The sequence below is a fragment of the Oncorhynchus nerka genome, linkage group LG8 (genome assembly GCF_034236695.1).
Source record: "Oncorhynchus nerka isolate Pitt River linkage group LG8, Oner_Uvic_2.0, whole genome shotgun sequence".
Taxonomy (NCBI): domain Eukaryota; kingdom Metazoa; phylum Chordata; class Actinopteri; order Salmoniformes; family Salmonidae; genus Oncorhynchus; species Oncorhynchus nerka.
In genome coordinates, this window is record NC_088403.1 from 60170620 (window position 1) to 60314798 (window position 144179).

A 144179-nucleotide genomic window follows, 5' to 3' on the forward strand; every position below is an offset into this window, starting at 1 on the left:
TGACCTAATGCTAAGATGCTGTCCCAGAGTATTTCCTTGCTCGTTTACCACCTGATCCACTGGAGAAGGTATCATAACATGCTTTCTTATTTTTAGAGTCAGAGCCGAGGGCCTGAAATATTAGACCCTTTCTGTAAATCCCAAACGGCCTGGGCGAGGGAACAGCATATTCCCTGCATGAAGCATGCGAAAAGGCAATCTGCAGCACAATAGTGTTTTTAAAAATGTGCCCCTAAAAATAGTTTCTGGAGAGACTTTATTACATGGAGCTTGTTCACTGGTTGGTTTGAGTCTGCTGTTGGTCAGAGAGTGTGTGTCTGTGTTTTGACAAAATGGCCGTTGACTGACGTGTGTTCTCTTTGACGACCACCCTCACCACAGGCTGTCCTCGCCGACCTTTCAACTATGAAGGTCATGCCCCTCATCCAGATCTTTCTGTTCGCCACTGTCATCTGAAGACCTGTGTGTATGTATGTGTGTATGTGTGGTGGTGTGGGGGGGGCATGTTTCCATGCCAACGCCAGCGATCATCCATCAGTCAGAGATGCCAACCACACCTTGTATGAAAGGCAAAAAAAAAGACCTCTGAAACAGTGTATATTGATCCTGCCATATTCCTTTGACTGGGTCAAAGTTGCATGTCCTTGCATTTCTGCATGCTACAGAAATAGTTATTGACATGTATCATATTATTAGATATATTATACAGTATGTAAGTCTAGCACTCAGATAAGCTAAGCTAACCTAACCTCCTTAAGCTATGCCCTCTGAGTAAGATGATACATACAGTATGCCAAATTCTTGGAACCAGCTTGAGGAGTCCAATGAAAGCTGGATGGCATGGACCAGTATTGTATTGGGTTGTAATTGGCATTGTGAGAGAGGATAGTGGTAGCTCTCTACAGTGGAACCATTGATACGTGTTGATGAAACACTGACAAGTGTTTAAATGGGGTCTTAAAGGTCCTATTTTAGTGAACCCTACAATAATAACCCTGTGTTAGGAGCAGATCGGAAGCTGCCGTGCGCCGGTTAACTCAAACCAATTATATCAGTTCATTATCTAGGTCTTAATTAATCATCTTAATAATGAATAGGTCTTAATTAATCATTATTAAACATAAAACAATTATGTTGCAAAAAATGTTTTATGGATTTCTTGAATTATTGCATTCACATTATATATTTAAGCAATAAGGCACGAGGGGGTGTGGTATATTGCCAATTTACCACAGCTAAGGGCTGTTCTTAACCACAACGCATCGTGGAGTGCCTGGACACATCCCTTAGCTGTGGTATATTGGCTAGCCCTTGGGGCGGCAGGGTAGCCTAGTGGTCAGAGCGTTGGACTCGTAACCCCCGAGCTGACAAGGTACAAATCTGTCGTTCTGCCTCTGAACAAGCAGTTAACCCACTGTTCCTAGGCCGTCATTGAAAATAAGAATTTGTTCTTAACTGACTGCCTAGTTAAATAAAGGTAAAATTTAAATTAAATATACCAAACCCCCCCGAGGTGCCTTATTGCTATTATAAACTGGTTACCAATGTAATTAGAGCAGTAAAAATAATGTGTTTTGTCATACCCATGGTATACGGTCTGATATACCATGGCTTTTAGCCAATCAGCATTAAGGGCTCGACCCACCCAGTTTATAATTGTATTTGTCTCATACTATTTGATCCCATAACCTATTTGATTCAGTTTTGTACCCATCATCAAATGTATCTGCCCAGGTTACCTACGTTTCTTTCTATGTCAATGATATCAATGTTGCTGAGTTAAGGGGATATGAATCAATCATAGCATGTTTTATTTTTGTTTTTCAATGAAAATACAATGAAAATAACTGTATATCTACTAGTTTGTATATTCAATTTGACTTATCCTCTGTAGAATAGCTTAAAACCTTGACAAACTCATTATTCCATCGCCCCCCACGACGTAACATATGGCTCCAGGATCTCTGTTTGGCAGCCTCCTTCCATTCTGCCACAGCAGTAGCATATTCCATCGTCCAACATAATGAAATGTCAGTCTTCTTATTGGATAGGGTAAATATTTGGACGTGGCATACTGTACTTTGGCCACTCACCAGAGCATTGAGCCTGAGGAGTCAGTAGGCAGAAGCAGTAATTGACAGGTAGCAGCACTGAGCGACTACACATGGTCCACCCCCAGTACCTCAGAGCATCTGCTCTGCCTTCCCTCCATTCTGTACGCTCCTATCCAATTATGCTGCTCTTCTTTTTACTGGCCTTCTTCCTTCTTCCTCTCTCTCATGCTGGTCGCTGCGGTCTGGTCATGCCTGCTACATCTTGCTACCAGTCTAACCCAGACTCCCACGGCCATTCTGCTTATCGCCGCTCGCCACGGGGGCCGCTGGCTTCCCCTTTGGTTTCCCTTCGTCCCCCCCACTGGACAAGACACCACCTTTGGCTCCTTGCAACAGCGCCCCCTTTGGATGAAATAATGCACTGCAGGAAGGATGTGCCATGATGACTGTCATTCCATCCGTCATCACTCTGGCTCTTCCCGTTGTTGAAAGATTACATGTAGATGGCTCTATCAGGTTGCCTGTCTCACTTACTTGTGACACTCTCAATGTAGAATGTGCAAGTACGGTCCAGTTGATAGTAATGATACAGATATGGGAATAGTGGGACAAATATATTCGTTTCAATGTCAAACAAGCAGAGGGGTCGGACTGGGGACTAGAAATCGGCCCTGGAATTTCTATCAAGCAGGTCCATTTTTTCCCTTGAGGCCACCATAATTAGCTAGATTATTTTGCCTGCCTAAACAAAACAAGTTAGACTGGCCCACTGGGCTAACGATGAATCTGTCCATCTGGCATTTGTTTTAGGCTATAACATGAAAATGTAGCCTATAATTTGCCACTGTACAGATTGTACAGAAGCCTATATGCATATGAGTCATTACTATTAGTCTAATGAAATGTATAGCCTAAATGGGGATATATTAGCCTACTGTAGCCTGGCTAACAATTTTCTTCAGACCATGAATGCAGACTTCCCACTGGGCACACACTGCTTTAATCAACGTTGTGTCCATGTCATTTCAACGTGGAATAGACATTGAATTGACGTCTGTGCCCAATGGGTTTATGGGCTACTGCATTAAAATCGGTCTCCTAATATCATTTTTTAAATGTTTTAATTAAACCCGCTGTCATCTGACAGCTAATACTATGATTTTATTTTGTTGCCAATAGGCTACATGACCTTTTGTGGGTTTTTGCTCCCAACCCAGGTGTTGCTGACCTGATTGTTTATCAACCGACTATCTATTATCATCGTGTGTGCTAAATTTTGGTTGGAGTGAAAATGTACAGGATGACTCGCCGAAAACAGGGTTAGAGAGCTCGGGGCTACATAAATGCTGGCCAATGCATGTTCGATCGATACAGGCTGATCTATACATGTATGAGACGCGTGTTAAAAAGTGTCAAAGGATGTCTCGATTAACCAATCACACTCTGCCATGTTGGACAGTCTGACCAATGACAGAGCTCAGCAAGGAGGAAACCGTGGATGATTCGATAGGTGTCCCACAATGGGAAGCAAAACAAATAGGGAAGTGGCAGATGAACCTCGTCAAGGTGTCGAGAAAACACCCACGAAGTTGCTGAGAATTCCTCTGCTTTGAAGGCAGTTGAACATAGGGACAAGCCCCTGGGGGAAAGTGAGTCTTTGGCGTGGGCTTCCGCAGTGTTCAGAACACGACACTATGTAGCCGCCAAACCCCCACGGCAAATTGTTACTATGTAGCCTAGCATATCATCCCCGCGTAAAAAACTCATCCACACATCAGGGAAAGAATAGGCGAGTTGGTTTTGAATCGGCCGGTGCCCCGGGCGAACCGAGTTTACGCATTTTAGACGATTCCGTTCGTCCTAAAGAGAGATAAACCATCCGGGGCAGCGGGCAATGCAAAACGAACTCGCTCAATACATTTGCTGTGTCTGATGTCTAGTGACCGACTTCCGCCCCATGTCTTCAGTTATGCATCAACCGGCAAAGGCAAGCAGTTGAGCTACGACGCCAGGGGAGGTAGACGAACAGATGTTGTCAAACGAAGGAATGGAAACCTGACATTAACTTTGAATAGGAAAAGAGAGTAAACGTCGTCGTGGGCAGCTGTCGTATGTGGACGCGGTGGTGAAACTGGAGGGGATAGGGCGACAGGGAGAAGCTGATGAATACGTTTCATTTGAGGAGGCGGACCCCTCACTGCGTCTTCGATATGCTGAAAGCAGGCCCGGTGTGTTCATACTGTATGTGGAAGTACAGATAGGTTACTATTCTGTCTTTATTCAATCATGAGGATCGGATACATTGTCCTTTAAACCGCGTTGGACACGCCGCGTATTATTTCCTGGCGAGCTAGAGCCAATTCATTTGGTCGTGTGTTTTTTCAGACAGAAGATACCATACCTCTACCCATTTGCACTTTTTTCTTTGGAAGTTGACTTCAAAGTAGAGTGTGCTACCGGTTTGTCTCATAGAGCTAGCTTGAAATCGTTCTATAAGATCTGAGTAACGCATGAGGGGAGTCGCTTGAGGTCTAGCTTACTTCATGCCACGCACTGGAGCAGGCCTATCATTTTTGGATGGACTTTTGAAGTATTATGGCCTCATTTTTGACGTTGCGAACACTTGAATTAGATATTTTTTTGTAGATAGGCCTAGCCTATTAATTGTCATTATCTATAGCCTATAGATGCAAATAGTGGAGCATTTCTAAACACCAACAGCTCCTAGTCTATTTCGCTGTTATCTATTCATATGTGGTATTTATCTAAACACAGCGTTTTTTTTAAAGGTGATGCATTTTATCTAACTGTCGTCTGACGTTTCATTCTTGTGGCTCGACATATTCGAATACTTTTATCCCAAACGCAATTCTCCAGGTAGTCTTTACACCCGGCGGAATCCTTGGAGAAAGCGTTCTATTTCGGAATAGACATTATTTTTGTATTTATTCTCTCTTCACGCGGAAAATAATTAGTGGCCTCCCCCACGATGAGTTACTTCTACCAAGCAGTGCTTCTATTGCTACGTGGACTCGTCATCTCTGCGGTACTGGGATTGGAAAGCAGTTACTCAACCGATCTGTCGACCCGTGCTTCTAATGCCGCAATTGTAGCCACTACAGGTAAGTGTGCCAATCCAAGAGACACTGTTACCGATTATTCACGCCTGTTTATCGCTTCGCATCCTCGCATAATGCCACGCACAGTCATTCTGAGAGACTGATGGTAAACTGGAGTTGTCTACGTAGGCAGTCACCTTTCCCGTTTAGGTTCTAGATCGCACCTTATTTCTAAGAGTGCAACCCAAGCTGTACTGTATAGGCTAATAGTATAGGCCTACTATTGAAATAGATAAATGAGGCTGTCTGCTCATTCACAGGATTTCCCATTGTTTTCAGGTTTTCGCTCTGTCACCCTGTTTTAATAGAAAGAACGTCCCACTTTGTTGTTTTAAGTCCACAACAATGCTTAAACCACCTCAGACATCTCTAAAGGCATTTTCACACTGCATTGTTCTTAGTCCCAGGCTGTCTTGGGCTCCTGAATGGCGCAGCGGTCTAAGGCAATGCATCTCAGTGCTTGAGGCGTCACTACAGACACCCTGGTTCGAATCCAGGCTGTTTCACAACCGGCCGTGATTGGGAGTCCCATAGGGCGGCGCACAATTGGCCCAGCTTCGTCTGGGTTTGGCCGATGTAGGCCGTCATTGTAAATAAGAATTTGTTCTTAACTGACATGAAGGTTACATTTTTTTCTTGCCCCAGGTTAGACTGGCCCTGGGCCAGCTTGTGTTCACACAAACATTTATTTACCCTGGACTAAGCTTTAGTCCTGGGCTAAGGATTCACACGTATATTCCCAAGCCCTGAGCTAACTGACAAGCACAACATGCACCCAACATTCTATCTCTGTCACGCACCAATGTTATAAGACCGTTATTAACACATTTTTCCCCCTCTTGCTTCTGGATTAGCATTTGATTTCCAACAGTGATGGTTTGTATAAATGTTACTGTCTAACCTCGGAAACAATGTTTCACTTTTGAAATCCGATCTCGCCCCTGTACAGAGAACGCTGTGCAGTGCACAAACGAGACATCGACTTTTCGGATTCAGGCGAAATCGTGCAATAAGTATTATCTTGGATATATCTAATTACATGTCAATATAAAAGCTATGGAAACAGAGGAAAATGTAGCCTTTTCTGTCCTTCGAACTACAGAGTTTGGGGGAGGTTCTACTGATGTTCAGTTTGAGAGGGAGAGTGCGAAGATGAGGAGGACCAGAGGTTAGCTTGCTACTGCTTGAATTGATTTTAATAAAAACAATATGTTTCGTTGCCCATAATTAAGCTATTTATGAGAGTTATTAACCTCACAAGTCATTTTCAAGTAATTGACATATCTTCCATCACTATGATGCGGCAGCCGGAGAGAGAGATGGACAGTTCATGGGTGCTGAAAGTTGGCTAATTTGAGAAGATATATTAATTTAAACATTTTAATTTGAACTTAGGCTACTAACAACGAGGGCTTTGTGTTGGAGCCCATTTCTTCCTATTCAAGAAATAAGAGGTAGGCCTACCTGTTTGATATACAACATTATAATCAACTATCCATAGACTTTGTCAGCCAATTCATTCAATCACCGTGCACCTCTTCAATAGCTGTGTCACTGAAGAGCTTAGTGTGTTAAGTTAAAAACCAGGGCTTGAATTGAGGGGTGTATCTGAGACTATTGTGGGTTTTGTTCAAGAAAATGTCGTCTAAAAGCAAAGGCCTACCCTTTGTTGGCTTAAGATAAAACAAAAAATATTGGACCTGTTTATATAAAACGATCTATAACGACGCTTTAGTTCACAATGAACAAGAAATAAGCTGTAAAAATGTCGGAGCGGCAGGTAGCCTAGTGGTTAGAGTGGAGGGCCGGCAGGTAGCCTAGTGGTTAGAGTGGAGGGCCGGCAGGGTAGCCTAGTGGTTAGAGCGGTGGGCCAGTAACCTAAATGTCTGAGCTGAACAAGGCAGTTAACCCACTGTTCCCCGGTAGGCCATCATTGTAAATAAGAATTTGTTCTTAACTGACGTCCCTAGTTAAATAAAAGTTAAATGTAAAATAAAAAAATAAAAGTGTGACTCCAGTCCAGTTTGTCTCTGACATTCGGACCTTCAATAGCCCAGGAGACATTTAACTTGTATTTATTTTTTTGCTTGGTGTGTGATTCTGTCACTATCAATTGACTTTCGACATTTCAATAGGCTATTAAACAACATACTAACTCTAAATGTGACCTGTTTTAAAGAAGCTAGGTGTATGTCGCAAGTCACTACTTTACAGGAGAGGCATTATACTGTATATAATGTCAAAATCCATTTTTGGGGCTGAAATGCCTTCTGGAACATGTGAATTGTTTTATTTGATATAGTGTGTGTTTACCAGAGATGGTAATGTGAAGAATAGAGGTCGACCGATTAATTGGAATGGCCGATTAATTAGGGTAATTTTGGATGCCGATATTGCCAAATAAAAAATAAAAAATAATATTTCATCTTTATTTAACTAGGCAAGTCAGTTAAGAACACATTCTTATTTTCAATGACGGCCTAGGAACGGTGGGTTAACTGCCTTGTTCAGGGGCAGAACGACAGATTTTGACCTTGTCAGCTCTGGGATTCAATCTTGCAACCTTACAGTTAACTAGTCCAATGCTCTAACCACCTGCCTCACGAGGAGCCCGCCTGTTACGCGAATGCAGTAAGAAGCCAAGGTAAGTTGCTAGCTAGCATTAAACTTAATCATAATCACTAGTTATAACTACACATGGTTGATGATATATATATATATATTTTTTTTTTCACCTTTATTTAACCAGGTAGGCAAGTTGAAAACAAGTTCTCATTTACAATTGCGACCTGGCCAAGATAAAGCAAAGCAGTTTGACAGATACAACGACACAGAGTTACACATGTAAAACAAACATACAGTCAATAATACAGTATAAACAAGTCTATATACAATGTGAGCAAATGAGGTGAGAAGGGAGGTAAAGGCAAAAAAGGCCATGGTGGCAAAGTTAATACAATATAGCAAGTAAAACACTGGAATGGTAGTTTTGCAATGGAAGAATGTGCAAAGTAGAAATAAAAATATTGGGGTGCAAAGGAGCAAAATATTACTCGTTTATCTAGCGTGTCCTGCATTGCATATAATCGATGCAGTGCGCATTCGCGAAAAAGTACTGTCGTTGCCCCAACGTGTACCTAACCATAAACATCAATGCCTTTCTTAAAATCAATACACAGAAGTATATATTTTTAAACCTGCATATTTAGCTAAAAGAAATCCAGGTTAGCAGGCAATATTAACCAGGTGAAATTGTGTCACTTCTCTTGCGTTCATTGCTCTGAGACTTGGAGTAGTTGTTCCCTTTGCTCTGCATGGGTAACGCTGCTTCGAGGGTGGCTCTTGTCGATGTGTACCTGGTTTCGAGCCCAGGTAGGAGCGAGGAGAGGGACGGAAGCTATACTGTTACACTGGCAATACTAAAGTGCCTATAAGAACATCCAATAGTCAAAGGTATATGAAATACAAATGGTATAGAGAGAAATAGTCCTATAATTCCTATAATAACTACAACCTAAAACTTCTTACCTGGGAATATTGAAGACTCATGTTAAAAGGAACCACCAGCTTTCATATGTTCTCATGTTCTGAGCAAGGAACTGAAACGTTAGCTTTCTTACATGGCACATATTGCACTTTTACTTTCTTCTCCAACACTTTGTTGTTGCATTATTTAAACCAAATTGAACATGTTTCATTATTTACTTGAGGCTAAATTGATTTTATTGATGTATTATATTAAGTTAAAATAAGTGTTCATTCAGTATTGTTGTAATTGTCATTATTACTAATCCATAAAAAATAAAGATGAAAAAAAAATTGTCCGATTTAACCAGTATCGTCTTTTTTGGTCCTCCAATAATCATTATCGGCATTGAAAAATCATAATCAAAATAACAACATGACCTGCACCAAGTCAGATTAGGATAAAGGCCAAGGACGAGATAACAGGTATATTTACCTGGAGTTTTTCTTATTGTAGTCTACTACTTTCAACACTTTTAGTCTTCAAATCTTTGGTTGTTTACTACACTACCTTACTCACTCTGTTTAGCACATGGCCTCAGGGGGATTCTTCAAGAGATGGGTGGGGCTAAGGCTTAAGAGGGTGTGAACGATGCCGAATAGGTGTCAACAAAGAAAGGCTCTCCAGTAGGTGTAACAATATTTAAGGCCCATTTTCTCAAAGTGGTGTTACAAGTTTATCTACTTTCAAAGCAGAATTACTTTCCCATTGTTCCTCATTTGCAGTGTATGATATACTATTTTGTAGCTCTGAGTCTCTACTCTTATCCAATGTAAAAAAACAAACAAACACCCCAAAAACTTTTTCAGACCGAATCGAGGCGGTTGGTCCCAAATCAGTCAGGATCAAGCCAGGTAGCCTGAAAAGGAACAAAAATAAATTGTTGGATCTGTTTTGTAACAACAATATCATGGACTAAAATAGAATAATTTTAGAAAATGATAGTTTCCCAAATTAAAAAAGGTTACTGCATATAGACCTACTTGATGATATGCGGCTGCTGTGTTAAACAACTGATGGCTTTTTATCGAATTCATTGTTGCCCACATACTTCAGTTGTAACTGGTTCTGTTGAGCTCCATTTTTACAGTTGATAGACAACTTCATCACAGTTCCAAACTTAGACAATCATTATTATAAAAAAACAACAACAACAGCCTGTATAGAAATCAAAAGGTCTCTGGTGCTGCAGCATGCGGCAGGGTAGCTTAGTGGTTAGAGCGTTTGACTAGTAACCGGAAGGTTGCAAGTTCAAATCCCCGAGCTGACAAGGTACAAATCTGTCGTTCTGCCCCTGAACAGGCAGTTAACCCACTAGGCCGTCATTGAAAATAAGAATTTGTTCTTAACTGACTTGCCTGGTTAAATAAAGGTTCAATAAAAATGCGCTCAATATTCTGCTTGTCTCCAGTCATGTAAAACGACGTAGAATGAAATGCTTCTTTAAAAGGCTTTTCCACCCTTGTTTTTCTCAGACCGCAAATAAGATGATGGGTTCATACAGTCCTTTTATTATAATTCTATAGTCTTTTCATCCACAGCCTCGTGGCTACTTTTCCATATAATGCTTACAAAAGAAATAACCGTTTCTAAAACTGCATCTCCAAGGCTCTGGTCTGTCCTAGGAGTGACTGCAAACCGTAGGCATGTTCTTCTGCTATCAACTCATAATGTGTTCTTTCTAGTGTTCAGGTAGAGTCGTGTAAAATATACATTTTACTGAAGGCAAAAGGCCATCCATTTTTTATTTCAGAGATGTCTTGATTTTTCTCCAGGTATCCCACATTTATAAATAACATTTATAACACTTGGCTAAGTGAGAAGATTTTAGACAGCTTGCATAGTCACCATTTTTGTTAGGCATAGCGACCAATGTTTCTGCATGGATGAAAGTATGTCGTTTTTTTATCCTCAGATGGAAGGAGAAATGGTATGTCACGGTACTTATCAAAATAAGGTGCAGAACGTCTTGCAGCATATGGAAATTAGGTGACAGGGCAGCTTTTGTGATTGGACAGCGAGCATTCTAGGTGTTGTTCTTGACCCTGTTTCACACTGGCAATGTGTTTCTGGGGCTAACCCTGAAAATTCGGTGCTAACCATGGTCCTGGGCTAAGGTTGGTGCTAGCCCACTTTAGAATGTGCAAGTGTGTGCAACACTCGCTTAGCCCCGGGCTAAAATCTCCCATATCCTAGTGCTAAGGCGACTCTTAGCCCTGGGCGAAGGTGCAGTGTGAACGCATTAAGACATTTAGCTTTTTGAGTGTAGTTACCTTTTAATTCAAGTGTTCAGGCACCTAGCACTGTTGTTAGGTTCGCAGTGTTTCTGTAGCACACATGGAAATGGAGTTTGTAACAACAACAAAAAAAGGCCACCGGATAGAAGCAAATTATCCTGATGTCATTCTGCCAGGTAGGTATAGGCTACTTTGTAGCTCGTTAACATTTCATTGAGAAGTTTTCTGGGAAAGGCTTTCCGTCTACCAGAAGACAGTTAGGTCTGTCATTACCATCTCTATATTTTTCCTGTTCCTAATTTGTTTGAAACCTGGACTTTTTTTTACTTCATATTGAGGCATGTCTTACCTTGCTTCAAAGTAGCTGAGCCAAAATCACACCATTCTAAATGTTGAGGGAAATGTTTCCTGAAGACTTCGTCATAAATCTCCGGTATTGGATTTCTGATCAGCTTTCTTTCATTGTCTAGCAGCCAAAGGCATTATCCTAGTCATATTAGCTCTCCATGATAGTTGTTGGAACTTTAGATCTGTCAACATTTCTAATGGATATTGCCATATCTGTCCATCAAATCGCTGCATGTGTGTTTTTAGAACGGTGTTTTTTTTTTTTTCTCTCCCGCAAATTGCATTGTGGAACATTAGCGCATCGGTAAACCGCCGTGTGCACATTGCTGCGCTTAAAATGGGAAGAAATAATGATTTATCAACATTTTTTTAAAGCTAAATATTCTGATCTCTTCCATCAGCCTTATTAATTTATATGGTGTATACCTCCACTACACTATTTTGATACGCATCAGCGGGGATTAAGATGTGAATATACACACTGTCTACTGGGAAAAGGGTTGGGTTGGGTATAGTGCAGAGACTTTTCATCCACTGTTAAAGTGGCACTCGGGTCTCCTTTCTTTTATCACCTCATATAACACCTGATTTACTTAACTTTGTTTACTTTCTTCTCTATTGGTCGATGACATCACAACTTCCCATCAGGCCAAATCCTTGCCCATGTCGCGCAGGACTTTGGAGTCATGAGTAATTGCATACGTGGAGTGTGTCTGAAAGTGGGCGTGGTGAAATAAGTGGGAGGAACCCTGTCACTTTCACACACGTCTTTATGTAAGTGGGAAGGCAGAATAGGTAGTAACTACTTATAGATGAATCGTGCTCACTGGGTTTCTCTTTTAGATGAAACGGGCTCACTGGGTTTCTCTTGTAGATGACAGGGGCTCACTGGGTTTCTCTTGTAGATGAAACGTGCTCACTGGGTTTCTCTTATAGATGAAACGTGCTCACTAGGTTTCTCTTTTGGCACATGATTTTGAATCGTGATAGAAGTGGTCTGTGGACGTCTCCGACGTTCATTAAGTATACCCTGAACAACATCATAAGTGAAATGCAGCCATGTTTGGAGCCATGTAAAAATAAAGACAAGTCCTACAAGCATAAAGTGCTCTTCTCCACTGAATGGTATGAAGGTTGTCAGGTCCTATTGAAAGTGCACTGGCTTGCCACACAGCTTTCAAAAAATCTAAGTAAATATTTGGTTGAAAGTGTTCAGTCCCCTGTGAAATATTGTGGATTGTTATAAGCAGAATGGTTGTAGGACTACGACACAGACATAGACCCAGATTGGTTGAATATGGGTTCGACAGTTGGCATTCGAAGCCTGCTTCTCCTGTCATCCTTATCCAGAGCAAATAGATAAGGCCTCCATAACCAACTTTAGGTGACTTGCATAACTCATATTTACATATAGTGACTTGTGTACTCAGCTGGGTATTAGCTGAAGTATAGAAAGTTACCTGCCCAGATATAAAGGCTCTTCTAGATTTTTCCCTATTGGCTGTTAGTTGACAATGATCTGTGATGGAATAAGAGATTAAAGACACTAATTTCCGCAGAACTTCCACTTCCCACAGTCCATGAAATTTGTATGAAAAAATAAAATCATGTTTAGCTCACACTTGAAAGATAAGCCTATAAACCTAGTCTCAAAGTTTTCAAAACATCTCTCTGTAATATCTGTTAAAGCTATTTGTGAAAAAACAACAATTTACATCCGCTTTAAAACGACAAAAAACATTTCCTTAAAATAAAGTCATATCTTTAATTAAGGTGAAATCATACTTGCCTTTTCCACATCTACTGTGGAAAGGGATTTCTGACAGCATGGGAGTCAGGGGGACTGTCCGCTTTTCAGGGGGACTGTCCACTTTTCGGGGGGACTGTCCGCTTTTCGGGAGGGCCGTCCGCTTTTCGGGAGGACTGTCCACTTTTCCTCCCAGTGGGCCTTGTACTGACCAAAGGAGGTTGGTGACACTTTGATTTAGGGAGGACAGACTCATGGTAATGGCTGAAGTGGAATGCTATCAAATACATGAAACTCATGGTTTCCAGGTGTTTGATACTATTCCATTTGCTCTGTTCCAGCCATGATTATGAGCTGTCCTCCCCTCAGAAGCCTCATGTGATGCTGATGGTGGCCTACTGTGTGTGTGTGTGTGTCAAGTTAAATGTATTAGTCGCGTACACAATTAGCAGATGTTATCGCTCGTGTTGCGAAATTCTAGTGTTCCTTCCTGTCTCCAACAATACAAAACAATACATGCAAATCCCAACAATAAAGGAATTAAGAAATATGTAATAGTCCGGAATATAAATATACGTACAGTATATGTATATAGACGTTATGGAGAGTGTACAGTATGAATAGAAATGATGTGTATAGACAGTAGTTATATAGTATGGTGTGTATAGACAGTAGTTATATAGGATGGTGTGTATAGACAGTAGTTATATAGGATGGTGTGTATAGACAGTAGTTATATAGGATGGTGTGTATAGACAGTAGTTATATAGGATGGTGTGTATAGACAGTAGTTATATAGGATGGTGTGTATAGACTAGTTATATAGGATGGTGTGTATAGACAGTAGTTATATAGTATGGTGTGTATAGACAGTATGGACAGTAGTTATATAGGATGGTGTGTATAGACAGTAGTTATTATAGGATGGTGTGTATAGACAGTAGTTATATAGGATGGTGTGTATAGACAGTAGTTATATAGGATGGTGTGTATAGACAGTATGGACAGTAGTTATATAGGATGGTGTGTATAGACAGTAGTTATTATAGGATGGTGTGTCTAGACAGTAGTTATATAGGATGGTGTGTATGGACAGTAGTTATATAGGATGGTGTGTATAGACAGTAGTTATTATAGGATGGTGTGTATAGACAGTAGTTATATAGGATGGTGTGTATAGACAGTCGTTATCCTAGGATGGTGTGTATAGACAGTAGTTAAATAGGATAGTGTGTATAGACAGTAGTTATACAGGATGGTGTGTATAGACAGTAGTTATATAGGATAGTGTGTATAGACAGTAGTTATATAGGATGGTGTGTATAGACAGTAGTTATATAGGATGGTGTATATTAGAGGTTGATCGATTATGATTTTTCAACGCCGATACCGATTATTGGAGGACCAAAAAAGACGATACCGATTAATCGACCTTTTTTTTTTTTTGTGTGATTTAAAAAAATATATATTTTTAATTTAAATGTTATTTTATTTGTAATAATGACAATTACAACAATACTGAATGAACACTTATTTTAACTTAATATAATACATCAATAAAATCAATTTAGCCTCAAGTAAATAATGAAACATGTTCAATTTGGTTTAAATAATGCAAAAACAAAGTGTTGGAGAAGAAAGTAAAAGTGCAATATGTGCCATGTAAGAAAGCTAACGTTTCAGTTCCTTGCTCAGAACATGAGAACATATGAAAGCTGGTGGTTCCTTTTAACATGAGTCTTCAATATTCCCAGGTAAGAAGTTTTAGGTTGTAGTTATTATAGGAATTATAGGACTATTTCCCTCTATACCATTTGTATTTCATTAACCTTTGACTATTGGATGTTCTTATAGGCACTTTAGTATTGCCAGTGTAACAGTATAGCTTCCGTCCCTCTCCTCGCTCTTCCATGGGCTCGAACCAGCAACACAACGATAATTAGCGCACACTAACTAGCTAGCCATTTCACTTCGGTTACACGAGCCTCATCTCGTGAGTTGATAGGCTTGAAGTCATAAACAGCGCAATGCTTGACGCACAACGAAGAGGTGCTGGCAAAACGCACGAAAGTGCTGTTTGAATGAAAGTTTACGCACCTGCTTCTGCCTACCACCGCTCAGTCAGATACTTAGATACTTGTATGCTCAGTCAGATTATATGCAACGCAGGACACGCTAGATAATATCTAGTAATATCATCAACCATGTGTATGTAACTAGTGATTATGATTGATTGTGTTTTCTAAGATAAGTTTAATGCTAGCTAGCAACTTACCTCGGCTTACGACCTGAGAGGCAGGTCGTTATTGTGTTGGACGAGTTAACTGTAAAGTTGCAAGATTGGATCCCCCGAGCTGACAAGGTGAAAATCTGTCGTTTTGCCCCTGAACAAGGCAGTTAACCCACTGTTCCTAGGCCGTCATTGAAAATAAGAATGTGTTCTTAACTGACTTGCCTAGTTAAATAAAGGTATAAAAATAAATACATCTGCAAATCGGCGCTCAAAAATACCGGTTTCCGATTGTTATGAAAACTTTAAATCGGCCCAAATTAATCGGCCATTCCGATTAATCGGCCAACCTCTAGTGTATATAGACAGTTATGCAGGATGGTGTGTATGGACAGTATATGAATAGAAAAGGTCCTCCCCTTCACCTTGGATGATGTATTAATACACCCAGTCATTACAAGGTACAGGCTTCCTTCCTAACTCAGTTGACGGAGAGGAAGGAAACCGCTCAGGGATTTCACCATGAGGCCAATGGTGACTTTAAAACAGTTACAGAGTTTAATGGCTGTGGTAGGAGAGAACTGAATATGGATCAACAACATTTAGTTACTCCACAATGCTAAACTAGTTGACAGAGTGAAAAGAAGGAAGCCAGTACAGAATAGAACAATATTCCAAAACATGCATCCTGTTTACAACAAGGCACTAAAGTAATACTGCATGAAAATGTGGCAAAGCAATTAACTTTTTGTCTGTAATACAAAGTGTTATGTTTTGGATTTTCACATTACTGAGTACCATATTTCAAGCATAATGGCAGCTGCATCATGTTGTGGGTATGCTTGTAATCGTCAAGGACTGGGAGTTTTCAGGATAAAAAAGAAACTGAATGGAGCTAATCACAGGCAAAATCTTAGAGGGGAAAACCTGGTTGTCTGCTTTCCACCAGACACTGGGAGAATAATTCACCATTTCAGCAGGACAATAACATAGAACACAAGGCCAAATCTAAACTGGGGTTGCTTAACAAGAAGAATGTTCCTGAGTGGCCAAGTTACAGTTTGTCTTAAATCTGCATGAAAATCAATGACAAGACTTGAAAATGGCTGGCTAGCAATGATCGACAACCAACTTAACAAAGCTTGAAGAATTTTTGAAAGAATCGCATGCAAATATTGTTCAATCCAGGTGTGCAAAGCTCTTAGACTTTCCCAGAAAGACTCACAGCTGTCGTCTCTGATTCTAACATGTATTGCCTTAGGGGTGTGAATACTTATGTAAGTGCGATATTTCCGTATGTCATTTTTAATACATTTGCACGATGGGGTATTGTGTTTAGATGAGTGAGGTAAAACGTCAATGTAATCCATTTTGAATTCAGGCTGTAACACAACAAGATGTGGAATAAGTCAAGGGGTATGAACACTTTCTGAAGGCAATTTAGGAGGATCATTGACTAGAATACCCCCCCAAATAAAAATAGACATGAATAAATATCAGAACGAGTAAGGAGTCCGTAATATATGTAAGGGTGCCAGTATATGAATAGAAAAGGTGTGTACAGCAGTAGTTTTTAGGATGAGCCTGGACTAGAATACCCACGGACCCCTCGCACCCCTTGCCAATCCCACCCCAGCCACCAGAATACAGTATCCGTTATCTATGTTTGACCAGTAGTATGAAGCTGCGGATTGGATTATTCCTCCTTCAACCTTTTTTTGTAACGTATTCCCTGTGAATCTGGTGATGTTTTTCCCCCTGTGATGTTTCGCAGTTCAAGGAAACTAAGATGGTTGAGATTTGATGCCTGATGTGGTTATTATTATTATTAGGGTTGCTAGTGTGCTAGAACTAATGATCACATGGACCGTCAGACCAAGCGAGGTTAGAGGATATGTCACGGAGCTCATGTGCTTTTATACATGCTGGGCCTACTGACGTCTTACCTCTTGGTCGTTTTTATGGCTGACCAGAGTGGTTTTCTGTGGTTAGTCTGGGATGTTCATATAGGACAGTGGTGGGTAGCTCATGCTGCACCTGCTGAATGAATGTGGTTGTTATATCGAAGTTCCACAACTGTCTAACTCTCTAACAACTTCTTATATGAGAGAACCATCGCAACTCAGCAAATGTTTGAAGTTTATGGTGAAACTGGTGGACTAATGAGCATATACTGTACAGTACCTTCAGATAAGAGGAGAGAGGGTGAATCTCTAAGGGTGGTTGGAGGCTGGGGCTTGTTTGAGTGACAATGGGTGTTTCTCAAGTGTTCAACCGCGTGTGTGGAGAATGCATAAAACAATACATTTGAGAAGCACTCACACTTCCCCTACTGTATTCGCTCACTCTTGACACATTTACTGAACCGTCTTCCTGCCAGGACAGCAATGGCAATAGAATCGAAACAAGATGTACACAAAGCAACTATTTTACTTCTTAACTATCAGTTAGCTATATGTGAATCGTTATGTAGCTAACCAGCTAGTTAAACAGGCAAAAATGACCTAAAACGAATATTATGCAAGATAGATGTCAATTATTCGTAGGTAGCTAGCTATAAATTCTTTGTGGCTAACGAAAAGTGCTTGTAGCTAGCCAGTTATCCCTATTGACTTATTATGGACTTGCTATCTACGGTACGTAGGCAGGTAAACATGCCAAAATTAACACGGAATGTATTTATTAACGTATCAAGATAAAATATTGTCGTCAGGCAACATATGAGATGTGAATAAGCAACATTTTCATTTCGAGGTCAGAGGGTATTTTCTCTCGCTTTAGCTCAAATAATAACTGCCATTGATTTTTAGAAATTGTGAGTACTTTTTTTTTACGTGGTTGAGTCATATTTCTTTGCATACTTCATGTTGAAGCTTGCATCGACGCGTGATTCCAAACGTGTACAAACGGAGTACACCTTCGACAAGTGCCCCCTCCGTGCTCCGTTTCACATACCCGACGCTCGGATGCTGCAGTTTGCGTGCTCACTGCACGGTAGTAGGCAGTTTGAGAAACACCCAAGGTCTGTGTGGACTTCCTCACATTTTAATGAAATGCCCCTGTTTATTTAACTTGTTTTAGTGTTTCAACAAAGCCCTTGCCTCTTTCTCCCAGAGCGGAACACAGTGTTCTGAAATTATGTCCGGAAGATGACAGTCCTTAAGAGAAAAGTCACTTTTACATAAGCTTTCATTGGACTCCTGAGAAACTCCTGTCTTTACTGTTCCAGGTTTTATGAGTGGGTTACTCAAAGATGGATGTTTATAACATTTTGAAGAGGCTGAAATATTTTTTAGGCTATTTTTACAGTGTTCGTCCCTCAACGTTGTTAGTAAGAGCCCACTAAAAGCCTGGTGAGTTTGGAGAAAACCCACTCTCTCTATTGCTGTTATGAAGCTAAGTGCACAGCGTCCATCTCATCATTGATATGGTTATCTCTCTGAACAGAGCGGGAATTAATGAGGTGATTTGTTTGAAAGGAAGGTGAACATTTGCCTCTCCCCTAGGGCTTGTTGACTCGGACTCTGAATTTTGGTGGAAGGAATTGGAATCAGGAATTGCATTTTAGGGACTCATTTTCTTCTTCGTTTCTTTAACTGCTGTAAGGTCAGGGGTCAGGGGTGAATTTCAGGGTTCCACGTGACAGCGTGGCTGTCGAAAGTGGACCGCCTCACAATTCTATGTCTCTATGTATTTAGCTCCTTTAGTGTTTCAACAAACAAACCCATTCTGTCTCTACAGAGAGGAACACACAGTGATGGGACCATCCTGAGGAAACTGACACTTCAAACAGAATGAACATTCAGCTCAACCGTACAATCATATCAAATCCATAAAAAAACGGACCTCGCCAAAGAACTCCGCAGTCAAGCCACCAACCCAATAACTTTGAAACATTAAACAGGGATTCCTTCTCCAAACTAATCTCTTGAACAACCCCTTGTTTCAATTTCAACACTGAATGCACTTATTGTTAGTCACTCTGGATAAGGGTATCTGCTAAATGACAAGATTGCATACTGTAACCCTGCCCTGACCACAGAGTCCATCCATTGAGAGTTTCTTCTCTTAGGTCTTAGGTAAGGTTGGTGGGACTGTGACATAGGCCCAGAGTTTCACATCACTCTGTCAGACTGTGTTCTGCTGACTCTAGGCAGCTGATTGTGATCTCCATCAGGGGCTTCGGGGGTAGAGAGCCGTCCTATTAGGGACAGACTCCAGGCCCAATGAAACCAGGGTGTATTTATAACCAATGTTCCCTCTCCCCAGGACTGCTGTGCAGAAGCAATATCAACGCGTGCAGAGAACCACGAGATTGGACTCCTCAACGTTCTATAGCTTTCACTGTTAACACTATCAACGTTTCCCTTCACTGTGGAAATTGCGATCGAATCAATGCAATATTAGCCACTTTCAATGCAACGTACCGAAACTAAACAAACTATGTAAGACTTAGAATGCAAAAACTAACTATGCAAAGAGATTTTTGTTGTAGGCAGAACGCATCGAGTAGGATTGCATTGACTGGCACCACTCAGGCATGTGCTGTACACAGACCGAGAAAGCGAGAGCTACATGAAGTGTCATGTGCACTTGTGTTCATATCCTTTGAGACTGAGTCAATTATTAGCCCAGTTATAGGTCATTTGTAGTCAGCAATGGGGGAGTGATTTTGCTTCCTGCAAGAGCACAAAACATGTGCAGTTCTTATGGAGCCAGATAGCTGCCAAAAGGTTGAACGTACGTATCGTTAGGATCGTAAGAAAATCCATATGTAAATTGTTAGGATCGTAAGGAAAACCATTCCTGAAACATGAAACGTTTACATTACATCTGTAAACGTACAAACCCTATGAATGAACACTTTCAATTCTTACTGCAGGCCTCCAGAAGGGCATCTTTTGAGACGGAGGGGGGCTTTTCTGAAAGGCGCCCGGCACTGCATGGATCCAAAGCTATCTAACTGGGCAGCAGCCTCGCTGTGAGAGGGAATAGCCGAAACGGAGACTACATGAGACCACTGCAGCAGAGTTATTGTCGATTTAGCCTACGTTTTAACCTCTCCCTTGTTCATTTCAATGTCCTATATATGTGTTCATGACTGGATTCATATGAAACAAATCAAAAATATTCTTTACAAATATATTTTGAGTGGCAAAGACTCCAGTGGGATCATACATAGTTCATAGATTTACCAAACATCTATTATTATGCTGTTTCATTATTCCTGGTGGATACTACTGGTTATGAGTCATTATTCCTGGTGGATACTACTGGTTATGATTCATTATTCCTGGTGGATACTACTGGTTATGAGTCATTATTCCTGGTGGATACTACTGGTTATGATTCATTATTCCTGGTGGATACTACTGGTTATGATTCATTATTCCTGGTGGATACTACTGGTTATGATTCATTATTCCTGGTAGATACTACTGGTTATGAGTCATTATTCCTGGTGGATACTACTGGTTATGATTCATTATTCCTGGTGGATACTACTGGTTATGATTCATTATTCCTGGTGGATACTACTGGTTATGAGTCATTATTCCTGGTGGATACTACTGGTTATGATTCATTATTCCTGGTATATACTACTGGTTACGAGTCATTATTCCTGGTGGATACTACTGGTTATGAGTCATTATTCCTGGTAGATACTACTGGTTATGATTCATTATTCCTGGTGGATACTACTGGTTATGATTCATTATTCCTGGTGGATACTACTGGTTATGAGTCATTATTCCTGGTGGATACTACTGGTTATGATTCATTATTCCTGGTGGATACTACTGGTTATGCGTCATTATTCCTGGTGGATACTACTGGTTATGAGTCATTATTCCTGGTGGATACTACTGGTTATGATTCATTATTCCCGGTGGATACTACTGGTTATGAGTCATTATTCCCGGTAGATACTACTGGTTATGAGTCATTATTCCTGGTAGATACTACTGGTTATGAGTCATTATTCCTGGTATATACTACTGGTTATGAGTCATTATTCCTGGTGGATACTACTGGTTATGAGTCATTATTCCTGGTAGATACTACTGGTTATGAGTCATTATTCCTGGTATATACTACTGGTTATGAGTCATTATTCCTGGTGGATACTACTGGTTATGAGTCATTATTCCTGGTAGATACTACTGGTTATGAGTCATTATTCCCGGTGGATACTACTGGGTATGATTGCAGAAAGAGCCCAGAGAATGGGATGGTGCAATATTGAATGAGTCATATGTTGATAAGGTGCATGCATGCATGGGGATGTCTACGTCACCCAGAGATATGTCCACGTCACCCAGAGATATGTCCACGTCACCCAGAGATATGTCCACGTCACCCAGAGATATGTCCACGTCACCCAGAGATATGTCCACGTTGTAGAGATAGACCTAGCGGACAAACTTCACTGTTGTAGACGTAACACAGCCAGGGCCATCTAGACTCACGCTGGAGAAACACATCCATTACATTATCTACCTAAATGTGAAGTAAACTCAACTGACGAGTAATAGAGAGAACATGCAGGATACCTTTTTCTGGTTTCCCTGTTGTTTTTATACGGTGTTATATTTGTTTGCGTATTTACTCCTCACAGGCTGTTTGGTGTATGTTTTTTGTTGTTGTTGGTGAGATGAAACTGGGCAGAAAGCGTTCAGCCTTGCGTTTTCCTTTCCGCGCGCGGTCTGTCATTCAGTATGCTGGCAGTATCCGGGTCGGGATGCATGGCTGACCCGACATGATACGGACGCAGGCTCCGAGTGTTCCTCATAGCTGGGCTCTGGTATCACTACCACAGGGCCGACTCGGCTTTCAACCTCGCTCGCCGGCCGGAGAACTAATTGGACATTAATGGCTTACTTTGGGCCACTCTGTTTCTAATCACTCAACACCCTGCCATCAGGACAGCTTTAAATGAGACAGGACTATGTGCTTAAACATGTCATTAACATGTACTTTAATGTGTAACTAACATGCACTTTAATGTGTAACTAACATGCACTTTAATGTATAACTAACATGTATTTGTTAACCATTGATCACATTTGTATGGCCTGAAGGGATATTGGCTATCTGAAATAGAATGTACTTGCTCTACAATATAATTGATATATAATGCATTTGATAAAAATGGAATTGATAATGGCATTGGCCATCCTCTCATCATAGAGGTCACATGTAAATACACGGAGTATCTCTCAGTCCCCACCTGTCGCCCAGTGTCTGGGTCAGACTGTCCTTTCCCCTGGTGTCTCCATCAGACCAGGAGGAATGGCATCCTCCCTATGGTGCAACACTGCCCCGTTGAGACACCAGGCGATTTTCAGTCGTTAACCACAATGTGGTCGTCGAACTGCCACCTGTTTCTTTGACGGTTGTATTCTGACTGTCGTGTTGTGGACTACACACGTCACACGTTCAGTGTTTAGTTTACTAAACAACAGTCAAAATATGGATGCTAGATATGTAAAACTGTAATAATGTTTTGAACTCTTATTTTTACAGTATTTACACATAAACCAATGCACCATTATTATCTTCTAATAACTTTCTGGTACTCCTTCTTCCTGACAGTAAAGTAGAATCCACGACCAACCTCCCACTGGTTGCTTAATAAGTGACCCCTGGATTTAGGTCACCAGCTGTACTGTACTCTACTTCCTGTAGTGTTCGCAACAGTCAAGAGCAGAGGAAACTGGCCTCTCAGCCGGGCCACAGGGCTTTTGTTGTTCCGCGTCGCAAGGCGTTGATCCCTGAGCTGTCTGCTCGGCTCCTGTCTGTCGGTCTGTCTCTCTGTCTTCCGTTGTGATGCAGATCTGTTCCCTGAAGGACACACTCATTGACTGGCATGTAAACACACACGTGTACAAGCTGTCAGTATTTGTTTTGATGGTGTGGGACACATGTTATGTAAATACTGAGACATACACATGAATGTATTTCACATGGTGTGGCATGACGCTGTACGCACACTCTCTCTCACACACACATAGGGATGACACAATTATTGTATAACTGCGTTAAAAAAAAAACCCGACCTCATGAAGTTGGCTGAGAGAATGCCAAAAGTGAGCAAAGCTGTCATCATTCAAAGGGTGGCTACTGTGAAGAATCTCAAATATCAAATATATTTTGATTTGTTTAACACTTCTTTGGTTACTACATTATTCCATATGTGTTATTTCATAGTTTTGATGTCTTCACTATTATTCTACAATGTAGAAAATAGTAAAAAATAATGTGTGTGTATTTTGGAACGAACAGCTGACTGTAGACTGTACGGCCTGACATTTGTGCGGTTGAGTCTGTTTCCGCGATAATATAGACTCTTAACAACGTGATGAAACTTTGCTGCCCCTTGCTGAAACAAGAAAGCTGTTGTAGTAAACAGTATATAGAATGGGCTTGGAACCTTGACCACTGGCAATATGACTGGTAAACTCATGGCTGCAATGACATGCCTGGTATTGTGACGCAGTCATTTCCATGGTAATGTAGAATGTTCATTCAAATGACGTTAACTGATGTGGCTCATGCAATGGAATGTCTTTTTTTTTTTTTGTATTGTCAGTTGAATCAACAAATCACAGCACATATTGATGGGTTAAACTTCCTGATTTGACTTCCTGCTTTGCTATCATTGACCTGAATATGGACGCCGGTCTATTCATTCTATTTATATGGCAGCACATGCAGTCAGGAGGAAAGGAGAAAATGTGCGACACAAATAAACACAATTCTATTTCGATTTTTTTTTTGTCATTCGGACGGTTGTTATGGAGACCGCAGTCATTTTGGCTGGCCAATTACCGTCATCCAAAATTCCATCACATCCCATCAGACACATGCGCTCGACACACACGTGTCTGATAGATAGGGGTCATAGTGGTAGCTGAAGTTAAATAAGGAGGGGACTGTGGCATGTTAACACCGAGTATTAGGAACAAACCACTGTGAGGGGGGTCGCGTGTTGGACGATGGCTTCATGATGACATGTCCTTCACGGTGACATGTTACTATTGGCAGCCAGTCTTCTCATTGTGACATTACAGGCATATCTATCAATCCTTGACGACTGACCAGGCCTCTCTTGCGGAAGAGATGTCTATCTCAATGAGACTAACCCGGATAAACACGGCAGCTGTAGAGACCTATTGTAGTCTCCGTTCTTCTTTCTGAACGTGTGAAGAAGAACGAAGAGGAAGCCGCTGCTACATATAGAAGAGTGGGTGTGAAAAGAAACACAACACCCTACACTAACTTCACTGCTGTCTGCTGTCAACAATATAATAAAACTCTCTTTTTGGCTTCCACCAGCTCCCCGTGCAAATCCAGTCACATGACAACGGCTGTGAACATCTGGATGGAGTATTGTTTCTGAGGAGAGGAGGAGAGGTTTTGGTATGCAGGTTAGGCCATGGATGTTAATGGAATTGGGGGGGGGGGGGGGGTTAAGAGTGGTGTGATGAATCACACTTGGTCCTCCAATACCAACAAGACCAAAGAGATCTGCATAGACTTCAGGAAGCACCCACCTCTGCAGGTCAGAACATAGAGATCGTAAAGGAATCTACAAATGTACAGACCTGATCTACAGAGATCTTTAATGTTGACTGTACTACATTGACTTTGTTTTTACAAATCTTTCATTTGAGAATATTTAAACTTTTTGTGTTTGTTTGTTGGTTTGGCAATCCTACCGTCAGCCAGAGAAATATGCTGAGAAGGATTGTCACCACAGCAAGCAAGGTAGTAGGAGTCAAACAGACAGGCTTGGATGAGCTCTTTAAGGTCAGGGCCTTCAGCAAGGCTGGGCGGCAGGGTAGCCTAGTGGTTAGAGTGTTGTAACCGGAAGGTTGCAAGTTCAAATCCCTGAGCTGACAAGGTACAAATCTGTCGTTCTGCCCCTGAACAGGCAGTTAACCCACTCTTCCTAGTCTGTCATTGAAAATATGAATTTGTTCTTAACTGACTTGCCTAGTAAAATAAAAAAGGCTCACAAAATCATTTTTGACCAAAGACACCCCCTGTACCCGGTCTTTGAACTCCTCCCCTCTGTTTGCAGGTACTGTATAGCCCCTACCCCTCCCCTGGCAGGAAAACACAACTAGATAATCATTTGTGCCAGGTGTGATATCCCTCATAAACAGCCCGGGTTCATGTTCCTATTGACTCAGTGAGGCCAGCAGGCTAGTCTCTTTAAAAAAAACATGTTTTTATTGCTATGTAACTGTTAGGAATGTTGTATTGTCAATCTGTTTTTCTACTGTATTTAAACAGCACTTTAATGTGTACATGATACTGCAACAAAATGTCCACATGGGGACACAGTCAGTTAGGTAGAATTTTGGATGGAGATAGCAGTGCCCTCTGATTTCAGGGGCTTTCCCTTGGCAGGAGGATGTGGTGGGGTCGGCGGGTAGGGAAACGAGGGGACCGGGTGCAGATTTCTTAGGCATGCTCTCTGCCCTGACTCCTCTGTAGCTCATATAACTCAGCTATGCATACCAACTCACAATCCAAGACTAAGCATAAACTCTCACTACCACACGCGGGGAGAAAGAGAGGTGGAGGGATGTTTTGTTATGTGTCTCTGGCATACGGTTAGTTGCATGTGGAACGCGTTAGGGATTCTATATACGTTTTCTAAGGGCTGCTCTCTCATTCAATGATCAGAGGTGTGTGAAAGAGATGTTCCCTCAAGTCAAGGCCCACAACTACATCCAGACTCTATAGTAGTGTAGGTGGCTCCCTTTAGAACTGCTGTGGACTAGGATTCCTGTGTCACCACATAACCAATCCACTTTACCATTCAACAATGCCATTGTCTGACTGTGGGAAGTGCTAGCTGTCTATCGAGGACATCAAATACATGTGTCATGCTGACTAACTGTAGAAGATACTTTTGGTAATGTTGTGTACGTGGACACCTGCTCGTCGAACATCTCATTCCAAAATCACGGGCATTAATATGGAGTTGGTCCCCCCTTTGCTGCTATAACATCCTCCACTATTCTGGGAAGGCTTTCCACTAGATGCTGGAACATTGCTGCGGGGACTTGCTTCCATTCAGCCACGAGCATTAGTGAGGTCGAGCACTGATGTTGGGCGATTAGGCCTGGCTATCAGCATTCCAATTCATCCCAAAGGTGTTTTGATGGGGTTGTGGTCAGGGCTCTGTGCAGGCCAGTCAAGTTCTTACACACTGATCTTGACAAGCCATTTTTGTACAGTCCTCGCTTTGTTTATGATGCTAAAACAGGAAAGGGCCTTCCCCAAACTGTTGCCACAAAGTTGGAAGCACAGAATCGTCTAGAATGTCATTGTATGCTGTAGCGTTAATATTTCCCTTCACTGGAACTAAGGGACCTAGCCCGAACCATGAAAAACAGGCCCAGACCATTATTCCTCCTCCACCAAACTTTACAGTTGGCACTATGCATTGGGGTAGGTAGCGTTCTCCTGGCATCCGCCAAGTCCAGATTTGTCTGTCGGACTGCCAGATCTCAAAGTGTGATTCATCACTCCACAGAATGCATTTCCACTGCTCCAGAGTCCATTGGCAGGGAGCTTTACACCACTCCAGCCGACACTTGGCATTGCACATGGTGATCTTAGGCTTGTGTGCGGCTGCTCGGCCACGGAAACCCATTTCATGAAGCTCCCGACAAACAGTTTTTGTGCTGATGTTGCTTCCAGAGGCAGTTTGGAACTCGGTAGTGAGTGTTGCAGACTATTTTTGCACGCGATTTCAGCACTTCGTGGGACCGTCCTGTGAGCTTTTGTTGCCTACCACTTCGTGGCTGAGCCGTTGTTGCTCATAGACATTTCCATTTCACAATAACAGCACTTACAGTTGACCGGGGCAGAAATTTGACGCATCCTATGACGGTGCCACGTTGAAAGTCACTGAGCTCTCCAGTAAGGCCATTCTACTGCCAAAGTTTGTCTATGGACATTGCATGGTTGTGTGCTCAATTTCATACACTTGTCAGCAGTGAGTGTGGCTGAAATGGAAGAATCCACTATTTGAAGGGGTATCCACATACCTTTTGTCTGCCTGTCTGTTTAATGTCCTTTGACCACTTCCTCCTAGCTACATTTTGTATTGTCTTCTAGAAAGGGGGAGGAGGAAGTAGACTGGTTTCCAAGGCGAGTGAAAGGTCACTCAAACCCATTTAGAAACGTGGCGTTGTGGATTTAGTTGGCGGCCGGGTGGTAATCCATTTCGGCGCTAGAAAGCAGTGGTGTGTGTCCGGGCGAAACAGGTGCGTTCTCAGGAGCTGCTTAGCCACCCCCTTGATCACTGTCCAAAACTGACCGTGGCTATTATTACACATCGCAGGAGACCCAGTAGCACTGAAAATAATGACCTTTTTTACTTAGCTTTTTCTGCCTCTCTCTTGACTCTTTTCAAAAGGCAATGGGGTCATGCAGGCCTATGAGGGTTATGGGTTCAGTTTCTCCATCAGCACCTAATTTGTAAGGGCTACGGTTCACTTACAGTACGGTAGCTGCTGCTCTCCTCTCTGTGCCCTCACTGCTGTCTGTCCCAGTTATTGAGCGATCGGTCTGGTAACCTTCACACGTGTGGCGATGCTAATAGCCTGTTTCATGTCACTTGACGGCTCGACATTTTGTCTCTCAGATTCCGCCTGTGGAGTTGGGAGGCGTCTTTCATGTTTGTCCTTGGCATCAAATGGATGAGAGAGATGTAGGTCTTTACACATCACATGTGTATAGAGTCATCACATTTTGCCCATGAAGCTTTGCAAATGGTACAGATGCAATTCTGAGGTAAAGTACAGTAGAAAATGAATAAAGAAGTTTGTAATTGTAGTGTACCGTGGAATGCTTGCACCAGTTGCAGTGTTGAAGAAGCATCAGATTGACAGGAAGAGTCAGTTCTTTATCAAACAGGAAGTTCATCCAAGGTGACAGAAGTGAGACAAACCAGTAGTCGTCTTCTTATTGGCTGTCGATATGGCCGGGTGCTCTGCTGTTTCTCAGGACATCTCAGTCTGGAGGTTCCCATTAAAGTCCAGGGAAGAGGAGAGTATATGCTGAAATAACATTGAAAGTAGTGCTGGGTACAAAGATGAACAACTTAACTCTCTTCACCCTGCTGCTGCTTACAGGAAACCAATATGTCATTTTGTAAATTGTAAGACTTAACCTCACAAAGCCATGGAACATTTTAAAGTTGCATACAATTAAAAAATATATATATATTAATTCAGGTATCACAGTTATCTTATTATAAATTGGTGTGTTTTGAGCACTGAATGCTGATTGGCTGACAGCCGTGGTATGACAAAACATTTATTTTTACTGCTCTAATTACGTTGGTAACCAGTTTATAACAGCAATAAGGCACTTTGGAGGTTTGTGGTACATGGCCAATATACCAAGGCTAAGGGCTGTATCTAGGCACTGCGTTGTCATGACTAAGAACAGCCCTCAGCCGTGGTATATTGGCCATATACCACACACCATGAGTCCAATGTGGAGGGACTGTTTGAGCTGGCTGTTGTCTCTCTCTCTCGGCTTCTTAACACAGACGTGCGTCACAGTTATAGTCTTCCCCACATTAAACATAGACCTGTGTCACAGTTATAGTCTTCCCCACATTAAACATAGACCTGTGTCACAGTTATAGTCTTCCCCACATTAAACATAGACCTGTGTCATAGTCTTCCCCACATTAAACATAGACCTGTGTCATAGTTATAGTCTTCCCCACATTAAACATAGACCTGTGTCACAGTTATAGTCTTCCCCACATTAAACATAGACCTGTGTCACAGTTATAGTCTTCCCCACATTAAACATAGACCTGTGTCATAGTCATAGGGTGCGTTCGAGCAGATCACTTTTGTCAAGTCTGTGACCATCGTCTTTCACCGCCTTTCAAAGTGTGTTGCATTATGGGGATGAAAATTGTCCGACTTGCACCCACATGTCGACTGCATGAACTTTTTAAAAATCTGATGATCAATGGTCGTGAAGTTTTGAGTTCAGTCGACTGCAACTTTCTGCAGTTGGTCTTTACCAGCTTCATCCTGCAGCCAAAACCTGCATAGTGGTAGGCTCTATTGTCAACCAATCATCATTAGGCTGTTTTTGTTTGACCCACACAAACGTGACCAAAGACGTGACTGAAAAAGGAACCAACTTTGCCGAAATTGCTATATTTCTACAGTGGATATGTACAAATGTTGATATTTTGATTGTACAATGTGTACACACACTTCCAGTTTGCGAGTGTGTGATATGGGGGTTGGAGACATGTTTGTGTTTTTTTATCAATCCCCATTAGTTGTTGCCAAGGCAGCAGCTACTCTTTCTGGGGTTTATTGTGGATCCCTATTAGTTTGGGTGACAGGGTAGCCTAGTGGTTACAGCATTGGACTAGTAACCGCAAGGTTGCAAGTTCAAATCCCAGAGCTGACAAGGTACACATCTGTTGTTCTGCCAATGAACAGGCCAGTATTAAAATGTATCCACTCACTACTGGGTAAGAGCGTCTGCTAAATGACGTAAATGCAATCGACTGGTTGGTGACCTCTGGTCTAAGGGGTCACTGAAGAGGAGTAGAATAGTAGCCTGGTTACAGATGAGTTTGTGCCAACTCCTATATGAGAATGGTGTGACAATGATTGTAGGAATTAGCAAGGTAACACAAACGCATCTGGAACCAGGCATGCATTATCACCTGCTGCATTAGCATTCAATGCTAGCATTATCACCTGCTGCATTAGCATTCAATGCTAGCATTATCACTCTCTGCATTGGCATTCATTTTCATTCATGGTTAGCATTATCACCCTCTGCATTAGCATTCAATGCTAGCATTATCACTCTCTGCATTAGCATTCATTTTCATTCATGGTTAGCATTATCACCCTCTGCATTAGCATTCAATGCTAGCATTATCACCCTCTGCATTAGCATTCAAGGCTGGCATTATCACCCTCTGCATTAGTATTCGATGTTGTTTCTCATGAGTTCATAGGGAGAGGAGTCTGGCTCTTTGCTGCTTCACAAGGCTCTTCCTCCCCTAGGCCATGAGACACATGAGGAAACCGTTAGAAACCGCTCAGACCAGTGCTTAGTGTGTATACTCTGTTTGTTCTCTACTCTCTCTATCTCTGTGTGTACTCTCTCTCTCTCTGTGTACTCTCTCTCTGTTTGTACTCTCTCTCTCTCTGTGTACTCTCTATCTCTGTGTGTACTCTCTCTCTGTGTGTACTCTGTGTAGTCTCTCTTTCTCTCTCTCTCTCTCTGCCTCTCTCTCTTTCTCTCTCTTTCTCTCTCTTTCTCTCTCTTTTTGTTTCTGGCTGCACACATCACATCCCCTGTTCCGTCGTTGATCCAAGCATTCCAGGGACGCCAGGCCATGAGGAGTGTCTCCTTTTCTGGAAGTTTTTGGATCGGGTCTCGTGTGCTGCCTGGTTGCATTTAGCTTAATTTTCCTCCTCTCTCCTTTGTTTTTGCCCATCTAGGCAGATGTTGATGAGATTGATACGGATCCCCATTAGAGACAGCTTGTCTTACTGCGGTCCGACAGAAAACAAAAAATACATTTTTACATTTGATTAATTTAGCTGACACAGCGAGTGCATACGTTCTCATACTATTCTGTTGAACATTACAGACAAAATACACCACTCTGTGGTGGACTGGGGTTGTGTTGGCTGATAGGCAGTGGGACTTGGGTTGTGTTGGCTGATAGGCAGTGGGACTGGGGTTTTGTTGGCTGGTGGTTGGAGGTTGATAGGTGTTGGGACTGGGGTTGTGTTGGCTGGTGGTGGGAGGTTGATAGGTGGTGGGACTGGGGTTGTGTTGGCTGGTGGTGGGAGGTTGATAGGCAGTGGGACTGGGGTTGTATTGGCTGGTGGTGGGAGGTTGATAGTCAGTGGGACTGGGGTTGTGTTGGCTGGTGGTGGGAGGTTGATAGGTGGTGGGACTGGGGTTGTGTTGGGAGGTTGATAGGTGGTGGGACTGGGGTTGTGTTGGCTGGTGGTGGGAGGTTGATAGGTGGTGGACTGGGGTTGTGTTGGCTGGTGGTGGGAGGTTGATAGGTGGTGGACTGGGGTTGTGTTGGCTGGTGGTGGGAGGTTGATAGGTGGTGGACTGGGGTTGTATTGGCTGGTGGTGGGAGGTTGATAGGTGGTGGACTGGGGTTGTGTTGGCTGGTGGTGGGAGGTTGATAGGTGGTGGACTGGGGTTGTGTTGGCTGGTGGTGGGAGGTTGATAGGTGGTGGACTGGGGTTGTGTTGGCTGGTGGTGGGAGGTTGATTGGTGGTGGGACTGGGGTTGTGGTGGGAGGTTGATAGGCAGTGGGACTGGGGTTGTATTGGCTGGTGGTGGGAGGTTGATAGGCAGTGGGACTGGGGTTGTGTTGGCTGGTGGTGGGAGGTTGATAGGTGGTGGGACTGGGGTTGTGTTGGGGTGGTGGGAGGTTGATAGGTGGTGGGACTGGGGTTGTGTTGGCTGGTGGTGGGAGGTTGATAGGTGGTGGACTGGGGTTGTGTTGGCTGGTGGTGGGAGGTTGATAGGTGGTGGACTGGGGTTGTGTTGGCTGGTGGTGGGAGGTTGATAGGTGGTGGACTGGGGTTGTGTTGGCTGGTGGTGGGAGGTTGATAGGTGGTGGACTGGGGTTGTGTTGGGAGGTTGATAGGTGGTGGACTGGGGTTGTGTTGGCTGGTGGTGGGAGGTTGATAGGTGGTGGGACTGGGGTTGTGTTGGGAGGTTGATAGGTGGTGGACTGGGGTTGTGTTGGCTGGTGGTGGGAGGTTGATAGGTGGTGGACTGGGGTTGTGTTGGCTGGTGGTGGGAGGTTGATAGGTGGTGGACTGGGGTTGTGTTGGCTGGTGGTGGGAGGTTGATAGGTGGTGGACTGGGGTTGTGTTGGCTGGTGGTGGGAGGTTGATAGGTGGTGGAACTGGGGTTGTATTGGTTGGTGGTGGGAGGTTGATAGGTGGTGGACTGGGGTTGTGTTGGGAGGTTGATAGGTGGTGGACTGGGGTTGTATTGGCTGGTGGTGGACTGGGGTTGTGTTGGCTGGTGGTGGGAAGTTGATAGGTGGTGGGACTGGGGTTGTATTGATTGGTGGTGGGAGGTTGATAGGTGGTGGACTGGGGTTGTGTTGGCTGGTGGTGGGAGGTTGATAGGTGGTGGACTGGGGTTGTATTGGCTGGTGGTGGGAGGTTGATAGGTGGTGGACTGGAGTTGTATTGGCTGGTGGTGGGAAGTTGATAGGTGGTGGACTGGGGTTGTGTTGGCTGGTGGTGGGAAGTTGATAGGTGGTGGGACTGGGGTTGTATTGATTGGTGTTGGGAGGTTGATAGGTGGTGGACTGGGGTTGTATTGGCTGGTGGTGGGAGGTTGATAGGTGGTGGACTGGGGTTGTATTGGCTGGTGGTGGGAGGTTGATAGGTGGTGGACTGGGGTTGTGTTGGCTGGTGGTGGGAGGTTGATAGGTGGTGGACTGGGGTTGTATTGGCTGGTGGTGGGAGGTTGATAGGTGGTGGACTGGGGTTGTATTGGCTGGTGGTGGGAGGTTGATAGGTGGTGGACTGGGGTTGTGTTGGCTGGTGGTGGGAGGTTGATAGGTGGTAGACTGGGGTTGTATTGGCTGGTGGTGGGAGGTTGATAGGTGGTGGACTGGGGTTGTGTTGGCTGGTGGTTGACTCACGTGTAGCTTGTAGGTTAACTTCAGTACAGGATATTCCAGTGTGTTTCAACAGAGCACATTCAGACCCAAACTTATGTAACAGCCTGTGTCAGCCTCAACCAAGAGCAGAGCTGCTTTGCCATTTCAGCCCCTCAATCCCCTTACTATGTGTGTGTGTGTGTGTGTGTGTGTGTGTGTGTGAGAGCCTGTGATCGGCAGGGCTTGTGTTTTACAGGAGAAACTTGATCCTTTTGACTCTGTATGGGCGGCACTTGAGAAATGTGGCTTGTGTTTGCACCCGTGTGAATTTCTAAGTGTTGACCCCTGTCTGGGAAAGCAATGCGCCCCAGCACTGTGCACAATTACCGTATAACAGACCACCATGAAAATAAAATATCCTCCATAATCATTAAATAAATACAGATTCCAGACGTCATGCTTGGCATTCAGGCCAAAGAGTTCAATATTGGTTTCATCAGACCAGAGAATCTTTTTTCTCATGGTCTGAGAGTATTTAGGTGCCTTTTGGCAAAGGACACGAGGGCTGTCATCTGCCTTTTACTGAGGAGTGGCTTCCGTCTGGGCACTCTACCACAAAGGTCGGATTGGTGGAGTGCTGCAGAGATGGTTGTCCTTCTTGAAGTTTCTCCCTTCTCCACAGAGGAACTCTGTCAGAGTGACCATTGGATTTTTGGTCACCTCCCTGACCGAGGCCCTTCTCCCTGATTGCTCAGTTTGGCCGGCGGCCAGCTCTTGGAAGAGTCTTGGTGGTTCCAAACTTCTTCCATTTAAGAATGATGGAGGCCACTGTGATCTTGGGGACCTTCAATTCTGCAGAAATGTTTTGGTACCCTTCCCTAGATCTGTGCCTCGACACAATCCTGTCTCTGAGCTCTAGCTCTTCGACCTCATGGACATGCACTTCAACTGCACTGTCAACTGACCAACTCACTGGCTTTGGTTTTCAACTGCACTCTGACAACTGCACTGTCAACTGCACTGTCAACTGCACTGTCAACTGCACTGATCTTATATAGACAGGTGTGTGCCTTTCCAAATCATGTCCAATCAATTGAATTTACCACAGGTGGACTCCAATCAAATTGTAGAAACATCTCAAGGATGATCAATGGAAACAGGATGCAACTGAGCTCAATCTCATAGCAAATTGTCTGAATACTTATGTAAATGTATTTTTATTTTATTTATAATAAATTAGCAAAAATGTCAAACTGTTTTCGCTTCGTCATTATGGGGTATTGTGATGTCATTATGGGGTATTGTGATGTCATTATGGGGTATTGTGTGTAGATTGCTGACGATTTTAGAATAAAGCTGTACCGTAACAAAATGTGGAAAAAGTCAAGTGTTCTTTGTTACTTTCCGAATGGTGTGTGTGTGTGTGTGTGTGTGTGTGTGTGTGTGTGTGTGTAAATGAATGGAATGGAATCTCTAACCCTGGCAATTTGACTGGTAAACTCATACATACGCAATGGCTTACAATGGCTGCCTGGTATTGTGATGCAATAATTTCCATGGTAATGTAGAATGTTCATTCAAATGATAACTGATGCAGTGGAATGTGTTTTCAGTTGAGTTGAATCAACAAATCACAGCACATATTGATGGGTTCACTTCCTGATTTTACTTCCTGCTTTGCTCCTATGGGTACAGTGCACCCATTATACTATCATTGACTTGTTCTATTCATTCTATTTCTATGGCAGCACATGCAGTCAGGAGCGGATGAGAAGAGAAAATGTGGGTCTTTAAAAAAAAAAAATCTATTTGAATGGTTATTACGGTGACCGCGGTCATTTGGCTGGCCAATAAGCGTCATCCAATGTTCCATAACCGTCACAGCCATTACCCACAATCCCAGCTGCTTTTCTATCAGTTCAGTGAAGATTCTGCTGTACTACCACACAGATAATGACTTTTGCCATGCCTCAAGGCACCATGGGTAGGAGAGTGTCCAGTTGTCACCGTTGCCACGCCGCCTCACAAACTCAAATTTGGACTCCCGTCAAACAGAAACCAAAATGTTGGCGGCAGGTCAATCATAACAAAAACTGACAGCCGGGCGAATAAACATTAGCTTTATATTTAAACTGGGAATCAAGATGCATCTCCTCACTGTCGTTTCATTAAGGAAGTTAACACTCAGGGACATTCATCTTTAACACGTTTAACAATGTGCTTTTTTTGTTCCACTTATCAAGTAACGTCCAACTTCAGTTTTATGGCCTCTGGATTTGGATGAATTTCTTTGGAAAATATTTCAGTTTGAAGTAATTGGAACGAAGAGAAACTGTAAGTCTGTTTGTTCCTATACTAAGTGGAAGACCAGTGTCAGGTGTGTGTTCCTGTACTAAGTGGAAGACCAGTGTCAGGTGTGTGTTCCTGTACTAAGTGGAAGACCCGTGTCAGGTGTGTGTTCCTGTACTAAGTGGAAGACCCGTGTCAGGTGTGTGTTCCTGTGGAAGGCCCGTGTCAGGTGTGTGTTCCTGTGGAAGGCCCGTGTCAGGTGTGTGTTCCTGTGGAAGGCCCGTGTCAGGTGTGTGTTCCTGTGGAAGACCCGTGTCAGGTGTGTGTTCCTGTGGAAGACCCGTGTCAGGTGTGTGTTCCTGTGGAAGACCTGTGTCAGGTGTGTGTTCCTGTGGAAGACCCGTGTCAGGTGTGTGTTCCTGTGGAAGACCAGTGTCAGGTGTGTGTTCCTGTGGAAGACCCGTGTCAGGTGTGTGTTCCTGTGGAAGACCCGTGTCAGGTGTGTGTTCCTGTGGAAGACCTGTGTCAGGTGTGTGTTCCTGTGGAAGACCAGTGTCAGGTGTGTGTTCCTGTGGAAGACCCGTGTCAGGTGTGTGTTCCTGTGGAAGACCTGTGTCAGGTGTGTGTTCCTGTGGAAGACCCGTGTCAGGTGTGTGTTCCTGTGGAAGAACCGTGTCAGGTGTGTGTTCCTGTGGAAGACCCGTGTCAGGTGTGTGTTCCTGTGGAAGACCCGTGTCAGGTGTGTGTTTCTGTGGAAGACCCGTGTCAGGTGTGTGTTCCTGTGGAAGACCCGTGTCAGGTGTGTGTTCCTGTGGAAGACCCGTGTCAGGTGTGTGTTCCTGTGGAAGACCCGTGTCAGGTGTGTGTTCCTGTACTAAGAAGTGTTAAGTGGAAGACCAGTGTTTAATTTGACACATGCCCCTCTGGATTTTAAGTGCTTTTGCAAGGCTCTCTCGCTCCCCTCTCTCTCTCTCTCTCTCTCACTCACCTCTCTCTCTCTCGCCCCTCTTTCTCTCTCTCTCTCGCTCCCCTCTCTCTTTCTCTCGCTCTGCGCTCTCCGCTCTCTCTCTCTCCCGATCTCTTCTCTTCTCTCTCTCCCTCTCGCACCCCGCTCTCAATCTCCTCTCTTGGTCCCAGCTATCCTCCAGTTAACGACTAGCTGGCTAATGAAATGTGTCCTAATAGTTGTGCTGAGGACCTGAAATAGTAGACCGTTGAGAATCGTTATTTACTGTTCTTTGAAAGTGGCTGGCCTGTCCAGTTGAGTTATGACACTGCCATATGGTTACAGTTGACAAGGAGCTAGTTTGTTCCAAGTTGACGTCACGCCCCTTGTATACATGTGCTCACATGCTATTGTTGCCTTGATACTGTTGGGGGCGTTGATACTGTCGGGAGCGTAGTTACTGTCTGGGGGCCTTGATACGGTCGGGGGGCCTTGATACGGTCGGGGAGCCTTGGTACGGTCGGGGGGCCTTGGTACGGTCGGGGGGCCTTGGTGCTGTCGGGGGCCTTGGTGCTGGGGGCCGTTGGTGCTGTAGGGGGCGTTGGTGCTGTAGGGTGCGTTGATGATACTGTAGGGTGCGTTGATACTGTAGGGTGTGTTGATGATACTGTAGGGTGCGTTGATACTGTAGGGTGCGTTGATGATACTGTAGGGTGCGTTGATGATACTGTAGGGTGCGTTGATGATACTGTAGGGTGCTTTGATGATACTGTAGGGTGCGTTGATGATACTGTAGGGTGCGTTGATACTGTAGGGTGTTTTGATACAGTAGGGTGTGTTGTTGATACAGTAGGGTGTGTTGATGATACTGTAGGGTGTGTTGTTGATACTGTAGGGTGTGTTGTTGATACTGTAGGGTGTGTTGATACAGTAGGGTGTGTTGATGATACTGTAGGGTGTGATGATACTGTAGGGTGTGTTGATAAAGTAGGGTGTGTTGTTGATACTGTAGGGTGTGTTGATGATACTGTAGGGTGCGTTGATACTGTAGGGTGCGTTGATGATACTGTAGGGTGCGTTGATGATACTGTAGGGTGTGTTGTTGATACTGTAGGGTGTGTTGATGATACTGTAGGGTGTGTTGTTGATACTGTAGGGTGTGTTGATGATACTGTAGGGTGTGTTGTTGATACTGTAGGGTGTGTTGATACAGTAGGGTGTGTTGATGATACTGTAGGGTGTGATGGTACTGTAGGGTGTGTTGATACAGTAGGGTGTGTTGTTGATACAGTAGGGTGTGTTGATGATACTGTAGGGTGTGTTGATGATACTGTAGGGTGTGTTGTTGATACTGTAGGGTGTGTTGTTGATACAGTAGTATGTGTTGTTGATACAGTAGGGTGTGTTGTTGATACAGTAGGGTGTGTTGATGATACTGTAGGGTGTGTTGTTGATACAGTAGGGTGTGTTGTTGATACTGTAGGGTGTGTTGATACAGTAGGGTGTGTTGATGATACTGTAGGGTGTGTTGTTGATACAGTAGGGTGTGTTGTTGATACAGTAGGATGTGTTGTTGATACTGTAGGGTGTGTTGATGATACTGTAGGGTGTGTTGTTGATACAGTAGGGTGTGTTGTTGATACAGTAGGGTGTGTTGATGATACTGTAGGGTGTGATGATACTGTAGGGTGTGTTGATGATACAGTAGGGTGTGTTGATGATACTGTAGGGTGTGATGATACTGTAGGGTGTGTTGATGATACTGTAGGGTGCGTTGATACAGTAGGGTGTGTTGATGATACTGTAGGGTGCGTTGATGATACTGTAGGGTGTGTTGATGATACAGTAGGGTGGGTTGATGATACAGTAGGGTGTGTTGATGATACTGTAGGGTGTGTTGATACAGTAGGGTGGGTTGATGATACTGTAGGGTGTGTTGATGATACTGTAGGGTGTGTTGATGATACTGTAGGGTGGGTTAATGATACTCTAGGGTGGGTTGATGATACAGTAGGGTGTGTTGATGATACTGTAGGGTGGGTTGATGATACAGTAGGGTGTGATGATACAGTAGGGTGTGTTGATGATACTGTAGGGTGTGATGATACTGTAGGGTGTGTTGATGATACTGTAGGGTGGGTTGATGATACAGTAGGGTGTGATGATACAGTAGGGTGTGTTGATGATACTGTAGGGTGTGATGATACTGTAGGGTGTGTTGATGATACTGTAGGGTGTGTTGTTGATACAGTAGGGTGTGTTGATGATACTGTAGGGTGTGATGATACTGTAGGGTGTGTTGATGATACTGTAGGGTGTGTTGATGATACAGTAGGGTGTGATGATACAGTAGGGTGTGATGATACAGTAGGGTGTGTTGATACAGTAGGGTGTGATGATACAGTAGGGTGTGATGATGATACAGTAGGGTGTGTTGATGATACTGTAGGGTGTGATGATGATACAGTAGGGTGTGATGATGATACAGTAGGGTGTGATGATGATACAGTAGGGTGCGATGATGATACAGTAGGGTGCGATGTTGATACAGTAGGGTGCGATGATGATACAGTAGGGTGTGATGATGATACAGTAGGGTGTGATGATGATACAGTAGGGTGTGTTGATGATACTGTAGGGTGTGATGATGATACAGTAGGGTGTGATGTTGATACAGTAGGGTGTGATGATGATACAGTAGGGTGTGATGATGATACAGTAGGGTGTGTTGATGATACTGTAGGGTGTGATGATGATACAGTAGGGTGTGATGTTGATACAGTAGGGTGTGATGATGATACAGTAGGGTGTGTTGATGATACTGTAGGGTGTGATGATGATACAGTAGGGTGTGATGTTGATACAGTAGGGTGTGATGATGATACAGTAGGGTGTGATGATGATACAGTAGGGTGTGTTGATGATACAGTAGGGTGTGATGATACAGTAGGGTGTGATGATACAGTAGGGTGTGTTGATACAGTAGGGTGTGTTGATACAGTAGGGTGTGATGATACTGTAGGGTGTGTTGATGATACAGTAGGGTGTGATGATACAGTAGGGTGTGTTGATACAGTAGGGTGTGTTGATACAGTAGGGTGTGATGATACTGTAGGGTGTGTTGATGATACTGTAGGGTGTGATGATACTGTAGGGTGTGTTGATGATACTGTAGGGTGTGATGATACAGTAGGGTGTGTTGATACAGTAGGGTGTGTTGATACAGTAGGGTGTGTTGATACAGTAGGGTGTGTTGATGATACAGTAGGGTGTGATGATACAGTAGGGTGTGATGATACAGTAGGGTGTGATGATACTGTAGGGTGTGATGATACAGTAGGGTGTGTTGATACAGTAGGGTGTGTTGATGATACTGTAGGGTGTGATGATACTGTAGGGTGTGTTGATGATACTGTAGGGTGTGATGATACAGTAGGGTGTGATGATACAGTAGGGTGTGATGATACAGTAGGGTGTGTTGATACAGTAGGGTGTGATGATACAGTAGGGTGTGATGATACAGTAGGGTGTGTTGATACAGTAGGGTGTGTTGATGATACTGTAGGGTGTGATGATACTGTAGGGTGTGTTGATGATACTGTAGGGTGTGATGATACAGTAGGGTGTGATGATACAGTAGGGTGTGATGATACAGTAGGGTGTGTTGATACAGTAGGGTGTGATGATACTGTAGGGTGTGATGATACAGTAGGGTGTGTTGATACAGTAGGGTGTGTTGATACAGTAGGGTGTGATGATACAGTAGGGTGTGTTGATACAGTAGGGTGTGTTGATACAGTAGGGTGTGATGATACAGTAGGGTGTGTTGATACAGTAGGGTGTGTTCATACAGTAGGGTGTGATGATACTGTAGGGTGTGTTGATACAGTAGGGTGTGTTGATACTGTAGGGTGTGTTGATGATACTGTAGGGTGTGATGATACAGTAGGGTGTGATGATACAGTAGGGTGTGTTGATACTGTAGGGTGTGTTGATACAGTAGGGTGTGTTGATACTGTAGGGTGTGTTGATGATACTGTAGGGTGTGATGATACAGTAGGGTGTGATGATACAGTAGGGTGTGATGATACAGTAGGGTGTGTTGATACTGTAGGGTGTGATGATACAGTAGGGTGTGATGATACAGTAGGGTGTGATGATACTGTAGGGTGTGATGATACTGTAGGGTGTGTTGATGATACTGTAGGGTGTGTTGATGATACAGTAGGGTGTGATGATACAGTAGGGTGTGATGATACAGTAGGGTGTGTTGATACAGTAGGGTGTGATGATACAGTAGGGTGTGATGATGATACAGTAGGGTGCGATGATGATACTGTAGGGTGTGATGATGATACAGTAGGGTGTGATGATGATACAGTAGGGTGTGATGATGATACAGTAGGGTGTGATGATGATACAGTAGGGTGTGTTGATGATACTGTAGGGTGTGATGATGATACAGTAGGGTGTGATGTTGATACAGTAGGGTGTGATGATGATACAGTAGGGTGTGATGTTGATACAGTAGGGTGTGATGATGATACAGTAGAGTGTGATGATGATACAGTAGGGTGTGTTGATGATACTGTAGGGTGTGATGATGATACAGTAGGGTGTGATGTTGATACAGTAGGGTGTGATAATGATACAGTAGGGTGTGTTGATGATACAGTAGGGTGTGATGTTGATACAGTAGGGTGTGATGATGATACAGTAGGGTGTGATGATGATACAGTAGGGTGTGTTGATGATACAGTAGGGTGTGATGATACAGTAGGGTGTGATGATACAGTAGGGTGTGTTGATACAGTAGGGTGTGTTGATACAGTAGGGTGTGATGATACTGTAGGGTGTGTTGATGATACTGTAGGGTGTGATGATACAGTAGGGTGTGATGATACAGTAGGGTGTGTTGATACAGTAGGGTGTGTTGATACAGTAGGGTGTGATGATACTGTAGGGTGTGTTGATGATACTGTAGGGTGTGATGATACAGTAGGGTGTGATGATACAGTAGGGTGTGTTGATACAGTAGGGTGTGTTGATACAGTAGGGTGTGTTGATGATACTGTAGGGTGTGATGATGATACAGTAGGGTGTGATGTTGATACAGTAGGGTGTGATGATGATACAGTAGGGTGTGATGATGATACAGTAGGGTGTGTTGATGATACAGTAGGGTGTGATGATACAGTAGGGTGTGATGATACAGTAGGTTGTGTTGATACAGTAGGGTGTGTTGATACAGTAGGGTGTGATGATACTGTAGGGTGTGTTGATGATACTGTAGGGTGTGATGATACTGTAGGGTGTGATGATACAGTAGGGTGTGATGATACAGTAGGGTGTGATGATACAGTAGGGTGTGTTGATACAGTAGGGTGTGTTGATGATACTGTAGGGTGTGATGATACAGTAGGGTGTGATGATACAGTAGGGTGTGATGATACTGTAGGATGTGATGATACAGTAGGGTGTGTTGATACAGTAGGGTGTGTTGATGATACTGTAGGGTGTGATGATACTGTAGGGTGTGTTGATACAGTAGGGTGTGATGATACAGTAGGGTGTGTTGATACAGTAGGGTGTGTTGATACAGTAGGGTGTGATGATACAGTAGGGTGTGTTGATACAGTAGGGTGTGATGATACAGTAGGGTGTGTTGATACTGTAGGGTGTGTTGATACAGTAGGGTGTGTTGATACTGTAGGGTGTGTTGATGATACTGTAGGGTGTGATGATACAGTAGGGTGTGATGATACAGTAGGGTGTGTTGATACAGTAGGGTGTGTTGATACTGTAGGGTGTGATGATACAGTAGGGTGTGATGATACAGTAGGGTGTGATGATACAGTAGGGTGTGATGATACTGTAGGGTGTGTTGATGATACTGTAGGGTGTGATGATACAGTAGGGTGTGTTGATACAGTAGGGTGTGATGATACAGTAGGGTGTGATGATACAGTAGGGTGTGTTTTCCCAGTCCTCTGTTTGGTTTAGACCCCCTGCTCCATCTCTCCAGAAACTCCCGATCCTTAGATTACAGTAGATCCAATATTGAGTTAAGGGATCAGAATGTGTTAACATAATGCAGTGACGTGTATGAAAGTGTCCACGTACAGGTGAGAGTAAAGTACACATGGTGTGTTGTCATTGGATAATGCTAGCTAGCCAATGAATGAAGCCACGGGAATTTCTGGTGAATAGTGCAATCTTTGGCCAGGGTACGTTGGAGGAAGAGCTGGTGGGAAACCCAGACCCATGTGTCTGCCGTAGCTCTCCTCTGACTACCACGTAATCTACACCAACCACCGGAACCAGCAGGCACCCACAACCACACGCAGATCCAGCGTTACCCAGCGTCCCCGGTGTCTGTATGCATGCTTGTGTTGTTAGTGTGAGTGTGTGTGTGTGTTAGCGAGGGATCTGTGCCTAAGGACAACTACAGAATGAGAAATGACAATGCTTTTTTCTTTTAGCTCGCCAGTTAATTGCTAGGTCCCAGTCAGTAACTGTGGTATTAGCTGTCTGAGTAGATGTCATGGTTACTTACTACTGCTACTCTCTGCTTCAGTTCTTTGACGTTGGTGTTCTTTTACCTTGTAATAAAGAGGTGTATTTTGATGCACTGACTATAGCTGTTCTCTCTGTTCTGGTGGTTTATTTATGGACATGGAGAAGGGAATTAGTGTCGTGTTGATGATAACGTCAATAATTGATATTGTCGTTAAGGTTAAGGAGAACCGGTACACTGTATCAGTTAGAAGGCAACAAGATAACACCAGGGACAACCAATAGCGCAAGCAACCAACACACATTTCACATGAATGGAAAACATCTCTTGTTTATGTCACCTCGAAATAGACTTCCTCCTTTTATTTCCATTCATCTTGCCGCCCACTCAACCAGGATGCTTTGTGATCCTGCGAGCGCTGAGATTTTTTCCTGCGAAGCCAGAGACGGCATACCACCAGACGACCGCCACACACAGGAAGTTGCCTTCATAAACAACGTGTCCTCATAAACCCACAAGCAGATGTCGTCGTGAAACCCACATACACTTTCAAATCACTCCTTTTACAAACAGCACCAGAACCAGTTGTACCTGCTCTGTCAGCAATACTTAATGGATTCAGATGTTTCCATATGCATCCAGGACATCTTTCTTCAGAAGTGCAGATGGGACATTTTACTGCAGATGTGACATTTTACTGCAGATGTTTAGCATAGTTTCATATTGGCAGTAAATTTGCTGTAGTTGTAACAGTGACAGGACTACAGTACACATTTGCTCTGAAACAAGATGTTTCCTTCATGTTGTGAGTTTGTTCGCATGTGTGTGAAAGAGCGAGCGAGAGGAAGACGTTCCATTTTTGAGGTTTTCCAAGATAAGCCAACTGGTTTCCAGGGACTATTTTTAGCTCACAGTTCTCAAATTTGACCCCTTTTGGGTCGTATTCTGACGGGTGTTTTTATTTATCATGAGTCCCCCGGAACACTGTGTCACCACGGATCACTTCACTTCCTGTCACATGGGTCATTGTAGGGTCAGCACGTCACACACATACACTTGCGCACTGAGAATGATGTGACACACACACACACACACACACACACACACTGAAAATGACATCTGAGAGGAAGGGAATGGGAAGGTGAGTTTTGTGTTCCTGAATTGCAGCAGGTGGCCTACCCAAGTTCCATTTGTTATTTTCCAAGACTTTTGATAATAACTCAACACATTTCTCAAATTGGGCTCAACTTAAACAAAATAGTAGTATTACTGTACAAGGTCTACAGGGTTTTTGTCTTCTGTACAGCGATAAAACATGAACATCACCATCTCTTTCCTGGGTGGACAGCATGGCATGTCTTTGTAGAATGGATGTGCTGTAAGAAGTGGTGAGAGAGTTGGACTTGAGACCCATGGTTGTTGTCACACTGATGCAATACGGAATGCACTTAGCGCTTAAGATATCACCAGGTAGCCAAATAGATGCTATGTAAATATGTAAATTTCTGTGACGGAGGACGCCTGCTAAGCAAATGAATTATATGACCTTTGTAAACATCATTTAGATATGCTAAAGCCTCCTTCAAAAACGTTTTGTCTTCATGACAAGTTGCATTTCACTATTTACCTGCATTACTTTGATTATAATGTCAATGATTTCCTGAAAATATTTTATATGTATTTTTTCCAGTTAAGCGATATCGTCCAATCACGCGCCCTTGCCAATAGTTTTGCCAAGTAACATGGGTTTCTTACCCAGTGTCCTCTTACCTGTACTTAGCCTGGGCTGTGGTCCAATCAAAAGTCAATGTTTCCTTTTATCCATACAGTTAACTACATCATTTATAACATAGGGATGCAGCAGAGATAATGCTATGACCTGGTCTAAAGCAGAACACCAGTCAGTATCTGGTGTGACCACCATTTGACTCATGCAGCACGACACATCTCCTTCGCATAGAGTTGATCAGGCTGTTGATTGTGGCCTGGTGAATGTTGTCCCACTGCTCCTCTTCAATGCTTGTGCAAAGTTGCTGGATTTTGGCAGGAACTGGAACACGCTGTTGTAGACATTGATCCAGAGCATCCCAAACATGCTCAATGGGTGACATGTCTGGTGAGTGTAAAGGCCACGGAAGAACAGGGACATTTTCAGCTTCCAGGAATTGTGTACAGATCCTGGCGATATTATCATGCTGAAACATGAGGCGATGGCGGATAAGTGGCACAACAATGGGCCTCGCTCGTCACAGTATTTCTGTGCGTTCAAATTGCCATAAATAAAATGCAATTCATCCATGAAGAGCACACTTCTCCAGCGTGCCAGTGGCCATCGAAGGTGAACATTTGCCCACTGAAGTCGGTTAGGATGCACAACTTTGTTCCTGACCTGTTTGGAGAGCTCCTTGGTCTTCATGGTGCCGCTTGCTTAGTGGTGTTGCAGACTCTGGGGCCTTTCAGAACAGATGTGTGTGTATATAATGAGATCATGTGACAGATCATGTGGCACTTAGATTGCACACAGGTGGACTTTATTTAACTAATTATGTGACTTCTGAAGGTAATAGGTTGCACCAGATCTTATTTAGGGGCTTCCTAGCAAATATTCACGCACCACTTTTCCATTTTTTAAAATATATTTTTGAAATATTTTGAAACTATTTTTGATTTCACTTAACCAGTTTTGACTATTTTGTGTATGTCCATTACATGAAATCCACATAAAAATCTATTTACAGGTTGTATTGCAAAAAAATAAGAAAAACGCCAAGGGGGATGAATACTTTTGCAAGGCACTGTAGGCTGTACTGCTGGACTCATTTGCTGTAGGATTCTCTCGAGCACAAATGAAAACAATGTGGCCTCTTGGGATGTGAGAGGAATATCATACCAGACTGTAAAATGGAAACATTGCTGGAAGAGGGCTTCTCAGACGTGATGTTTTTGACAGGATACAATAGTGCCCATGCGGAAATCCAATGACACAGTTTTGCTCTCTGATGCTGTTAAATGTCTTCAATACAATCTCTAGAATTAAGTTTGAAAATTTCAGACATTCATTTTTGAGAGGCTCTGTTCTTTGCAACCTTGGAGTGACGTGACCTTGTGGTACAGCACTATTCACCCATTGCACAGTGTTTTTAAAAACAGATCATGTCAAATAAATATGTACATAATAAATCATTTAAATAATACATCATGTAAATCTGTCTGGACGTGAATTGTGAACATCTGTCAACGTCTCGCCAAATGGATGTTTATAGATGTGATTATACCATGGCATTATGGAATTCTCATTTCTGATTGGCTTGGAGGGCATTCTAGAGCGTTCATTATTTCCTTGCAGTGCACGGTTTATCTGCACGGTCAAATTCAATGGCTATAGTTCATTCTTACATGTTCTATATTTGAGCTGCTTTTGAAAGCAAAAGTCAAATTTGGCATTTGTTGAGTTAGATTTTCCTTAATAGCAAGCTAGGACTTATGGTTTGGTTAGCTAAACTAACAAGTCTGTGTTTGGTTATCAAGGCAACTACTGTATCTATCTAGTCAACTCGCAAGCTACTTCAGTGGATGTTGAACACATTTCTTGTGCCAAATTAAAGCATTTCTGGCGGAAAATGTGTTAAATTATAGCCATGGTATAACGGGGATAATCAAATAGGGGCTCTATGCGTTCTCTGGAAAATAATATATCTGTGGAAGCTGAGTTCTGCCACTTCCACGCCATTCATTATTTAGCATAAAATGCATAGGCCCTTACTTAATACACAAGACTTGATGCCTGCGACCTTTAACCTGAGTATGACCTATAACATTTGATCTTTTGAACTCTCTCCAGACCCCTGTCTGACAGTGATGCCTCCATGCATGGGTGCCGCAGACCGTTTCAGCCTGGAGGCCCTCCGGGTCATTCACAAACAGCTGGATGACGACAATGACGGGGGAATCGAGGTCAACGAGAGTGTAGAGGTGAGTCATACTAAAACTGGATTAGTCTGTATGTGACATTCGCTGATCATTTGTGATACCAAGTCATTGGTGTTATCAAGTCATGTATGTGACCTGATTATTTCTGTTACAAGTCATGTGTGTAATTTGGTCATTGTTGTTATAAAGTTATCTCTGTTACCAAGTCGTCATTGTTCCCTGGTCATTTCTGTTTTCCAAGTTATTTATTTTTTATGATAATGTTTTAAGTATGCATTGTTAAGGTGGGAACGCTTTGTGGCTTTAAAAGTTGACCTGAACTTGGCCTTAAAGCCTTACAGCCTCATAAACAACGCCATAAACTAATGGAGCAATGTTTGCAAGCCATTATCAGCTTAGGAAGCTCGTGGAGATAAGAGAGGGAGAGAGAGAACTATAACATGATAGGCCTTTCTCAGTGTGATTGACACTAAGACCACCATGACCTGGTCTGACCTATAACCTCTCGTAATCAGCACAGTCTTAGTTGAATAAAAAAACACATTTATTGTGTGTATGTGTGTGTGTGTGCTTACACATTTGTGTTTGTGTGCCCATGCATGTGTGGGATGACGGAGCAAGGCCCTGCGCCTTGAAAGAGTAAAGAGAAGCTTCGTAAAAGCCCATGTTTATGGCCCCAGTAGGATTTGATAGCTCTTCTTGAGTGCAAGGAGGCAAAGAGTTGCCCATTCTGCCAAGACATGAGCTGTCCTCGGATCAGCCCTGAAGAGGACGGTTGTAGTGTCACTAGAGATCCCCAGTGGTGTACGACTAGGTGCAGGGTGAAGTTCCATGTAGACGCTGATCTTGGGTGATTTTTAAAAAAACATTTATTTAATTTTCTCCACTAATGGTTAAGGTTAGGATTTGGGGAGGGGAATTTGATCCTACATCTGTACCCCAAGCGAAACTTGACCCAGGAATGTGTGACTATTCCCAGGGAGATTGGATTGACAAACTCAGGCGAACATGTGACATGGTCTGCTCTTTTCTGTTCATGCTGTGTTAGGAGCCTAACCGTTTTAGAAAATTCACCCAATTTGATATAGAGTGTACAAAACATTAAGAACACCTGCTCTTTAAAAGTTGACAGACTGACCAGGTGAATCCAGGTGAAAGCTATGATCCCTTATTGATGTCAGTTGTTAGATGAAGGGGAGGAGACGGGTTAAAGAACGTTTTTTAATCCTTGAGACATGGATTGTGTCTGTGTGCCTTTCAGAGGGTGAATAAACACAATATTGAAGTGTCTTTAACTTCTCTAGGATATGTGGAATGCTAACGTCCCACCTGGCCAACGTCCAGTGAGATTGCCAAGCGCCAAATTCAAATACAGAAATACTCATTATAAAAATTCAGAAAAGATACAACTATTTTACATTGGTTTAAAGATTAACTTCTTGTGAATCCAACCACGGTGTCAGATTTAAAACATGCTTTACGGTGAAAGCAAACCATGTGATTATTTGAGAACCTAGCCCAGCAGACAAATCATTACAAACAGTAACCAGCCAAGTAGAAGAGTTACACAAGTCAGAAATGGAGATGAAATTAATTGATGATCTTCATATTGTGGCACTCAGAAGACATTCATTTATTCAATAAATATTCATTTTGTTTGATAAAGTCTCTTTATATCCGAAAACCTCCGTTTTGTTCGCATTTTCTTCAGTAATCCACAGGCTCAAACGCAGTCACAACAGGCAGACAAAAAAATCCAAATTGTATCCGAAACATGTCAAAAGATGTTTATATTCAATCCTCAGGTTGTTTTTAGCCTTAATAATCTATAATATTTCAACCGGACAATAACGTTGTCAATATAAAAGGTAAACAAAGGCACTCTCTCGGTCGCGCGCATGAAAAAGCTCTGTGACACGGCAGGGTCCACTCATTCAGACTGTTCTTACTCCCTCATTTATCAGAATACAAGCCTGAAACAATTTCTAAAGACTGTTGACATCTAGTGGAAGGCATAGGAACTGCAATTTGAGTCCTAAGTCAATGGAAACTGTAATGGCATTGAATAGAAAATTCTACTTCCCGAATGGATTTTTCTCAGCTTTTCGCCTGCCAAATCAATTCTGTTATACTCACAGACATTACTTTAACAGTTTTTGAAACTCTAGAGTGTTTTCTATCCAAATCTACTAATTATATGCATATCCTATCTTCTGGGCCTGAGTAGAAAGCTGTTTAATTTGGGCACGCTTTTCATCCAAATTTCAAATGCTGCCCCTACCCTAGAGAAGTTAAACAGGGTATGGTAGTAGGTGCGAGGCGCACCAGTTTGTGTCAAGAACTGCAATGCTGCTGGATTTGTCACTCAACAGTTTCCAGTGTGCATCAAGAATGGTCCACCAGCCACAGAACATCCAGCCCACTTGACACAACTGTTGGAGTCAACATGGACCAGCATCCCTGTGGAACACTTTCGACACCTTGTAGAGTCCATGCCCTGATGAATTGAGATGCGCTGAGGGCAACAGGAAGGTGTTCCTAATGTTTGGTATACTCAGTGTATATACATTATTCCCAATAACTTGTTTGACACACTTTGTTTGATTATTTTATTATTAATGAAAGATTGTGTTAAGGGTTAAATGCCTTTTGGGAGTTAAGAAAAGTGAAGTCGGTGTTGATGGTGACAGGGTTGATGGTGACAGGGTTGATGGTGACAGGGTTGAGGATACAAGGGTTGGAGAAAGGGGGCCACTTTAGGGATGTCCTCACCCCCTGCCACACACATCTTGGCCCACCCCCACCCATAATGTGGGAGTGACACCAGCGTTTCCCCTCTACTTCTCTTACACACACTCACACACACTCACACACACACACACACACACACACACACACACACACACACACACTCACTCACTCACTCACTCACTCACTCACTCACTCACTCACTCACTCACTCACTCACTCACTCACTCACTCACACACTCACACACTCACACAACCTCAATCTCTCTTCCTGGCAGTAGTGAGGTAACGGGTGACAGTGATGAGGTAACGGAGTTGACAGTAACCTTGTCACAGGGGACATTATATGGTGATAGTGACACCAGTAGTGATGGGGTTCTAGTGTAGTGTAGGGCTGCTGGATAGTGACACCAGTAGTGATGTGGTTCTAGTGTAGTGTAGGGCTGCTGGATAGTGACACCAGTAGTGATGGTGTTATAGTGTAGTGTAGGGCTACTGGATAGTGACACCAGTAGTGATGTGGTTCTAGTGTAGTGTAGGGCTGCTGGATAGTGACACCAGTAGTGATGGGGTTCTAGTGTAGTGTAGGGCTGCTGGATAGTGACACCAGTAGTGATGGTGTTATAGTGTAGTGTAGGGCTACTGGATAGTGACACCAGTAGTGATGTGGTTCTAGTGTAGTGTAGGGCTGCTGGATAGTGACACCAGTAGTGATGGGGTTCTAGTGTAGTGTAGGGCTGCTGGATAGTGACACCAGTAGTGATGGGGTTCTAGTGTAGTGTAGGGCGTATGGATAGTGACACCAGTAGTGATGGTGTTATAGTGTAGTGTAGGGCTACTGGATAGTGACACCAGTAGTGATGGGGTTCTAGTGTAGGGCTGCTGGATAGTGACACCAGTAGTGATGGGGTTCTAGTGTAGGGCTACTGGATAGTGACACCAGTAGTGATGGGGTTCTAGTGTAGTGTAGGGCTTCTGGATAGTGACACCGGTAGTGATGGGGTTCTAGTGTAGGGCTGCTGGATAGTGACACCAGTAGTGATGGGGTTCTAGTGTAGGGCTACTGGATAGTGACACCAGTAGTGATGGTGTTATAGTGTAGTGTAGGGCTACTGGATAGTGACACCAGTAGTGATGGGGTTCTAGTGTAGGGCTACTGGATAGTGACACCAGTAGTGATGGGATCTAGTGTAGTGTAGGGCTACTGGATAGTGACACCAGTAGTGATGGGGTTCTAGTGTAGTGTAGGGCTACTGGATAGTGACACCAGTAGTGATGGGGTTCTAGTGTAGTGTAGGGCTTCTGGATAGTGACACCAGTAGTGATGGGGTTCTAGTGTAGGGCTGCTGGATAGTGACACCAGTAGTGATGGGGTTCTAGTGTAGGGCTACTGGATAGTGACACCAGTAGTGATGGGGTTCTAGTGTAGTGTAGGGCTACTGGATAGTGACACTAGTAGTGATGGGGTTCTAGTGTAGTGTAGGGCTACTGGATAGTGACAGCAGTAGTGATGGGGTTCTAGTGTAGGGCTACTGGATAGTGACACCAGTAGTGATGGGGTTCTAGTGTAGTGTAGGGCTACTGGATAGTGACACCAGTAGTGATGGGGTTATAGTGTAGTGTAGGGCTACTGGATAGTGACACCAGTAGTGATGGGGTTCTAGTGTAGTGTAGGGCTACTGGATAGTGACACCAGTAGTGAGATGGTTCTAGTCTAGTGTAGGGCTACTGGATAGTGACACCAGTAGTGATGGGGTTCTAGTGTAGGGCTACTGGATAGTGACACCAGTAGTGATGGTTTTATAGTGTAGTGTAGGGCTACTGGATAGTGACACCAGTAGTGATGGGGTTCTAGTGTAGGGCTGCTGGATAGTGACACCAGTAGTGATGGTGTTATAGTGTAGTGTAGGGCTACTGGATAGTGACACCAGTAGTGAGGTGGTTCTAGTGTAGGGCTACTGGATAGTGACACCAGTAGTGATGGTGTTATAGTGTAGTGTAGGGATACTGGATAGTGACACCAGTAGTGATGGGGTTCTAGTGTAGGGCTGCTGGATAGTGACACCAGTAGTGATGGGGTTCTAGTGTAGGGCTGCTGGATAGTGACACCAGTAGTGATGGGGTTCTAGTGTAGGGCTACTGGATAGTGACACCAGTAGTGATGGGGTTCTAGTGTAGTGTAGGGCTACTGGATAGTGACACCAGTAGTGATGGGGTTCTAGTGTAGGGCTACTGGATAGTGACACCAGTAGTGATGGGGTTCTAGTGTAGTGTAGGGCTACTGGATAGTGACACCAGTAGTGATGGGGTTCTAGTGTAGTGTAGGGCTACTGGATAGTGACACCAGTAGTGATGGGGTTCTAGTGTAGGGCTACTGGATAGTGACACCAGTAGTGATGGGGTTCTAGTGTAGTGTAGGGCTACTGGATAGTGACACCAGTAGTGATGGGGTTATAGTGTAGTGTAGGGCTACTGGATAGTGACACCAGTAGTGATGGGGTTCTAGTGTAGTGTAGGGCTACTGGATAGTGACACCAGTAGTGATGGGGTTCTAGTGTAGGGCTACTGGATAGTGACACCAGTAGTGATGGTGTTATAGTGTAGTGTAGGGCTACTGGATAGTGACACCAGTAGTGATGTGGTTCTAGTGTAGTGTAGGGCTACTGGATAGTGACACCAGTAGTGATGGGGTTCTAGTGTAGGGCTACTGGATAGTGACACCAGTAGTGATGGTGTTATAGTGTAGTGTAGGGCTACTGGATAGTGACACCAGTAGTGATGGGGTTCTAGTGTAGGGCTACTGGATAGTGACACCAGTAGTGATGGGGTTCTAGTGTAGGGCTACTGGATAGTGACACCAGTAGTGATGGGGTTCTAGTGTAGGGCTGCTGGATAGTGACACCAGTAGTGATGGGGTTCTAGTGTAGGGCTACTGGATAGTGACACCAGTAGTGATGGTGTTATAGTGTAGTGTAGGGCTACTGGATAGTGACACCAGTAGTGATGGTGTTATAGTGTAGTGTAGGGCTACTGGATAGTGACACCAGTAGTGATGGGGTTCTAGTGTAGGGCTACTGGATAGTGACACCAGTAGTGATGGGGTTCTAGTGTAGTGTAGGGCTTCTGGATAGTGACACCAGTAGTGATGGGGTTCTAGTGTAGTGTAGGGCTACTGGATAGTGACACCAGTAGTGATGGGGTTCTAGTGTAGGGCTACTGGATAGTGACACCAGTAGTGATGGTGTTATAGTGTAGTGTAGGGCTACTGAATAGTGACACCAGTAGTGAGGTGGTTCTAGTGTAGGGCTACTGGATAGTGACACCAGTAGTGATGGTGTTATAGTGTAGTGTAGGGATACTGGATAGTGACTACTGGATAGTGACACCAGTAGTGATGGGGTTCTAGTGTAGGGCTGCTGGATAGTGACACCAGTAGTGATGGGGTTCTAGTGTAGGGCTACTGGATAGTGACACCAGTAGTGATGGGGTTCTAGTGTAGGGCTACTGGATAGTGACACCAGTAGTGATGGGGTTCTAGTGTAGGGCTGCTGGATAGTGACACCAGTAGTGATGGGGTTCTAGTGTAGGGCTACTGGATAGTGACACCAGTAGTGATGGGGTTCTAGTGTAGTGTAGGGCTACTGGATAGTGACACCAGTAGTGATGGGGTTCTAGTGTAGGGCTACTGGATAGTGACACCAGTAGTGATGGGGTTCTAGTGTAGGGCTACTGGATAGTGACACCAGTAGTGATGGGGTTATAGTGTAGTGTAGGGCTACTGGATAGTGACACCAGTAGTGATGGGGTTCTAGTGGGGTGAGGGCTTATAGTGTAGTGTAGGGCTACTGGATAGTGACACCAGTAGTGATGGGGTTCTAGTGTGTGTAGGGCTACTGGATAGTGACACCAGTAGTTCTAGATGGGATAGTGACACCAGTAGTGGTGTTATAGTGTAGTGTAGGGCTACTGGATAGTGACACCAGTAGTGATGTGGTTCTAGTGTAGTGTAGGGCTACTGGATAGTGACACCAGTAGTGATGGGGTTCTAGTGTAGGGCTACTGGATAGTGACACCAGTAGTGATGGTGTTATAGTGTAGTGTAGGGCTACTGGATAGTGACACCAGTAGTGATGGGGTTCTAGTGTAGGGCTACTGGATAGTGACACCAGTAGTGATGGGGTTCTAGTGTAGGGCTACTGGATAGTGACACCAGTAGTGATGGGGTTCTAGTGTAGGGCTGCTGGATAGTGACACCAGTAGTGATGGGGTTCTAGTGTAGGGCTACTGGATAGTGACACCAGTAGTGATGGGGTTCTAGTGTAGTGTAGGGCTACTGGATAGTGACACCAGTAGTGATGGTGTTATAGTGTAGTGTAGGGCTACTGGATAGTGACACCAGTAGTGATGGGGTTCTAGTGTAGGGCTACTGGATAGTGACACCAGTAGTGATGGGGTTCTAGTGTAGTGTAGGGCTACTGGATAGTGACACCAGTAGTGATGGGGTTCTAGTGTAGTGTAGGGCTACTGGATAGTGACACCAGTAGTGATGGGGTTCTAGTGTAGGGCTACTGGATAGTGACACCAGTAGTGATGGGGTTCTAGTGTAGTGTAGGGCTACTGGATAGTGACACCAGTAGTGATGGGGTTATAGTGTAGTGTAGGGCTACTGGATAGTGACACCAGTAGTGATGGGGTTCTAGTGTAGTGTAGGGCTACTGGATAGTGACACCAGTAGTGATGATGGTTCTAGTGTAGTGTAGGGCTACTGGATAGTGACACCAGTAGTGATGGGGTTCTAGTGTAGGGCTACTGGATAGTGACACCAGTAGTGATGGTTTTATAGTGTAGTGTAGGGCTACTGGATAGTGACACCAGTAGTGATGGGGTTCTAGTGTAGGGCTGCTGGATAGTGACACCAGTAGTGATGGTGTTATAGTGTAGTGTAGGGCTACTGGATAGTGACACCAGTAGTGAGGTGGTTCTAGTGTAGGGCTACTGGATAGTGACACCAGTAGTGATGGTTTATAGTGTAGTGATGGGGTTCTAGTGGCTACTGGATAGTGACACCAGTAGTGATGGGGTTCTAGTGTAGGGCTGCTGGATAGTGACACCAGTAGTGATGGGGTTCTAGTGTAGGGCTGCTGGATAGTGACACCAGTAGTGATGGGGTTCTAGTGTAGGGCTACTGGATAGTGACACCAGTAGTGATGGGGTTCTAGTGTAGTGTAGGGCTACTGGATAGTGACACCAGTAGTGATGGGGTTCTAGTGTAGGGCTACTGGATAGTGACACCAGTAGTGATGGGGTTCTAGTGTAGTGTAGGGCTACTGGATAGTGACACCAGTAGTGATGGGGTTCTAGTGTAGTGTAGGGCTACTGGATAGTGACACCAGTAGTGATGGGGTTCTAGTGTGTAGGGCTACTGGAGTAGTGATGGGGTTCTAGTGTGTAGGGCTACTGGATAGTGACACCAGTAGTGATGGGGTTCTAGTGTAGTGTAGGGCTACTGGATAGTGACACCAGTAGTGATGGGGTTATAGTGTAGTGTAGGGCTACTGGATAGTGACACCAGTAGTGATGGGGTTCTAGTGTAGTGTAGGGCTACTGGATAGTGACACCAGTAGTGATGGGGTTCTAGTGTAGGGCTACTGGATAGTGACACCAGTAGTGATGGTGTTATAGTGTAGTGTGGGGTTCTAGTGGCTACTGGATAGTGACACCAGTAGTGATGGGGTTCTAGTGTAGTGGGGGCTACTGGATAGTGACACCAGTAGTGATGGTGTTATAGTGTAGTGTAGGGCTACTGGATAGTGACACCAGTAGTGATGTGGTTCTAGTGTAGGGCTACTGGATAGTGACACCAGTAGTGATGGGGTTCTAGTGTAGGGCTACTGGATAGTGACACCAGTAGTGATGGGGTTCTAGTGTAGGGCTGCTGGATAGTGACACCAGTAGTGATGGGGTTCTAGTGTAGGGCTACTGGATAGTGACACCAGTAGTGATGGGGTTCTAGTGTAGGGCTACTGGATAGTGACACCAGTAGTGATGGGGTTCTAGTGTAGTGTAGGGCTACTGGATAGTGACACCAGTAGTGATGGGGTTCTAGTGTAGGGCTACTGGATAGTGACACCAGTAGTGATGGGGTTCTAGTGTAGTGTAGGGCTACTGGATAGTGACACCAGTAGTGATGGGGTTCTAGTGTAGTGTAGGGCTACTGGATAGTGACACCAGTAGTGATGGGGTTCTAGTGTAGGGCTACTGGATAGTGACACCAGTAGTGATGGTGTTATAGTGTAGTGTAGGGCTACTGGATAGTGACACCAGTAGTGATGGGGTTCTAGTCTAGTGTAGTGTAGGGCTACTGGATAGTGACACCAGTAGTGATGGGGTTCTAGTGTAGGGCTACTGGATAGTAGTGATGGTGTTATAGTGGCTACTGGATAGTGACACCAGTAGTGATGGGGTTCTAGTGTAGTGTAGGGCTACTGGATAGTGACACCAGTAGTGATGGTGTTATAGTTCTGTGTGGGCTACTGGATAGTGACACCAGTAGTGATGGGGTTCTAGTGTAGGGCTGGATAGTGACACCAGTAGTGATGGGGTTCTAGTGTAGGGCTGCTGGATAGTGACACCAGTAGTGATGGGGTTCTAGTGTAGGGCTACTGGATAGTGACACCAGTAGTGATGGGGTTCTAGTGTAGGGCTACTGGATAGTGACACCAGTAGTGATGGGGTTCTAGTGTAGTGTAGGGCTACTGGATAGTGACACCAGTAGTGATGGGGTTCTAGTGTAGGGCTACTGGATAGTGACACCAGTAGTGATGGGGTTCTAGTGTAGGGCTACTGGATAGTGACACCAGTAGTGATGGGGTTCTAGTGTAGTGTAGGGCTACTGGATAGTGACACCAGTAGTGATGGGGTTCTAGTGTAGTGTAGGGCTACTGGATAGTGACACCAGTAGTGATGGGGTTCTACACCAGTGTGAGGGCTACTGGATAGTGACACCAGTAGTGATGGGGTTCTAGTGATGGGGTTCTAGTGTAGGGCTACTGGATAGTGACACCAGTAGTGATGGGGTTCTAGTGTAGTGTAGGGCTACTGGATAGTGACACCAGTAGTGATGGGGTTCTAGTGTAGTGTGATGGGCTACTGGATAGTGACACCAGTAGTGATGGGGTTCTAGTGTAGGGGGCTACTGGATAGTGACACCAGTAGTGATGGGGTTCTAGTGTAGTGTAGGGCTACTGGATAGTGACACCAGTAGTGATGGGGTTATAGTGTAGTGGGGCTACTGGATAGTGACACCAGTAGTGATGGGGTTCTAGTGTAGTGGGGCTACTGGATAGTGACACCAGTAGTGATGGGGTTCTAGTGTAGTGTAGGGCTACTGGATAGTGACACCAGTAGTGATGGGGTTCTAGTGTAGGGCTACTGGATAGTGACACCAGTAGTGATGGGGTTCTAGTGTAGTGTAGGGCTTCTGGATAGTGACACCAGTAGTGATGGGGTTCTAGTGTAGGGCTGCTGGATAGTGACACCAGTAGTGATGGTGTTATAGTGTAGTGTAGGGCTACTGGATAGTGACACCAGTAGTGATGGGGTTCTAGTGTAGGGCTACTGGATAGTGACACCAGTAGTGATGGTGTTATAGTGTAGTGTAGGGCTACTGGATAGTGACACCAGTAGTGATGGGGTTCTAGTGTAGGGCTACTGGATAGTGACACCAGTAGTGATGGGGTTCTAGTGTAGTGCTGGATAGGCTACTGGATGGAGTGACACCAGTAGTGATGGGGTTCTAGTGTAGTGGTAGGGCTACTGGATAGTGACACCAGTAGTGATGGGGTTCTAGTGTAGGGCTACTGGATAGTGACACCAGTAGTGATGGGGTTCTAGTGTAGTGTAGGGCTACTGGATAGTGACACCAGTAGTGATGGGGTTCTAGTGTAGTGTAGGGCTACTGGATAGTGACACCAGTAGTGATGGGGTTCTAGTGTAGGGCTACTGGATAGTGACACCAGTAGTGATGGGGTTCTAGTGTAGTGTAGGGCTACTGGATAGTGACACCAGTAGTGATGGGGTTATAGTGTAGTGTAGGGCTACTGGATAGTGACACCAGTAGTGATGGGGTTCTAGTGTAGTGTAGGGCTACTGGATAGTGACACCAGTAGTGATGGGGTTCATTTGTAGGGCTACTGGATAGTGACACCAGTAGTGATGGTGTTATAGTGTAGTGTAGGGCTACTGGATAGTGACACCAGTAGTGATGGGGTTCTAGTGTAGTGTAGGGCTACTGGATAGTGACACCAGTAGTGATGGGGTTCTAGTGTAGGGCTACTGGATAGTGACACCAGTAGTGATGGTGTTATAGTGTAGTGTAGGGCTGCTGGATAGTGACACCAGTAGTGATGGGGTTCTAGTGTAGGGCTACTGGTGACACCAGTAGTGATGGGGTTCTACTGGATAGTGACACCAGTAGTGATGGGGTTCTGTAGTGTGGAGGGGCTACTGGATAGGATAGTGACACCAGTAGTGATGGGGTTCTAGTGTAGGGCTACTGGATAGTGACACCAGTAGTGATGGGGTTCTAGTGTAGTGTAGGGCTACTGGATAGTGACACCAGTAGTGATGGGGTTCTAGTGTAGGGCTACTGGATAGTGACACCAGTAGTGATGGGTTAGGGCTACTGTTCTAGTGTGAGGGCTACTGGATAGTGACACCAGTAGTGATGGGGTTCTAGTGTAGGGCTACTGGATAGTGACACCAGTAGTGATGGGGTTCTAGTTATGTGAGTGGATGACACCAGTAGGGCTACTGGATAGTGACACCAGTAGTGATGGGGTTCTAGTGTAGTGTAGGGCTACTGGATAGTGACACCAGTAGTGATGGGGTTCTAGTGTAGGGCTACTGGATAGTGACACCAGTAGTGATGGGGTTCTAGTGTAGTGTAGGGCTACTGGATAGTGACACCAGTAGTGATGGGGTTCTAGTGTGGGGCTACTGGATAGTGACACCAGTAGTGATGGGGTTCTAGTGTAGGGGGCTACTGGATAGTGACACCAGTAGTGATGGGGTTCTAGTGTAGGGCTGCTGGATAGTGACACCAGTAGTGATGGGGTTCTAGTGTAGTGTAGGGCTACTGGATAGTGACACCAGTAGTGATGGTTCTAGTTAGTGTAGGGCTGGATAGTGACACCAGTAGTGATGGGGTTCTACTGGATAGTGACACCAGTAGTGATGGGGTTCTAGTGTGGAGTGTAGGGCTACTGGATAGTGACACCAGTAGTGATGGGGTTCTAGTGTAGGGCTACTGGATAGTGACACCAGTAGTGATGGGGTTCTAGTGTAGGGCTACTGGATAGTGACACCAGTAGTGATGGGGTTCTAGTGTAGGGCTGCTGGATAGTGACACCAGTAGTGATGGGGTTCTAGTGTAGGGCTACTGGATAGTGACACCAGTAGTGATGGGGTTCTAGTTCTACTGGATGTAGTGATGGGGTGTAGTGTAGGGGCTACTGGATAGTGACACCAGTAGTGATGGGGTTCTAGTGTAGTGTAGGGCTACTGGATAGTGACACCAGTAGTGATGGGGTTCTAGTGTAGGGCTACTGGATAGTGACACCAGTAGTGATGGTGTTATAGTGTAGTGTAGGGCTACTGGATAGTGACACCAGTAGTGATGGGGTTCTAGTGTAGGGCTACTGGATAGTGACACCAGTAGTGATGGGGTTCTAGTGTAGGGCTACTGGATAGTGACACCAGTAGTGATGGGTTATAGTGTAGTGTGGATAGTGACACCAGTAGTGATGGGGTTCTAGTGTAGTGTAGGGGGATAGTGACACCAGTAGTGATGGGGTTCTAGTGTAGGGCTACTGGATAGTGACACCAGTAGTGATGGGGTTCTAGTGTGAGGGCTACTGGATAGTGACACCAGTAGTGATGGGGTTCTAGTGTGTAGGGCTGCTGGATAGGACACCAGCTGTAGTGTAGGGCTGGATAGTGACACCAGTAGTGATGGGGTTCTAGTGTAGTGTAGGGCTACTGGATAGTGACACCAGTAGTGATGGGGTTCTAGTGTAGGGCTACTGGATAGTGACACCAGTAGTGATGGGGTTCTAGTGTGACACCAGTGTGATGGGTTCTAGTGGCTACTGGATAGTGACACCAGTAGTGATGGGGTTCTAGTGTAGTGTAGGGCTACTGGATAGTGACACCAGTAGTGATGGGGTTCTAGTGTAGTGGGGCTACTGGATAGTGACACCAGTAGTGATGGGGTTCTAGTCTAGTGTAGGGCTACTGGATAGTGACACCAGTAGTGATGGGGTTCTAGTGTGGGGCTACTGGATAGTGACACCAGTAGTGATGGTTTTATAGTGTAGTGTAGGGCTACTGGATAGTGACACCAGTAGTGATGGGGTTCTAGTGTAGTGTGGGCTGCTGGATAGTGACACCAGTAGTGATGGGGTTCTAGTGTAGGGCTACTGGATAGTGACACCAGTAGTGATGGGGTGTTACTGGATAGTGAGTGTGAGGGCTACTGGATAGTGACACCAGTAGTGATGGGGTTCTAGTGTAGGGCTACTGGATAGTGACACCAGTAGTGATGGGGTTCTAGTGTAGGGCTACTGGATAGTGACACCAGTAGTGATGGGGTTCTAGTGTAGGGGCTACTGGATAGTGACACCAGTAGTGATGGGGTTCTAGTAGTGAGGGCTACTGGATAGTGACACCAGTAGTGATGGGGTTCTAGTGTAGGGCTACTGGATAGTGACACCAGTAGTGATGGGGTTCTAGTGTAGTGTAGGGCTGGGATAGTGACACCAGTAGTGATGGGGTTCTAGTGTAGTGTAGGGCTACTGGATAGTGACACCAGTAGTGATGGGGTTCTAGTGTAGGGCTACTGGATAGTGACACCAGTAGTGATGGGGTTCTAGTGTAGTGTAGGGCTACTGGATAGTGACACCAGTAGTGATGGGGTTCTAGTGTAGTGTAGGGCTACTGGATAGTGACACCAGTAGTGATGGGGTTCTAGTGTAGGGGCTACTGGATAGTGACACCAGTAGTGATGGGGTTCTAGTGTAGTGTGAGGGCTACTGGATAGTGACACCAGTAGTGATGGGGTTCTAGTGTAGGGCTACTGGATAGTGACACCAGTAGTGATGGGGTTCTAGTGTAGGGCTAGGGCTGGATAGTGACACCAGTAGTGATGGGGTTCTAGTGTAGTGTAGGGCTACTGGATAGTGACACCAGTAGTGATGGGGTTCTAGTGTAGGGCTACTGGATAGTGACACCAGTAGTGATGGTGTTATAGTGTAGTGTGGGCTACTGGATAGTGACACCAGTAGTGATGGGGTTCTAGTGTAGGGCTACTGGATAGTGACACCAGTAGTGATGGGGGCTTCTAGTGACACCAGTAGTGATGGGGTTCTAGTGTAGGGCTACTGGATAGTGACACCAGTAGTGATGGGGTTCTAGTGTAGGGCTGCTGGATAGTGACACCAGTAGTGATGGGGTTCTAGTGTAGGGCTACTGGATAGTGACACCAGTAGTGATGGGGTTCTAGTGTAGTGTGGGCTACTGGATAGTGACACCAGTAGTGATGGGGTTCTAGTGTAGGGGGCTACTGGATAGTGACACCAGTAGTGATGGGGTTCTAGTGTAGTGTAGGGCTACTGGATAGTGACACCAGTAGTGATGGGGTTCTAGGATGTGACACCAGTAGTGATGGGGTTCTAGTGTAGGGCTGCTGGATAGTGACACCAGTGTGATAGTGACACCAGTAGTGATGGGGTTCTAGTGTAGTGTAGGGCTACTGGATAGTGACACCAGTAGTGATGGGGTTCTAGTGTAGGGCTGTGGATAGTGACACCAGCTACTGGATAGTGACACCAGTAGTGATGGGGTTCTAGTGTAGTGTAGGGCTACTGGATAGTGACACCAGTAGTGATGGGGTTCTAGTGTAGGGCTGCTGGATAGTGACACCAGTAGTGATGGGGTTCTAGTGTAGTGTAGGGCTACTGGATAGTGACACCAGTAGTGATGGGGTTCTAGTGTAGGGCTACTGGATAGTGACACCAGTAGTGATGGGGTTCTATAGTGTAGTGTAGGGCTACTGGATAGTGACACCAGTAGTGATGGGGTTATAGTGTAGTGTAGGGCTACTGGATAGTGACACCAGTAGTGATGGGGTTCTAGTGTAGTGATGATGGTTCTAGGGCTACTGGATAGTGACACCAGTAGTGATGGGGTTCTAGTGTAGGGCTGCTGGATAGTGACACCAGTAGTGATGGGGTTCTAGTGTAGGGCTAGGGCTACTGGATAGTGACACCAGTAGTGATGGGGTTCTAGTGTAGTGTAGGGCTACTGGATAGTGACACCAGTAGTGATGGGGTTCTAGTGTAGTGTAGGGCTACTGGATAGTGACACCAGTAGTGATGGGGTTACTGGATAGTGACACCAGTAGTGATGGGGTTCTAGTGTAGGGCTACTGGATAGTGACACCAGTAGTGATGGGGTTCTAGTGTAGTGTAGGGCTACTGGATAGTGACACCAGTAGTGATGGGGTTCTAGTGTAGTGGATAGGGCTACTGGATATGACACCAGTAGTGATGGGGTTCTAGTGTAGTGACACCAGTAGTGATGGGGTTCTACTGGGATAGTGACACCAGTAGTGATGGGGTTCTAGTGAGTGTGAGGGCTACTGGATAGTGACACCAGTAGTGATGGGGTTCTAGTGTAGGGCTACTGGATAGTGACACCAGTAGTGATGGGGTTCTAGGATAGTGACACCAGTAGTGATGGGGTTCTAGTGTAGGGCTGGATAGTGACACCAGTAGTGATGGGGTTCTAGTGTAGGGCTACTGGATAGTGACACCAGTAGTGATGGGGTTCTAGTGTAGGGCTACTGGATAGTGACACCAGTAGTGATGGGGTTCTAGTGTAGGGCTACTGGATAGTGACACCAGTAGTGATGGTGTTATAGTGTAGTGTAGGGCTACTGGATAGTGACACCAGTAGTGATGGGGTTCTAGGTTCTAGTGTAGGGCTACTGGATAGTGACACCAGTAGTGATGGGGTTCTAGTGTAGTGTAGGGCTAGTGATGGGGTTCTGGATAGTGACACCAGTAGTGATGGGGTTCTAGTGTAGGGCTACTGGATAGTGACACCAGTAGTGATGGGGTTCTAGTGTAGTGTAGGGCTACTGGATAGTGACACCAGTAGTGATGGGGTTCTAGTGTAGTGTAGGGCTACTGGATAGTGACACCAGTAGTGATGGGGTTATAGGATGTGACACCAGTAGTGATGGGGTTCTAGTGTAGTGTAGGGCTGGATAGTGACACCAGTAGTGATGGGGTTCTAGTGTAGTGTAGGGCTACTGGATAGTGACACCAGTAGTGATGGGGTTCTAGTGTAGTGTAGGGCTACTGGATAGTGACACCAGTAGTGATGGGGTTCTGGGCTGGATAGGGTGATGGGGTTCTAGTGTAGTGTAGGGCTACTGGATAGTGACACCAGTAGTGATGGGGTGTATAGTGTGATGTGTGTAGGGCTGCTGGATAGTGACACCAGTAGTGATGGGGTTCTACTGGATAGTGAGTGTGATGGGGTTCAGTGTAGGGCTACTGGATAGTGACACCAGTAGTGATGGGGTTCTACTGGATGTGACACCAGTGAGAGGGCTACTGGATAGTGACACCAGTAGTGATGGGGTTCTAGTGTAGGGCTGGATAGGGTAGTGATGGGGTTCTAATGTAGGGGCTACTGGATAGTGACACCAGTAGTGATTCTAGTGTGGGGCTTGGATAGTGACACCAGTAGTGATGGGGTTCTAGTGTAGGGCTACTGGATAGTGACACCAGTAGTGATGGGGTTCTAGTGTGTGTGAGGGCTACTGGATAGTGACACCAGTAGTGATGGGGTTCTAGTGTGAGTGTAGGGCTACTGGATAGTGACACCAGTAGTGATGGGGTTCTAGTGTAGGGCTGCTGGATAGTGACACCAGTAGTGATGGGGTTCTAGTGTAGTAGGGCTGACTGGATAGTGACACCCAGTAGTGATGGGGTTCTAGTGTAGGGCTACTGGATAGTGACACCAGTAGTGATGGGTTCTAGTGTGACACCAGTAGTGATGGGCTACTGGATAGTGACACCAGTAGTGATGGGGTTCTAGTGTAGGGCTGGGATAGTGACACACCAGTAGTGATGGGGTTCTAGTGTAGTGTAGGGCTGCTGGATAGTGACACCAGTAGTGATGGGGTTCTAGTGTAGTGTAGGGCTGGATAGTGACACCAGTAGTGATGGGGTTCTAGTGTAGGGCTGGATAGTGACACCAGTAGTGATGGGGTTCTAGTGTAGTGTAGGGCTGCTGGATAGTGACACCAGTGACACCAGTGATGGGGTTCTAGTGGTGTAGGGCTACTGGATAGTGACACCAGTAGTGATGGGGTTCTAGTGTAGTGGGGCTACTGGATAGTGACACCAGTAGTGATGGTGTTATAGTCATGAATGTGGGGCTGGATAGTGACACCAGTAGTGATGGGCTACTGGATAGTGACACCAGTAGTGATGGGGTTCTAGTGTAGTGGCTACTGGATAGTGACACCAGTAGTGATGGGGTTATAGTGTAGTGATGGGGTTCTAGGGCTACTGGATAGTGACACCAGTAGTGATGGGGTTCTAGTGTAGTGTAGGGCTACTGGATAGTGACACCAGTAGTGATGGTGTTATAGTGTAGTGTAGGGCTGCTGGATAGTGACACCAGTAGTGATGGGGTTCTAGTGTAGTGTAGGGCTACTGGATAGTGACACCAGTAGTGATGGGGTTCTAGTGTAGTGTAGGGCTACTGGATAGTGACACCAGTAGTGATGGGGTTCTAGTGTAGTGTAGGGCTACTGGATAGTGACACCAGTAGTGATGGGGTTCTAGTGTAGTGTAGGGCTACTGGATAGTGACACCAGTAGTGATGGGGTTCTAGTGTAGTGTGGGGCTACTGGATAGTGACACCAGTAGTGATGGGGTTCTAGTGTAGTGTAGGGCTACTGGATAGTGACACCAGTAGTGATGGGGTTCTACTGGATGACACCAGTAGTGATAGGGCTACTGGATAGTGACACCAGTAGTGATGTGATGGGGCTTGGATAGTGACACCAGTAGTGATGGGGTTCTAGTGTAGGGCTACTGGATAGTGACACCAGTAGTGATGGGGTTCTGGATAGTGACACCAGTAGTGATGGGGTTCTAGGGCTACTGGATAGTGACACCAGTAGTGATGGGGTTCTAGTGTAGTAGGGCTACTGGATAGTGACACCAGTAGTGATGGGATAGTGACACCAGTAGTGATGGGGTTCTAGTGAGTGTAGGGCTGCTGGATAGTGACACCAGTAGTGATGGGGTTCTAGTGTAGGGCTACTGGACTGGATAGTGACACACAGTAGTGATGGGGTTCTAGTGTAGGGCTACTGGATAGTGACACCAGTAGTGATGGGGTTCTAGTGTAGGGCTACTGGATAGTGACACCAGTAGTGATGGGGTTCCATCACCTAGTTTGACTGATAGTGACACCAGTAGTGATGGACCTGGATAGTGACAGTCAGTGTAGGGCAAAGTGACACCAGTAGTGATGAATAGATCTGGAGCTATTTTTATAGATGTGGATTATTTCATATTGTGACACAGTAGTTTTCTTGTAGTGTAATGGATTCACCAGTTACTTTATACTGGATCACCAGTTGATGGGGTTGTTGGATAGTGACACCAGTGTGATGGGGTTCTTGTGGGATAGTGACACCAGTAGTGATGGGTCGTTCTGCTTGGATGGACACCAGTAGTGATGGGGTTCTAGTGTAGGGCTACTGGATTGACACCAGTAGTGATGGGGTTCTAGTGTGGGGCTTCTGGATGAATGGGGGTTCTGGTTCTGCTGGATAGTGACACCAGTAGTGATGGGGTTCTAGTGAACTGGATGTGACACCAGTAGTGATGGGGTTCTAGTGTAGTGTAGGCTGCTGGATAGTGACACCAGTAGTGATGGGGTTCTAGTGTATGGGGTCGTTCTGCGGAGTTGGACCTGGAGTGTGATGATCAGCTATTTTTATAGATGTGGATTATTCATATTGTGACCAATCTGCTTGTGGAGTGTATGGGGTTCTGCTTGTGTGAGTGTATGGGGTCGTTCTGCTTGTGGTGTTATAGGAGTGTGATGGGGTGGGGGTCGTTCTGCTTGTGACAGTGTGATGGGGTTCTGTGTGTGTATGTGTCTGGGTGACACCAGTAGTGATGGGGTTCGTTCTGCTACTGGATAGTGACACCAGAGTGAATGTGGGGGATCGTTCTGCTTGTGGTAGTGATGGGGTTCTAGTGTTCTGCTAGATGGGTGTATGGGGTTCGTTCTGCTTGTGGAGCAGTAGTGATGGGGTCCTTCTGCTTGTGGGGGCTGTGGATAGTGACACCAGTAGATGGTGTTTAGTGTAGTGTAGGGATGGTCGTTCTGCTTGTGACACCAGTGTGATGGGGTCGTTCTGCTTGTGGAGTGTGATGGGGTCGTTCTGCTGTGGAGTGAATGGTAGTGATGGGGTTCGTTCTGCTGGATGTGGAGTGATGGGGTTCTAGCTTGTGTAGGGCTACTGGATAGTGACGTTCTGTTTGATGGAGTTCTCTATGTATGGGGGCTCTGGATCTGCTTGTGTTCTGAGTGAATGGGGTCGTTCTGCTTGTGGAGTGTGATGGGGTTTCTGCTTGTGGGTATGATCGTGACACCAGTAGTGATGGTGTTATAGGTCGTTCTGCTGCTGGATAGTGAACCAGTAGTGATGTGGGTGGTGCTACTGGGATAGTTCTGCTTGTGGAGTGAATGGGGTTTCTGTGTGGGGCTACTGGAAGTGACACCCAGTCGTTCTGTTTGTGGAGTGTATGGGATTCTGGATAGTGGTAGTGAATGGGGTCGTTCTGTTGTGGGGCTACTGGATTCGTTCACCAGTGGAGTGATGGGGTTCTAGTTCTGCTTGTGGAGTGAATGGGGTCGTTCTGTTTGTGAGTGTAGTGATGGTTGCTGGATAGACACCAGTGTGTAGGGCCCTGGGCTTGATGGAGTGAATGGGGGTCGTTCTGCTGGATGTGGACACCAGTGTGATGGGGTTCTAGTTCTGCTACTGGAGTGTATGGGGGTCGTTCTGCTTGTGGAGTGTATGGGGGTCGTTCTGCTTGTGGAGTGAATGGGGGTCGTTCTGCTTGTGGAGTGATGTGATGGGGTTCTGCTTGTGTGGGGCTATGTATGGGGTTAAGATAGTCGTTCTGCTTGTGGGTGATTGGGGGGGTTCTGCTTGTGGAGTGAATGGGGGTAGTTCTGCTTTACTGTGAGTAGTGATGGGGTTCTAGTTCTGCTTGTGGTAGTGATGGGGGGTGTTTCTGCTTGTGACACCAGTAGTGAATGGGGTTGTTGTTTGTTTGATTGACCTAGCTGGTCTCCAGTGTAAAAGGGCTCTGTGGTACCCATTGACATGCCTGGAAGAGTGTACACACACACACACACACACACACACACACACACACACACACACACACACAGGCAGGCATAATTTATTGAGTGAAGGATAGCTCAGCGAGTTGTTGACATGTGCTACTGGTCACCACCAGAGGATCCATGGCTAGATATTCAGACCTCCTCAAATCACACACACTGCCCCCCTGCCCCACCCATCCCCTTCATCTCTCACGCTCACACTGCCCCCCTGCCCCACCCAGGCCCTTCATCTCTCACGCACACACTGCCCCCCTGCCCCACCCTGGCCCTTCATCTCTCACACACACACTGCCCCATAGTGTAGAGTGTAGGGCCAGCCCCTTCATCTCTCACACACACACTGCCCCACCCAGGCCCTTCATCTCTCACACACACACTGCCCACCCAGGCCCCTTCATCTCTCACACACACACTGCCCCACCCAGCCCCTTCATCTCTCACACACACACTGCTTTGTGGAGTGACCCAGTCCCTTCATCTCTCACACACACTGCCCAACCCAGCCCCTTTATCTCATCTCTCACACACACACTGCCCCACCCAGCCCCTTCATCTCTCACACACACACTGCCCCCCTGCCCCACCCAGCCCCTTCATCTCTCACACACACACTGCCCCACCCAGCCCCTTCATCTCTCACACACAACCTTACAGTAGTTCCGAGTGTGTTGTTTGAAAGGGCAGGAGAGGCTCTTGGGGAAGACCCAACTAGAATCCAACTCAGACAACCAGCCCCTTTGTATTGTGTGCGTGCTTCCTGTCCATTTGAGATAATGTCCTAGTCATTTGTCAGGTGACTCAGCTATTTTCAAAAACTCCCATTGGATAACAACATCAATAGCAAACGAACTGAAGTTGTGCAACTTGTCAAGGTGTTTGTTAACAAATAAACGTCCACTGTTCAAACGTTGTCATTCTGTTTGCTAGGAAACCAACTCAAGTGGAAATGGCAGTCATTTCTCCTGTTCAACCATTTAGCAGAACTACAGCTGATGTACTGATAGTATTCAGTGTTTTAGTCAAATCTAACACTCCCACTTGTCTCACTAGCACTGACTTTACTGACAGTTGGTTTGAGTAAAGGTTTGAGGTAATTCACTTACCTAGCTGCCTTGAGATAAATACTCTGGTAGTCGCTCTGCATAAGACCGTCTGCTAAATGACTAAACAGTGTCTATGACCCATATTCATTCCTGAACCATGAAGAAGTTATTTATTCTCAGTATGGTTGATATTGCCTTCCAGTCACTGATCTCAACCCACAGCAAGACCACAAATTATCACAGCAATTAATACCGTAGACGGCCCAACTCACAAGACCCACACTGAGAACCACATTGAGCTAATCCTCGAAGGTAACCTCTGGTTTAGAACCACATTGAGCTAATCCTCGAAGGTAACCTCTGGTTTAGACCCACATTGAGCTAATCCTCTAAGGTAACCCCTGGTTTAGAACCACATTGAGCTAATCCTCGAAGGTAACCTCTGGTTTAGAACCACATTGAGCTAATCCTCGAAGGTAACCTCTGGTTTAGAACCACATTGAGCTAATCCTCGAAGGTAACCTCTGGTTTAGAACCACATTGAGCTAATCCTCGAAGGTAACCCCTGGTTTAGAACCACATTGAGCTAATCCTTGAAAGTAACCTCTGGTTTAGAACCACATTGAGCTAATCATCGAAGGTAACCCCTGGTTTAGAACCACATTGAGCTAATCCTCGAAGGTAACCCCTGGTTTAGAACCACATTGAGCTAATCCTCGAAGGTAACCCCTGGTTTAGAACCACATTGAGCTAATCCTCGAAGGTAACCCCTGGTTTAGAACCACATTGAGCTAATCCTCGAAGGTAACCTCTGGTTTAGAACCACATTGAGCTAATCCTCGAAGGTAACCCCTGGTTTAGAACCACATTGAGCTAATCATCGAAGGTAACCTCTGGTTTAGAACCACATTGAGCTAATCCTCAAAGGTAACCCCTGGTTTAGAACCACATTGAGCTAATCATCGAAGGTAACCCCTGGTTTAGAACCACATTGAGCTAATCCTCGAAGGTAACCCCTGGTTTAGAACCACATTGAGCTAATCATCGAAGGTAACCCCTGGTTTAGAACCACATGATTTAGCCTCTGTAGTCCTTATATCCTACCTTTATGGTGTACAGCTCTGTTATTGGTCAATGCAAAAACCTGAGTCAACATTCTCCCTTCTAGCTCTACACACACACACACACACACACACACACACACACACATGCTCCCTTCTCTCCTAGCTCAACACAGAGCTTTGTGTCTATTATGACTCACTGTTTAAAACCCAGGTAGGGAGCAGAATAGCAGTGCTTTATTGTGGCGTAGCGACACAACTCGTGCCAAATCAACTCATGCCAAATCAACTCATGCTGTTCCCAAGGCGATTGGAGCTTTTAAGGTTTTGTTGTATTGCCCATACCTGTTTCCTTGGCAATGTCGGTTGGTGCTGTGGCTATTCAGGGGCTGTTGTGAGGGCTAGAGAAAGGTAGGTTGTTGATGGCAGGGTGTTATGGAGGAGATCTAGTGTACCAGAGAAAGACCTCCGGTGGTTAGGCTGCTATGTGGGAGAAGGACACAGTCTAGTCTGCTCAAACACCATATTCACAACACCTGTGATCTGACCATAGAGACTTGAGGTCGACCAAATTTAGCATTTTTCAACGCCGATACAGATTGTTGGAGGACCAAAAAAAGCCGATGCCGATTAATCGGCCAATTTCTTAAATATATATTTTTAATAATGACAATTACAATAATACTGAATGAACAATGAACCCTATTATTTTAACTTAATACATGAATAAAATCTATTTAGTCTCAAATAAATAATGAAACGTGTTCAATTTGGTTGAAATAATGCAAAAACACAGTGTTGGAGAAGAAAGTAAAAGTGCAAATGTGCCATGTAAAAAAGCTAAGTTCCTTGCTCAGAACATGAGAACAAATGAAAGCTGGTGGTTCAATATTCCCAGTTAAGAAGTTTTAGGTTGTAGTTATTATAGGAATTATGACGCCTCAACTATTTCTCTCTACACCATTTGTTTTTCATATACCTTTGACTATTGTATGTTTTTATAGGCACTTTGTATTGCCAGCCTAATCTCGGGAGTTGATAGGCCTGAAGTCATAAACAGCGCTGTGCTTCAAGCATTGCTAAGAGCTGCTGGCAAACGCAGTAAAGTGCTGTTTGAATGAATGCTTACGAGCCTGCTGCTGCCTACCACCGCTCAGACTGCTCTATCAAATTTCAAATAATAGACTTAATAATAATATAATAAACACACAGAAATACGAGCCTTTGGTCATTAATATGTTAAAATCCGGAAACTATCATTTCGAAAACAAAACGTTTTTTCTCTCAGTGAAACGGAACCGTTCTGTATTTTATCGAACGGGTGGCAACCCTAAGTCTAAATATTGCTGTTACATTGCACAACCTTCAATGTTATGTCATAATTATGTCAAATTCTGGCAAATTAATTACGGTCTTTGTTAGGAAGAAATGGTCTTCACACAGTTCACAACGAGCCAGGTGGCCCAAACTGCTGCATATTCCCTGACTCTGCATGCACTGAACGCAAGAGAAGAGACACAATTTCGCTAGTTAATATGCATTTATTTGAACTATATATGCAGTTTTCAAAATATATACTTCTGTGTATTGATTTTAAGAAAGGCATTGATGTTTATGGTTAGGTACAGTCGTGCAACGAATGTGCTTTTTTTTTTCTGCGAATGTGCTTTTGTTAAATCACCCCCCATTTGGCAAAGTTGAAGTAGGCTGTGATTCAATGATAAATGAACAAGCACCGCTTTGATTATATGCAACGCAGGACAAGCTAGTTAAACTAGTAATATCATCAACCATGTGTAGTTAACTAGTGATTATGGTAAGATTGATTGTTTTTTATAAGTTAAGTTTAATGCTACTGTAGCTATCAACTTACCTTGTCTCCTTGCGACGCTGCACTCACGTAACAGGTGGTCAGCCTGCCACACAGTCTCCTCATGGATTACAATGTAATCGGCCATAATCGGCGTCCAAAAATGCAGATTACCGATTGTTATGAAAACTTGAAATCGTCCCTAATTAATCGGCCAACTTCTAATAGAGACACAACTAATAGATCTCACATCACACTGAAAGTCACGTCTGCTGGTATCCATGATGTCATAACTCTGTGCCTGTGTTTCACTTGTTAGTTTGTGTTCCCACGATGTCAGTTTTATTGCAGTCTGTAACGATAGAATAACCAGTAATATTAACCAAATGTCTTCTTCTTCTTGCAGTTTATTAGAGAAGATATGAAGCAACAACAAACTAACAAACACAGTAACCTTCACAGGGAAGACCAACACATCACTGTGGAAGAGCTGTGGAAGGGCTGGAAAACCTCAGAAGGTAGGAGAGATATGGAGGGAGGGATTGTTTAAAATAGGGAGGAAGGGAGAGAGGGTAAATCTAATCCAACTTTATTTTGCCATATGCGCCGAATACAACAAGTGTGGACTTTACCGTGAAACTCTTACTTACAAGCCCTTAACCATGAGAAGAAGAAAATATTTACCAAGGTGTCTAAAATAAAAAGTAACACAATGAGAATAACAATAACGAGGCTATATACAGGGGACACCGGTACCGAGTCAGTGTGCAGGCTATATACAGGGGGCACCGGTACCGAGTCAGTGTGGAGGCTATATACAGGGGACACCGGTACCGAGTCAGTGTGGAGGCTATATACAGGGGACACCGGTACCGAGTCAGTGTGCAGGCTATATACAGGGGACACCGGTACCGAGTCAGTGTGGAGGCTATATACAGGGGACACCGGTACCGAGTCAGTGTGCAGGCTATATACAGGGGACACCGGTACCGAGTCAGTGTGCAGGCTATATACAGGGGACACCGGTACCGAGTCAGTGTGGAGGCTATATACAGGGGACACCGGTACCGAGTCAGTGTGGAGGCTATATACAGGGGACACCGGTACCGAGTCAGTGTGCAGGCTATATACAGGGGACACCGGTACCGAGTCAGTGTGCAGGCTATATACAGGGGACACCGGTACCGAGTCAGTGTGGAGGCTATATACAGGGGACACCGGTACTGAGTCAGTGTGCAGAGGTACAGGGTGGTTGAGGTAATCTGTACATGTAGGTGGGGGTGAAGTGACTATGCATAGATAACAAACAAACAGTGAGTAGCAGCAGTGTACAAGACAGGGGGGGGTATCAATGTAAATTGTCCGGTGGCGATTTTTATGAATTGTTCAGCAGTCTAATTGCTTGGATGGAAGGGAGGGGGTGGGAGGAAGGGAGAGGGGGTAAATGGAAGGGAGAGGAGTGGGAGGAAGGGAGAGGGGGTGGGAGGAAGGGAGAGGGGTGGGAGGAAAGGAGAGGGGTGGGAGGAAAGGAGAGGGGGTAAATGGAAGGGAGAGGGTGGGAGGAAAGGAGAGGGGTGGGAGGAAAGGAGAGGGGGTGGGAGGAAAGGAGAGGGGGTAAATGGAAGGGAGAGGGGTAAATGGAAGGGAGAGGGGGTGGGAGAAGGGAGAGGGATTAATGGAAGGGAGAGGGGTAAATGGAAGGAAAGGGGTAAATGGAAGGGAGAGGGGTAAATGGAAGGGAGAGGGGTAAATGGAAGGAGGAATGGGAGAGGGGTAAATGGAAGGAGGAATGGGAGAGGGGGTAAATGGAAGGGAGGAAGGAGAGGGGGTAAATGGGAGGAATGGGAGAGGGGGTAAATGGAAGGGAGGAATGGGAGAGAGGGTAAATGGAAGGGAGGAAGCGAGAGAGGGGTAAATGGAAGGGAGAGGGGTAAATGGAAGGGAGGAATGGGAGAGAGGGTAAATGGAAGGGAGGAAGGGAGAGAGGGTAAATGGGAGGAATGGGAGGGGGTAAATGGAAGGGAGGAATGGGAGAGAGGGGTAAATGGAAGGGAGGAAGGAGAGGGGTAAATGGAAGGGAGGAAGGGAGAGGGGGTAAATGGAAGGGAGGAATGGGAGAGAGGGTAAATGGAAGGGAGGAAGGGAGAGAGGGTAAATGGGAGGAGAGGGTGTAAATGGAAGGGAGAGGGGTAAATGGAAGGGGGTAAATGGAAGGGAGAGGGGGTAAATGGAAGGGAGGAATGGGAGAGAGGGTAAATGGAAGGAGAGGGGTAAATGGAAGAGAAAAACACAGAGGGTAAATGGGAGGAATGGGAGGGGGTAAATGGAAGGGAGGGGGTAAATGGAAGGAGGAAGGAGAGAGGTAAATGGGAGGAATGGGAGAGGGGGTAAATGGAAGGAGAGGGGGTAAATGGAAGGGAGGAATGGGAGAGGGTAAATGGAAGGAGAGGGGGTAAATGGAAGGGAGGAATGGGAGAGGGGGTAAATGGGAGGAATGGGAGAGGGGGTAAATGGGAGGAATGGGAGAGGGGTAAATGGAAGGGAGGAAGGGAGAGAGAGGGTAAATGGAGGAATGGGAGAGGGGGGTAAATGGAAGGGAGAGAGGGTAAATGGAAGGGAGGAAGGAGAGGGGGTAAATGGGAGGAATGGGAGGGGGGTAAATGGAAGGAGAGGGGGTAAATGGAAGGGGAGGAATGGGAGAAGGGTAAATGGAAGGAGAGGGGTAAATGGAAGGGAGGAATGGGAGAGAGGGTAAATGGGAGGAATGGGAGAGGGGTAAATGGAAGGAGAGGGGGTAAATGGAAGGGAGGAAGGGAGAGAGGGTAAATGGGAGGAATGGGAGAGGGGTAAATGGAAGGAGAGGGGTGTAAATGGAAGGGAGGAATGGGAGGGGGTAAATGGAAGGAGAGGGGGTAAATGGAAGGGAGGAATGGGAGAGGGTAAATGGGAGGAACTGGAGAGGGGTAAATGGGAGGAATGGGAGGGGGTAAATGGAAGGAGGAAGGAGAGAGAGGGTAAATGGGAGGAATGGAGAGGGGTAAATGGAAGGGAGAGGGGGTAAATGGAAGGAGGAAGGGGGGTAAATGGGAGGAATGGGAGAGGGGTTAAATGGAAGGGAGAGGGGTAAATGGAAGGAGGAATGGGAGAGGGGGGAGAAATGGAAGGGGAATGGGAGGGGGTAAATGGAAGGGAGGAAGGGAGAGAGGGTAAGGGAGGGAAATGGGAGGAATGGAGGAGAGAATGGGAGAGGGGTAAATGGAAGGGAGGAATGGGAGAGAGGGTAAATGAAATGGGAAGGGAGGAATGGGAAGGGGTAAATGGAAGGGAGAGGGGTAAATGGAAGGAGGAATGGGAGAGGGGGTAAATGGAAGGAGGAATGGAGAGGGGGGTAAATGGAAGGAGGAATGGGAGAGGGGTAAATGGAAGGAGGAATGGGAGGAATGGAGAGGGAAATGGAAGGGAGGAATGGGAGTAAATGGAAGGAGGAAGGGGAGGGGGTCAATGGAAAATGGAAGGGAGGAGGAGGGAGAGGGGTAGGAATGGAGAGGTAAATGGAAGGAGAATACAGGGAAGGTAAATGGAAGGGAGAGTAAATGGAAGGAGGAATGGGAGGGAATGGGAGGAGGGAGAGGAAAATGGAGGAAGGGTGAGGGGCAATGGAAGGAGGAATGGGAGAGGTGAAATGGGAGGAATGGAAGGGAGGAAAATGGGAGGGAGGAAGGGTAAATGGAAAATGGGGGAGAGGGGGTAAGGAAGGGAGGAATGGGAGGGGGAAATGGAAGGGGGGGTAAATGGAAGGGAGGAAGGGAGAGGGAAGGGAGGAATGGAGAGGGGGTAAATGGAAGGGAGAGGGGTAAATGGGAGAGAGGGTAAATGGGAGGAATGGGAGGGGTAAATGGAAGGGAGAGGGGGTAAATGGGAGAGGGGGTAAATGGAGGAATGGGAGGGGGTAAATGGAAGGAAATGGGAGAGGGGGTAAATGGAAGGGAGAGGGGGTAAATGGGAGGAATGGGAGAGGGGGTAAATGGAAGGGAGGAAATGGGGGAATGGGAGGGGTAAATGGAAGGGAGGAAAATGGAAGGGAGGAAGGGGTAAATGGAAGAGGAATGGGAGAGGGGGTAAATGGAAGGGAGAAGGGAGGAGGGCAAATGGAAGGAAATGGAAGGGGTAAAATGAAGGAAAATGGGAGGAATGGGAGAGGGGAAGGGAGGAATGGGAGAGAGGGTAAATGGAAGGGAGGGAATGGAAGGGAGAGGGGTAAATGGAAGGGAGGAATGGGAGAGAGGGTAAATGGAAGGGAGGAATGGGAGAGGAGGGTAAATGGAAGGGAGAGGGAGAGGGTAAATGGAAGGAGGAATGGGAGAGGGGAAACGGAAGGAGGAAGGGGGGGGTAAATGGAAGGGAGGAAGGGAGAGGGGGTAAAATGGAAGGGGGTAAAGGAATGGGAGAATGAGAGGGGGGTAAATGGAAGGAGGAAGGAGAGGGGGTAAATGGAAGGGAAGGAAATGGAAGGGGAGAGGGGGTAAATGGAAGGGAGGAATGGGAAGGGAGAGGTAAATGGAAGGGAGGAAGGAGAGAGGGGTAAATGGAAGGAGGAAGGAGAGGGGGTAAATGGAAGGGAGGGGGTAAATGGAGGAAATGGGAGGGGGGGTAAAATGGAAGGAGGAAGGGAGGGTAAATGGAAGGAGGAATGGGAGAGGGGGTAAATGGAAGGGGGGAGGGGGTAAATGGAAGGGAGGAATGGAGAGGGGGTAAATGGAAGGAGGAATGGAGGGGGTAAATGGAAGGGAGGAATGGGAGAGGGGTAAATGGAAGGGAGGAATGGGAGGAAGGAAGGAGGAATGGGAGAGGGGTAAATGGAAGGGAGGAATGGGAGAGAGGTAAATGGAAGGGAGGAAGGGAAGGGTGTAAATGGAAGGGAGAGGGGTAAATGGAAGGAGGAAGGGAGGAAGAGGGGGTAAATGGAAGGGAGGAATGGGAGAGGGGGTAAATGGAAGGGAGAGGGGGTAAATGGAAGAGAATGGGAGGGGGTAAATGGAAGGGAGAGGGGGTAAATGGAAGGGAGGAAGGGAGGGTAAATGGAAGGAGGAATGGGAGAGAAACGGAAGGAGAGGGGGTAAATGGAAGGAGGAAGGGAGAGAGGGTAAAGGAATGGGAGAGGGGGTAAATGGAAGGGAGGGGTAAATGGAAGGAGGAAGGGAGAGGGGGTAAATGGAAGGGGGTAAATGAAGGGAGGGTAAATGGAAGGGAGGAATGGGGAGAGGGGGTAAATGAAGGGAGGGGTAAATGGGAGGAATGGGAGAGGGGGTAAATGGGGAGGGGGTAAATGGGAGGAATGGAGAGGGGGTAAATGGAAGGAGGAAGGGAGAGAGGGTAAATGGGAGGAATGGGAGAGGGGTAAAATGGAAGAGAGGGGGTAAATGGAAGGAGAAGGAGAGGGGGTAAATGGGAGGAATGGGAGAGGGGTTAAATGGAAGGGAGAGGGGGTAAAATGGAAGGGAGGAATGGAGAGGGGGTAAATGGAAGGGAGAGGGGGTAAATGGAAGGGAGGAATGGGAGAGGGGGTAAAGGGGAGGAATGGGAGAGGGGTAAATGGGAGGAATGGAGAGGGGTAAATGGAAGGAGAATGGAGAGAGGGGTAAATGGAAGGAGGAATGGGAGAGGGGGTAAATGGAAGGGAGAGGGGGTAAATGGAAGGGAGGAATGGGAGAGAGGGTAAATGGAAGGAGGAAGGGAGAGGGGTAAATGGAAGGAGGAATGGGAGAGGGTAAATGGAAGGGAGGAATGGGAGAGGGGTAAATGGAAGGGAGGAATGGGAGAGGGGGTAAATGGAAGGGAGGAATGGGAGAGGGGGTAAATGGAAGGGAGGAAGGGAGAGGGGGTAAATGGAAGGGAGGAATGGGAGAGGGGGTAAATGGAAGGGAGGAATGGAGAGGGGTAAATGGAAGGAGGAAGGGAGAGGGGGGTAAATGGAAGGAGGAATGGGAGGGGGTAAATGGAAGGGAGGAATGGGAGAGGGGTAAATGGAAGGGGAGGAATGGGAGAGGGGTAAATGGAAGGGAGGAATGGGAGAGGGGGAAATGGAAGGGAGGAATGGGAGAGAGGGTAAATGGAAGGGAGGAAGGGAGAGGGGTAAATGGAAGGAGGGAGAGGGGGTAAATGGAAGGAGAGGGGGTAAATGGAAGGGAGGAAGGGAGGGGGTAAATGGAAGGGGAAATGAAGAGGGGGAATGGAAGGGAGGAATGGGAGAGGGGTAAATGGAAGGGAGGAATGGGAGAGGGGGTAAATGGAAGGAGGAATGGGAGAGGGGTAAATGGAAGGAGGAAGGAGAGGGGGTAAATGGAAGGGAGGAATGGGAGAGGGGTAAATGGAAGGGAGGAATGGAGAGGGGTAAATGGAAGGGAGGAATGGGAGAGGGGGTAAATGGAAGGGGAGGAAGGGAGAGGGGGTAAATGGAAGGAGGAAGGGAGAGGGGGTAAATGGAAGGGAGGGAGAGGGTAAATGGAAGGAGGAAGGGAGAGGGGGTAAATGGAAGGGCGGAATGGGGAGGGGGGTAAATGGAAGGGAGGAATGGAGAGGGGGTAAATGGAAGGGAGGAAGGAGAGGGGTAAATGGAAGGATAATGGGAGAGAGGGTAAATGGAAGGGAGGAATGGGAGGGTAAATGGAAGGAGAAATGGGGGTAAATGGAAGGAGGAAGGAGAGGGGTAAATGGAAGGAGGAATGGGGTAAATGGAGGAATGGGAGAGGGGTAAATGGAAGGGAGAGGGGTAAATGGAAGGAGGAATGGGAGAGGGGGTAAATGGAAGGGAGGAAATGGAAGGGAGGAATGGGAGAGGGGGTAAATGGAAGGGAGAGGGGGTAAAATGGAAGGGAGGAATGGAGGGGGTAAATGGAAGAGGGGGTAAATGGAAGGAGGAATGGGAGAGGGGTGGAATGGGAGAGAGGGGTAATGGAAGGAGGAATGGGAGAGGGTAAATGGAAGGGATGGGAGAGGGGTAAATGGAAGGGAGAGGGGGTAAATGGAAGGAGGAATGGGAGAGGGGTAAATGGAAGGGAGAGGGGTAAATGGAAGGGAGGAATGGGAGAGGGGGTAAAATGGAAGGAGGAGGGGTAAATGGAAGGGAGGAATGGGAGGGGGTAAATGGAAGGAGGAATGGGGGGTAAATGGAATGGAGGAAGGGAGAGGGGTAAATGGAAGGAGGGGAGAGGGTAAATGGAAGGGAGGAAGGGAGAGGGGGTAAATGGAAGGAGGAAGGGAGGGGGTAAATGGAAGGGAGGAAGGAGAGGGGGTAAATGGAAGGAAAGGGAGAGAGGGTAAATGGAAGGGAGGAAGGGAGAGAGGGTGGAAGGGAGAAGGGAGAGGGGTAAATGGAAGGGAGGAAGGGAGAGAGGGTAAAACGGAAGGAGGAAGGGAGAGGGGGTAAATGGAAGGGAGGAATGGGAGAGGGGTAAATGGAAGGGAGGAATGGGAGAGGAGGTAAATGGAAGGGAGGAATGGGAGAGGGGGTAAATGGAAGGGAGGAAGGGAGAGGGGGTAAATGGAAGGAGGAATGGGAGAGGGGGTAATGGAAGGGAGGAATGGGAGAGGGGTAAATGGAAGGGAGGAAGGGAGAGGGGGTAAATGGAAGGGAGGAATGGGAGAGGGGTAAATGGAAGGAGGAATGGGAGAGGGGTAAATGGAAGGGAGGAAGGGAAGAGGGTAAATGGAGGGAGAGGGTGAAATGGAAGGGAGGGGGTAGGGGGGGTAAATGGAAGGAGGAAGGGAGAGGGGGTAAATGGAAGGGAGGAATGGGAGAGGGTAAATGGGGGAGGAAATGGAGAGGGGGGTAATGGGAGGAATGGGAGAGGGGTAAATGGAAGGGGAGGAATGGGAGAGGGGTAAATGGAAGGAGGAGAGGGAGAGGGGGTAAATGGAAGGGAGGAATGGGAGAGGGGGTAAATGGAAGGGAGAGGGGTAAATGGAAGGAGGAATGGGAGAGGGGGTAAATGGAGAGGGGGTAAGGGGGAGAGGGGTAAATGGAAGGAGAAGGAGGGGGTAAATGGGAGGAATGGGAGAGGGGGTAAATGGAAGGGAGAGGGGTGTAAATGGAAGGAGGAATGGGAGAGGGGGTAAATGGAAGGGAGAGGGGGTAAATGGAAGGGAGGAATGGGAGGAAATGGGAGAGGGGGTAAATGGGAGGAATGGGAGAGGGGGTAAATGGAAGGGAGGAAGGAGAGAGGGTAAATGGGAGGAATGGGAGAGGGGGTAAATGGAAGGGAGGGGGTAAATGGAAGGAGGAAGGGAGAGGGGGTAAATGGGAGGAATGGGAGGGGGTTAAATGGAAGGGAGAGGGGTAAATGGAAGGGAGGAATGGGAGAGGGGGTAAATGGAAGGGAGAGGGGGTAATGGAAGGGAGGAGGAGAGGGGGTAAATGGGGAGGAATGGGAGAGGGGGTAAATGGGAGAATGGGGGGGGGTAAATGGAAGGAGGAATGGGAGAGAGGGTAAATGGAAGGGAGGAATGGGAGAATGGAAGGAGGAATGGGAGAGGGGGTAAATGGAAGGAGGAAGGGAGAGGAAGGGTAAAATGGAAGGGAGGAAGGGAGGGGGTAAATGGAAGGAGGAATGGGAGAGGGGGTAATTGGAAGGGAGGAATGGGAGAGAAGGTAAATGGAAGGGAGGAAGGGAGAGGGGGGTAAATGGAAGGAGGAAGGGAGAGGGGTAAATGGAAGGGAGGAATGGGAGAGGGGGTAAATGGAAGGAGGAATGGGAGAGGGGGTAAATGGAAGGGAGGAAGGGAGAGGGGGTAAATGGAAGGGAGGAATGGGAGAGGGGGTAAATGGAAGGGAGGAATGGGAGAGGGGGTAAATGGAAGGGAGGAATGGGAGAGGGGTAAATGGAAGGGAGGAATGGGAGAGGGGGTAAATGGAAGGAGGAATGGGAGAGAGGGTAAATGGAAGGGAGGAAGGGAGAGAGGGTAAATGGGAGGGAGAGGGTGTAAATGGAAGGGAGAGGGGGTAAATGGAAGGGAGGAAGGGAGAGGGGGTAAATGGAAGGGAGGAATGGGAGAGGGGTAAATGGAAGGGAGGAATGGGAGAGGGGGTAAATGGAAGGGAGGAATGGGAGAGGGGGTAAATGGAAGGGAGGAATGGGAGAGGGGGTAAATGGAAGGGAGGAAGGGAGAGGGGGTAAATGGAAGGGAGGAATGGGAGAGGGGTAAATGGAAGGGAGGAATGGGAGAGGGGGTAAATGGAAGGGAGGAAGGAGAGGGGGTAAATGGAAGGGAGGAAGGGAGAGGGGGTAAATGGAAGGAGGAAGGGAGAGGGGGTAAATGGAAGGGAGGAAGGGAGAGGGGTAAATGGAAGGGAGGAAGGAGAGGGGTAAATGGAAGGGCGGAATGGGAGAGGGGGTAAATGGAAGGGAGGAATGGGAGACAGGGTAAATGGAAGGAGGAAGGGAGAGGGGGTAAATGGAAGGGAGGAATGGGAGAGAGGGTAAATGGAAGGGAGGAATGGGAGAGGGGTAAATGGAAGGAGGAATGGGAGAGAGGGTAAATGGAAGGAGGAAGGGAGAGGGGGTAAATGGAAGGAGGAATGGGAGAGAGGGTAAATGGGAGGAATGGGAGAGGGGTAAATGGAAGGGAGAGGGGGTAAATGGAAGGGAGGAATGGGAGAGGGGGTAAATGGAAGGGAGAGGGGGTAAATGGAAGGGAGGAATGGGAGAGGGGGTAAATGGAAGGAGAGGGGGTAAATGGAAGGGAGGAATGGGAGAGGGGGTAAATGGAAGGGAGAGGGGGTAAATGGAAGGAGGAATGGGAGAGGGGTAAATGGAAGGGTGGAATGGGAGAGAGGGTAAATGGAAGGGAGGAATGGGAGAGAGGGTAAATGGGAGGAATGGGAGAGGGGTAAATGGAAGGGAGAGGGGGTAAATGGAAGGGAGGAATGGGAGAGGGGTAAATGGAAGGGAGAGGGGGTAAATGGAAGGGAGGAATGGGAGAGGGGGTAAATGGAAGGGAGAGGGGGTAAATGGAAGGGAGGAATGGGAGAGGGGGTAAATGGAAGGGAGGAATGGGAGAGGGGGTAAATGGAATGGAGGAAGGGAGAGGGGGTAAATGGAAGGGAGGAAGGGAGAGGGGTAAATGGAAGGGAGGAAGGGAGAGGGGGTAAATGGAAGGGAGGAAGGGAGAGGGGGTAAATGGAAGGGAGGAAGGAGAGGGGTAAATGGAAGGGAGGAAGGGAGAGAGGGTAAATGGAAGGGAGGAAGGGAGAGAGGGTAAATGGAAGGGAGGAAGGGAGAGAGGGTAAATGGAAGGAGGAAGGGAGAGAGGGTAAATGGAAGGGAGGAAGGGAGAGGGGGTAAATGGAAGGGAGGAATGGGAGAGGGGGTCAATGGAAGGGAGGAATGGGAGAGGAGGTAAATGGAAGGGAGGAATGGGAGAGGGGGTAAATGGAAGGGAGGAATGGGAGAGGGGGTAAATGGAAGGGAGGAATGGGAGAGGGGTAAATGGAAGGGAGGAAGGAGAGGGGGTAAATGGAAGGGAGGAAGGGAGAGGGGGTAAATGGAAGGGAGGAATGGGAGAGGGGGTAAATGGAAGGGAGGAATGGGAGAGAGGGTAAATGGAAGGGAGGAAGGGAGAGGGGTAAATGGAAGGGAGGAATGGGAGAGAGGGTAAATGGAAGGGAGGAATGGGAGAGGGGTAAATGGAAGGGAGGAAGGGAGAGGGGGTAAATGGAAGGGAGGAAGGGAGAGGGGGTAAATGGAAGGGAGGAAGGGAGAGGGGGTAAATGGAAGGGAGGAAGGGAGAGGGGGTAAATGGAAGGGAGGAAGGGAGAGGGGGTAAATGGAAGGGAGGAAGGAAGGGAGAGAGGGGGAGAGGGGGTAAATGGAAGGGAGGAAGGGAGAGGGGGTAAATGGAAGGGAGGAAGGGAGAGGGGGTAAATGGAAGGGAGGAAGGGAGAGGGGGTAAATGGAAGGGAGGAAGGGAGAGGGGGTAAATGGAAGGGAGGAAGGGAGAGGGGGTAAATGGAAGAAGCAAATGCCAATTTCAGTCTCTGTCTGCAGTTCATAACTGGACGACGGAGGACACAGTCCAGTGGCTGAAGGAATCTGTGGAGCTGCCTCAGTACGAGACGAGCTTCAGAGAGTTCCGGATCAATGGAAACACTCTGCCTCGGTGACTACATTATCACACAACACAGAATTTCACAGATACCAACAACACCACTGAACTGAATCGTGTCTTCCATGATGTGTAAACAGTAGTGATTTTGTGCGATGGTGAAGATATCGCTTTGCACTGCTTTATCAATATGTAGATATATGTTAAACGGTTTCAGGTTTAGTTTGAAAAGTTGAAATGCACATCATAAACAAATGAGCTCAATTTGTTACTCAGACCAATGCTCCCTTCTGCTGGATATGTGAGGTTAATGCAGGTGGAATGGGAAAGAAATTATCAAACATGACACACACACATAAAACATATGCCCACTTCGACTAGCAAAACATCTCCCTGACCATGTTGTCAGATAGTCACGTTAGTGCAGTTCAGACATCCCAGTTCATGTCATGACCCCGAAGTCAGCAGGCGATTGTTATATCAAGGAGGCACCTTTTATATGGACTTGATCTTGTTTAGATGGGACCAATAACACCGTCTTAATGACACGAAGGGGAGAGTCAGAGCAGTTCCACTAGAATCTCTTCAGGAATGAGACTCGCTGAGACTCCATGTACTCATGTAAGGAATGACTACATGGATAGAAGAGGAGGGTTGAAGAGGGGGGTTGAAGAGGGTCAGGGGTGTTGTTTTACCCCCCCCCGTACCCGTGGGGGGTGCTGACTCATTACATGATGTCACAGCAGTGGATTGGGTGTCGCTGGCTGCCATGTTGTCTGATCTGGTTTAAGATGGTGGAGCACACTGCCATGTTGTCTGATCTGGTTTAAGATGGTGGAGTACACCGACATGTTCAGACACACTGACGCACACGCACACACTGACATGTTGTCTGATCTGGTTTAAGATGGTGGAGTACACCGACATGTTCAGACACACCGACATGTTCAGACACACCGACATGTTCAGACACACCGACATGTTCAGACACACCGACATGTTCAGACACACTGACAGACACACTGACATGTTCAGACACACTGACATGTTCAGACACACTGACAGACACACCGACATGTTCAGACACACTGACAGACACACTGACATGTTCAGACACACTGACATGTTCAGACACACCGACATGTTCAGACACACTGACATGTTCAGACACACCGACATGTTCAGACACACCGACATGTTCAGACACACCGACATGTTCAGACACACCGACATGTTCAGACACACCGACATGTTCAGACACACTGACATGTTCAGACACACCGACATGTTCAGACACACCGACATGTTCAGACACACCGACATGTTCAGACACACTGACATGTTCAGACACACTGACAGACACACCGACATGTTCAGACACACTGACATGTTCAGACACACTGACAGACACACTGACATGTTCATACACACTGACAGACACACCGACATGTTCAGACACACCGACATGTTCAGACACACCGACATGTTCAGACACACTGACATGTTCAGACACACTGACATGTTCAGACACACTGACATGTTCAGACACACTGACATGTTCAGACACACTGACATGTTCAGACACACTGACATGTTCAGACACACTGACATGTTCAGACACACCGACATGTTCAGACACACTGACAGACACACCGACATGTTCAGACACACCGACATGTTCAGACACACCGACATGTTCAGACACACTGACAGACACACTGACATGTTCAGACACACTGACAGACACACTGACATGTTCAGACACACTGACAGACACACCGACATGTTCAGACACACCGACATGTTCAGACACACCGACATGTTCAGACACACTGACATGTTCAGACACACCGACATGTTCAGACACACTGACATGTTCAGACACACCGACATGTTCAGACACACTGACAGACACACCGACATGTTCAGACACACTGACATGTTCAGACACACCGACATGTTCAGACACACCGACATGTTCAGACACACCGACATGTTCATGTTCAGACACACCGACATGTTCAGACACACCGACATGTTCAGACACACTGACAGACACACTGACATGTTCAGACACACCGACATGTTCAGACACACCGACATGTTCAGACACACTGACAGACACACTGACATGTTCATACACACTGACATGTTCAGACACACTGACATGTTCAGACACACTGACAGACACACTGACATGTTCATACACACTGACAGACACACCGACATGTTCAGACACACCGACATGTTCAGACACACCGACATGTTCAGACACACTGACATGTTCAGACACACTGACATGTTCAGACACACTGACATGTTCAGACACACTGACATGTTCAGACATACTGACATGTTCAGACACACTGACATGTTCAGACACACTGACATGTTCAGACACACTGACATGTTCAGACACACCGACATGTTCAGACACACTGACAGACACACCGACATGTTCAGACACACCGACATGTTCAGACACACCGACATGTTCAGACACACTGACAGACACACTGACATGTTCAGACACACTGACAGACACACTGACATGTTCAGACACACTGACAGACACACCGACATGTTCAGACACACCGACATGTTCAGACACACCGACATGTTCAGACACACTGACATGTTCAGACACACCGACATGTTCAGACACACTGACATGTTCAGACACACCGACATGTTCAGACACACTGACAGACACACCGACATGTTCAGACACACTGACATGTTCAGACACACCGACATGTTCAGACACACCGACATGTTCATGTTCAGACACACCGACATGTTCAGACACACCGACATGTTCAGACACACTGACAGACACACTGACATGTTCAGACACACCGACATGTTCAGACACACCGACATGTTCAGACACACTGACAGACACACTGACATGTTCATACACACTGACATGTTCAGACACACTGACATGTTCAGACACACTGACATGTTCAGACACACTGACAGACACACTGACATGTTCAGACACACTGACATGTTCAGACACACTGACAGACACACTGACATGTTCAGACACACTGACATGTTCAGACACACTGACATGTTCAGACACACCGACATGTTCAGACACACTGACAGACACACACTGACGCACACACTGACGCACACACTGACAGACACACACTGACGCACACACTGACGCACACGCTGACAGACACACACTGACGCACACGCTGACGCACACGCTGACAGACACACACTGACGCACACACTGACGCACACACTGACGCACACACTGACGCACACACTGACAGACACACACTGACGCACACACTGACAGACACACACTGATGCACACACTGACAGACACACACTGACGCACACGCTGACAGACACACACTGACGCACACGCTGACAGACACACACTGACGCACACGCTGACAGACACACACTGACTCACACGCACACACTGACGCACACGCTGACAGACACACACTGACTCACACGCACACACTGACAGACACACACTGATGCACACACTGACAGACACACACTGACGCACACACTGACAGACTCACACTGACGCACACACTGACAGACACACACTGACGCACACACTGACAGACACACACTGACGCACACACTGACAGACACACACTGACGCACACACTGACGCACACGCTGACAGACACACACTGACGCACACGCACACACTGACAGACACACACTGACAGACACACACTGACGCACACACTGACAGACACACACTGACGCACACGCACACACTGACAGACACACACTGACAGACACACACTGACGCACACACTGACAGACACACACTGACGCACACACTGACGCACACGCTGACAGACACACACTGACGCACACACTGACGCACACGCTGACGCACACGCTGACAGACACACACTGACGCACACACTGACAGACACACACTGACAGACACACACTGACAGACACACACTGACAGACATACTGACATGTTCAGACACGCTGACAGACACACACTGACGCACACGCACACACTGACGCACACGCACACACTGACGCACACACGCACATTGACACGCACACACACTGACACACGCACGCACACGCACACACTGACGCACACACACACACTGACGCACACGGACATTGACACGCACACACACACTGACACGCACATGCATGCACACTGACACACACGCACACTGACACACTCACACTGATGCGCACACACACGCACACACTGACGCGCACGCACACACACACACACACGCACGCACACTGACACACACGCACACTGACACACTCACACTGACGCGCACACACACACACACACACACACACACACACACACACTGACACACACACACACACACACTGACACACACGCACACTGACACACACACACACACACTCACACTGACACACACACACACACACACACACACACACACACACACACACACACACACACTGACACTCACACTGACACTCACACTGACACACACACACTGACACACACACACTGACACTCACACTGACACACACACACACACACTGACACTCACACTGACACTCACACTGACACTCACACTGACACACACACACTGACACTCACACTGACACTCACACTGACACACACACACTGACACACTGACATTCACACTGACACACACACACTGACACACACACACTGACACACACACACTGACACACTGACACACACACACTGACACACACACACTGACACACTGACACACTGTTCAAGACAGACCTTGTCTTATCACATACTATAGTTCTATTCTCGTTCTCAATACGTTTCGTTTTCTCTCTCTGTTTCAGATTGGCGGCGAACGAACCGTCGTTTATGTCGGGTCAGCTGAAGATATTAGACCAGCGGCACAAACAGAAACTCAATCTCAAAGCACTAGATGCTGTGCTCTTCGGCCCTCCGTCACGTAAGTACACTATACATACGTGTGGGTTTGGTGCCACTGCGGGGGTGTCTGGGTAAAAACATAACCATGTTTACTCATCATATGTCTTCTTCCATCAAGGAAATTATCAACAATATGACTCTGATCTGCAGACCCCCCATCTCTACATTCACCAGAAACTTTTTACCAAACCATCAATCCAAAGATACCATGCATACTATAGTACAGCTTTCCTGTAAGGTCAATACGTCCTTAATGCTTTTTAACGTATGGGTGGTCCCGGGAATCGAACCCGCTATCATGGCATTGCAAGGGACATGCTCTACCAACTGAGCCGTGCGTGGACCGCCAATAAACACCGTTCCATTCCACCCCTCTCTCCCCCAGGTCCGCAACACAACTGGTTGAAGGACTTTGTGTTGATGGTATCTATAGTGATCGGGGTGGGGGGCTGCTGGTTCGCTTATATCCAGAACAAGTCTTCCCGGGTCCACATGGGTCAGATGATGAAGGACTTGGAGAGCCTGCAGAGTGCTGAGCAGAGCCTCATGGACCTACAGGGACGGTACGTAACCTAGTAGTTTTTATTAAGGTTTTATAAAGGGTGTGTATACTGTATATAGATGTTACAGGTATTGTTCTGACCTCACTAGAACACCTAGCCACCTTGTTAAAAGATGTCGATCTCTTTGTGTAACATCTTAGGCATTGGACTGGGCCCAGTGTTCGGGTGTATTCAGTGAAGTTGGTTGTTTTTGGATCGTGAAGATGACTTTGTCAGGTTTTCATGGCTCTCCCCAGGTTGGAGAAGGCCCAGGAGGAGAACCGCACAGTGGCGGTGGAGAAGCAGAACCTGGAGCAGAAGATGAGAGACGAGATCAGCGGGGCCAAGAAGGAGTCGTACCGTCTCCGCGAACTCCGCCAGGGGGCCGAGTGTGAGCTCAGCCGCCTCAAATACGCAGAGGAGGAGCTGGTGCAGGTAGGAACCATTGAGAGTGTGTCGCATGTCCTTAAGGTTGCAAAACTACCGGTCATTTACCAAAGTTACCAGAATGTTTACTAATTTTGGTAACTAACAGGTCATTTATGGAAACCGGTCATTTAATTTTGTAGTTTTTATTAGGATCCTCATTAGCTAACGCCATAATTAACAACACATGACAAACAACCACATTCAAGACTTCACAAACATTCAAAAGTAGACCATACAGATCATTAAAATACCTGACAGGAAACACATTTAAACTTCTTTAGGGATCAAATCCCGTTAGCGGATCGATTTGACAACATCCGGTGAAAATGCAGAGCGCGAAATTGAAAAAACAATATTAGAAATATTTAACTTTCATATATTCATACATTCACAAGTGCAATACACCAAATGAAAACTTAACTTCTTGTTAATCCAGCCACTGTTTCAAAAAGGCTTTACGGCAAAAGCAAACCATGCTATTATCTGAGGACAGCACCCCATCAAACAAACACATGACAATCATATTTCAACCCGCCAGGCGCGGCACAAAACTCAGAAATAACTATATAATTCATGCCTTACCTTTAAAGAGCTTCTTCTGTTGGCACTACAATATGTCCCATAAACATCACAAATGGATTGACCATATAACCAGACAGTACTATAAGTGTGATAGGACCAGGGATTGACCATATAACCAGACAGTACGCTAAATGTGATAGGACCAGGGATTGACTATATAACCAGACAGTACTCTAAGTGTGATAGGACCAGGGATTGACCATATAACCAGACAGTATGCTAAGTGTGATAGGACCAGGGATTGACCATATAACCAGACAGTACTCTAAGTGTGATAGGACCAAGGATTGACCATATAACCAGACAGTACGCTAAGTGTGATAGGACCAGGGATTGACCATATAACCAGACAGTACTATAAGTGTGATAGGACCAGGGATTGACCATATAACCAGACAGTACTCTAAGTGTGATAGGACCAGGGATTGACCATATAACCAGACAGTACTATAAGTGTGATAGGACCAGGGATTGACCATATAACCAGACAGTACTCTAAGCGTGATAGGACCAGGGATTGACCATATAACCAGACAGTACTCTAAGTGTGATAGGACCAGGGATTGACCATATAACTGGACAGTACTCTAAGTGTGATAGGACCAGGGGTTGACCATGTAACTGGACAGTACTCTAAGTGTGATAGGACCAGGGATTGACCATGTAACTGGACAGTACTCTAAGTGTGATAGGACCAGGGATTGACCATGTAACTGGACAGTACTCTAAGTGTGATAGGACCAGGGATTGACCTTATAACCAGACAGTACTATAAGTGTGATAGGACCAGGGATTGACCTTATAACCAGACAGTACTATAAGTGTGATAGGACCAGGGATTGACCATATAACCAGACAGTACTATAAGTGTGATAGGACCAGGGATTGACCTTATAACCAGACAGTACTATAAGTGTGATAGGACCAGGGATTGACCTTATAACCAGACAGTACTATTTAAAAAAAAAAAAATTATTTCACCTTTATTTAACCAGGTAGGCTAGTTGAGAACAAGTTCTCATTTGCAACTGCGACCTGGCCAAGATAAAGCATAGCAGTGTGAACAGACAACACAGAGTTACACATGGAGTAAACAATTAACAAGTCAATAACACAGTAGAAAAAAAAATGGGCAGTCTATGTACAATGTGTGCAAAAGGCATGAGGTAGGCAAATAATACAATTTTGCAGATTAACACTGGAGTGATAAATGATCAGATGGTCATGTACAGGTAGAGATATTGGTGTGCAAAAGAGCAGAAAAGTAATTTTTTTTTTTTTAAAACAGTATAAAAACAGTATGGGAATGAGGTAGGTGAAAATTGGTGGGCTATTTACCAATAGACTATGTACAGCTGCAGCGATCGGTTAGCTGCTCGGATAGCTGATGTTTGAAGTTGGTGAGGGAGATAAAAGTCTCCAACTTCAGCGATTTTTGCAGTTCGTTCCAGTCACGGGCAGCAGAGTACTGGAACGAAAGGCGGCCAAATGAGGTGTTGGCTTTAGGGATGATCAGTGAGATACACCTGCTGGAGCGCGTGCTACGGATGGGTGTTGCCATCGTGACCAGTGAACTGAGATAAGGCGGAGCTTTACCTAGCATGGACTTGTAGATGACCTGGAGCCAGTGGGTCTGGCGACGAATATGTAGCGAGGGCCAGCCGACTAGAGCATACAAGTCGCAGTGGTGGGTGGTATAAGGTGCTTTGGTGACAAAACGGATGGCACTGTGATAGACTGCATCCAGTTTGCTGAGTAGAGTGTTGGAAGCCATTTTGTAGATGACATCGCCGAAGTCGAGGATCGGTAGGATAGTCAGTTTTACTAGGGTAAGCTTGGCGGCGTGGGTGAAGGAGGCTTTGTTGCGGAATAGAAAGCCGACTCTTGATTTGATTTTCGATTGGAGATGTTTGATGTGAGTCTGGAAGGAGAGTTTGCAGTCTAGCCAGACACCTAGGTACTTATAGATGTCCACATATTCAAGGTCGGAACCATCCAGGGTGGTGATGCTAGTCGGGCATGCGGGTGCAGGCAGCGATCGGTTGAAAAGCATGCATTTGGTTTTACTCGCGTTTAAGAGCAGTTGGAGGCCACGGAAGGAGTGCTGTATGGCATTGAAGCTCGTTTGAGGTTAGATAGCACAGTGTCCAATGACGGGCCGAAAGTATATAGAATGGTGTCGTCTGCGTAGAGGTGGATCAGGGAATCGCCCGCAGCAAGAGCAACATCATTGATATATACAGAGAAAAGAGTCGGCCCGAGAATTGAACCCTGTGGCACCCCCATAGAGACTGCCAGAGGACCGGACAGCATGCCCTCCGATTTGACACACTGAACTCTGTCTGCAAAGTAATTGGTGAACCAGGCAAGGCAGTCATCCGAGAAACTGAGGCTATTGAGTCTGCCGATAAGAATATGGTGATTGACAGAGTCGAAAGCCTTGGCGAGGTCGATGAAGACGGCTGCACAGTACTGTCTTTTATCGATGGCGGTTATGATATCGTTTAGTACCTTGAGCGTGGCTGAGGTGCACCCGTGACCGGCTCGGAAACCAGATTGCACAGCGGAGAAGGTACGGTGGGATTCGAGATGGTCAGTGACCTGTTTGTTGACTTGGCTTTCAAGACCTTAGATAGGCAGGGCAGGATGGATATAGGTCTATAGCAGTTTGGGTCCAGGGTGTCTCCCCCTTTGAAGAGGGGGATGACTGCGGCAGCTTTCCAATCCTTGGGGATCTCAGACGATATGAAAGAGAGGTTGAACAGGCTGGTAATAGGGGTTGCTACAATGGCGGCAGATAGTTTCAGAAATAGAGGGTCCAGATTGTCAAGCCCAGCTGATTTGTACGGGTCTAGGTTTTGCAGCTCTTTCAGAACATCTGCTATCTGGATTTGGGTAAAGGAGAACCTGGAGAGGCTTGGGCGAGGAGCTGCGGGGGGGCGGAGCTGTTGGCCGAGGTTGGAGTAGCCAGGCGGAAGGCATGGCCAGCCGTTGAGAAGTGCTTATTGAAGCTTTCGATAATCGTGGATTTATCGGTGGAGACCGTGTTACCTAGCCTCAGTGCAGTGGGCAGCTGGGAGGAGGTGCTCTTGTTCTCCATGGACTTCACAGTGTCCCAGAACTTTTTGGAGTTGGAGCTACAGGAATCAAACTTCTGCCTGAAGAAGCTGGCCTTAGCTTTCCTGACTGACTGCGTGTATTGGTTCCTGACTTCCCTGAACAGTTGCATATCACGGGGGCTATTCGATGCTATTGCAGTCCGCCACAGGATGTTTTTGTGCTGGTCGAGGGCAGTCAGGTCTGGAGTGAACCAAGGGCTGTATCTGTTCTTAGTTCTGCATTTTTTAAACGGAGCATGCTTATCTAAAATGGTGAGGAAGTTACTTTTAAAGAATGACCAGGCATCCTCAACTGACGGGATGAGGTCAATGTCCTTCCAGGATACCCGGGCCAGGTCGATTAGAAAGGCCTGCTCACAGAAGTGTTTTAGGGAGCGTTTGACAGTGATGAGGGGTGGTCGTTTGACTGCGGCTCCGTGGCGGATACAGGCAATGAGGCAGTGATCGCTGAGATCCTGGTTGAAGACAGCGGAGGTGTATTTGGAGGGCCAGTTGGTCAGGATGACGTCTATGAGGGTGCCCTTGTTTACAGAGTTAGGGTTGTACCTGGTGGGTTCCTTGATGATTTGAGTGAGATTGAGGGCATCTAGCTTACATTGTAGGACTGCCGGGTGTTAAGCATATCCCAGTTTAGGTCACCTAACAGAACAAACTCTGAAGCTAGATGGGGGCGATCAATTCACAAATGGTGTCCAGGGCACAGCTGGGAGCTGAGGGTGGTCGGTAGCAGGCGGCAACAGTGAGAGACTTATTTCTGGAGAGGGTAATTTTCAAAATTAGTAGTTCGAACTGTTTGGGTATGGACCTGGAAAGTATGACATTACTTTGCAGGCTATCTCTGCAGTAGACTGCAACTCCGCCCCCTTTGGCAGTTCTATCTTGACGGAAGATGTTATAGTTGGGTATGGAAATCTCTGAATTTTTGGTGGCCTTCCTGAGCCAGGATTCAGACACGGCAAGGACATCAGGGTTAGCAGAGTGTGCTAAAGCAGTGAGTAAAACAAACTTGGGGAGGAGGCTTCTGATGTTGACATGCATAAAACCAAGGCTTTTTCGATCACAGAAGTCAACAAATGAGGGTACCTGGGGACATGCAGGGCCTGGGTTTACCTCCACATCACCCGCGGAACAGAGAAGGAGTAGTATGAGGGTGCGGCTAAAGGCTATCTAAACTGGTCGCCTAGAGCGTTGGGGGCAGAGGATAAGAGGAGCAGGTTTCTGGGCATGGTAGAATATATTCAGGGCATAATGCGCAGACAGGGGTATGGTGGGGTGCGGGTACAGCGGAGGTAGGCCCAGGCACTGGGTGATGATGAGAGAGGTTGTATCTCTGGACATGCTGGTTGTAATGGGTGAGGTCACCGCATGTGTGGGAGGTGGGACAAAGGAGGTAACAGGGGTATGCAGTGTGGGTCTAGGGGCTCCATTGTGAACTAAAACAATGATAACTAACCTGAACAACAGTATACAAGGCATATTGACATCTGAGAGAGACATACAGCGAGGCACACAGTAATCACAGGTGTTGAATTTGGAAAGCTAGCTAAAAACAGTAGGCGAGGCTAATCCGCTAGCACAACAAACAGCAGGTAAAATGGCGTTGACTAGGCAACGGGGCCGACAGGTAAGACAAACAAGCAGAAAGGAGTACCGTGATTAATGGACAGTCCAGCGTGCGTCAGCTATGTAGCCAAGAGATCAGTGTCCAGGGGGCAGCGGTGGATGGGCAGGGAGGCTGGGCTGGCGAGTGTTATCCAGGTTTTTTAAAAACTAACAATGACTAAATAGCTTGTAGCTAGTTAGCTGGTTAGCGTCTGGAGGTTCTTGAGTGTGTCATAAAAATAAGAGTAAAAGTAATAGCGATTCCGTATCACATTGGGTGAGGCAGGTTTCCGGAAGGTATAAACAAATTAAAAATCAAAAAGAGATAGAAAGTAAATGGGGTCAGAGAGTGATTGGGACGCGGTGGTTCAGACGGTTAGCAGGCCTGTGCTAACAGGCTAACAGTTCGTAGGCCCGAGCTAGACAAAGGTAGCAGTTAGCGGACCGGAGCTTGACAAGCTAGCCGTTAGCAGGCCGAATTAGCAAGCAGGGAGATAGCGAGGGCTAGAGAGTTAACCTTTGGGGGACGTCACGATGGGGTGAGTCTGTTTATTCCTCTTCATGCGGTGAGCTGGAGATACAGCGATTCAGAAAGCTCGCGGGCCTTGGCCAGCAGATGGATCTTTGGCGATGTCGCAGCGGAAAAGCCTGTTGAAACCCCCTCGGACGATTATGTCGGCGGACCAGTCGTGATGTATCGGCGGGGCTCCGTGTCGGCAGTAGAGGGTCCAGGCCAATTGGCAAAATAGGTATTGTTGGACCTCTTCGTTTAGTCGGGAGATGGGCTTAGCTCGAGGCTAGCTCCAGGCTAACAGGTGCTTGCTCTGGGACAGAGACGTTAGCCAGGAGTAGCCACTCGGATTGCAGCTAGCTAGTTGCGATGATCCGGTGTAAAGGTTCAGAGCTTGCGGTAGGAATCCGGAGATGTGGTAGAGAAAAAGCCGTCTGATATGCTTTGGGTAGATGTCGCGCTGGTGTCCTAGTTAGCGTTGAAGACCGCTAGCAGTGGCTAGCTACTAGCTAGTAGCTAGTTAGCTGGCTAGCTTCTGATGAGGGTTCCGATTCTAAAGTATAGAAAAAGCAGATCCGTACCACATTGGGTGATGCGGGTTGCAGGAGAGTATATTCAGCCTGTAGTTGGAAAGTGAGATTAAAATATGTACGAAATATATACAGAAAAAAAACGAGGAAAAACTATATTTACACTATACAGGACGGGACAAGACAAAACACACGTCCGACTGCTACGCCATCTTGGAACTGAGATCATAAGTGTGATAGGACAAGGGATTGACCATATAACCAGACAATACTATAAGTGTGATAGGACAAGGGATTGAATTACCTGATTCAGTGTGCTAGTGTGCTTACATACTCTGAACAATTTCTTGTAACAGAAATTCCCTTACCCATCTTAATAACAATCTGATCAATGTGTTCCCTTACCCATCTTAATAACAATCTGATCTATGTGTTCCCTTACCCATCTTAATAACATGATCAAAGTGTTCCCTTACCCATCTTAATAACAATCTGATCTATGTGTTCCCTTACCCATCTTAATAACAATCTGATCAATGTGTTCCCTTACCCATCTTAATAACAATCTGATCAATGTGTTCCCTTACCCATCTTAATAACAATCTGATCTATGTGTTCCCTTACCCATCTTAATAACAATCTGATCAATGATGTTTCCCTACCCATCTTAATAACATGATCTGTGTTCCCTTACCCATCTTAATAACAATCTGATCTACCCATCTTAATAACAATCTGTCTAATGTTCCCTTACCCATCTTAATAACAACATGATCTATGTGTTCCCTTACCCATCTTAATAACAATCTGATCAATGTGTTCCCTTACCCATCTTAATAACATGATCTGTGTTCCCTTACCCATCTTAATAACAATCTGATCTATGTGTTCCCTTACCCATCTTAATAACAATCTGATCTATGTGTTCCCTTACCCATCTTAATAACAATCTGATCAATGTGTTCCCTTACCCATCTTAATAACAATCTGATCTATGTGTTCCCTTACCCATCTTAATAACAATCTGATCTATGTGTTCCCTTACCCATCTTAATAACATGATCAATGTGTTCCCTTACCCATCTTAATAACAATCTGATCAATGTGTTCCCTTACCCATCTTAATAACAATCTGATCTATGTGTTCCCTTACCCATCTTAATAACATGATCTGTGTTCCCTTACCCATCTTAATAACAATCTGATCTATGTGTTCCCTTACCCATCTTAATAACAATCTGATCAATGTGTTCCCTTACCCATCTTAATAACAATCTGATCAATGTGTTCCCTTACCCATCTTAATAACAATCTGATCTATGTGTTCCCTTACCCATCTTAATAACAATCTGATCTATGTGTTCCCTTACCCATCTTAATAACAATCTGATCAATGTGTTCCCTTACCCATCTTAATAACATGATCAATGTGTTCCCTTACCCATCTTAATAACATGATCAATGTGTTCCCTTACCCATCTTAATAACAATCTGATCTATGTGTTCCCTTACCCATCTTAATAACATGATCTATGTGTTCCCTTACCCATCTTAATAACAATCTGATCTATGTGTTCCCTTACCCATCTTAATAACATGATCAATGTGTTCCCTTACCCATCTTAATAACAATCTGATCAATGTGTTCCCTTACCCATCTTAATAACAATCTGATCTATGTGTTCCCTTACCCATCTTAATAACATGATCAATGTGTTCCCTTACCCATCTTAATAACAATCTGATCTATGTGTTCCCTTACCCATCTTAATAACAACATGATCTATGTGTTCCCTTACCCATCTTAATAACAATCTGATCAATGTGTTCCCTTACCCATCTTAATAACATGATCAATGTGTTCCCTTACCCATCTTAATAACAATCTGATCTATGTGTTCCCTTACCCATCTTAATAACAATCTGATCTATGTGTTCCCTTACCCATCTTAATAACAATCTGATCTATGTGTTCCCTTACCCATCTTAATAACATGATCAATGTGTTCCCTTACCCATCTTAATAACAATCGGATCAATGTGTTCCCTTACCCATCTTAATAACAATCTGATCAATGTGTTCCCTTACCCATCTTAATAACAATCTGATCTATGTGTTCCCTTACCCATCTTAATAACATGATCAATGTGTTCCCTTACCCATCTTAATACCCATCTTAATAACAATCTGATCTATGTGTTCCCTTACCCATCTTAATAACATGATCTGTGTTCCCTTACCCATCTTAATAACAATCTGATCTATGTGTTCCCTTACCCATCTTAATAACAATCTGATCAATGTGTTCCCTTACCCATCTTAATAACAATCTGATCAATGTGTTCCCTTACCCATCTTAATAACAATCTGATCTATGTGTTCCCTTACCCATCTTAATAACATGATCAAAGTGTTCCCTTACCCATCTTAATAACAATCTGATCTATGTGTTCCCTTACCCATCTTAATAACATCTTAATAACAATCTGATCAATGTGTTCCCTTACCCATCTTAATAACAATCTGATCTATGTGTTCCCTTACCCATCTTAATAACAATCTGATCAATGTGTTCCCTTACCCATCTTAATAACATGATCAATGTGTTCCCTTACCCATCTTAATAACAATCTGATCTATGTGTTCCCTTACCCATCTTAATAACATGATCAATGTGTTCCCTTACCCATCTTAATAACATGATCAATGTGTTCCCTTACCCATCTTAATAACGTGATCAATGTGTTCCCTTACCCATCTTAATAACATGATCAATGTGTTCCCTTACCCATCTTAATAACAATCTGATCAATGTGTTCCCTTACCCATCTTAATAACAATCTGATCAATGTGTTCCCTTACCCATCTTAATAACAATCTGATCTATGTGTTCCCTTAATCTTAATAACAATCTGATCTATGTGTTCCCTTACCCATCTTAATAACAATCTGATCAATGTGTTCCCTTACCCATCTTAATAACATGATCAATGTGTTCCCATCTTACCCATCTTAATAACAATCTGATCTATGTGTTCCCTTACCCATCTTAATAACAATCTGATCAATGTGTTCCAATGTTACCCATCTTAATAACAATCTGATCAATGTGTTCCCTTACCCATCTTAATAACAATCTGATCTGTGTGTTCCCTTACCCATCTTAATAACAATCTGATCTATGTGTTCCCCATCTTACATGATCAATGTGTTCCCTTACCCATCTTAATAACAATCTGATCAATGTGTTCCCTTACCCATCTTAATAACATGATCTGTGTTCCCTTACCCATCTTAATAACAATCTGATCTATGTGTTCCCATTACCCATCTTAATAACAATCTGTGTTCCCTTATGTCTTAATAACCTGATCTTGTGTTCCCTTACCCATCTTAATAACAATCTGATCAATGTGTTCCCTTACCCATCTTAATAACAATCTGATCTATGTGTTCCCTTACCCATCTTAATAACAATCTGATCTATGTGTTCCCTTACCCATCTTAATAACAATCTGATCAATGTGTTCCCTTACCCATCTTAATAACATGATCAATGTGTTCCCTTACCCATCTTAATAACATGATCAATGTGTTCCCTTACCCATCTTAATAACAATCTGATCTATGTGTTCCCTTACCCATCTTAATAACATGATCTATGTGTTCCCTTACCCATCTTAATAACAATCTGATCTATGTGTTCCCTATGTCTTCCTTACCCATCTTAATAACATGATCAATGTGTTCCCATCTTACCCATCTTAATAACAATCTGATCAAATGTGTTCCCTTACCCATCTTAATAACAATCTGATCTATGTGTTCCCTTACCCATCTTAATAACATGATCAATGTGTTCCCTTACCCATCTTAATAACAATCTGATCTATGTGTTCCCTTACCCATCTTAATAACAACATGATCTATGTGTTCCTTACCCATCTTAATAACAATCTGATCAATGTGTTCCCTTACCCATCTTAATAACATGATCAATGTGTTCCTTACCCATCTTAATAACAATAACTGATCTATGTGTTCCCTTACCCATCTTAATAACAATCTGATCTATGTGTTCCCTTACCCATCTTAATAACAATCTGATCCCATCTTAATAACATGTTCCCTTACCCATCTTAATAACAATCTGATCAATGTGTTCCCTTACCCATCTTAATAACAATCGTGATCAATGTGTTCCCTTACCCATCTTAATAACAATCTTAATAACAATGATGTTTCCTTACCCATCTTAATAACAATCTGATCAATGTGTTCCCTTACCCATCTTAATAACAATCTGATCAATGTGTTCCCTTACCCATCTTAATAACAATCTGATCTATGTGTTCCCTTACCCATCTTAATAACAATCTGATCAATGTGTTCCCTTACCCATCTTAATAACCAATGTGTTCCTTATCTTAATAACATGATCAATGTGTTCCCTTACCCATCTTAATAACAATCTTATGATCTGATGTGTTCCCTTACCCATCTTAATAACATGATCAATGTGTTCCCTTACCCATCTTAATAACATGATCAATGTGTTCCCTTACCCATCTTAATAACAATGATCAATGTGTTCCTTACCCATCTTAATAACAATCCCCTTACCCATCTTAATAACAATCTGATCTTAATCTTAATAACATGATCAATGTGTTCCCTTACCCATCTTAATAACAATCTGATCTATGTGTTCCCTTACCCATCTTAACAATATCTATGTGTTTCAATCTTAATAACAATCTGATCAATGTGTTCCCATTACCCATCTTAATAACAATCTGATCTAATGTGTTCCCTTACCCATCTTAATAACAATCTGATCAATGTGTTCCTTACCCATCTTAATAACAATCTGATCAATGTGTTCCCCATTACCCATCTTAATAACAATCTGATCAATGTGTTCCCTTACCCATCTTAATAACATGATCTATGTGTTCCCTTACCCATCTTAATAACAATCAATGTGTTCCCTGATCTTAATGTGATCCCTTACCCATCTTAATAACAATCTGATCAATGTGTTCCTTACCCATCTTAATAACAATCTGATCAATGTGTTCCCTTACCCATCTAATAACCCATCTTAATAACAATGATCAATGTGTTCCCTTACCCATCTTAATAACATGATCTATGTGTTCCCTTACCCATCTTAATAACAATCTGATCTATGTGTTCCTTACCCATCTTAATAACAATGATCAATGATCTATGTCTTCCCTTACCCATCTTAATAACAACATGATCTATGTGTTCCCTTACCCATCTTAATAACAATCTGATCTATGTGTTCCCTTACCCATCTTAATAACAACATGATCAATGTGTTCCCTTACCCATCTTAATAACAATCTGATCAATGTGTTCCCTTACCCATCTTAATAACAATCTGATCTATGTGTTCCCTTACCCATCTTAATAACATGATCTATGTGTTCCCTTACCCATCTTAATAACATGATCTATGTGTTCCCTTACCCATCTTAATAACAATCTGATCTATGTGTTCCCTTACCCATCTTAATAACAATCTGATCAATGTGTTCCCTTACCCATCTTAATAACAACATGATCAATGTGTTCTCTTACCCATCTTAATAACAATCTGATCTATGTGTTCCCTTACCCATCTTAATAACATGATCAATGTGTTCCCTTACCCATCTTAATAACAACATGATCAATGTGTTCCCTTACCCATCTTAATAACAATCTGATCTATGTGTTCCCTTACCCATCTTAATAACATGATCTATGTGTTCCCTTACCCATCTTAATAACAACATGATCTATGTGTTCCCTTACCCATCTTAATAACATGATCAATGTGTTCCCTTACCCATCTTAATAACATGATCAATGTGTTCCCTTACCCATCTTAATAACAATCTGATCAATGTGTTCCCTTACCCATCTTAATAACAATCTGATCTATGTGTTCCCTTACCCATCTTAATAACAATCTGATCAATGTGTTCCCTTACCCATCTTAATAACATGATCTGTGTTCCCTTACCCATCTTAATAACATGATCTGTGTTCCCTTATCTTAATATGTGTTCCCTTACCCATCTTAATAACAATCTGATCAATGTGTTCCCTTACCCATCTTAATAACATGATCAATGTGTTCCCTTACCCATCTTAATAACAATCTGATCAATGTGTTCCCTTACCCATCTTAATAACAATCAATGTGTTCCCTTACCCATCTTAATAACAATCTGTCTTAATAACATGTTCCCTTACCCATCTTAATAACAATCTGATCAATGTGTTCCCTTACCCATCTTAATAACATGATCAATGTGTTCCCTTACCCATCTTAATAACATGATCAATGTGTTCCCTTACCCATCTTAATAACATGATCAATGTGTTCCCTTACCCATCTTAATAACATGATCAATGTGTTCCCTTACCCATCTTAATAACAACATGATCTTCCTTACCCATCTTAATGTGTTCCTTAACCCATCTTATCTTAAACAATCATGATCAATGTGTTCCTTATCTTAATAACAACATGATCAATGTGTTCCCTTACCCATCTTAATAACATGATCAATGTGTTCCCTTACCCATCTTAATAACAACATGATCTATGTGTTCCCTTACCCATCTTAATAACAATCAATGATCTATAACATGATGTGTTCCCTTACCCATCTTAATAACAATCTGATCTGTGTTCCCTTACCCATCTTAATAACAATCTGAAATAACATCCCATCTTAATAACAATGATCAATGTGTTCCCTTACCCATCTTAATAACAATCTGATCTATGTGTTCCCTTACCCATCTTAATAACAATCAATCTTAATAACAATGATCAATGTTTCCCTTACCCATCTTAATAACAATCTGATCAATGTCTTAATAACCTGATCTTCCCCATCTTAATAACCCAAATAACATGATCTATGTGTTCCTTACCCATCTTAATAACAATCTGATCAATGTGTTTACCCATCTTAATAACATCTTAATAACATCTTAATCAATGTGATCAATGTGTTCTCTTACCCATCTTAATAACAATCTGATCATGTGTTCCCTTACCCATCTTAATAACATGATCAATGTGTTCCTTACCCATCTTAATAACAATCTGATCTATGTGTTCCCTTACCCATCTTAATAACATGATCTGATAATCTTAATAACAAATCATGAATAACATGATCAATGTGTTCCCTTACCCATCTTAATAACATCATGATCAATGTGTTCCTTACCCATCTTAATAACAATCTGATCAATGTGTTCCCTTACCCATCTTAATAACAATCTGATCTATGTGTTCCCTTACCCATCTTAATTGTGTTCCCTTACCCATCTTAATAACAATCTGATCAATGTGTTCCCTTACCATCTTAATAACAATCAATGTGTTCCCTTACCCATCTTAATAACAATCTGATCAATGTGTTCCCTTACCCATCTTAATAACAATGATCAATGTGTTCCTTACCCATCTTAATAACATGATCTGTGTTCCCTTACCCATCTTAATAACAATCTGATCAATGTGTTCCCTTACCCATCTTAATAACAATCTGATCAATGTGTTCCCTTACCCATCTTAATAACATGATCTGTGTTCCCTTACCCATCTTAATAACATGATCTGTGTTCCCTTACCCATCTTAATAACATGATCAATGTGTTCCCTTACCCATCTTAATAACATGATCAATGTATTCCCTTACCCATCTTAATAACATGATCAATGTGTTCCCTTACCCATCTTAATAACAATCTGATCAATGTGTTCATGATCTTACCCATCTTAATAACAATCTGATCTATGTGTTCCAATCTGATCAATTACCCATCTTAATAACAATCTGATCAATGTTCCTTACCCATCTTAATAACATGATCAATGTATTCCCTTACCCATCTTAATAACATGATCTGTGTTCCCTTACCCATCTTAATAACATGATCTGTGTTCCCTTACCCATCTTAATAACATGATCAATGTGTTCCCTTACCCATCTTAATAACATGATCAATGTATTCCCTTACCCATCTTAATAACATGATCAATGTATTCCCTTACCCATCTTAATAACATGATCAATGTGTTCCCTTACCCATCTTAATAACAATCTGATCAATGTATTCCCTTACCCATCTTAATAACATGATCAATGTGTTCCCTTACCCATCTTAATAACATGATCTATGTGTTCCCTTACCCATCTTAATAACAATCTGATCAATGTGTTCCCTTACCCATCTTTATAACATGATCAATGTGTTCCCTTACCCATCTTAATAACATGATCTATGTGTTCCCTTACCCATCTTAATAACAATCTGATCTATGTGTTCCCTTACCCATCTTAATAACAATCTGATCAATGTGTTCCCTTACCCATCTTAATAACAATCTGATCTATGTGTTCCCTTACCCATCTTAATAACATGATCTATGTATTCCCTTACCCATCTTAATAACATGATCAATGTGTTCCCTTACCCATCTTAATAACAATCTGATCAATGTGTTCCCTTACCCATCTTAATAACAATCTGATCTTATGTCTATGTTCCCTTACCCATCTTAATAACAATCTGATCTATGTGTTCCCTTACCCATCTTAATAACATGATCAATGTGTTCCTTACCCATCTTAATAACAATCTGATCTATGTGTTCCTTACCCATCTTAATAACAATCTGATCTATGTGTTCCCTTACCCATCTTAATAACATGATCAATGTGTTCCTTACCCATCTTAATAACAATCTGATCTTAATAACAATTCCCTTACCCATCTTAATAACATGATCTATGAGTTCCCTTACCCATCTTAATAACATGATCTATGTGTTCCCTTACCCATCTTAATAACATGATCAATGTGTTCCCTTACCCATCTTAATAACATGATCAATGTGTTCCCTTACCCATCTTAATAACAATCTGATCAATGTGTTCCCTTACCCATCTTAATAACAATCTGATCTATGTGTTCCCTTACCCATCTTAATAACAATCTGATCTATGTGTTCCCTTACCCATCTTAATAACATGATCAATGTGTTCCCTTACCCATCTTAATAACATGATCAATGTGTTCCCTTACCCATCTTAATAACATGATCAATGTGTTCCCTTACCCATCTTAATAACATGATCAATGTGTTCCCTTACCCATCTTAATAACATGATCAATGTGTTCCCTTACCCATCTTAATAACATGATCAATGTGTTCCCTTACCCATCTTAATAACATGATCAATGTGTTCCCTTACCCATCTTAATAACAACATGATCTATGTGTTCTGACCGTGATAAAGCTGCGTCCAACATGACCCTCAATAGTTTTTTTCTTCTTCTCATATTCCTTTAAATCTTTTAATCTCATCCACAAACGATTCCTGATTGAACCCACTGTCGGGCCAGCCTTTTGGTATTTTAGTTTTCCTAGTGAATGCAACCAGGTTATGATCACTGCAACCTAGTGTCACTGATACAGCTTTAGAACACTGTTCAGCCATGGTGGTAAAGATGTGATACATACGAGTAGATGATGTGATACCGGACCTATCAGTGAACGTTCTGGTTGGTGATGTCATAACTTAGGTCAGGTTACATTCATTGGAAATAGAAATGACTTTCTATTTGGACAGTTTGTATTCAAAAAATCACTATTCATATCTCACAAAAAAAAATTATTTCCCTATTTTCATCAGATAACTTATCCAACATTTCGCAAATTACATCAAGTTATTTCACATCAGCACTAGGTGACCTATAGCAGCAACCAACTAGTATAGGTTTCAAATGTGGTAAATGCACCTGTACCCATAGTGCCTCTAATCCATTCAACATTAAGTCCTGACGTTGTTTTGCTGGAATATGACTCTGGATGTAAACTGCAACTCAACCTCCATATCTATTTCTGTCCCTCCTGAACATATTGTCTCCATGTATAGAGATCTCAGCATCCTCAATAGAAGAGTCCAAGTGAGTCTCTCATATTGCCAATACATGAATATTGTTTGACTGCACTAGACAGCATATTTCATGAATTTTGTTCCTTAAACTGAATATATTCAAGTGAGCAATTAACAGACCTTTCTTTGGTATATTTACAGTATTTATATGTCCAAACATGAATCAGTTGTTGGAATCTGAGAGAGAGAGATACTCAGTGTGTGTATGTGGGTAATGTATACTTGAATAACCAATTTTTCTTATTTTTTCATATAAAATATTCATTTTGGTAAAAATCTGTGTCAATATTGTCCACAAGTTTTAGTGGATAGACCGTTTGGTGAAAGAGAAAACAGCCTAATTTAATGAAAAAAGCATCTCATCAACATTTAGAAAGCTTTTAGAAAAGCTTTTTATCAGACACAACAATATGGAGTGGATTTCTGGTTAGTTACGCGATGACATCACGTCCCCTGAGTACCTTCAAAATTATTTGGCAAAAAAATAATTTATTCGAAGAACCGTATTTTTCATCATAATTTGTCGCAAAAACAGAAAGTTCGACAAAAATAATAATCCATCCCTGCCGAACAGCATTTAATTTAAAAATGTATTGTTATTTAGAGCATTTCTTCTATCTGTCGTTTCCATTACACATGTCACAGTGCTTTTCTTTTGAGATATTGCTTTTGTCAATGAAAACCTGCCTAATTACATAATTAGCGATTAACTCTGCTACTCTTCCAACTATAGACTACTTCTGACCCCAGTTTAGCCCCAAAACACTGACAACAAAAACATATAGACATTAGTCAAATAAGTGTAAACTATAGACTACTTCTGCCCCCAGTTTAGCCCCAAAACATTGACAACAAAAACATATAGACATTAGTCAAATAAGTGTAAAGAATATAAAGTATACATCATGCTGAAACACTCATATTAAACATCAAGGGTATTCACTAAGTTGATGTTTATATTTAAGATCATGTTTTACAGCTTTGCCAATCTATTTTTCATATTTAAAACAGCTTGTTTTATTATTTGATCTTTTACATGTTATGAAAGTGACCTAAAAATCCTTAAGTTTCCGTACATCTGCTAGTTTACTGGCACATTTTCTCACCGGGTAAAATTCCCTCCCTTTGAAACGCTCAAACAGAATACTGTCCACCCGTGTCACGTGAAATACTGTCCCCCTGTGTTGCGTCAAATCCTGTCTCTCTGTGTCACGTGAAATACTGTCCCCCTGTGTTGCGTCAAATCCTGTCTCTCTGTGTCACGTGAAATACTGTCCCCGTGTGTTGCGTCAAATCCCCTCTCTCTGTGTCACGTGAAATACTGTCCCCCTGTGTTGCATCAAATCCTGTCTCTCTGTGTCACGTGAAATACTGTCCCCCTGTGTTGCGTCAAATCCTTTTTCTCTGTGTCACGTGAAATACTGTCCTCCTGTGTTGCGTCAAATCCTGTCTCTCTGTGTCACGTGAAATACTGTCCCCCTGTGTTGCGTCAAATCCTGTCTCTCTGTGTCGCGTCAAATCCTGTCTCTCTGTGTCACGTGAAATACTGTCCCCCTGTGTTGCGTCAAATCCTGTCTCTCTGTGTCACGTGAAATACTGTCCCCCTGTGTTGCGTCAAATCCTGTCTCTCTGTGTCACGTGAAATACTGTCCCCCTGTGTTGCGTCAAATCCCGTCTCTCTGTGTCACGTGAAATACTTCCCCCTAGTGGCGCATACAGTACAATGCAATCCCAATTACCATATGAATGCAGTGTGGAATTCAGAGCTTATGCTTACCACACAGAATACTATTCCTCTGTGTATACTGGTATTCCACAGTAAAGCGTTTGACATTGTTCCCGTGCACATTGCATAGTACCATCCCCTTACATACAGTAACAGTACTGCCCCCACTTTTATGCCCTGATACCGTTTTAATTCATACGCGTGCGACGCCTAAATGTGTCCCCCGCCCCCTCCTGTCTCCAGGTTCGTATGGCCCTGAAGCGAGCAGAGAAGGAGATGCAGACGGAGTGGTCGGTGCCCGACGCCCTACAGATGTGGCTACAACTCACCCACGAGGTGGAAGTCCAATACTACAACATCAAGAAACACAGTGCGGAGCTACAGCTCACGGTCGCTAAGGAAGAGGTAACTTCCTAGAGAACAAATGACATCGCTAAGACATCACTTCCTTTGAGAGAGTTTTTCTAAGTAGGAGCAGACTTTAGGGGGATTTTGGTTCAAACTTCACTGGGTTCTGAATTTGTAAACTAGTTGAGTGTTCAATTCTGAGGTGCAATTTGGAACAAGCGTTGCCCTTGTATAATTGAAAACTTACTCGCACGTAAGCACACACACAAGCACGCACACAGATACACGGACAGGCAAACGCGCCCACACACACACACACACACACACACACACACACACACAGAAACAAAATTAGTTTTTTTTTTCCTAATGAGTTTTTTTAATGACACAGCTAAATGACTTTTTAATTGCATTGTTTGTTTTTGCCTTTGCAGCGAGACTGACTCATCAGGCAATTTCAGAAGTCAATTAAATGTGGCGCTGTGATAGCACAAACCAGGAGACACGGCAATATGTTGCTCTCATTAAAGTAGATGTGTCCCAATTTGAGGACTTATTGATAAAACTAGTCTCTGTAGTAAATTGTATTGTATATCAGTCTGGACACCAGTCTGTTTCTGCTCTAGCCAACAGATTGTGGTCTTGGCAAGAGATGTACAGTACCTTCAGAAAGAATTCATACCCCATTACTTATTTCACATTATGTTGTGTTACTGCCTGAATTTTAAAAATGGATTACATTGACTTTGTATCTCACCCATCTACACACACAATACCCCATGACAAAGTAAAAACATGTTTTTAGAAATGTTTGCAAACATATTGAAATACAGAAATACAGTATCTCATTTACATAAGTATTCACACTTCTGAGTCAATACATGTTAGAATCACCTTTGGCAGCGATTACAGCTGTGAGTCTTTCTGGGTAATTCTTGAAGAGCTTTGCGCACATGTATAAAAAATTATTCAAGCTCTGTTGAGTTGGTTGTTGATCATTGCTAGCCAGTCATTTTCAAGTCAAGCCGATTTAAGACAAAACCGTAACTGGGCCACACAGGAACATTCAATGTTGTCTTGGTATGGAACTCCAGTGTATAGTTGGCCTGGTGTTTCAGGTTATCATCCTGCTTGAAGGTCAATTTGTCTCTGTCTGAAAGCAGACTGATCCAGGTTTTCCTCTAGGACTGTGCTTAGCTCTATTCTGTTTCTTTTTATCCTAGAAAAACTCCCTACACCTTGCCGATGACAAGCATACACATAACTTGATGCAGCTACCACCATGCTTGAAAATATGAATAATGGTACTCAGTGATGTGTTGTGTTGGATTTACCCCAATACATAGCACTTTGTATTCAGGATATAAAGTAAATTTCTTTGCCACATTTTTAGCAGTTTTGATTCAATGTTTTGGAATATTTGTTTTCTGTACAGGCTTCCATCTTTTCACTCTGTCATTTAGGATAGAATTCTGGAGTAACTACAATGTCGGTGATCCATCCTCGGTTTTCTCCTATCACAGCCATTAAACTCTAACTGTTTTAAAGTCACCATTGGCCTCATGGTGAAATCCCTGAGCGGTTTCCTTCCTCTCCGGCAACTGAGTTAAGAAGGACGCCTGTACCTTGTAGTGACTGGGTGTATTAATACACCATCCAGTGTTGTTAATACCTTCACCATGCTCAAAGGGATATTCAATGTCTGCTTTTTTAAATGTTTTACTCATCTACCAATAGGTGTCCTTCTTTGCGAGGCTTTGGAAAACCTCCTTAGTCTTTGTGGTTAAATCTGTTTGAAGTTCACTGCTCGTCTGAGGGACCTTGCAGATACTGTAATTGTATATGTGGGGAACAGAGATGAGGTAATCATTCAAAAAACATGTAAAACACTTTTATTGCACACAGAGTGAGTTCATGCAACTTATTTGACTTGTTAAAAACATTTTTACACCTGAACTTATTTAGGTTTACCATAACGAAGGGGTTGAATACTTATTGACTCAAGACATTTTCTAGGGTGGCAGGGTAGCCTAGTGGTTAGAGCGTTTGACTAGTAAAATAAAGGTAAAATAAAAAAAACATTTCAGCTTTTTAATTTTTTTTTAATGAATTTGTAAAAAGGTCTAAAAACATCATTCCACTTTGACATTTTTCCTATGTTGGCCATTTGACAAACATCTCAGTTGAATCCATTTTAAATTCAGGCTGCAACGCGACAAAATGTGTAAAAAGTCAAGGGGTGTGAAGACTTTCTGAAGGCGCTGTAGGAATGTATTCATGAACAGCTGCTACAATGGGCCGATTTTTGACACGAATATGCATTGTAGCAGAGAATGGAAATATTGAATGATAGTGGGGATCAGCCATATATTTTAATTTGACCTTTATTTAACTAGGCAAGTCAGTTAAGAACAAATTCTTATTTCAATGGCGGCCTGGGAACAGTGGGTTAATTGCCTGTTCAGGGGCAGAACGACAGATTTGTACCTTGTCAGCTCGGGGATTTGAACTTTCAACCTTTCGGTTACTAGTCCAACGCTCTAACCACTAGGCTACCCTGCCGCCCCATATAGTGTTGTTAGGTTCTCATTCAGAGTGAAAACTCAACCGACAATATGAAAGCTTCACCAAGTTTATTCTTCCCAGAGAATCAATACAGCTGCATTAGACACATTTTCACACAAGGACTGATATTTAACCCTTCCTCCTAGGCTGAGTCTCCTCCTACCCATCTGTACAAACACTGATATTTAACCCTTCCTCCTAGGCTGAGTCTCCTCCTACACATCTGTACAAACACTGATATTTAACCCTTCCTCCTAGGCTGAGTCTCCTCCTACCCATCTGTACAAACACTGATATTTAACCCTTCCTCCTAGGCTGAGTCTCCTCCCACCCATCTGTACAAGCACTGATATTTAACCCTTCCTCCTAGGCTGAGTCTCCTCCTACCCATCTGTACAAGCACTGATATTTAACCCTTCCTCCTAGGCTGAGTCTCCTCCTACCCATCTGTACAAACACTGATATTTAACCCTTCCTCCTAGGCTGAGTCTCCTCCTACCCATCTGTACAAGCACTGATATTTAACCCTTCCTCCTAGGCTGAGTCTCCTCCTACCCATCTGTACAAACACTGATATTTAACCCTTCCTCCTAGGCTGAGTCTCCTCCTACCCATCTGTACAAGCACTGATATTTAACCCTTCCTCCTAGGCTGAGTCTCCTCCTACCCATCTGTACAAACACTGATATTTAACCCTTCCTCCTAGGCTGAGTTTCCTCCTACCCATCTGTACAAGCACTGATATTTAACCCTTCCTCCTAGGCTGAGTCTCCTCCTACACATCTGTACAAGCACTGATATTTAACCCTTCCTCCTAGGCTGAGTTTCCTCCTACCCATCTGTACAAGCACTGATATTTAACCCTTCCTCCTAGGCTGAGTCTCCTCCTACACATCTGTACAGACATTGTATCTTTACTGCTAGGCTGAGTCTCCTCCTACCCATCTGTACAAACACTGATATTTAACCCTTCCTCCTAGGCTGAGTTTCCTCCTACCCATCTGTACAAGCACTGATATTTAACCCTTCCTCCTAGGCTGAGTCTCCTCCTACCCATCTGTACAAACATTGTATCTTTACTGCTAGGCTGAGTCTCCTCCTACACATCTGTACAAACATTGTATCTTTACTGCTAGGCTGAGTCTCCTACCCATCTGTACAAACATTGTATCTTTACTGCTAGGCTGAGTCTCCTCCTACACATCTGTACAAACATTGTATCTTTACTGCTAGGCTGAGTCTCCTCCTACACATCTGTACAAACATTGTATCTTTACTGCTAGGCTGAGTCTCCTCCTACACATCTGTACAAACACTGATATTTAACCCTTCCTCCTAGGCTGAGTCTCCTCCTACACATCTGTACAAACACTGATATTTAACCCTTCCTCCTAGGCTGAGTCTCCTCCTACCCATCTGTACAAACATTGTATCTTTACTGCTAGGCAGGACACAAAGTGATACGGGCCATAAACTTTAATTTCTCCCTTAACCTGACCTGACCTGATCTTGATGCCCCTTCATCACTAATCCATGTCTCTCTCCCCTTATCAATGCCTGCCATATGTGATCACTTCCCTGCACTCAATATTTCAATAGGATACCTGAAGTAATGTAAAGGTTATACATGACCCTCTCTCCCTCAGTGACATGAATAAGTATGTTTCATCTTCTCAAAACCCAACGGTGTCTTATGTCTTTGTGTCAGGCAGAGAAAATCAAGAGGAAGAGGAGTAGTGTGTTTGGGACCCTTCACGTCGCTCACAGCTCGTCACTGGACGAGGTGGACCACAAGATCCTAGAGGCCAAGTAAGACAAGACGCGTGCTCACCATTCATTTACTCCGCTGTCACGGTGCGGTGCATTGTCACCCTGATCTGTATGTCTTTGTCCATTGAGCTGAATTGATGTGAGACGGCTGATGTGGAAAGGCTTGGGGATTTATGCCAGGTCTATTGCTTACTGACTGAGGCTAGCAGGATCCCCACATAGGTCAAACTCTACCTATCGGGTATAAATACCTATTAGAGTAACTTGTTGTCCATGCATTAGCGGTATCTGCTTCAAATATAAACACAGAACCCCAAGTGTCTGGATAAAGACCAGTACTGCCAGAAGAGAATGGGCCTCCCCTCTGAGCTGGGTTCCTCTCTAGGTTTCTTCCTTCTAGGGAGATTCGCCACCGTGTCCCTGCTTCTGCTTGCTCTTTGAGGTCTAGGCCGGTTTGCTGTGAAAGCACATAGTGATAAGTACTGGTATAAAAATGGCTTTCTAAATACATTTGATTGTTTCCAGGAAGTCCCTGTCGGAGGTGACGGCCTGCCTGAGGGAGCGCCTCCACCGCTGGCAGCAGATGGAGAAGCTGTGCGGCTTCCCCCTGGTGCACAACGCTGGGCTGCCCAGCCTGACTGCCACCCTGTACTCAGACCACAGCTGGGTGGTCATGCCCCGCGTCTCCGTGCCCCCCTATCCCATCGCCGGTGGGGTGGACGACCTCGACGAGGACACTCCTCCAATCATTCCACAGTTAACCTGTAAGTGTGGAGGTTGTCATGGAAATGCAAAAAATACTCCATTTACAGTTGTAAAGTGACAGAGTGTATGACCTCAGTATGACCTCAGTATGACCTCAGTATGACCTCAACAAGGCTCAAATAGATTTAAAAATGTGTGTTTTTAATTTGCGTGTGTCCACTATGTATGATTATGATAGTAACCATACAAACCCCACGGTCTCTCTGGTTTTTCCCAGCAGCCTCTATGATGCGGCCCCCTTTAACACGCAATAGCAGCCTGTGCCGTTCCCGCCGGAGCCTCTACAGCACTTCAATGACGTCAGCCGACCCCGACCTGCTCTCCATGACCAGCTCAGCCCTCTCCTATCATCCCGAGGGGGAAGAGGGATACATCTTCTTCATGGAGAGAAAGGGGTATGTTACCTTAAACCACTTCGGCCCTATTTTTGTGCGGGTCTGTTAGTGATAATGCGTTCAGAATAGAAAGGGGAAAGGGGGATACCTAGTCAGTTGTACAACTGAATACATTCAACTGAAATGTGTCTGGTGCATCTAACCCAACTCCTCTGAATCAGAGGGGTCTGAATCTTTGAATATGTGCTAATCTGACTTTCAGTTTCTTGCTCTCTGCTTTCTCTGGCTCTCTCTCTGGCTCTCTCTCTCTCTCTGGCTCTCTCTCTCTCTCTGTCTCTCTCTCTCTCTCTGGCTCTCTCTCTCTCTCTGTCTCTCTCTCTCTGGCTCTCTCTCTCTCTCTCTGGCTCTCTCTCTCTGGCTCTCTCTGGCTCTCTCTCTCTCTGGCTCTCTCTCTCTGGCTCTCTCTCTCTGGCTCTCTCTCTCTGGCTCTCTGCTCTCTCTGGCTCTGCCTCTCTGCTCTCTCTGGCTCTGCCTCTCTGCTCTCTCTGCCTCTGCCTCTCTGCTCTCTCTCTGCGCTCTGCCTCTCTCTGTTCTCTTACTTTCTCTCTCTCTGTTCTCTTACTTTCTCTCTCTCTACTCTCTTACTTTCTCTCTATCTGCGTCATACTCGCTCTCTCTGCTCTGTCATACTCTGCCTCTCGCTCTGCCTCTCGCGCTGTGATCTCTTTTTTTTCCTCTTGCTCTGCCTCTCGCTGTGCCCTTTCTCTCTGTGCTCTCTCTTACTCTCTCTTACTCTCTCTCTCTCTCTCTCTCTCTCTCTCTCTCTCTCTATCTCTCTCTCTGTGTGTTCTGTCTCTTACTCTCTCTATCTCCCTCTCTCGGAGACAGGGATACTCAGGACACGTGTTCAGACACAGACTCTCTCAACTCCTCCATGGGGCGTAAACAGTCCTACACCAACCCCTGCACACCGGGCCCAGAGACCCCCTACCGCAAGATCTCCCGTGAGGACCTGATGATGCTGAGCCAGCAGGAGCCTCAGTCTTATGTCCGGGACTCACCACCTCCTCAAGGGGGATCCTCGGCCCCCTCCCCAGCCCTGGAGCACCACAGACACAAACACAAGGGTTCGCCCGACCTCACCCGTGGATCTATCCCAGAGTCCCACAGCATGTCCTTCGCCACTTCGTCGGCAGGCAACAAGGCCATGTACAACGGTATCCTGGAGAAGTCCTATAGCATGGGCCAGCTGCACGCGAGCATGACAGGGGCAGGCGGGGTGGCGGTCGGCCGCTACCCGTCCCTCACCTCAATGGACAATGAGGGCAGGGGGGCGGGGGCCAAGGAGCAGAAGCAACCGAGTACCTCCTCCCAGGACTCCAGTGGCAACGGAGACAAGGCCAAGAGGTCCTCGTCCAAAATCAAGAGCTTGTTCAAGAAGAAAAAATAGTCCTACACACACAGAGAGAGAGAAAGAGAGAGATTCTAGCCTTAAAAAAATGGCCGTCATCAAAGGAAGCCAAAACATTATTTTTGTTCCTTTTTTTTCTTCCAAGATGGAATGTATCTCTGGCTGGATCCCTCATACCTCTTCCAGATCGGAAGCCTTATTTTTCAATAATGCCTTTTTTTTCACTCATAGGGTGCTGCTGATGCATACCAGATCTTACAACACCTGGATAGGTATTTTACTTATCAGCAAACCACATCATATGTTGTAGCAATCTGTCAGTCGATGATGTGGCGCGCAAACATTGGTTGATGCATGCAACGTATGAGTAGGGTAACGCGACCATAGCCTCACATTTAAGCCTTCAAAGGTTACAGAAAAGTCAAAAGGTCAAGGGTCGTGCCAGCTGCCGTCGCCCAGTCAATCGTGAAGAGCATTAGTAATTAGTCACATCTCTTGTCTTCTCTTGTTCTTTTTGAGTAAAAGAACCAAAAAATAAATAACACTTGTTCTACCTGGAAACTGAGGGGGTTTACATGGTGGGCTTGTTAACTTGACATCACTTCCTGTCTGACAGAGGCTCCTGAGCTCTGGACTCATTTCCTTTGAGAAGTAAAAATCCTGCTGAGTTTGTTGCACTACTGCCTCCTGTTTTCTGGGAAAGGACCGCCGCTGCGTGTGGACTAAATATTGATGTGTAGAAGAGAATGATGTATGGATAGAGGCCTTGGGGAGATGCAACATATGGTAGACTATTGCAGCCAGAACCAGTTGGTGCGTTTTCCAATGTCTCTCGTTATGGATTGTTCTATATATATATACACACACACACACACACACACACACACACACACACACACACACACACACACACACACATACGGTGAGGTTCGAAATGATTGACACCCTTGATAAAGATGAGCAATAATAACTGTATGAAAAAAATTATTGAAATAATGAGCTATATTCTATTCTAAAAACAATTATACTATACTGAACAAAATATATACCACAATTTCTATGATTTTACTGGGTTACAGTTAAGGAATTCAGTTAATTTAAATAAATGCATTAGGCCCTAATCTAGGCCCTAATTTCACATGACTGGGAAATACAGATATGAATCTGCTGGTCACAAATACCTTCTTTTTTTAAGTAGGGGTGTGGATCAGAAAACCAGTCAGTTTCTGGTATGACCACCATTTTCCTCATGCATCGTGTCACATCTCCTTCACCCTGTGTTGATCAGGCTGTTGATTGTGGCCTGTGGAATGTTGTCCCACTCCTCTTCAATGACTGTGCGGAGTTACTGGATATTGACGGGAACTGAAACACATTATCAAACATGTCGATCCAGAGCATCCCAAACATGCTCAATGGGAGTCATGTCTGGTGAGTGTGCAGGACATGGAAGAACTGGGACATTTTCAGCTTCCAGGAATTGTGTACTATAAAATGCAATTGTGTTCGTTGTCTGTAGCTTACGCCTGCCCATACCATAACATACCTCCATTATTGGGCACTCTGTTCACATCGTTGTTATCAGCAAACCGCTCGTCCACACGACTCCATACCCGTGGCCTGCTGTTGTGAGGCCGGTTGGACGTTCGGCCTAATTCTTTAAAACGATGCTTACAGTAGAGAAATAATTTAATGTTTTATCTGTCAACAGTTCTGGTGGACATCCCTGCAGTCAGCATGTCAATTGAATGTGCCCTCAAAATTTGAGATGTCTGTGGCATTGTGTTGTGACAAAGAAACTGCACATTTTAGAGTGGCCTTTTATTGTCCCCGGCACAAGGTGCACCTGTGTAATGATCCTGCTGTTTAATCAGCTTCTTGATATGCCACACCTGTCAGGTAGATGGACAAAGGAGAAATGCTCACTAACAGGGATGTAAACACATTTGTTTCCAGAAATAAGTTTCATCATTTTGTGCATATGGAACATTTCTGGGATCTTTTATTTCAGCTCATGTTGCGTTTATATTTTCTGATCAGGATAATACAATTGCTCAGAGAAAGAGATTTTGTTTAACAACTTATTCATTTTTTTTTTTTAATTGCTGACACCCCTAAAGTTTCTTATGAATAAATAGTCAAAAATGTAGTATTTGGTCCCATATTCCCAGCACACAATGACTACATCAAACTTGTGACTACAAACTTGTTGGATGCATTTGCAGTTTATTTGGTTGTTTCACACTCTTTTTTTTTTGTCGTTGTTGTTTTTCCCAGGAAAAAATGAACGGTGATTAATGTATTCTGTCATTTTGGAGTCACTTCTCTTATAAAAGAAGAATATAATAGTTTCTTAACTTCTATTGAGTTTTGGTTCTGAAACCTAATGAGTCGAAGACAAACTCCTCCCTACACATCCTCAATGTAAAGCGACTATCAAAACGCTTTCATTCTATGACGTAATTCGTTTGAAGCATGCCTCTTTGAGTGACAAATACTGGAGAAAAAAAGTCAAAGTAATTCACTGAAGACAGCATTGTTATAGAATGTTTCTAAACATTTCTTCATTAATGTGGATGCACAATTCATTCAGGATTTTCCATAATCACAGTACCAAATGTTTAGAAACATATTATATTTTAGCAATGAGGCCTGGGGGGGTGTGGTATGTGGCCAATATACCACGGCTAAGGGCTGTTCTTAAGCACGACACAACGCAGAGTGCCTGGATACTATAATGGCCATATACCACAAATCCCTGAAGTGCCTTATTGCTATTATAAACTGGGTACCAACATAATTAGAACAGTAAAAATACATGTTTTGTCATACCTGTGGTATACGGCTGTCAGCCAATCAGCATTCAGGGCTCGACCCACCTAGTTTATAATCTTATTCATAATAAAAGTGACTCCAAAATGACACACTATATTATTTACCAATCATTTCTACTGGGCACAAAATAATCTGAAACGTTACCCAAATAAACTGCAAATGCATCCAACAAGTTTGTAGAGTCACGATCCTTGATGTAGTCATTAGGTGGCAGGAATATGGAACCAAATACAACAATGTTGACAATATTTAGGGGTGACAATCATTTTGACCCTTAACTTTTTTGAGGGTAAAAAATGATTACTTGTTAAACAAAATCTACTGAGCAATTTGAATTCTTATAAAAAAAATATATAATTTTCCTTTTATTTATTTGTAAAAATGTTTTTACGATATAGCTCAGTGTTTGAATTATTTATAGTATACAATCATTATTGTTTATCTTTATTGAAGAGGTCAATAATGTCAGACCTCACTGTTTAGACACTTTGTTTCGCCATTATTATGTTCTTGTAGATGTTTTGTAGACAATGTGATTTCTATTGGTGGGGGTTCACAAGGACTGACTGGTTTTCACTGAAGAGAGCTAAATAATATGTTACTTGTCGTTGTAAACTTTCCTAAAAGCTTTTCCCGAATATTTTACCGTTAATTTCACCTGTTTTACCTCTCAACTTCCTTTTCCATCATTTACATACGCTATGATAGGGACTGGTCACTAGCAACGTACATAGCAGGAGACAAGCTAAACCCGAAGAGTAAAGTTAATTGTTGATATTTTACAATATGCATTTGTAAGATCAGAAGTCTGCAGACAAATTAGCTTTCATATCCCTACATTCTTATAGCTACAGTCACCCTCTTACACCTACAGTCACCCATTTAAACCTACAGTCACCCATTTAAACCTACAGTCACCCATTTAAACCTACAGTCACCCATTTAAACCTACAGTCACCCATTTACACCTACAGTCACCCATTTACACCTACAGTCACCCATTTACCCCTACCGTCACTCATCTTCCCATTTACCCTGTCTGTCCATCAAATCCCTGCCTCACCCCCTGTCCCCTCTAAACTTCCCTGTCTGTCCATCAAATCCCTGCCTCACCCCCTGTCCCCTCTAAACCTCCCTGTCTGTCCATCAAATCCCTGCCTCACCCCCTGTCCCCTCTAAACCTCCCTGTCTGTCCATCAAATCCCTGCCTCACCCCCTGTCCCCTCTAAACCTCCCTGTCTGTCCATCAAATCCCTGCCTCACCCCCTGTCCCCTCTAAACCTCCTATCTGTCCATCAAATCCCTGCCTCACCCCCTGTCCCCTCTAAACCTCCCTGTCTGTCCATCAAATCCCTGCCTCACCCCCTGTCCCCTCTAAACCTCCCTGTCTGTCCATCAAATCCCTGCCTCACCCCCTGTCCCCTCTAAACCTCCCTGTCTGTCCATCAAATCCCTGCCTCACCCCTGTCCCCTCTAAACCTCCCTGTCTGTCCATCAAATCCCTGCCTCACCCCCTGTCCCCTCTAAACCTCCCTGTCTGTCCTTCAAATCCCTGCCTCACCCCCCCCCCTCTAAACCTCCCTGTCTGTCCATCAAATCCCTGCCTCACCCCTGTCCCCTCTAAACCTCCCTATCTGTCCATCAAATCCCTGCCTCACCCCCTGTCCCCTCTAAACCTCCCTGTCTGTCCATCAAATCCCTGCCTCACCCCCTGTCCCCCCTCTGTCCAAAATCCTCCCCCCTGTCCCCTCTCTGTCCATCAAATCCCTGCCTCACCCCCTGTCCCCTCTAAACCTCCCTGTCTGTCCATCAAATCCCTGCCTCACCCCTGTCCCCTCTAAACCTCCCTGTCTGTCCATCAAATCCCTGCCTCACCCCCTGTCCCCTCTAAACCTCCCTGTCTGTCCATCAAATCCCTGCCTCACCCCCTGTCCCCTCTAAACCTCCCTGTCTGTCCATCAAATCCCTGCCTCACCCCCTGTCCCCTCTAAACCTCCCTGTCTGTCCATCAAATCCCTGCCTCACCCCTGTCCCCTCTAAACCTCCCTGTCTGTCCATCAAATCCCTGCCTCACCCCCTGTCCCCTCTAAACCTCCCTATCTGTCCATCAAATCCCTGCCTCACCCCTGTCCCCTCTAAACCTCCCTGTCTGTCCATCAAATCCCTGCCTCACCCCCTGTCCCCTCTAAACCTCCCTGTCTGTCCATCAAATCCCTGCCTCACCCCCTGTCCCCTCTAAACCTCCCTGTCTGTCCATCAAATCCCTGCCTCACCCCCTGTCCCCTCTAAACCTCCCTGTCTGTCCATCAAATCCCTGCCTCACCCCCTGTCCCCTCTAAACCTCCCTATCTGTCCATCAAATCCCTGCCTCACCCCCTGTCCCCTCTAAACCTCCCTGTCTGTCCATCAAATCCCTGCCTCACCCCCTGTCCCCTCTAAACCTCCCTGTCTGTCCATCAAATCCCTGCCTCACCCCCTGTCCCCTCTAAACCTCCCTGTCTGTCCATCAAATCCCTGCCTCACCCCCTGTCCCCTCTAAACCTCCCTGTCTGTCCATCAAATCCCTGCCTCACCCCTGTCCATGTCCCCTCTAAACCTCCCTGTCTGTCCATCAAATCCCTGCCTCACCCCCTGTCCCCTCTAAACCTCCCTGTCTGTCCTTCAAATCCCTGCCTCACCCCCTGTCCCCTCTAAACCTCCCTGTCTGTCCATCAAATCCCTGCCTCACCCCCTGTCCCCTCTAAACCTCCCTATCTGTCCATCAAATCCCTGCCTCACCCCCTGTCCCCTCTAAACCTCCCTGTCTGTCCATCAAATCCCTGCCTCACCCCCTGTCCCCTCTAAACCTCCCTGTCTGTCCATCAAATCCCTGCCTCACCCCCTGTCCCCTCTAAACCTCCCTGTCTGTCCATCAAATCCCTGCCTCACCCCCTGTCCCCTCTAAACCTCCCTGTCTGTCCATCAAATCCCTGCCTCACCCCCTGTCCCCTCTAAACCTCCCTGTCTGTCCATCAAATCCCTGCCTCACCCCCTGTCCCCTCTAAACCTCCCTGTCTGTCCATCAAATCCCTGCCTCACCCCCTGTCCCCTCTAAACCTCCCTGTCTGTCCATCAAATCCCTGCCTCACCCCCTGTCCCCTCTAAACCTCCCTGTCTGTCCATCAAATCCCTGCCTCACCCCCTGTCCCCTCTCATTGTTCTGGGTTTGCTCACCTCTGGGCCTATAGACTGAGTGCTCTGTTTCAAGGGTTCTCTGTTCTCACTGTGATTATACTGCCCTCAACCCTTCATCCCGGACGTGCCGTCATTACTGTCACATCATCCCTGTAACCCGTGACGGTGATGACGCGAATGTGAAGACACAAAGGTTGTAGGTGGCGGCGTTCCCGCCAGGAAGGAGAGTATACGTGCTGTTACGGCACACGGACCCAAAAATAACGACTTATAGATGAGCAGAACATATGAATGTTTACGAGACGTTAGGGGATTTTTTTGAACATTTGGTGTGTGACTATTTGTATACCGTAGACAAATTAATAATAAAAAAACATTGCTGTCTTCAGTGAATTACTTTTTCACAGTATTTGTCACCCAAAGACGCATTCTTTAAACAAATAACGTCACAGTATGAAAACATATTTTATATTTACTTTACATTGAGGATGGGTGGGGTTTGTCTGCGACTCATTACGTGTTCAGAACCAAAACTGACTGCATTGATGACTCACTCCCCACAGTGAAGAAACGTTTATGATTCCCAGTTGTCTTCACAGGATAGTAGAACCAGAAGAAGAAGAAACAACATTTTGATGCTCCCGTTTGTCTTGAGAGTGGAGGAACAGTGACACCTTGAAGAAAGCAATGCATGGTTGCTTTATCAATATAAACTGAATGTGATGAAAATTGCACTGATGGTTCATCAATTCCACACATAGCAGAAATGAACCGGGGCCGCCTGGCTTGGTGATGAATGTGTTGTTTGGCTGCCACTGTACACAGCATCCCAGCCTGCCCATTGGCTTGTCCCTCTCAGGGTGCAGTTCCAGAGACGACCACTGGGTTGCAGTAATATATTGGAGAAATCATGACTACGACCAGTGGAGGCTGGTGGGACAATGGGCTCATTGTAATGGCTGGAATGGAATGAATGAAAAAGGTATCAAAACACATCCGTTACATTGATTCTACTCCAGTCATTACAATGAACCCATTCCTCCTAAAGCTCCTCCCACCAGCCGCCGCTGTGGCACACCATGTTCCTGCTGCGTGAGACATCTTCAGAATGTAGGCTACCAACGGCACTTTGACATACAAGCTGATTCAGCTGATTCTTAGTGGTGAGAATACGAGAGATGTCATTTCATCTGCAGCCAAATGATTAGCTTCTTATCCCCGAACGATGACGACAGCACCTCGTCCTCTCCTGTCTGTGTCCGCTAGTATCAGGGGGAACATTATATTGCGCGTGCTTTACGTTTGAGTCTTATTTCAGAGGTTATTTACCTGGTATTCTCTGAGGAATGATGTGTTCCCAATATGTCAAATCTCAAGGAGACCAACATGTAAACATTAGCGTGTACAGTAGGTGGTTATTACTTCATACTATTTCAAAGTAAACAGCGAACTGGAAAATACACATCATTCATTAAGTAAAAACCAGCTAAAATCTGAACCATTAAATCATTACCGACGTGAAAGGGGGGGGGGTGTGTTAACACTAGCCCACATAGTACTACTATCTACCCCTCTCTCCCAGTGGTGTTGATGGGTTAACATTGGCCCACATAGTACTAATATCTAACTCTCTCTCCCAGTGGTGTTGATGGGTTAACACTAGCCCACATAGTACTACTATACCCCTCTCTCCCAGTGGTGTTGATGGGTTAACACTAGCCCACATAGTACTACTATCTACCCCTCTCTCCCAGTGGTGTTGATGGGTTAACACTGGCCCACATAATACTACTATCTACCCCCTCTCTCCCAGTGGTGTTGATGGGTTAACATTGGCCCACATAGTACTACTATCTACCCCTCTCTCCCAGTGGTGTTGATGGGTTAACACTGGCCCACATAGTACTACTATCTACCCCCTCTCTCCCAGTGGTGTTGATGGGTTAACACTAGCCCACATAGTACTACTATCTACCCCTCTCTCCCAGTGGTGTTGATGGGTTAACACTAGCCCACATAGTACTACTATCTACCCCTCTCTCCCAGTGGTGTTGATGGGTTAACACTAGCTCACATAGTACTACTATCTACCCCCTCTCTCCCAGTGGTGTTGATGGGTTAACACTAGCCCACATAGTACTACTATCTACCCCTCTCTCCCAGTGGTGTTGATAGGTTAACATTGGCCCACATAGTACTACTATCTACCCCCTCTCTCCCAGTGGTGTTGATGGGTTAACACTAGCCCACATAGTACTACTATCTACCCCCTCTCTCCCAGTGGTGTTGATGGGTTAACATTGGCCCACATAGTACTACTATCTACCCCCTCTCTCCCAGTGGTGTTGATGGGTTAACACTAGCCCACATAGTACTACTATCTACCCCTCTCTCCCAGTGGTGTTGATAGGTTAACACTAGCTCACATAGTACTACTATCTACCCCCTCTCTCCCAGTGGTGTTGATAGGTTAACACTAGCTCACATAGTACTACTATCTACCCCCTCTCTCCCAGTGGTGTTGATAGGTTAACACTAGCTCACATAGTAGTACTATCTACCCCCTCTCTCCCAGTGGTGTTGATGGGTTAACACTAGCCCACATAGTACTACTATCTACCCCTCTCTCCCAGTGGTGTTGATAGGTTAACATTGGCCCACATAGTACTACTATCTACCCCCTCTCTCCCAGTGGTGTTGATGGGTTAACACTAGCCCACATAGTACTACTATCTACCCCCTCTCTCCCAGTGGTGTTGATGGGTTAACATTGGCCCACATAGTACTACTATCTACCCCCTCTCTCCCAGTGGTGTTGATGGGTTAACACTAGCCCACATAGTACTACTATATCCCTCTCTCCCAGTGGTGTTGATGGGTTAACATTGGCCCACATAGTACTACTATCTACCTCTCTCTCCCAGTGGTGTTGATGGGTTAACACTAGCCCACATAGTACTACTATCTACCCCCTCTCTCCCAGTGGTGTTGATGGGTTAACACTAGCCCACATAGTACTACTATCTACCCCCTCTCTCCCAGTGGTGTTGATGGGTTAACACTAGCTCACATAGTACTACTATCTACCCCCTCTCTCCCAGTGGTGTTGATGGGTTAACATTGGCCCACATAGTACTACTATCTACCTCTCTCTCCCAGTGGTGTTGATGGGTTAACACTAGCCCACATAGTACTACAATCTACCCCCTCTCTCCCAGTGGTGTTGATGGGTTAACACTAGCCCACATAGTACTACTATCTACCCCCTCTCTCCCAGTGGTGTTGATGGGTTAACATTGGCCCACATAGTACTACTATCTACCCCCTCTCTCCCAGTGGTGTTGATGGGTTAACATTGGCCCACATAGTACTACTATCTACCCCTCTCTCCCAGTGGTGTTGATGGGTTAACATTAGCCCACATAGTACTACTATCTACCCCTCTCTCCCAGTGGTGTTGATGGGTTAACACTGGCCCACATAGTAGTACTATCTACCCCCTCTCTCCCAGTGGTGTTGATGGGTTAACACTAGCTCACATAGTACTACTATCTACCCCCTCTCTCCCAGTGGTGTTGATGTGTTAACACTAGCTCACATAGTACTACTATCTACCCCCTCTCTCCCAGTGGTGTTGATGGGTTAACACTAGCCCACATAGTACTACTATCTACCCCTCTCTCCCAGTGGTGTTGATAGGTTAACACTAGCTCACATAGTACTACTATCTACCCCCTCTCCCCCAGTGGTGTTGATAGATTAACACTCTCCCACATAGTACTACTATCTACCCCCTCTCTCCCAGTGGTGTTGATGGGTTAACATTGGCCCACATAGTACTACTATCTACCCCCTCTCTCCCAGTGGTGTTGATGGGTTAACACTAGCCCACATAGTACTACTATCTACCCCCTCTCTCCCAGTGGTGTTGATGGGTTAACATTGGCCCACATAGTACTACTATCTACCCCTCTCTCCCAGTGGTGTTGATGGGTTAACATTGGCCCACATAGTACTACTATCTACCCCTCTCTCCCAGTGGTGTTGATGGGTTAACATTGGCCCACATAGTACTACTATCTACCCCTCTCTCCCAGTGGTGTTGATGGGTTAACACTAGCCCACATAGTACTACTATACCCCTCTCTCCCAGTGGTGTTGATGGGTTAACACTAGCTCACATAGTACTACTATCTACCCCCTCTCTCCCAGTGGTGTTGATGGGTTAACACTAGCCCACATAGTACTACTATCTACCCCTCTCTCCCAGTGGTGTTGATAGCTTAGCACTAGCCCACATAGTACTACTATCTACCCCTCTCTCCCAGTGGTGTTGATGGGTTAACATTGGCCCACATAGTACTACTATCTACCCCCTCTCTCCCAGTGGTGTTGATGGGTTAACACTAGCCCACATAGTACTACTATCTACCCCCTCTCTCCCAGTGGTGTTGATGGGTTAACACTAGCCCACATAGTACTACTATCTACCCCCTCTCTCCCAGTGGTGTTGATGGGTTAACATTGGCCCACATAGTACTACTATCTACCCCCTCTCTCCCAGTGGTGTTGATGGGTTAACACTAGCCCACATAGTACTACTATCTACCCCTCTCTCCCAGTGGTGTTGATAGGTTAACACTAGCTCACATAGTACTACTATCTACCCCCTCTCTCCCAGTGGTGTTGATGGGTTAACACTAGCCCACATAGTAATACTATCTACCCCCTCTCTCCCAGTGGTGTTGATAGGTTAACACTAGCCCACATAGTACGACTATCTACCCCTCTCTCCCAGTGGTGTTGATGGGTTAACATTGGCCCACATAGTACTACTATCTACCCCCTCTCTCCCAGTGGTGTTGATGGGTTAACATTGGCCCACATAGTACTACTATCTACCCCTCTCTCCCAGTGGTGTTGATGGGTTAACACTAGCCCACATAGTACTACTATCTACCCCCTCTCTCCCAGTGGTGTTGATGGGTTAACACTAGCCCACATAATACTACTATACCCCTCTCTCCCAGTGGTGTTGATGGGTTAACACTAGCCCACATAGTAGTACTATCTACCCCCTCTCTCCCAGTGGTGTTGATGGGTTAACACTAGCCCACATAGTACTACTATCTACCCCCTCTCTCCCAGTGGTGTTGATGGGTTAACACTAGCCCACATAGTACTACTATCTACCCCTCTCTCCCAGTGGTGTTGATGGGTTAACACTAGCCCACATAGTACTACTATCTACCCCTCTCTCCCAGTGGTGTTGATGGGTTAACACTAGCCCACATTGTACTACTATCTACCCCCTCTCTCCCAGTGGTGTTGATGGGTTAACACTAGCCCACATAGTACTACTATCTACCCCCTCTCTCCCAGTGGTGTTGATGGGTTAACATTGGCCCACATAGTACTACTATCTAACTCTCTCTCCCAGTGGTGTTGATGGGTTAACACTAGCCCACATAGTACTACTATCTACCCCTCTCTCCCAGTGGTGTTGATGGGTTAACATTGGCCCACATAGTACTACTATCTACCCCCTCTCTCCCAGTGGTGTTGATGGGTTAACACTAGCCCACATAGTAGTACTATCTACCCCCTCTCTCCCAGTGGTGTTGATGGGTTAACACTGGCCCACATAGTAGTACTATCTACCCCCTCTCTCCCAGTGGTGTTGATGGGTTAACACTGGCCCACATAGTAGTACTATCTACCCCCTCTCTCCCAGTGGTGTTGATGGGTTAACACTAGCCCACATAGTACTACTATCTACCCCCTCTCTCCCAGTGGTGTTGATGGGTTAACATTGGCCCACATAGTACTACTATCTACCCCCTCTCTCCCAGTGGTGTTGATGGGTTAACACTAGCCCACATAGTACTACTATCTACCCCTCTCTCCCAGTGGTGTTGATAGGTTAACACTAGCTCACATAGTACTACTATCTACCCCATCTCTCCCAGTGGTGTTGATAGGTTAACACTAGCTCACATAGTACTACTATCTACCCCCTCTCTCCCAGTGGTGTTGATGGGTTAACACTAGCCCACATAGTACTACTATCTACCCCCTCTCTCCCAGTGGTGTTGATGGGTTAACATTGGCCCACATAGTACTACTATCTACCCCCTCTCTCCCAGTGGTGTTGATGGGTTAACACTAGCCCACATAGTACTACTATCTCCCTCTCTCCCAGTGGTGTTGATGGGTTAACATTGGCCCACATAGTACTACTATCTACCTCTCTCCCAGTGGTGTTGATGGGTTAACACTAGCCCACATAGTACTACTATCTACCCCCTCTCCCCAGTGGTGTTGATAGGTTAACCCAGTGGTGTTGATGGGTTAACACTAGCCCACATAGTACTACTATCTACCCCCTCTCTCCCAGTGGTGTTGATGGGTTAACATTGGCCCACATAGTACTACTATCTACCCCCTCTCTCCCAGTGGTGTTGATGGGTTAACACTAGCCCACATAGTACTACTATATCCCTCTCTCCCAGTGGTGTTGATGGGTTAACATTGGCCCACATAGTACTACTATCTACCTCTCTCTCCCAGTGGTGTTGATGGGTTAACACTAGCCCACATAGTACTACTATCTACCCCCTCTCTCCCAGTGGTGTTGATGGGTTAACACTAGCCCACATAGTACTACTATCTACCCCTCTCTCCCAGTGGTGTTGATGGGTTAACACTAGCTCACATAGTACTACTATCTACCCCTCTCTCCCAGTGGTGTTGATGGGTTAACATTGGCCCACATAGTACTACTATCTACCTCTCTCTCCCAGTGGTGTTGATGGGTTAACACTAGCCCACATAGTACTACTATCTACCCCTCTCTCCCAGTGGTGTTGATGGGTTAACACTAGCCCACATAGTACTACTATCTACCCCCTCTCTCCCAGTGGTGTTGATGGGTTAACATTGGCCCACATAGTACTACTATCTACCCCCTCTCTCCCAGTGGTGTTGATGTGTTAACACTAGCTCACATAGTACTACTATCTACCCCCTCTCTCCCAGTGGTGTTGATGGGTTAACACTAGCCCACATAGTACTACTATCTACCCCTCTCTCCCAGTGGTGTTGATAGGTTAACACTAGCTCACATAGTACTACTATCTACCCCCTCTCTCCCAGTGGTGTTGATAGATTAACACTCTCCCACATAGTACTACTATCTACCCCCTCTCTCCCAGTGGTGTTGATGGGTTAACATTGGCCCACATAGTACTACTATCTACCCCTCTCTCCCCAGTGGTGTTGATGGGTTAACACTAGCCCACATAGTACTACTATCTACCCCTCTCTCCCAGTGGTGTTGATGGGTTAACATTGGCCCACATAGTACTACCTACCCCTCTCCCAGTGGTGTTGATGGGTTAACATTGGCCCACATAGTACTACTATCTACCCCTCTCTCCCAGTGGTGTTGATGGGTTAACATTGGCCCACATAGTACTACTATCTACCCCTCTCTCCCAGTGGTGTTGATGGGTTAACACTGGCCCACATAGTACTACTATCTACCCCTCTCTCCCAGTGGTGTTGATGGGTTAACACTAGCCCACATAGTACTACTATCTACCCCTCTCTCCCAGTGGTGTTGATGGGTTAACACTAGCCCACATAGTACTACTATCTACCCCTCTCTCCCAGTGGTGTTGATGGGTTAACACTAGCTCACATAGTACTACTATCTACCCCTCTCTCCCAGTGGTGTTGATGGGTTAACATTGGCCCACATAGTACTACTATCTACCCTCTCTCCCAGTGGTGTTGATGGGTTAACACTAGCCCACATAGTACTACTATCTACCCCCTCTCTCCCAGTGGTGTTGATGGGTTAACACTAGCCCACATAGTACTACTATCTACCCCCTCTCTCCCAGTGGTGTTGATGGGTTAACATTGGCCCACATAGTACTACTATCTACCCCCTCTCTCCCAGTGGTGTTGATGGGTTAACATTGGCCCACATAGTACTACTATCTACCCCTCTCTCCCAGTGGTGTTGATGGGTTAACATTAGCCCACATAGTACTACTATCTACCCCTCTCTCCCAGTGGTGTTGATGGGTTAACACTGGCCCACATAGTAGTACTATCTACCCCCTCTCTCCCAGTGGTGTTGATGGGTTAACACTAGCTCACATAGTACTACTATCTACCCCCTCTCTCCCAGTGGTGTTGATGTGTTAACACTAGCTCACATAGTACTACTATCTACCCCCTCTCTCCCAGTGGTGTTGATGGGTTAACACTAGCCCACATAGTACTACTATCTACCCCTCTCTCCCAGTGGTGTTGATAGGTTAACACTAGCTCACATAGTACTACTATCTACCCCCTCTCTCCCAGTGGTGTTGATAGATTAACACTCTCCCACATAGTACTACTATCTACCCCCTCTCTCCCAGTGGTGTTGATGGGTTAACATTGGCCCACATAGTACTACTATCTACCCCTCTCTCCCAGTGGTGTTGATGGGTTAACACTAGCCCACATAGTACTACTATCTACCCCCTCTCTCCCAGTGGTGTTGATGGGTTAACATTGGCCCACATAGTACTACTATCTACCCCCTCTCTCCCAGTGGTGTTGATGGGTTAACATTGGCCCACATAGTACTACTATCTACCCCTCTCTCCCAGTGGTGTTGATGGGTTAACATTGGCCCACATAGTACTACTATCTACCCCTCTCTCCCAGTGGTGTTGATGGGTTAACACTAGCCCACATAGTACTACTATACCCCTCTCTCCCAGTGGTGTTGATGGGTTAACACTAGCTCACATAGTACTACTATCTACCCCCTCTCTCCCAGTGGTGTTGATGGGTTAACACTAGCCCACATAGTACTACTATCTACCCCTCTCTCCCAGTGGTGTTGATAGGTTAACACTAGCTCACATAGTACTACTATCTACCCCCTCTCTCCCAGTGGTGTTGATGGGTTAACACTAGCTCACATAGTACTACTATCTACCACCTCTCTCCCAGTGGTGTTGATGGGTTAACATTGGCCCACATATTACTACTATCTACCCCCTCTTTCCCAGTGGTGTTGATGGGTTAACACTAGCCCACATAGTACTACTATCTACCCCTCTCCCAGTGGTGTTGATGGGTTAACACTAGCCCACATTACTACTATCTACCCCTCTCTCCCAGTGGTGTTGATGGTTAACACTAGCTACATAGTACTACTATCTACCCCTCTCTCCCAGTGGTGTTGATGGGTTAACATTGGCCCACATAGTACTACTATCTACCCCTCTCTCCCAGTGGTGTTGATGGGTTAACACTAGCCCACATAGTACTACTATCTACCCCTCTCTCCCAGTGGTGTTGATGGGTTAACACTAGCCCACATAGTACTACTATCTACCCCTCTCTCCCAGTGGTGTTGATGGGTTAACACTAGCCCACATAGTACTACTATCTACCCCTCTCTCCCAGTGGTGTTGATGGTTAACACTAGCCCACATAGTACTACTATCTACCCCTCTCTCCCAGTGGTGTTGATGGGTTAACACTGGCCCATAGTACTACTATCTACCCCTCTCTCCCAGTGGTGTTGATGGGTTAACACTAGCCCACATAGTACTACTATCTACCCCTCTCTCCCAGTGGTGTTGATGGGTTAACACTAGCCCACATAGTACTACTATCTACCCCTCTCTCCCAGTGGTGTTGATAGGTTAACACTAGCCCACATAGTAACTATCTACCCCTCTCTCCCAGTGGTGTTGATGGGTTAACATTGGCCACATAGTACTACTATCTACCCCTCTCTCCCAGTGGTGTTGATGGGTTAACACTAGCCCACATAGTACTACTATCTACCCCTCTCTCCCAGTGGTGTTGATGGGTTAACACTAGCCCACATAGTACTACTATCTACCCCTCTCTCCCAGTGGTGTTGATGGGTTAACACTAGCCCACATAGTACTACTATCTACCCCTCTCTCCCAGTGGTGTTGATGGGTTAACATTGGCCCACATAGTACTACTATCTACCCCCTCTCTCCCAGTGGTGTTGATGAGTTAACATTGGCCCACATAGTACTACTATCTACCCCTCTCTCCCAGTGGTGTTGATGGGTTAACACTAGCCCACATAGTACTACTATCTACCCCTCTCTCCCAGTGGTGTTGATGGGTTAACACTAGCCCACATAGTAATACTATCTACCCCCTCTCTCCCAGTGGTGTTGATAGGTTAACACTAGCCCACATAGTACGACTATCTACCCCTCTCTCCCAGTGGTGTTGATGGGTTAACATTGGCCCACATAGTACTACTATCTACCCCTCTCTCCCAGTGGTGTTGATGGGTTAACATTGGCCCACATAGTACTACTATCTACCCCTCTCTCCCAGTGGTGTTGATGGGTTAACACTAGCCCACATAGTACTACTATCTACCCCTCTCTCCCAGTGGTGTTGATGGGTTAACACTAGCCCACATAGTACTACTATCTACCCCTCTCTCCCAGTGGTGTTGATGGGTTAACATTGGCCCACATAGTACTACTATCTACCCCTCTCTCCCAGTGGTGTTGATGGGTTAACACTAGCCCACATAGTACTACTATCTACCCCTCTCTCCCAGTGGTGTTGATGGGTTAACACTAGCCCACATAGTACTACTATCTACCCCTCTCTCCCAGTGGTGTTGATGGGTTAACATTGGCCCACATAGTACTACTATCTACCCCCTCTCTCCCAGTGGTGTTGATGGGTTAACACTAGCCCACATAGTACTACTATCTACCCCTCTCTCCCAGTGGTGTTGATAGGTTAACACTAGCTCACATAGTACTACTATCTACCCCTCTCTCCCAGTGGTGTTGATGGGTTAACACTAGCCCACATAGTACTACTATCTACCCCTCTCTCCCAGTGGTGTTGATGGGTTAACATTGGCCCACATAGTACTACTATCTACCCCTCTCTCCCAGTGGTGTTGATGGGTTAACACTAGCCCACATAGTACTACTATCTACCCCTCTCTCCCAGTGGTGTTGATGGGTTAACACTAGCCCACATAGTACTACTATCTACCCCTCTCTCCCAGTGGTGTTGATAGGTTAACACTAGCCCACATAGTACTACTATCTACCCCTCTCTCCCAGTGGTGTTGATGGGTTAACATTGCCCACATAGTACTACTATCTACCCCTCTCTCCCAGTGGTGTTGATGGGTTAACATTGGCTAGCCCACAGTGGTGTTGATGTTAACACTACCCACATATCTACCCCCTCTCTCCCAGTGGTGTTGATGGGTTAACACTAGCCCACATAGTACTACTATCTACCCCCTCTCTCCCAGTGGTGTTGATGGGTTAACACTAGCCCACATAGTACTACTATCTACCCCCTCTCTCCCAGTGGTGTTGATGGGTTAACACTAGCCCACATAGTACTACTATCTACCCCCTCTCTCCCAGTGGTGTTGATGGGTTAACATTGGCCCACATAGTACTACTATCTACCCCTCTCTCCCAGTGGTGTTGATGGGTTAACACTAGCCCACATAGTACTACTATCTACCCCTCTCTCCCAGTGGTGTTGATAGCTTAGCACTAGCCCACATAGTACTACTATCTACCCCTCTCTCCCAGTGGTGTTGATGGGTTAACATTGGCCCACATAGTACTACTATCTACCCCCTCTCTCCCAGTGGTGTTGATGGGTTAACACTAGCCCACATAGTACTACTATCTACCCCTCTCTCCCAGTGGTGTTGATGGGTTAACATTGGCCCACATAGTACTACTATCTACCCCCTCTCCCCAGTGGTGTTGATGGGTTAACACTAGCCCACATAGTACTACTATCTACCCCTCTCTCCCAGTGGTGTTGATGGGTTAACACTAGCCCACATAGTACTACTATCTACCCCTCTCTCCCAGTGGTGTTGATGGGTTAACATTGGCCCACATAGTACTACTATCTACCCCTCTCTCCCAGTGGTGTTGATGGGTTAACACTAGCCCACATAGTACTACTATCTACCCCTCTCTCCCAGTGGTGTTGATAGGTTAACACTAGCTCACATAGTACTACTATCTACCCCCTCTCTCCCAGTGGTGTTGATGGGTTAACACTAGCCCACATAGTACTACTATCTACCCCTCTCTCCCAGTGGTGTTGATGGGTTAACATTGGCCCACATAGTACTACTATCTACCCCCTCTCTCCCAGTGGTGTTGATGGGTTAACACTAGCCCACATAGTACTACTATCTACCCCCTCTCTCCCAGTGGTGTTGATGGGTTAACACTAGCCCACATAGTACTACTATCTACCCCTCTCTCCCAGTGGTGTTGATGGGTTAACATTGGCCCACATAGTACTACTATCTACCCCTCTCTCCCAGTGGTGTTGATGGGTTAACACTAGCCCACATAGTACTACTATCTACCCCTCTCTCCCAGTGGTGTTGATGGGTTAACACTACTAGTACTACTATCCCCCTCTCTCCCAGTGGTGTTGATGGGTTAACACTAGCCCACATAGTACTACTATCTACCCCTCTCTCCCAGTGGTGTTGATGGGTTAACACTAGCCCACATAGTACTACTATCTACCCCTCTCTCCCAGTGGTGTTGATAGGTTAACACTAGCCCACATAGTACTACTATCTACCCCTCTCTCCCAGTGGTGTTGATGGGTTAACATTGGCCCACATAGTACTACTATCTACCCCTCTCTCCCAGTGGTGTTGATGGGTTAACATTGGCCCACATAGTACTACTATCTACCCCTCTCTCCCAGTGGTGTTGATGGGTTAACACTAGCCCACATAGTACTACTATCTACCCCTCACTACTATCTACCCCTCTCTCCCAGTGGTGTTGATGGGTTAACACTAGCCCACATAGTACTACTATCTACCCCTCTCCCAGTGGTGTTGATGGGTTAACATTGGCCCACATAGTACTACTATCTACCCCTCTCTCCCAGTGGTGTTGATGGGTTAACATTGGCCCACATAGTACTACTATCTACCCCTCTCTCCCAGTGGTGTTGATGGGTTAACACAAGCCCACATAGTACTACTATCTACCCCTCTCTCCCAGTGGTGTTGATGGGTTAACACTAGCCCACATAGTAATACTATCTACCCCTCTCTCCCAGTGGTGTTGATGGGTTAACACTAGCCCACATAGTACTACTATCTACCCCTCTCTCCCAGTGGTGTTGATGGGTTAACATTGGCCCACATAGTACTACTATCTACCCCCTCTCTCCCAGTGGTGTTGATGGGTTAACATTGGCCCACATAGTACTACTATCTACCCTCTCTCCCAGTGGTGTTGATGGGTTAACACTAGCCCACATAGTACTACTATCTACCCCCTCTCTCCCAGTGGTGTTGATGGGTTAACACTAGCCCACATAGTACTACTATCTACCCCTCTCTCCCAGTGGTGTTGATGGGTTAACACTAGCCCACATAGTACTACTATCTACCCCTCTCTCCCAGTGGTGTTGATGGGTTAACACTAGCCCACATAGTACTACTATCTACCCCTCTCTCCCAGTGGTGTTGATGGGTTAACATTGGCCCACATAGTACTACTATCTACCCCTCTCTCCCCAGTGGTGTTGATGGGTTAACACTAGCCCACATAGTACTACTATCTACCCCTCTCTCCCAGTGGTGTTGATGGGTTAACACTAGCCCACATAGTACTACTATCTACCCCCTCTCTCCCAGTGGTGTTGATGGGTTAACACTAGCTCACATAGTACTACTATCTACCCCTCTCTCCCAGTGGTGTTGATGGGTTAACATTGGCCCACATAGTACTACTATCTACCCCTCTCTCCCAGTGGTGTTGATGGGTTAACACTAGCCCACATAGTACTACTATCTACCCCCTCTCTCCCAGTGGTGTTGATGGGTTAACACTAGCCCACATAGTACTACTATCTACCCCTCTCTCCCAGTGGTGTTGATGGGTTAACACTAGCCCACATAGTACTACTATCTACCCCCTAGTGGTGTTGATGTGTTAACACTACCCACATAGTACTACTATCTACCCCTCTCTCCCAGTGGTGTTGATGGGTTAACACTGGCCCACATAGTACTACTATCTACCCCTCTCTCCCAGTGGTGTTGATGGGTTAACACTAGCCCACATAGTACTACTATCTACCCCTCTCTCCCAGTGGTGTTGATGGGTTAACACTAGCCCACATAGTACTACTATCTACCCCTCTCTCCCAGTGGTGTTGATGGGTTAACACTAGCTCACATAGTACTACTATCTACCCCTCTCTCCCAGTGGTGTTGATGGGTTAACACTAGCCCACATAGTACTACTATCTACCCCTCTCTCCCAGTGGTGTTGATGGGTTAACACTAGCCCACATAGTACTACTATCTACCCCTCTCTCCCAGTGGTGTTGATGGGTTAACATTGGCCCACATAGTACTACTATCTACCCCCTCTCTCCCAGTGGTGTTGATGGGTTAACACTAGCCCACATAGTACTACTATCTACCCCTCTCCCAGTGGTGTTGATGGGTTAACATTGGCCCACATAGTACTACTATCTACCCCTCTCCCAGTGGTGTTGATGGGTTAACACTAGCCCACATAGTATACTATCTACCCCTCTCTCCCAGTGGTGTTGATGGGTTAACACTAGCCCACATAGTACTACTATCTACCCCTCTCTCCCAGTGGTGTTGATGGGTTAACACTAGCCCACATAGTACTACTATCTACCCCTCTCTCCCAGTGGTGTTGATGGGTTAACACTAGCCCACATAGTACTACTATCTACCCCTCTCTCCCAGTGGTGTTGATGGGTTAACACTAGCCCACATAGTACTACTATCTACCCCCTCTCTCCCAGTGGTGTTGATGGGTTAACATTGGCCCACATAGTACTACTATCTACCCCTCTCTCCCAGTGGTGTTGATGGGTTAACACTAGCCCACATAGTACTACTATCTACCCCTCTCTCCCAGTGGTGTTGATGGGTTAACACTAGCCCACATAGTACTACTATCTACCCCTCTCTCCCAGTGGTGTTGATAGGTTAACACTAGCCCACATAGTACTATCTAGTGGTGTTGATGGGTTAACATTGGCCCACCTACTATCTCCCCTCTCCCCAGTGGTGTTGATGGGTTAACATTGGCCCACATAGTACTACTATCTACCCCCTCTCTCCCAGTGGTGTTGATGGGTTAACACTACCCACATATACTACTATCCCCCTCTCTCCCAGTGGTGTTGATGGGTTAACACTAGCCCACATAGTACTACTATCTACCCCTCTCTCCCAGTGGTGTTGATGGGTTAACATTGGCCCACATAGTACTACTATCTACCCCTCTCTCCCAGTGGTGTTGATGGGTTAACACTAGCCCACATAGTACTACTATCTACCCCTCTCTCCCAGTGGTGTTGATGGGTTAACACTAGCCCACATAGTACTACTATCTACCCCTCTCTCCCAGTGGTGTTGATGGGTTAACATTGGCCCACATAGTACTACTATCTACCCCTCTCTCCCAGTGGTGTTGATGGGTTAACATTGGCCCACATAGTACTACTATCTACCCCTCTCTCCCAGTGGTGTTGATGGGTTAACACTAGCCCACATAGTACTACTATCTACCCCTCTCTCCCAGTGGTGTTGATGGGTTAACACTAGCCCACATAGTACTACTATCTACCCCTCTCTCCCAGTGGTGTTGATGGGTTAACACTAGCCCACATAGTACTACTATCTACCCCTCTCTCCCAGTGGTGTTGATGGGTTAACATTGGCCCACATAGTACTACTATCTACCCCTCTCTCCCAGTGGTGTTGATGGGTTAACATTGGCCCACATAGTACTACTATCTACCCCTCTCTCCCAGTGGTGTTGATGGGTTAACACTAGCCCACATAGTACTACTATCTACCCCTCTCTCCCAGTGGTGTTGATAGGTTAACACTAGCCCACATAGTACTACTATCTACCCCTCTCTCCCAGTGGTGTTGATGGGTTAACATTGGCCCACATAGTACTACTATCTACCCCTCTCTCCCAGTGGTGTTGATGGGTTAACACTAGCCCACATAGTACTACTATCTACCCCTCTCTCCCAGTGGTGTTGATGGGTTAACACTAGTGTACTACTATCTACCCCTCTCTCCCAGTGGTGTTGATGGGTTAACACTAGCCCTACCCCCTCTCTCCCAGTGGTGTTGATGGGTTAACACTAGTAGTACTACTATCTACCCCTCTCTCCCAGTGGTGTTGATAGGTTAACACTAGCTCACATAGTACTACTATCTACCCCCTCTCTCCCAGTGGTGTTGATGGGTTAACACTAGCTCACATAGTACTACTATCTACCACCTCTCTCCCAGTGGTGTTGATGGGTTAACATTGGCCCACATAGTACTACTATCTACCCCCTCTCTCCCAGTGGTGTTGATGGGTTAACACTAGCCCACATAGTACTACTATCTACCCCTCTCTCCCAGTGGTGTTGATGGGTTAACACTAGCCCACATAGTACTACTATCTACCCCTCTCTCCCAGTGGTGTTGATGGGTTAACACTAGCCCACATAGTACTACTATCTACCCCCTCTCTCCCAGTGGTGTTGATGTGTTAACACTAGCCCACATAGTACTACTATCTACCCCTCTCTCCCAGTGGTGTTGATGGGTTAACACTGGCCCACGTAGTAGTACTATCTACCCCTCTCTCCCAGTGGTGTTGATGGGTTAACACTAGCCCACATAGTACTACTATCTACCCCTCTCTCCCAGTGGTGTTGATGGTTAACACTAGCTCACATAGTACTACTATCTACCCCTCTCTCCCAGTGGTGTTGATAGGTTAACACTAGCCCACATAGTACTACTATCTACCCCTCTCTCCCAGTGGTGTTGATGGGTTAACACTAGCCCACATAGTACTACTATCTACCCCTCTCTCCCAGTGGTGTTGATGGGTTAACATTGGCCCACATAGTACTACTATCTACCCCCTCTCCCCAGTGGTGTTGATGGGTTAACACTAGCCCACATAGTACTACTACTATCTACCCTCTCTCCCAGTGGTGTTGATGGGTTAACACTAGCCCACATAGTAGTACTATCTACCCCTCTCTCCCAGTGGTGTTGATGGGTTAACACTAGCCCACATAGTACTACTATCTACCCCTCTCTCCCAGTGGTGTTGATGGGTTAACACTAGCCCACATAGTACTACTATCTACAGTGGTGTTGATGGGTTAACACTATCTACTATCCCCCTCTCTCCCAGTGGTGTTGATGGGTTAACACTAGCCCACATAGTACGACTATCTACCCCTCTCTCCCAGTGGTGTTGATGGGTTAACATTGGCCCACATAGTACTACTATCTACCCCTCTCTCCCAGTGGTGTTGATGGGTTAACACTAGCCCACATAGTACTACTATCTACCCCTCTCTCCCAGTGGTGTTGATGGGTTAACACTAGCCCACATAGTAATACTATCTACCCCCTCTCTCCCAGTGGTGTTGATAGGTTAACACTAGCCCACATAGTACGACTATCTACCCCTCTCTCCCAGTGGTGTTGATGGGTTAACATTGGCCCACATAGTACTACTATCTACCCCCTCTCTCCCAGTGGTGTTGATGGGTTAACATTGGCCCACATAGTACTACTATCTACCCCTCTCTCCCAGTGGTGTTGATGGGTTAACACTAGCCCACATAGTACTACTATCTACCCCTCTCTCCCAGTGGTGTTGATAGCTTAGCACTAGCCCACATAGTACTACTATCTACCCCTCTCTCCCAGTGGTGTTGATGGGTTAACATTGGCCCACATAGTACTACTATCTACCCCCTCTCTCCCAGTGGTGTTGATGGGTTAACACTAGCCCACATAGTACTACTATCTACCCCTCTCTCCCAGTGGTGTTGATGGGTTAACACTAGCCCACATAGTACTACTATCTACCCCTCTCTCCCAGTGGTGTTGATGGGTTAACATTGGCCCACATAGTACTACTATCTACCCCCTCTCTCCCAGTGGTGTTGATGGGTTAACACTAGCCCACATAGTACTACTATCTACCCCTCTCTCCCAGTGGTGTTGATAGGTTAACACTAGCTCACATAGTACTACTATCTACCCCCTCTCTCCCAGTGGTGTTGATGGGTTAACACTAGCTCACATAGTACTACTATCTACCACCTCTCTCCCAGTGGTGTTGATGGGTTAACATTGGCCCACATAGTACTACTATCTACCCCCTCTCTCCCAGTGGTGTTGATGGGTTAACACTAGCCCACATAGTACTACTATCTACCCCTCTCTCCCAGTGGTGTTGATGGGTTAACACTAGCCCACATAGTACTACTATCTACCCCCTCTCTCCCAGTGGTGTTGATGGGTTAACACTAGCCCACATAGTACTACTATCTACCCCTCTCTCCCAGTGGTGTTGATGTGTTAACACTAGCCCACATAGTACTACTATCTACCCCTCTCTCCCAGTGGTGTTGATGGGTTAACACTGGCCCACGTAGTAGTACTATCTACCCCCTCTCTCCCAGTGGTGTTGATGGGTTAACACTAGCCCACATAGTACTACTATCTACCCCTCTCTCCCAGTGGTGTTGATAGGTTAACACTAGCTCACATAGTACTACTATCTACCCCCTCTCTCCCAGTGGTGTTGATAGGTTAACACTAGCTCACATAGTACTACTATCTACCCCCTCTCTCCCAGTGGTGTTGATGTGTTAACACTAGCCCACATAGTACTACTATCTACCCCTCTCTCCCAGTGGTATTGATGTGTTAACACTAGCCCACATAGTACTACTATCTACCCCCTCTCTCCCAGTGGTGTTGATGGGTTAACATTGGCCCACATAGTACTACTATCTACCCCCTCTCTCCCAGTGGTGTTGATGGGTTAACACTAGCCCACATAGTACTACTATACCCCTCTCTCCCAGTGGTGTTGATGGGTTAACATTGGCCCACATAGTACTACTATCTACCTCTCTCTTCCAGTGGTGTTGATGGGTTAACACTAGCCCACATAGTAGTACTATCTACCCCCTCTCTCCCAGTGGTGTTGATGGGTTAACACTAGCCCACATAGTACTACTATCTACCCCCTCTCTCCCAGTGGTGTTGATGGGTTAACACTAGCCCACATCTACCCCCTCTCCCCAGTGGTGTTGATGGGTTAACACTAGCCCACATAGTACTACTATCTACCCCTCTCTCCCAGTGGTGTTGATGGGTTAACACTAGCCCACATAGTACTACTATCTACCCCCTCTCTCCCAGTGGTGTTGATGGGTTAACATTGGCCCACATAGTACTACTATCTACCCCCTCTCTCCCAGTGGTGTTGATGTGTTAACACTAGCTCACATAGTACTACTATCTACCCCCTCTCTCCCAGTGGTGTTGATGGGTTAACATTGGCCCACATAGTAGTACTATCTACCCCCTCTCTCCCAGTGGTGTTGATAGGTTAACACTAGCTCACATAGTACTACTATCTACCCCTCTCTCCCAGTGGTGTTGATGGGTTAACACTAGCTCACATAGTACTACTATCTACCCCCTCTCCCAGTGGTGTTGATGTGTTAACACTAGCTCACATAGTTAACATCTACACCCACTCTCCCATGGTGTTGATGGGTTAACATTGGCCCACATACTACTACTATCTACCCCCTCTCTCCCAGTGGTGTTGATGGGTTAACACTAGCCCACATAGTAGTACTATCTACCCCCTCTCTCCCAGTGGTGTTGATGTGTTAACACTAGCCCACATAGTACTACTATCTACCCCTCTCCCCAGTGGTGTTGATGGGTTAACACTAGCCCACATAGTACTACTATACCCCTCTCTCCCAGTGGTGTTGATGAGTTAACATTGGCCCACATAGTACTACTATCTACCCTCTCTCCCAGTGGTGTTGATGGGTTAACACTAGCCCACATAGTACTACTATCTACCCCTCTCTCCCAGTGGTGTTGATGGGTTAACACTAGCTCACATAGTACTACTATCTACCCCTCTCTCCCAGTGGTGTTGATAGGTTAACACTAGTTAGTACTACTATCTACCCTCTCTCACAGTGGTGTTGATAGTAGCTCACATAGTACTACTATCTACCCCTCTCTCCCAGTGGTGTTGATGGGTTAACACTAGCCCACATAGTACTACTATCTACCCCTCTCTCCCAGTGGTGTTGATGGGTTAACACTAGCCCACATAGTACTACTATCTACCCCTCTCTCCCAGTGGTGTTGATGTGTTAACACTAGCTCACATAGTACTACTATCTACCCCTCTCTCCCAGTGGTGTTGATGGGTTAACATTGGCCCACATACTACTACTATCTACCCCTCTCTCCCAGTGGTGTTGATGGGTTAACATTGGCCCACATAGTACTACTATCTACCCCTCTCTCCCAGTGGTGTTGATGGGTTAACATTGGCCCACATAGTACTACTATCTACCCCTCTCTCCCAGTGGTGTTGATGGGTTAACACTAGCCCACATAGTACTACTATCTACCCCCTCTCTCCCAGTGGTGTTGATGTGTTAACACTAGCCCACATAGTACTACTATCTACCCCTCTCCCAGTGGTGTTGATGGGTTAACACTGGCCCACATAGTACTACTATCTACCCCTCTCCCAGTGGTGTTGATGGGTTAACACTAGCCCACATAGTACTACTATCTACCCCTCTCTCCCAGTGGTGTTGATAGGTTAACACTAGCTCACATAGTACTACTATCTACCCCTCTCTCCCAGTGGTGTTGATGGGTTAACACTAGCCCACATAGTACTACTATCTACCCCCTCTCTCCCAGTGGTGTTGATGGGTTAACATTGGCCCACATAGTACTACTATCTACCCCTCTCTCCCAGTGGTGTTGATAGGTTAACACTAGCCCACATAGTACTACTATCTACCCCTCTCTCCCAGTGGTGTTGATGGGTTAACATTGGCCCACATAGTACTACTATCTACCCCCTCTCTCCCAGTGGTGTTGATGGGTTAACACTAGCCCACATAGTACTACTATCTACCCCTCTCTCCCAGTGGTGTTGATGGGTTAACACTAGCTCACATAGTACTACCCACAGTGGTGTTGATGTACTACTATCTACTATCCCCCTCTCCCAGTGGTGTTGATGGGTTAACATTGGCCCACATAGCTACTATCTACCCCCTCTCTCCCAGTGGTGTTGATGGGTTAACACTAGCCCACATAGTAGTACTATCTACCCCTCTCTCCCAGTGGTGTTGATGGGTTAACACTAGCCCACATAGTACTACTATCTACCCCTCTCTCCCAGTGGTGTTGATGGGTTAACACTAGCCCACATAGTACTACTATCTACCCTCTCTCCCAGTGGTGTTGATGGGTTAACATTGGCCCACATAGTACTACTATCTACCTCTCTCTCCCAGTGGTGTTGATGGGTTAACACTAGCCCACATAGTACTACTATCTACCCCTCTCTCCCAGTGGTGTTGATGGGTTAACACTAGCCCACATAGTACTACTATCTACCCCTCTCTCCCAGTGGTGTTGATGGGTTAACACTAGCCCACATAGTACTACTATCACCCCTCTCCCAGTGGTGTTGATAGGTTAACACTAGCTCACATAGTACTACTATCTACCCCTCTCTCCCAGTGGTGTTGATGGGTTAACACTAGCCCACATAGTACTACTATCTACCCCTCTCTCCCAGTGGTGTTGATGGGTTAACATTGGCCCACATACTACTATCTACCCCTCTCTCCCAGTGGTGTTGATGGGTTAACACTAGCCCACATAGTACTACTATCTACCCCTCTCTCCCAGTGGTGTTGATGGGTTAACATTGGCCCACATAGTACTACTATCTACCCCTCTCTCCCAGTGGTGTTGATAGGTTAACACTAGCTCACATAGTACTACTATCTACCCCTCTCTCCCAGTGGTGTTGATGGGTTAACACTAGCTCACATAGTACTACTATCTACCCCTCTCTCCCAGTGGTGTTGATGGGTTAACACTAGCCCACATAGTACTACTATCTACCCCTCTCTCCCAGTGGTGTTGATGGTTAACACTAGCTCACATAGTACTACTATCTACCCCTCTCTCCCAGTGGTGTTGATGGGTTAACATTGGCCCACATAGTACTACTATCTACCCCTCTCTCCCAGTGGTGTTGATGGGTTAACACTAGCCCACATAGTACTACTATCTACCCCTCTCTCCCAGTGGTGTTGATGTGTTAACACTAGCCCACATAGTACTACTATCTACCCCTCTCTCCCAGTGGTGTTGATGGGTTAACACTAGCCCACATAGTACTACTATAGTGGTGTTGATGGGTTAACTATCTACCCCTCTCTCTCCCAGTGGTGTTGATGGGTTAACACTAGCCCACATAGTACTACTATCTAGTGGTGTTGATGGGTTAACACTACTACTATCTACCCCCTCTCTCCCAGTGGTGTTGATGGGTTAACACTAGCCCACATAGTACTACTATCTACCCCTCTCTCCCAGTGGTGTTGATGGGTTAACACTAGCCCACATAGTACTACTATCTACCCCTCTCTCCCAGTGGTGTTGATGGGTTAACATTGGCCCACATAGTACTACTATCTACCCCTCTCTCCCAGTGGTGTTGATGGGTTAACACTAGCCCACATAGTACTACTATCTACCCCCTCTCTCCCAGTGGTGTTGATGGGTTAACATTGGCCCACATAGTACTACTATCTACCCCCTCTCTCCCAGTGGTGTTGATAGGTTAACACTAGCCCACATAGTACTACTATCTACCCCTCTCTCCCAGTGGTGTTGATGGGTTAACACTAGCTCACATAGTACTACTATCTACATGGTGTTGAGTAACTACTATATCTACCCCTCTCTCCCAGTGGTGTTGATGGGTTAACATTGGCCCACATAGTACTACTATCTACCCCTCTCTCCCAGTGGTGTTGATGGGTTAACACTAGCCCACATAGTAACTATCTACCCCTCTCTCCCAGTGGTGTTGATGTGTTAACACTAGCCCACATAGTACTACTATCTACCCCTCTCTCCCAGTGGTGTTGATGGGTTAACACTAGCCCACATAGTACTACTATACCCCTCTCTCCCAGTGGTGTTGATGGGTTAACATTGGCCCACATAGTACTACTATCTACCTCTCTCTCCCAGTGGTGTTGATGGGTTAACACTAGCCCACATAGTACTACTATCTACCCCTCTCCCCAGTGGTGTTGATGGGTTAACACTAGCCCACATAGTACTACTATCTACCCCCTCTCTCCCAGTGGTGTTGATGGGTTAACACTAGCCCACATAGTACTACTATCTACCCCTCTCTCCCAGTGGTGTTGATTGGTTAACACTAGCCCACATAGTACTACTATCTACCCCCTCTCTCCCAGTGGTGTTGATGTGTTAACACTAGCTCACATAGTACTACTATCTACCCCCTCTCTCCCAGTGGTGTTGATGGGTTAACATTGGCCCACATAGTAGTACTATCCACCCCCTCTCTCCCAGTGGTGTTGATGTGTTAACACTAGCTCACATAGTACTACTATCTACCCCCTCTCTCCCAGTGGTGTTGATGGGTTAACACTAGCCCACATAGTACTACTATCTACCCCCTCTCTCCCAGTGGTGTTGATGTGTTAACACTAGCTCACATAGTACTACTATCTACCCCTCTCTCCCAGTGGTGTTGATGGGTTAACACTAGCCCACATAGTACTACTATCTACCCCTCTCTCCCAGTGGTGTTGATGGGTTAACACTAGCCCACATAGTACTACTATCTACCCCTCTCTCCCAGTGGTGTTGATAGGTTAACACTAGCCCACATAGTACTACTATCTACCCCTCTCTCCCAGTGGTGTTGATAGGTTAACACTAGCTCACATAGTACTACATGGTGTTGATGTGTTAACACTAGCCCACATACTACTATCTACCCCTCTCTCCCAGTGGTGTTGATGGGTTAACACTAGCCCACATAGTGGTGGTGTTGATGGGTTAACACTAGCCCACATAGTACTACTATCTACCCCTCTCTCCCAGTGGTGTTGATGGGTTAACACTAGCCCACATAGTACTACTATCTACCCCTCTCTCCCAGTGGTGTTGATGGGTTAACACTAGCCCACATAGTACTACTATCTACCCCTCTCTCCCAGTGGTGTTGATGGGTTAACACTAGCCCACATGTACTACTATCTACCCCTCTCTCCCAGTGGTGTTGATGTGTTAACACTAGCCCACATAGTACTACTATCTACCCCCTCTCTCCCAGTGGTGTTGATGGGTTAACATTGGCCCACATAGTACTACTATCTACCCCCTCTCTCCCAGTGGTGTTGATGGGTTAACATTGGCCCACATAGTACTACTATCTACCCCCTCTCTCCCAGTGGTGTTGATGGGTTAACATTGGACCACATAGTACTACTATCTACCCCCTCTCTCCCAGTGGTGTTGATGGGTTAACACTAGCCCACATAGTAGTACTATCTACCCCCTCTCTCCCAGTGGTGTTGATGTGTTAACACTAGCCCACATAGTACTACTATCTACCCCCTCTCTCCCAGTGGTGTTGATGTGTTAACACTAGCTCACATAGTACTACTATCTACACCCTCTCTCCCAGTGGTGTTGATGGGTTAACATTGGCCCACATACTACTACTATCTACCCCTCTCTCCCAGTGGTGTTGATGGGTTAACACTGGCCCACATAGTAGTACTATCTACCCCCTCTCTCCCAGTGGTGTTGATGGGTTAACACTAGCCCACATAGTACTACTATCTACCCCTCTCTCCCAGTGGTGTTGATGGGTTAACACTAGCCCACATAGTACTACTATCTACCCCTCTCTCCCAGTGGTGTTGATGGGTTAACACTAGCCCACATAGTACTACTATCTACCCCTCTCTCCCAGTGGTGTTGATGGGTTAACATTGGCCCACATAGTACTACTATCTACCCTCTCTCCCAGTGGTGTTGATGGGTTAACACTAGCC

The 144179-nt window shown here is 45.4% G+C and overlaps 1 protein-coding gene across 2 annotated transcripts; it reads left to right on the forward strand.

Annotated features, from left to right (window-relative positions):
• The first annotated feature begins 3988 nt into the window (after positions 1-3988).
• Positions 3989-117151, forward strand: LOC115127583 (stromal interaction molecule 2-like). 2 transcript variants are annotated; one of them, XM_065021957.1, is made up of 12 exons: positions 3989-5176; positions 46535-46665; positions 71206-71317; positions 81842-81953; positions 86727-86842; positions 87209-87386; positions 87623-87800; positions 106110-106271; positions 110488-110588; positions 111075-111313; positions 111532-111709; positions 112538-117151. In XM_065021957.1, the coding sequence occupies exons 1-12, from the start codon at positions 5044-5046 to the stop codon at positions 113097-113099; spliced, it is 2202 nt and encodes a 733-aa protein (XP_064878029.1). In that variant the 5' UTR covers positions 3989-5043; the 3' UTR covers positions 113100-117151. The 2 variants fall into 2 exon arrangements, with proteins under 2 accessions (XP_064878029.1, XP_064878030.1); XM_065021958.1 differs by having other exon boundaries at positions 111535-111709.
• Positions 117152-144179: the final 27028 nt, after the last annotated feature.

Coding starts and splice junctions, on each gene's coding strand:
- LOC115127583 (XM_065021957.1), top strand. CDS start 5,044: ATGAGTTACTTCTACCAAGCAGTGCTTCTATTGCTACGTGGACTCGTC. Junction 5,177..46,534: donor CGCAATTGTAGCCACTACAG/GTAAGTGTGCCA, acceptor AACTCTCTCCAG/ACCCCTGTCTGACAGTGATG. Junction 71,318..81,841: donor GGGCTGGAAAACCTCAGAAG/GTAGGAGAGATA, acceptor CTCTGTCTGCAG/TTCATAACTGGACGACGGAG.